General features: G+C 42.7%; 6 protein-coding genes and 1 pseudogene across 7 annotated transcripts; 2 read left to right on the top strand and 5 right to left on the bottom strand.

The window, feature by feature from the left end:
* Positions 1-2,118: 2,118 nt before the first annotated feature.
* Positions 2,119-6,007, top strand: LOC115109857 (peptide YY). Its single transcript, XM_029635103.2, has 4 exons — positions 2,119-2,242; positions 2,928-3,115; positions 5,209-5,289; positions 5,566-6,007. Exons 2-4 carry the CDS (start codon positions 2,928-2,930, stop codon positions 5,588-5,590), a joined length of 294 nt encoding a protein of 97 aa, XP_029490963.1. The 5' UTR covers positions 2,119-2,242; the 3' UTR covers positions 5,591-6,007.
* A 20,169-nt stretch (positions 6,008-26,176) lies between these two features.
* On the top strand, positions 26,177-34,324 carry LOC115110149 (MAGUK p55 subfamily member 2-like). Its single transcript, XM_065010035.1, has 10 exons — positions 26,177-26,258; positions 26,474-26,629; positions 26,960-27,187; positions 27,848-27,979; positions 28,161-28,266; positions 30,699-30,770; positions 30,878-31,039; positions 31,253-31,455; positions 31,582-31,710; positions 32,674-34,324. Exons 2-10 carry the CDS (start codon positions 26,546-26,548, stop codon positions 32,848-32,850), a joined length of 1,293 nt encoding a protein of 430 aa, XP_064866107.1. The 5' UTR covers positions 26,177-26,258; positions 26,474-26,545; the 3' UTR covers positions 32,851-34,324.
* Positions 34,325-55,620: 21,296 nt separating this feature from the next.
* On the bottom strand, positions 55,621-74,916 carry LOC115110148 (abl interactor 2-like; annotated as a pseudogene).
* A 459-nt stretch (positions 74,917-75,375) lies between these two features.
* Positions 75,376-76,805, bottom strand: LOC115110146 (Ig-like V-type domain-containing protein FAM187A). Its single transcript, XM_029635551.2, has one exon. The coding sequence runs from the start codon at positions 76,800-76,802 to the stop codon at positions 75,507-75,509; it is 1,296 nt and encodes a 431-aa protein (XP_029491411.1). The 5' UTR covers positions 76,803-76,805; the 3' UTR covers positions 75,376-75,506.
* A 363-nt stretch (positions 76,806-77,168) lies between these two features.
* Positions 77,169-81,511, bottom strand: LOC115110147 (coiled-coil domain-containing protein 103). Of its 2 annotated transcripts, none has more exons than XM_065010034.1 (4): positions 81,426-81,511; positions 78,407-78,553; positions 78,075-78,213; positions 77,169-77,714 (listed from the first exon to the last, which is right to left on the bottom strand). In XM_065010034.1, exons 2-4 carry the CDS (start codon positions 78,550-78,552, stop codon positions 77,169-77,171), a joined length of 831 nt encoding a protein of 276 aa, XP_064866106.1. In that variant the 5' UTR covers position 78,553; positions 81,426-81,511. The 2 variants fall into 2 exon arrangements, with proteins under 2 accessions (XP_064866106.1, XP_029491413.1); XM_029635553.2 differs by lacking the exon at positions 81,426-81,511 and adding an exon at positions 79,366-80,631.
* On the bottom strand, positions 80,723-83,891 carry si:dkey-75a21.2 (uncharacterized protein LOC794385 homolog). The gene is made up of 6 exons (XM_065011054.1): positions 83,528-83,891; positions 82,478-82,666; positions 82,411-82,433; positions 81,995-82,325; positions 81,652-81,731; positions 80,723-81,517 (listed from the first exon to the last, which is right to left on the bottom strand). The coding sequence occupies exons 1-6, from the start codon at positions 83,632-83,634 to the stop codon at positions 81,216-81,218; spliced, it is 1,032 nt and encodes a 343-aa protein (XP_064867126.1). The 5' UTR covers positions 83,635-83,891; the 3' UTR covers positions 80,723-81,215.
* A 2,585-nt stretch (positions 83,892-86,476) lies between these two features.
* Positions 86,477-122,927, bottom strand: LOC115110145 (integrin alpha-3-like). Its single transcript, XM_029635550.2, has 26 exons — positions 122,484-122,927; positions 98,324-98,451; positions 97,937-98,028; positions 97,438-97,681; positions 95,751-95,846; positions 95,176-95,407; positions 94,781-94,974; positions 92,993-93,081; positions 92,644-92,780; positions 92,393-92,470; positions 92,172-92,239; positions 91,189-91,325; positions 90,857-91,003; positions 90,490-90,587; positions 90,103-90,271; positions 89,640-89,723; positions 89,442-89,521; positions 89,223-89,300; positions 89,009-89,111; positions 88,739-88,915; positions 88,367-88,489; positions 88,029-88,142; positions 87,814-87,912; positions 87,483-87,608; positions 87,077-87,231; positions 86,477-86,565 (listed from the first exon to the last, which is right to left on the bottom strand). The coding sequence occupies exons 1-25, from the start codon at positions 122,681-122,683 to the stop codon at positions 87,124-87,126; spliced, it is 3,201 nt and encodes a 1,066-aa protein (XP_029491410.1). The 5' UTR covers positions 122,684-122,927; the 3' UTR covers positions 86,477-86,565; positions 87,077-87,123.
* Between the last annotated feature and the right edge of the window lie 21,252 nt (positions 122,928-144,179).

Here is a 144,179-nt window from a genome sequence, read left to right as displayed (position 1 = left end):
ATGGAAAGTGTAGCTCACATGGAAAGTGTAGCTCATATGGAAAGTGTAGCTCACATGGAAAGTGTAGCTCACATGGAAAGTGTAGCTCATATGGAAAGTGTAGCCCTGTAGAAAGTGTAGCTCACATGGAAAGTGTAGCTCATATGGAAAGTGTAGCTCATATGGAAAGTGTAGCTCATATGGAAAGTGTAGCTCATATGGAAAGTGTAGCTCATATGGAAAGTGTAGCTCATATGGAAAGTGTAGCTCATATGGAAAGTGTAGCTCACATGGAAAGTGTAGCTCATATGGAAAGTGTAGCTCATATGGAAAGTGTAGCTCACATGGAAAGTGTAGCTCATATGGAAAGTGTAGCTCACATGGAAAGTGTAGCTCATATGGAAAGTGTAGCTATGGAAAGTGTAGCTCATATGGAAAGTGTAGCTCATATGGAAAGTGTAGCTCATATGGAAAGTGTAGCTCATATGGAAAGTGTAGCTCATATGGAAAGTGCTCATATGGAAAGTGTAGCTCACATGGAAAGTGTAGCTCATATGGAAAGTGTATGGAAAGTGTAGCTCATATGGAAAGTGTAGCTCATATGGAAAGTGTAGCTCATATGGAAAGTGTAGCTCATATGGAAAGTGTAGCTCATATGGAAAGTGTAGCTCATATGGAAAGTGTAGCTCATATGGAAAGTGCAGCCTATTTATCTTAATCATATCACAATCAACTTTTAACAGTTGAATGAAGACACATATTAAAAAAATATATATATAACTTTTTTTTCTGATGTTATTAAAACATGCAATTTATGCTTGTTAAGTGTGCACATATTTGCAAACTGCGCAAATACATATTTCTGGACACCGAATGTAGTCAGCCTAAATATTTTTGTTACATTTTGTTAAGACACTCCAGGACCCGACTTGTCCAGAGCAGATAGTGAATAAATACTTTTTTCATCTTTCCATCTGTAAAATACTAAAGATATCTATTGAAAATGCAGTTTTAGCATCTTATTTTCACGTAAAATGTTACCTAGAATAAAAAATGGATAACATATCAATAAGTCTCTTTGGGCCAGTCTGGGAAATATATCAAAGGATAAACACATCTGAATACAGATGCTTCTGAAACTGATTCTTTTTGTTGACCTGTGGGAAGAGTCTGACTTTCAGGAAATGGCATTTAAAGACAAGTGAGCCACTGAATTAAGACTACCAAAAGCCTACAGTATTTAGACCCAATCACCATTTCTTCAAAGTCACTAAATGTACTCCAGTTTTGTAACATTCTCTATGAAATGGGCTTAGTAATTCTGTGTAATTCAATATAGTTATCCTTGAAATTATTTATGCATGTCCATTTTAAGGGGTTCAAATTCATAAAAATGTTGAGGGCAGTAGTATGATAAACTTAAGAAAATAAACATTTTCATCAAGCTTTTTTACATTTTTAAGTTTACTTTTTGAAAATACTAATATTAATGGACCAAAATGGCAACAAATCTCAAAATTGATATGTAGATGCAGAAAATGGAATTTCAGCCTGTAACGATTGGCTTTAAAGGGCATTACTGTACCAATAGGAACTTGTGCGCCACCTGGTGGTTATTGGATTAGGCTACTCCACCTTTTTTTTCACTTTCTGACCAATAGGGAGTTTTGTCCCTTGTAAATAATAATAATAGGCAATATTAATAGGTATTTAGCCCACTGATGTCGAATCAGTGTAATCCTTATATGTCGAGGCCCGGCCCTATATGTTGTTGCTGTTTTAATCAAGATATCCATTGGAAATTGTGAAAGAATGAGGAAAGGCCTAATGATTATCAATATTTAGCCTGTTTGTAGCTTAATACCATTTAGCTTTTTTTGGACATCGTCTGTCCAAATTGTTTGACATTATTCCATTGGTTTGTCAATAGGACAGGTGTGATCCAAATTTCCCTTGTGTCCTTATAGCATAAGTCAGATATTAAAATTGCGTAAACCCACATAGTTCGACTAGAGTGATGCATTAGTAATATGTTAATCATCAGGTGACGTCGGTATTATGGCCACATCCCCCTTCTCACCATCACAGGCGACGATGGGTATATAAATCCCCTTGTGTTGGAGTGAAACAAAAGACCAGCGATTTGCTGCAAAGACACCAGTTGAAAAAGGAACATTGCAGAATCGAAGCAATAGAATCCACACTGCTGGACACAGACACCCGTTGTCTTAACTACTTGTAGCTCACGTCAAGTCTTCTGAAAGTAAGAACAACTTTTAGTCTTGTGAATTTGAAATGTTTGCTGGTTTTACTTGTTTTACTTTTAAAGCTTTCATGATGCGGACGCTCACATGTCTTTGCATATTTGGACATAAAAAAAATGAGTAGCTATTTGTGCAGTTCGTCATTGAAAAAAATGGGAATGGTCCGATCACCTATGCAGAGATTTGCATGTTGCAACCTACAGCGAGAATCGTTTTCCCAACTGGAGTAGGTTTGAAAATGTTAGAAAATACCAGAAAGGGCTTTTCAGAACCACGGACAGCTACGGCGCGAAAGTTGCGCAAATGAAATGTGGATAAAGTCGTGATTTCTGCACGCACAACATGCATTCCTATAACAGTTGCAAATATTTGACAATAGCATAATAAATCATGATCATGTTGAATAGCCCACTCTTTTACCAATAAACTAGTGAATTATAACGAATACATGTTTCAAAGGGGAAATATAATATAATTGGTCAACTTTAACCAATTATTTCTGCTGTTATACTTGTTGCTTGTTCCCTTTCAAACTCATTCCTATTACTTATTAAGATGCCTGCTCATCTTTGAAATTGGTGTAATATTGATTGGTGGGCTATTTAGCCTAGATTATTTAGCTCCGTTGAGGCTTTTTAACATTTAACAATCACGTGCTCCCTAACCCCCTTCTCCTGACCACAGATGGCCATTATACTGAAACCCTGGACCGTCTTGGTCGCCTTGGTGTTGTGCGTGCTGGTGTGTCTCGGGACTTTCGTGGACGCCTACCCACCTAAACCGGAGAACCCTGGAGAAGACGCGCCTCCTGAAGAGCTGGCCAAATACTATACCGCGCTCAGACACTACATCAATCTGATCACGAGACAGAGGTAAGCAAGACCGTGCTCGCGCTCTACGTAGCAGCTTTTCTATTCAAGTTATCTTTCTTCCTAGTCCTAACATCAGAGGACATTTTTTTCTATTAAGTTATAATAAACCACATACCTCGATTTATATGGCAAATGGACCGGTTTTTCATTTGAATTCCGATCTAGGTTAGTCTAGTGTGACAGTGACCGCTGAGTTTTCTGCTCTTATTTTTGCCGCAAGCTCTTAATGCTCCATATACCATTATATAAATTTTCAACATTTTATTACAGGGCATTAGGCTCAAAAAGCTTTAGGCTCTCCATATAAATAATGCCATAGCAATCAAACCTGTGAAGACAGACCCACACGAACTCTCCAAATCAAATTATGGATCCCTATGTGCCTGCAGGTTCCCTAATAACATATTCTATACCATATGGTGATGTCTGGGTTGAATAGGTGGTCTATGTCTTATGCTGAAATGGCACTGAATCAGGCACACCTGATAGTATTCATGATATTCAAATAGGCCATTGATCTTTAAGAAAATATATCCAACCCTATTACATTCAACTTAGAGGGCAAAATGTTTACTCTTTTACAATCCATTATCATAGAGCATCCACATTTAAGTTGTCATAATATAGCAATGGCTTGGATGATAACCAATAATATACTGGAATGGTGTAGATCAGAACTATAAAGTCCAAGAGGAATGACATTTGGTGGAGTTTGTTCTTCTTGTCTGTCATAATAAATCATTGGACTACATTTAACATTTTAGTCATTTAGCAGACACTCTATTCAGAGTGACTTCCAGGTGCAATTCGGGTGAAGTGCCATGCTCAAAGAGCACATAGGCAGGTTTTTCACCTTGTCGGCTTGGGGATTTAAACCAGTGACCTTTTGGATACTGGCCCAGAGCTCTTATCCGTTAGGCTACCTGCCGCCAAATATGAATGATCATTCGGAAATGCTATTTGAACAGCAGAGAAGATTTGCCTGCAGCAAGAGCACAGATTTTCCTGGAATCTAAAATACATAACAGTAATATTGTCTTCTGCATCCTCACAAAGCGGTTTCTAAGTGGAGAGATGAGAGCATGGTCCGACAACGATGGTTCCCTTTTACATCTTGTTACAACCGCCTGTCTATAGAGACGGTGAGATTGCCTCACTTTCTCAGAAGGCGTGGTTGATCATGCTTCCCTCCACTTCACTGGCATCACTTTGGAGTGCCGAGTGGGGGTGAATTGGAGTGTGAAATTGCACAGCTGCTATGATAGTGCGGCAGGTAGCCTAGTGGTTAGAGCGTTAGGCCAACAACTAGAAAGGTTGCTAGATCAAATCCCCGAGCCGACAAGGTAAAAATCTGTCGTTCTGAACAAGGCAGTTAACCCACTGTTCCTAAGCTGTCATTGTAAATAAGAAGTTGTTCTTTAACTGACTTGCCTAGTTAAATAAAACAAAACGTTTATGAATGCCAGGTTAGGTGGCATGATGGGAAAGTTAACATTTTCCACTCAAAACGTTTTCCACACAGAGGAAGGAATTCCAGCCCAATCCCGCTGAGATATTCAACTTCCAATTTCAATTTCAAAGAGAAATTGATCATTTGTACATACATGAATCTGTGCAGGGAATGCTTATACACCAACAGACAAACACACCGGAAAGAAAAACAATTAGATCTTGCCTGAATGATCCAAGCATAGTGTCTCAGTCTATTACCTACCTTACTACAGAGGACAACATTATCGTGCCATTAAAAACCCTCATTATCTTTGGTAGTTGAGCAAGAAAAGGCCTCGAACAGCATCTTTTCAGAGGAAAGGAGCTCTGACACTAATTGGCCTTGTCGGGTGGCTCCGGTGTCTGTGGGAGTTTGTGGGATGACATGCTCAGGATTCACACATGTACACATAATTACATCACCCCTCTCCCATGACACACACCTCAGACAGCTACCGTGGCACTTTTAGACACATTCAGACAGCAAAATGTTCTACCTGTCATTGAGAAGCGGGATCCTCCTGCAGAATGCTGAGAGTGGAGTGGTTTGACAGTCTTTGCTCTCTCTCTCGCTCTCTCTCTTCCTTTCATTTTTTTTCTAGGTACGGTAAGAGGTCCACCCAGGAGGGAGTGATGTCAGAGTTGCTGTTTGGCAACAATGCAGAGAGAGACCAGAGATCAAGGTCAGTCCATCAAAGATATCAAACATTTCCAATACAATTTCAACGGCAGGTGCAAAGACTGATATCTCTTTGTTTCTGGGGTTATTTCAATAGTGTCGTGTCAAAGAATTGTCACTCTATCGGCTACATACACCTCCTGTACAGGAAAAGACTGGCATGCACAACCTTTAGTAGGTCTGCCTTTGGGTAGCCCAGGATTAAACCAAATGTTCATTCCCACAGGACTCACTGTTCCCTTCTCTCTCTCTCTCCCTCTTTCCCCTTTTCCCTCTCCAGATATGACGACTCCTACATGTGGTGATTCCTCGTCCTCATTGGGCATTCTCCCCAGGTGTTCACCAATAGCTGGAGAGGCCGACAAGTGCTCCCACAACCACCTCCCCCTCTGACCCCTGACCACAACCAATGACCATCACAGACCTTTAAGACAACGTAAAAAATCAACCTGAAATACCGAACCTTCCTTCCCCCGCTTTCCCTCTCTCTCTCGGACTTCTCTCTCTCTCTCTCACACGAAGTCTCTGACTCATTTCTTCACATGAAGACAGTTGTACATAATGAATTATTGAATTAAGATATAGAATACAAGATATATAATGATTGATGAAATCATGTGTAACCATCACTGCTGTGTGTCTTAATAACAGAGAATGATCTTTTATGGTTGGTACTGTATAAATGCATTGTGTGTGATTAAAGTTTGATGGATGGCTATGACAAAATAGATGATTGCGTCTCGTTCATTCTTACAGTCAACATTATTGTGGTGTTTCAAAACGATCTCTCGGATGAAAAATAATTTGTCGATGAGCAGAAGACATTAAATCTAGTTGAAAATGTAAGACCCTCTCCGTGAGGAGCTTTCCAAACCATGTGTCTGGTGCAAGTACTGGACATCAGGCTGTGTACATTCTGCCTTACGCTGATGTCTCATCTCGATCAATATGCAGATGATATACCTCTTAACTGTAATACTTATCTTTGTCCAGTAGATGTCACTCCTGTAAGGCAGGTACCTGACATGAACATGAGTGCAGGGTGAATACAATGTGAACACTGATTGAATGAGTAAATAATGTTTTTCTGAAATACATATATTATAATGGAGTACATATTGTATAATCCGACGACATATTACAAACTTGTATACACGATATAAGTACAATTATTTACTTAGCAATTATTTACTTAGCATGTTTGCAATAGTGTGTTGCATGAGTTGAAGAGCATATGGATGTATAGCATTTTCGAGAGATCTCGACGATTCAGTTCCATTAAAGCCACAATCCGTAAGATTTCTATTTGCTCATTTGCCATTTCAACGAACGGAATAGCCATGCTTTCTGAGGAATGTGACTCAGATGCCCTGTCCTACCTTACCATAACCAAAGCAATAAGGACACATTACGCCATTGTGTATGATACTTCAATAATACTCTGCACAATTTAGAGATTGGCTTTAACCCAAACAAACGTGGGTTAAAATATGAATATTCATTGGAAGCGTAAGGATTACACACAGCTCATGTGATGAAAATCATGTACATTCATGACATGTAATGGTAGTCAATTATTAGCGTCAAATAATATTTGTGTGTTCTCGACTTATTGTAGGTAATTGTCTGTATTTGTTATTGTGAAAACATGAAATGGGTCTGCAATAATTATTTGTTTTCTAGCTTAGAAAGACTGTTAAAAAAGACAATATATCTATTCTACGCTATGACCGTACGTAGTTGGTGGGGCCCACATTGAGGAAAGAAGTGCATTGCCCGTTTAAATCTCAATCGCGACGACTTTACAGTGGTTTGACAATCAGTAGCGGTTCAGAGATTTCATATTAAACGGAGACAACGACGCGACCACGAGACGGAACAGGTTAGTGCAGTCCCGTTATGTAAAATTGCGTTTTTATGTTTTTTATGTATACGGTATATTTTCATTGGACTGCATGGCAGATGGTCTATTTGATTTGAGGTATTTTTCGTTGTGCTTTGTTTACGTGTGGGGGCTTCATGCAGTCAAGTAGTAGGTGATTCCGATAATGTAGATTACATAGTCAGGCAAATACTCAAATGGTGCGATCTAGACATAGATTAACCGAACCCAATTTCTATTAAAATATACAAAATTGTGTTTCGCATTGCATTTATGTTAGATACATTATGTATGCGTTTCTCTGTGTCTCAGTTGCAGAACCCAAGCGTTTTGGTGGGCTACCTGGGTACCATATGTGGATGTGAGCCATCGGCTACGCACCAACGATAACGGTTCTCTTCAGTCATTTTAATTCAATCTAAAAACACAGTAATATTAAGACTGTTTTGTAATACAGTATTTTCGTTAATGGGGGAATTACCATTCGTTAATAGTCTGGTATATTGGTGCATGCTGCAAGCAAAACAATATAATTCGTCCCTACACTTCCGCACGCACACCACCTGCACGCGCAGACTTTTGGCAAGGTGCAGTAGTATCATAATATCACACATGTCATTAAGGCTATAAGACGCACCGAACCACACTCTTTCTCTCCATCTGGGGGGTGGAGGAGTTTTCTCAGGTGTAAGAATTAGACCTTTGGAACATTGTGTTTTCGGTTTTGTATCCTGTAGGTTGAAGCACGATAGTGAAAGTGGACTGTCCTTTTACAAACGTATTGCACTATTATAGACCTGCCATGACGGAAATCCAATTTCCCCTTCCCGATTAGAGTAAAACCATGTGATTAGTTCGAAAGCCAATGATATAATTGTGTGGTGATAGTCACAAAAACATATGTATTTTTGAAAATATGTCAGGGATTAATTGATCAGTAAAGACTTATCAGTAATTTGAATAATGGAATTGAAGAGATCAATGTCTTAAAATTAAACATCAATTTTTCTATATTTTTCTCACTCACTCTCTCTTGCTTGCTCAATTGATTCTTTGGGACAAACCACAAAATGCAAAGTGACTGGCTAACACACTGTGTTGATAGGAGCCATGCACACACCATAGTCTTTAGAGAGAGGGGGACAGATATTGTGACACAAGCAGATGGGGCATGTAGCCTATCTCTTAGGGAGTGGGGTGGATGAGAGGGGGGGGGGGGGGGGGGGGGGCAATGAGGGGAGCAGATGGAGTTCACATCAGCGTGTGATCTCGTTAGGGCCTGGACATGGTGTCGTTAGCACAAGAGGCCACAGCATGGCGTGTGTGTGGAGGAGGGGAGAGAGGGAGCAAGAGAGGAAGGAGAGAGGGATGGAGAGAGAGAAGAGAGAGGGATAATGAGAAGGGTGGAGAGAGGGAGAGAGAGGGGGGATGGGAGAGAGGTAGGCAGAAAAGTGGAGAGGGATGGGAGAGAGTTGAGAGAGGGATAATGAGAAGGGTGGAGAGAGGGAGAGAGAGAGGGGGATGGGAGAGAGGTAGGGAGAAAAGTGGAGAGGGATGGGAGAGAGATGAGAGGGAGAAAAGGATGGGGAGAGGAATGGGAGCGTGGGAGGAGGTGGGGGGATGCGAGAAGGATGGAGAGAGAAGAGAGAATATGCACTACCCACGTGGTCTGCCCATTATGAGTGAGGAGAAAGGGATAGAGAAAGGCAAAGGGAGGGAGGGATGGAGAAGAGTGGAAGGATGCTATTAACTACACAAGTGGGCGGCCTGCCCTACGGTTCGTAACCCCCCAATATGAGTCAACATGAGGGAGGGAGGTGAGGAAGGAAACCTCCCTAGGGATCTGTGTGTTATTGCTGAGCTTGCATATTATCTACCATCGGCTAGGAGCACTGTGGCAGGTCATGTGGTAGCAAGGTTCACATTTAGGAGTAGAGATACTGAGCTGGTTTAGTAGGGGAATAATGTACAGTAAGCAGGATCTCTTTATGCCAAGAGATAAAATAGGTACAATAGAAGAAAAAGCAAGTGGATGTTTTGGGTGCTCTCTAAAGTTTTTTTTTTTTTTAGGTTATTTTCTATCCAATTGATGTTAGCACAGAGAGAACAAATGAAATCAGTTCAATTGGGATGAACAGTGGAGAGAGAAACGGTTCCATTACGTCACGTTGACTGGCAGTGAATCGGCCACAGCAGTGCAGGCTCTGCTGCTCTCACACATTCTGTGGGTTTTTGGTTCCCCAGACATCCTCTAGACACCACAACGTCCTACCTACGGTCTGTTTTTTCATTTTTATTTTATTTTAGGGGGTAGATCAGATTTAATATTGCAGATAGATTGTTGCTTCCATCAATGTAATTGTCTTCATAATTTCCAATCCCCCATATTGTTTTGTGAATATATATACACTGTATATAAATGATGTATATTTATATTTATTTTAATGTATTATTTTCCACTAACCCTACCATCCTCCCCTAATTGGAGTAAAGTAATGGACGACAACACTTAGGCTTCTACTTCCAGTTTATACATACTATATACATTTTACGGATACAATCTATTTCACAATAGTTATCTTTTGTTTGTTTTTAGTCCCATCCTTCAGCTCCACTCAACCCCTCCCATCTATCTCTGAAGAACATCCAGTCCCATCCTTCAGCTCCACTCAACCCCTCCCATCTATCTCTGAAGAACATCCAGTCCCATCCTTCAGCTCCACTCAACCCCTCCCATCTATCTCTGAAGAACGTCCAGTTTTGGATTTTTCGCCATATATTTTTCAAATGTGCTGTGATGTTTAACAAAAGTTCTGAACCTTTCTATTCTCATAGATTGTACATATTGTAAATTAAAGATGTTTTTTTTTGCTAAGAGTATTATTCAATTATTGATCGATTGACTATGCCTTTTTAAATCACCCAGCATTGCTATCTGCAGAGTTAGCACCAGGTAAATGTTGCAATTTTTCGGCCATTCCTGCGACCAAAAACAAGCTACATATGGACAGTACTAAAACAAATGATCTAATGATTCTGTCTCTTCGCAGAAAAATATGCAGACCTGGGATGGTTGTATATGTATATGTATATGTCAGGTGTTTTTGGTTGCAAGAAATGTGTATAATAATTTAAATTGAAAACGTTTTGAATCCAGCGTTGTTTTGTGTATCAGTTCATAATCGACACATCGAAAATCTCTTCCCAACTATTTCGCAATCTCAATGGCACATTCGTTAGCTATAGCCATTTGCATTAGTTACATTATAAAATAAACAAATATTGTTAGTGCCCTAAGCTACGTCTCTTCTAGTTATTGTTAGGCTAAATATTGTAACGCTTACTGCTTTGCTAAATGCGCAAATGTGGCGGCAGGTAGTCCCGTGGTTAGAGCCTCGGAATCCCCGAGCTGACAAGGTACAAATCTGTCGTTCTTCCCCTGAACAAGGGAGTTATACCACTGTTCCTAGGCCGTCATTGAAAATAAGAATTTCTTCTCAACTGACTTGCCTAGTTATTTAAAAAAAATGTATCTATAAAAACTATACATTTTAATGTTGTTTCATACTGTTTGGCAGAATCATAATTCAGCCATTGTATCTGCCAAGTTATGGTACAAAATCATATACAGGGCATTCTGCCATTAAAATAGCTGACTACACCTAATAATCTAATGCATCTGCAGAAGAAATATCTGAACACACAGACTTGCTCCTAAAAAGAGACATTTTAATTAAATTATTTGAGCATGGTTTAGGTCAGACATTCCAACCATTGCTTAATTTTTGTGTTAGATTAATCTTCCCCATGTATACACTCTTAGGGGACATTTTGTGCAAAAAAGCCAAACAAGCCACCACATCTATCAGTGGCTTTATGGATTGATTAACCATATTGCCCCTAGATGTCTCTAGATGTACTCCCTCTCCACCTTCTCCTTCTTACAACAATGCCTAGCAGCAGTGTGAATGTGCATTAAAGGGGGCGGGTAGAAAGCGGTACATCCCATTGGTTGCCTACCTCCCATCATGGCATAATCACCCTTTCCCTTCATTTGGGTGCCCGAGCTGGGGAGGCTGGAAGGCTGCTTTGTTTGTCATGCGCATTGGCATGAGTGGTGGAATGATGGAACAGTGTGTGTGTGTGTGTGTGTGTGTGTGTGTGTGTGTGTGTGTGTGTGTGTGTGTATAGCTTAGATGAATCACCCCTGCTGACGGTGCTCCTCTACCCACGTCCCCCCTGCTCCCCCTCCCCATCACAGCAGTCCCGATAACATGCGCCATGCGCTGAAAATATGCGTCCCGATCCCTTTCCCTAAGCATCGTTACTGGTCACCATGGCGGCTGCAGACTATACTAGCAGATCGTCATAGCAACTGGCTGACGGGGAAGAAAGGAGGCAGTCCATCTCGTACGCCCCTGGATACCTACAGAGAGCTAGGCTTGTCTCACCACAGATCTATAGGTCGATAGCCCTAGGAGATGTCAGAGTGTCGGCAAATATAGCCTACCAGATCGACCACACTCAGTCCTTGGTGTGAGAATAGCATACTGGGGGACCTGGGATTTCTGGCATAGGTGGTATTGGACTGGGCATCTGTGTCTGTGTGTATGCTTGCGTGAATATGCACACTGTACATACAAGCATGCATTTGTGTGTGTGTGTTGTGGCTCTCCCTAGAGAGGGGCTATTTTCAGCCCTAGCTTATTAAAGCAGACCAGCAGACAGGGAGGAAAGGAGAGCTGCTGGCTTGGTACTCTGGATGGATGAATAGAAGGTAGCCATCGGCCAATGGCAGCCAAGTGCACACATGTTGTAACACCATCACATCTAATGAAATCATTCACAGGATAGATACTGTATGCCTGTATTCACAGATACATGGCACATTTGTCTTCTTACCATTTTACAGATACAGTATGTTTCGTCTACGACTGTTTTGACAAGTCATAGCTTTCTTCTGAGATGAAATGTTATTTGAAGATGAGCAATGACAATTTCACTCCTTATCACATTCGCAAGTTTTGTTGATCTAATGAAATGCAATTGGTGCCACTGTCTATTGTAAATCAAACCAACTGTCAGTGTTACTTTGGGAAAATATGCCTCAACAAATGTTTGTGGGAGTAATAAGTAGGCCTAAAGCCACTCGTCACCGGTGTTGTGTATGTAATGGGTCTACTGTTGGTCAGTGTGTTGTTGTTGACCACAGGACTGCCCTCTGACTAGACCTGTAAGGCAGGTGGACTGGGACACGTGGATTAGCTGGCTGGGGTGTGTTGATAGGCTACTGAGGGGGTACTGAGTTCAAAGGTCACAAATGAAAAATGTTTCAGCAGCAGTGGTTCTCTATTTTGACTTTAGATCAGCAGTACGAGAGAAGAAACGTTTGTGGTCACGAGAGTTTGTGGTCGGCATGCCGATTCATTTGTTTGATGCCAGATCTTTTGTTTGCGTCTCCACACATATTATGCTTTCCATTATGTTCAAAGTCGCCTGTATCCTAACTAGAGTGATTTTGTCAGGATCAAGGCGAAAGTTAAGCTAACGTAAATCCTTACTTTATTTGTCCTTGACTGCAATTGTAATTGTAGAATGGTCCTTCGTGTAACCTGGTCGAAGATTGTGGGAGACAAACGGGGTTGTGTTCCAGAGGGCATGCTTTTAAACTGTGTTGTGGTTCATGCCAAATTGTTGATTGTGCAAGTGAGAGGATACTTGGTAACTTAAGCATTGACATGTGAAATGGTATATTCCATGGCTACCCCTCAGAGTCTGGTTCGTATATAGATTTTTGCCTCGGCTCCTGCCTTTTCCTAGGGACTTTTTCCTAGCCCCCCGTGCTTCTACATCTGCATTACTTGCTGTTTGGGGTTTTAGGCCGGGTTTCTGTATAAGCTTGAGACATCTACTGATGTAACAAGGGCTGTATAAATACATTTGATTTGATGGTGAGATACATTATGGGTTAAAGGCATGGCCAAACAGGGGACGGCTGGGCTATACTTGCCGCTGCTCATGCTAATTAATATCGGGCACTACTGAGGCATGAGTTAGCTAGGTCAGATCTCTGACTTATGGTGCTCTTCTTCCTGTTAATCATTTTGTAAATATTGTAAGTACTTTTGACGCCTATTTATATCCACTTTGCAAATAAAAGCCCTGGGAGAAAAACATACCATCCTTGTCTGCCTCCTCACATGTACGTACATCCACCATAACGGTCCACCTAACAGTCAGCCACACGGCACATTAAGTCAGGATTGTGTTTTGCAGTAGGTCTTAATAGCCAGGAGGAGGGGAGTTAGTTCATGGAAATCCAGACTTGAAGGCACTTGTATCATTATTCTCTTTGAGTAGATTGCATTACGAATAATCCGTTATAGGAGGTGGATGTGTCGTGGTGTGTTATTTCCCCTACAGTAGGAGTCCCTACAGGCTTCGACCGTTTAAACAGGGGCCTACTCTAACCTCTAACCTCTAACCTCTAAGCTTCATTGTTATAGTTGATCATTTATGTATCCTGCATTTATTGTCTTACGGATGTGTGTGGCTCCTCTAACGTCACATCGGTTTGTGCAAAAGGCATGTCACTATGACAACGGTTACCATCGGAACAGCGTAATGTGAGCGGAGGCCTAGCCATGGCAACTGTTTCTATCAAGTTTACTGCCTACTTACTACTGGGGCATTGCTTGTCAGTTCTGGTCACGTGGACTCACAGGTCATGCTGGCTTTTGTTTCAGTCCAGAACCAACACAGAAACACACCTGGTAATCAAGTCATTGATGATTACAAATGAAACTGCAATATGCTTCAATGGCTCGAATGAAAAACGAAACGTTGCCAAAGTGAAGTGATACACATAACTATTATGAAACAACAGCGACAAGAATAAGAATAGTACCTATAATAGTAAAGAAAAAAGTATATATATTTATATAAAAAACAGATTAAACAAATAAATATCCAATACAGAAGTGTAATAACTGTAGTAATGGTAGAAGCAGGTGTAATCTATGTGAGTCATTCATGTGGATGCTATTCTCCTCCTCATGACTTACTGCCTGTCTTGTTGCCTAGTAACATGTGTTGTTTTGATCCTGAACAAACAACCACTGACTCAGAAGAGTCTGCAAATGAGGGGAATCTGGCCGATATCTGTCGCGCAGAAGTGATCAAAACACTGTGAAGCAGCAAAATGGCTTCCTGAGTGAGTTGGTAGAGTTTATTATAATTTATCTGCCTGATTTGTCTGTCTGACGCCTCAGGCTATTATTATTGTTTGCTTAAGTATAATTTTCTGCTCTTCATTCTGCTCCTTTAATTTGACTCTCGCTCCCTTTCTGTGTCTCTCTCATGCACTCTCTCGTCTTGCTGTCTAACTCTCATTGTATGTCTCAATTGCACACTCTCTGTCTCTCTTTCTCTCTGTCTGTCTGTCTTCCCTCCCTCTCAGTCTCCCATTTGACTCTCTCACTCTCTGTCTCCCTGTCCTTCTTTGTCTGGTTTCTTCTTACTGCCCCACTTTTTGTCTCACTCACACTTCCTCTCTCTCTTTCTCTTTCTATGTATCACGCTCTCTCTTAAACCATCTCCTTTCAGCAGTCGACATATACAGAACCTCTGTGCATGGTTCTTACTAGCTCTTCTCTTTGGGGGGGGTGAGACAGTGTTTTGGTGGGGTGGTGCTGGAGTAGGGTGGGGGCTCTGCTCTCTCTTTTTGTTCTCCTTTATTGCCCCCACCTCCCCATTCTTACCATACATTGAGCCCGTTGTCATGGATACAATGGATTAGCTACACCAGATGCCCACTCTGTCTGTGACGAAGGAGGCCTTCTCTCTTGTTGTCTCCTTACATTGTCCCGTGAGAATCGACACCCGCACACCGTCGGAGGGTTAGAAGAAATACGAAACAAAGGCTTAGATTAGAGGTCTTCACGTTCCAGAATGGAACTGGGCCTTTCCCACCCGAGCCCGATATGCATAAATGAAACGTGTTTTATATAGATATCCATTCTGAACGGGCCCAAGGACATCTAGACCCGTTTCGTATAAACTTGGTTGGATCCAGACCCGGTCCGATTGGAATAGAGGAAAGCTCCTTAATTAGCCAGAGCTGATAAAGGGTGTGGGAGAGGAGGGAGAGAGAGGTGCTGTTCTAGCAGGCGGGAGATTGGCCGTACTGTGTGAGCAAGTGAAACACGAGCAGGGAGGGAGAGACGAGAGACAGCAACCAATCAAGCCGACTCGCACTATAGTAGACTAATAGCTGCCATAACTGGGTTATTTATAATTAAATATGATATGACTGCATCAAACCGGGAGAGGTTAGTTGAGCTAGTTAACGTTAAGATAGCTATGTTAGGAAGGCGCTCCTAATGTATTGTGCACTCAGTGTATATAGATCAAGGAAAACATCCGTGCTTATTGGTAGTCCATCGTCCAAACTTGAATATAATCTGCTGATGGGAAAACAGCACTCCCTACTGGTGAATATTATACTAAGAAAAATGCCCGTATGCACCTGTTGGATTCTATGCTGGTGTAAATGTGTATCGTTACTGTACATTAGAGCTCTTCATGGATCGACTTGTATCCGAATACACGGTCGGATCGAGAATTGTAAATAATGTCACAGGTCTGGGTTGGATCTGATATGATTGTCGGGTCTCAGTTATGTGTAATTTTAACTGACGTGTCCAGAAGAACCCATACAGGTCCGAACGCGACTACTACAGTAGAGAGAGAGAGAGAGAGAGAGAGAGAGAGAGAGAGATTACAGTAACCTACACACACAGCACGGCCCCTGCACCTCTCTCTACCTCCTCTCCCTCGTGCTTTATCAGCTCAGGTTAATTAAGTAGCTTTAAAATGGATCAAATCGGACCGGGTCTGGATCTGACCAGGTCTATACGGAAAGGGTCTAGTTGTCCTCGGGTCCGTTCGTAACAAGTTTTATATTTTTTAAAGGAATTTATGCATATCGCTTCCGGATGGGAAAGCCCCAGGTCCATTTCTGAACGGGTCCAATTTTTTAGATCCTTGAAGGTGTAATGGTTTTCTTTAGGTGAAGTAGAGGCGGACCAAAATGCAGCGTGGTTTCTTTGATTCATGTTTAATAACAAAACAATAAACGTGGAAAACCAAAAACAGCCCTATCTGGTGCAAAACACAGAGACAGGAACAATCACCCACCAACACACAGTGAAACCCAGGCTACCTAAATATGGTTCCCAATCAGAGACAATGACTAACACCTGCCTCTGATTGAGAACCATATCAGGCCAGACATAGAAATAGACAAACAAGACATCCAACATAGAATGCCCACTCAGATCACACCCTGACCAACCAAAACATAGAAACATACAAAGCAAACTATGGTCAGGGTGTGACAGAAGGTCTCTACCATACATTTTAGCTCTGACGACTGCATTCAAAATGGATGTCTGTTCTGGCTCACATGAGGGAACGCTCTCAATACAAATTAATTTTTGATTAAACGAAATGTTTATTAATGTTCCCCTCTATATTTCTCTCTAGATCGCTCTCTCTCTCTCTCTCTTTCTCTCTCTTCCTCTCCTCTCTGCCGACAGCTGACACAGTTTGACTAAAGCCTCAACATGCCTGTGGCGTCGACTGGCACAGAGCCTGGTGAGTTTTGTTTTCCTCTCCCTTCCTTTCCTTCCTCCATTCCCTACTTTCCTCCCTCCATCCCTCCTTTCCTTCCTCTATCCCCCTCTTCCTCCTCTCCCCCCTTACCCAGCCCATTACCTTTCTCCGTAGCTCTGACAAATGGGGCCGTCGCACATTCTATATGACACCCACATCCATAAACACACCACACAGCCATTAAGACCCACAGTTTCTCACTGCCGCAGCCAGAAAAGGTCTACTTTAATGAAGCCATATAATGTGGCCCCTAAATGGAGATTGATAATGTTGATATCATTGGATGGCCAGTCCTTGCATCCATAGCTCTGTCTGTGAATTTGAGAGTGATTACATTTCTCCAGTCTCACCCTCTCAGCTTTTTACTGAAACAGTGGTTGGAAAACACTTCATTATTGTTTCAACTGCTGATGGCCCCTTTAAGATACACAAATGCTACCCAGCAGTGAAATAGAGAGAAGATGCTGTATGTGCTCTTTTGTTTTCTCTGTTAGAGCGATGCCACAAAATGGACTGTTTTTAATCAATAGCAGAAGATGGTCAACTGAGATCTTGGGCAGATCATATATGAGATACTATGACATTAAAGTATACAGGCGATTGATTGTGACTAACTATACTCATTCAAGGGTTTTTCTTTATTTTTACTATTTTCTACATTGTGGAATAATAGTGAAGACATACAAACGATGAAATAACACTTCTTTGGTTACTATATGATTTCATATGTGTTGTTTCATAGTTTTGGTGTCTTCGCTGTTATTCTATAATGTAGAAAATAGTAAAAAAATTAAGAAAAACCCTTGAACGAGTAGGTGTGTCCAAACGTTTGACTGGTACTGTATATATATTTTTAAAGTCCTTATATCCTTTACTGGAGAGTGACATGCTAACGACATGCTAATGTCATATGGATATATGACATTGTCAGTCAGTCATAGCTTTGTCACTCATATTTTAGTTACTCATAGCTTAGTCACTCATAGTTTAGTCACTCATAGTTTAGTCACTCATAGCTTTGTCACTCATATTTTAGTTACTCATAGCTTTGTCACTCATATTTTAGTTACTCATAGCTTTGTCACTCATATTTTAGTTACTCATAGTTTAGTCACTCATAGCTTAGTCACTCATAGCTTAGTCACTCATAGCTTAGTCACTCATAGTTTAGTCACTCATAGCTTAGTCGCTCATAGCTTAGTCGCTCATAGTTTAGTCGCTCATAGTTTAGTCGCTCATAGCTTAGTCGCTCATAGCTTAGTCGCTCATAGTTTAGTCGCTCATAGCTTAGTCACTCATAGCTTAGTCGCTCATAGTTTAGTCGCTCATAGCTTAGTCGCTCATAGCTTAGTCACTCATAGCTTAGTCACTCATAGCTTAGTCGCTCATAGCTTAGTCGCTCATAGCTTAGTCACTCATAGCTGGGTGCAGAAATGCAGAGGCAGCATACAGATACAAATCTTGTTTAACTTGGGGAGCTTGCTGACTGGGGTGGAAAATTGAATTGAAAGTCTGTAAAACAAGAGTTTACTTTACACATTTAGCTGCATGCGGAAGGTTTTATGAGATAAAGCTAAAAAACTGATGATCCGTTCAAGGTTCTTACAGTATTTGTGGGGCCCACAAATAGATCACATGGTCTGCTTAGATCACATGGTCTGGAAAACCTCCTGAACCTTAGCTGTAGAAATGTCATAACTCCTCCAAAACGTTGACTTTAATTTTGACTTGCAAAAGTAACTCCTTCCTCTGAATCTGTTTCTGTGTTTCTGTGTCTCTGTAGGCTGGGTGTCAACTCCTTCCCTGAAGTCTGTGTTCCTCTTCCTCTGAATCTGTATCTGTGTTTCTGTGTCTCTGTGTGAGTAACTCCTTCCTCTGAATCTGTATCTGTGTTTCTGTGTCTCTGTCCTGTGTCTCTGAATCGTGAGGCTGAATCTGTATCTGTGTTTAACTCCTTCCTCTGAATCTGTATCTGTGTTTCTGTGTCTCTGTGTGAGGCTGGGTGTAACTCCTTCCTCTGAATCTGTATCTGTGTTTCTGTGTCTCTGTGTGAGGCTGGGTGTAACTCCTTCCTCTGAATCTGTATCTGTGTTTCTGTGTCTCTGTGTGAGGCTGGGTGTAACTCCTTCCTCTGAATCTGTATCTGTGTTTCTGTGTCTCTGTTGTAATGAATCTGTCTCTGTGTTTCTGTGTCTCTGCTGAGGCTGGGTGTAACTCCTTCCTCTGAATCTGTATCTGTGTTTCTGTGTCTCTGTGTGAGGCTGGGTGTAACTCCTTCCTCTGAATCTGTATCTGTGTTTCTGTGTCTCTGTGTGAGGCTGGGTGTAACTGTAACTCCTTCCTCTGAATCTGTATCTGTGTTTCTGTGTCTCTGTGTGAGGCTGGGTGTAACTCCTTCCTCTGAATCTGTATCTGTGTTTCTGTGTCTCTGTGTGAGGCTGGGTGTAACTCCTTCCTCTGAATCTGTATCTGTGTTTCTGTGTCTCTGTGTGAGGCTGGGTGTAACTCGTTCCTCTGAATCTGTATCTGTGTTTCTGTGTCTCTGTGTGAACTCCTTCCTCTGAATCTGTATCTGTGTTTCTGTGTCACTGTGTGAGGCTGGGTGTAACTCCTTCCTCTGAATCTGTATCTGTGTTTCTGTGTCTCTGTGTGAGGCTGGGTGTAACTCCTTCCTCTGAATCTGTATCTGTGTTTCTGTGTCTCTGTGTGAGTAAGTCATTCCTCTGAATCTGCTGTTTCTGGTGTAACTCGTTCCTCTGAATCTGTATCTGTGTTTCTGTGTCTCTGTGTGAGGCTGGGTGTAACTCGTTCCTCTGAATCTGTATCTGTGTTTCTGTGTCTCTGTGTGAGGCTGGGTGTAACTCCTTCCTCTGAATCTGTATCTGTGTTACTGTGTCTCTGTGTGAGGCTGGGTGTAACTCGTTCCTCTGAATATGTATCTGTGTTTCTGTGTCTCTGTGTGAAGCTGGGTGTAACTAATTTCTCTGAATCTGTATCTGTGTTTCTGTGTCTCTGTGTGAAGCTGGGTGTAAGTCATTCCTATGAATCTGTATCTGTGTTTCTGTGTCTCTGTGTGAGGCTGGGTGTAAGTCATTCCTCTGAATCTGTATCTGTGTTTCTGTGTCTCTGTGTGAAGCTGGGTGTAAGTCATTCCTCTGAATCTGTATCTGTGTTTCTGTGTCGCTGTGTGAGGCTGGGTGTAACTTGTTCCTCTGAATCTGTATCTGTGTTTCTGTGTCTCTGTCATTCCTCTGAATCTGTATCTGTGTTTCTGTGTCGCTGTGTGAGGCTGGGTGTAACTTGTTCCTCTGAATCTGTATCTGTGTTTCTGTGTCTCTGTGTGAGGCTGGGTGTAACTTGTTCCTCTGAATCTGTATCTGTGTTTCTGTGTCTCTGTGTGAAGCTGGGTGTAAGTCATTCCTCTGAATCTGTATCCGTGTTTCTGTGTCGCTGTGTGAGGCTGGGTGTAACTCGTTCCTCTGAATCATCTGTGTTTCTGTGTCTCTGTCAAGGGTCCATACCCACAGACAGCCCCGCCAATGACCTGGACCTCATCTTCCTCAAGGGCATCATAGACAGCCCCGTGGTGAGAAAGAGAGAGACCTAGTACACCCACATTCAAACATGGCAGGATGTATTCACGCACAGGCCTACAGAGAGCCTCGTAGTGTCCGAGAAAGGTTAAATATGTAGGTCTAGTATGTAGGATTACACACACACTAACACACACACACACACACACACACACACACACACACACACACACACACACACACACACACACACACACACATACACACATATATACACACACAAACCAGAGAGAGTGATTGAATAAGGCCCACAGTCCTAAAAACCAAGACATTTCAGTGCCAAAAAAACACTGCACGTTCCCAGAAGCTATAACTCATTCAAACCTTCACAAACTCAAAACCCTGTATGGCAACAGAGACAATGCCATGTGAACTGACACCCTCCCTCTGAACATGCATTCTACAAAAGGTGAGAGGCATCACAGCATGTAATTGCAACTGATACCCCCCTTCTGCCGACATGTATTTAAAGAAAAAGGTGAGACAGATCAACCTTTCCAAAATCCGTTCAAGGATTTATTACCAAATGAAAATAGCAGTGAAAGCTGTAAGTCATTACAACACTCTACATGGCTGAGGGGAAATGGAAACCACGGCTGTGAACAAAAGAGGCAGCAAGGGGAATCATTCAATTGCTTAAGAAATAAATTGGGTGTTTAGCCTTTTGTTTAATGAATGGTCCCCAAGGAGAAGGGTTGTGCACCTTTTAATTGAAGTTGCTCAGTGATTAAAGGGGAAGTGTCTGGGTACTGTTATTGGAAATACAGAGGGATGTTCGGGAACAAAGGCTACAAAGACGTATCTTTTTTTTTTTTTTAAAGCACAACAGGTCTTGATCATTTTGTTATTCATTTATTCATGATGAGCTGGGGCCAGTAAATGTAATTATTTAAATGAGGTAATCTCTTGCGTCAAGGAGGACTGATGAAGAGGGTAATATGATCTCAAACTAGTCGACATCTGAGGATGTGGAACTGTCATGCCCCAGCACTAATGACTGCTGCTGGACCGCTTTGATGTCAGATGATGGGAGGGATCTCTCTCTCTCTCGCTCTCGCTAATCAAATCAAATTGTATTTGTCACATGCGCCGAATACAACAGGTGTAGACCTTACAGTGAAATGCTTACTTACAAGCACTTAACAAACAATGCAAATAATTAAAGAGCAGCAGTAAAATAACAATAGCGGGGCTATAAACAGATGGTAGTGGTACAGAGTCAATGTGCGGGGGCACCGGTGTCGAGGTAATTGAGGTAATATGTACATGTAGGTAGAGGAATTACAGTGACTATGCATAGATAATAACAGAGAGTAGCAGCAGCGTAGGAGAGAGAGGGGGAGGGGCAATGCAAATAGTCTGGGTAGCCATTTGATTAGATGTTCTGGAGTCTTATGGCATGGGAGAAGAAGCTGTTAAGAAGCCTCTTGGCCCTAGACTTGGTGCTCCGGTACTGCTTGCCGTGCGGTAGCAGAGAGAACACTCTATGACTAGGCTGGCTGGAGTCTTTGACAACTTTTAGGGCCTTCTTCTGACACCGCCTGGTATAGAGGTCCTGGATGGCAGGCAGATTGGCTTCAGTGATGTACTGGGCCATACACACTACCCTCTGTAGTGCCTTGTGGTCAGAGGCCGAGCAGTTGCCATACCAGGCAGTGATGAAACCCGTCAGGATGCTCTCGATTGTGCAGCTGTAAAACCTTTTGAGGATCTGAGGACCCATGCAAAATCTTTTCAGTCTCCTGAGGGGGAATATGTTTAATCTTTTCCTCTTTCCCTCTTGGTGTGCTTGGACCATGTTAATTTGTTGGTGATGTTGACGCCAAGGAACTTGAAGCTCTCAACCTGCTTTACTACAGCCCCGTCCATGAGAATGGGGGTGTGCTCGGTCCTCCTTTTCATGTAGTCCACAATCATCTCCTATGTCTTGATCACGTTGAGGGAGAGGTTGTTGTCCTTACACCACACGGTCAGGTCTCTGTCTTCCCCCCTATAGGCTGTCTCATCATTGTCAGTGATCAGGCCTACCACTGTTGTGTCATCGGCAAACTTAATGATGGTGTTGGAGTTGTGCCTGGCCATGCAGTCAAATGAACATGGAGTACAGGAGGGGACTGAGCGCGCATCCCTGAGGGGCCCTCTCGTTGAGGATCAGCGTGGCGGATGTGTTGTTACCTACCCTTACCACCTGGAGGTGGCCCGTCAGAAAGTCCAGGATCCAGTTGCAGATGGAGGTGTTTAGTCCCAGGGTCCTTAGCTTAGTGATGAGCTTTGAGGGCACTATGGTGTTGAATGCTGAGCTGTAGTCAATGAATGGCATTCTCAAATAAGTGTTCCTTTTGTCAAGGTGTTGGGGTGGTATGCAAATTGGAGTGGGTCTAGGGTTTCTGGGATATGGTGTTGATGTGAGCTATGACCAGCCTTTCAATGCATTTCATGGCTACAGATGTGAGTGCTACGGGTCGGTAGTCATTTAGGCAGGTTACCTTAGTGTTCTTGGGCACAGGGACTATGGTGGTCTGCTTGAAACATGTTGGTATTACCGACTCAGACAGGGAGAGGTTGAAAATGTCAGTGAAGACACTTGCCAGTTGGTCAGTGCATCCTCAGAGTACACGTCCTGGTAATCCGTCTGGCCCTGCGGCCTTGTGAATGTTGACCTGTTTAAAGGTCTTACTCACATCGGCTGCGGAGAGCGTGATCACACAGTCGTTCGGAACAGCTGATGCTCTCATGCATGTTTCAGTGTTTCATATAAGTTATTTAGCTCGTCTGGTAGGCTCGTGTCACTCCGCTGTGCTTCCCTTTGTATTTTGTAATAGTTTACAAGCCATGCCACATACGACGAGCTTCTCAGCCGGTGTAGTACGATTCGATCTTAGTCCTGTATTGACACTTTGCCTGTTTGATGATTCGTAGGAGGGCGTAGCGGGATTTCTTATAAGCTTTTTCTCTCGCGCACGCACACACGCGCGCACACACACACACACTCTCTCTCTCTCTCTCTCTCTCCCCTACAGGGGAAATGAGAAGTGACAGCCCAGACTAAAAATAGCACTCCTAATGGAGGCCTGACATTGATTTGCACAGTTTGTCAATGAACCAGATACAAGGTGTGTGTGCAGTCCTAGTCCACCAGGTGGTATGATTACCAAAGAGTTTAAATGACAGTTTTGCTCTGGCAGTGAGGCCCATATATTCTGTGTAGGTGGGTCGCATTGCCCTTAAGTGTTGATCCCAGTACAGATTTGCTTAATCCCTCTTCATATTAAGTTTATGTTTAAGGAAGGATAGGGTGATCCTAAATTTGCTCTTATGACAACCACTGGGCTAGAAGCCTAAATTCCTGGCTGGTGCCAGATGCCACTCAGTCCCAAATCAAATCAAATCAAATTTATTTATATAGCCCTTCGTACATCAGCTGATATCTCAAAGTGCTGTACAGAAACCCAGCCTAAAACCCCAAACAGCAAACAATGCAGGTGTAAAAGCACGGACCTCAGGGTCGTGACCTCAGGGTCGTGTCTAGCCCATCCCTTCAGTTGTTAATGTCCACTAATTCTCTCAAGAATTACTTTCAAACATCTGCTTTTACATTAAAGACATGATCAGCTGACTTTGAACTCAATTCCGTCTGTGAATGAACTTCAAAGGGAAAGTTAGTCAGCCAGTCAGCCAGCCAGCCAGGACATTTTGGGCGGATCTTGGAGCTTCTGTGAAATATTAATGGCTTCCACTCTACTTTGATGAAAAATAGTTAATTAATCAGATAATAGTCACAGAGAACTAAAAAAAGTACAAAAAATATAGAAAGATTTTTATATATATTTTAAGGTGCAAAGTATGTGTACTTACTATTTTTAAAGTAACCAACACCATTCTGAAGCATACTTATTTCCATCTTAAAGAGATTCTCCAATACTTTTGTATACTTTGTAGCCAGTAGTTCTGCAAATTGTGTGCACATTTTGCTTGCTGTCACTCAAATGGTGAGGGGCTGAAGAACATTGGCTAGAACTCAAATTGTTAGGGGGCTGACCCACGTGGCAGAAAATATAGGAAAAATGTCGCAGCACAGCTTCCAGAAAAACAGTCGCTTTCAAACTAGGGATTTCGTAGCTTATTGAGGTAAAACCATTCTGCTCATAGATTATGCATGTATGAACTGTACATTGACACATCCAGCCCAAAGCGGGAGGTTAAAAAAATAAAATAAAAAGTTCCAGAGCATATCTTTAATAAGTGTACATTTGTATGTCAAATATGTATTCAAATACAAGTATAGGTGTGTCTCCTTATGTCTCCTTGTGTCTCCTTGTTGTGGTGCCTCTCTTGTCGTGATGTGTGTTTTGTCCTATAATTTTATTGAATTTATTTGTATTTTTAATCCCAGCCCGCCCTTCCCACAGGAGGCCTTTCGGTAGGCTGTCATTGTAAATAAGAATATGTTCTTCAAATCAAATCAAATTTCATTTGTCACATACACATGGTTAGCAGATGTTAATGCGAGTGTAGCGAAATGCTTGTGCTTCTAGTTCCGACAATGCAGTAATAACCAACAAGTAATCTAACTAACAATTCCAAAACTACTGTCTTATACACAGTGTAAGGGGATAAATAATATGTACATAAAGATATATGAATGAGTGATGGTACAGAGCAGCATAGGCAAGATACAGTAGATGGTATCGAGTACAGTATATACATATGAGATGAGTATGTAAACAAAGTGGCATAGTTAAAGTGGCTAGTGATACATGTATTACATAAGGATGCAGTAGATGATATAGAGTACAGTATATACGTATGCATATGAGATGAATAATGTAGGGTATGTAACATTATATTAGGTAGCATTGTTTAAAGTGGCTAGTGATATATTTTACATCATTTCCCATCAATTCCCATTATTAAAGTGGCTGGAGATGAGTCAGTGTCAGTGTGTTGGCAGCAGCCACTCAATGTTAGTGGTGGCTGTTTAACAGTCTGATGGCCTTGAGATAGAAGCTGTTTTTCAGTCTCTCGGTCCCAGCTTTGATGCACCTCTACTGACCTCGCCTTCTGGATGATAGCGGGGTGAACAGGCAGTGGCTCGGGTGGTTGTTGTCCTTGATGATCTTTATGGCCTTCCTGTAACATCGGGTGGTGTAGGTGTCCTGGAGGGCAGGTAGTTTGCCCCCGGTGATGCGTTGTGCAGACCTCACTACCCTCTGGAGAGCCTTACGGTTGTGGGCGGAGCAGTTGCCGTACCAGGCGGTGATACAGCCTGCCAGGATGCTCTCGATTGTGCATCTGTAGAAGTTTGTGAGTGCTTTTGGTGACAAGCCGAATTTCTTCAGCCTCCTGAGGTTGAAGAGGCGCTGCTGCGCCTTCTTCACGATGCTGTCTGTGTGAGTGGACCAATTCAGTTTGTCTGTGATGTGTATGCCGAGGAACTTAAAACTTACTACCGTCTCCACTACTGTTCCATCGATGTGGATAGGGGGGTGTTCCCTCTGCTGTTTCCTGAAGTCCACAATCATCTCCTTAGTTTTGTTGACGTTGAGTGTGAGGTTATTTTCCTGACACCACACTCCGAGGGCCCTCACCTCCATTAACTGACTTGCCGAGTTAAATAAATGTTAAATTAAATATATATTATTTTTTTAATTTAAAAAAAAAATCCCGTAGGAGCCAGAGAGTCTGGAAGAGACCAGGTTGGAGGCGGTGAGGGACAACAACGTAGAGCTGGTCGAGGAGATCCTCAGAGAGCTGAGTCCCTTCACACACCAAAGCAACAGCGCAGCAGAGCTCACGCGCATCCTCAACGAACCCCACTTTCAGGTACACACACAGAAGCACACATAGTGTGGACACACACACCCACACCCATTAAACCACACACTCATGTGGACATCAATGCATTCATACACTTACCTAGACGTGCAGAGAAGAAATGTCCTTCATCACATAATCCACTATTTAGTCTTATGAAAGTATTTCTGGTAGCCTCAGTCTGCTGTCAATCTAATGTTCTCTCTCTGCCGACTGGTTCCCAGTCTCTGCTGGAGACCCATGACTCGGTGGCGTCCCAGGTGTGTGACACCCCACCCCCCAGCCCCTGTGCCTACATGGAGCTCCCTGTCAGCAACCAGCCCGTGCCCCCAGATGCCGTCCGGATGGTGGGCATCCGCAAAGTGGCTGGTGAACACTTGGTTAGTACCACCTTGCTCTTTGTCTATCACCTATCTGGTATAGATAGCATGGCACCCAGAGTTTAGGTGTTTTAGTCAACTCTTCCTTCTTTGGCTGAATCACAAACAGGCTAGTGGTTATAACCATAGTGTATAATTGTAACCGTAGTGTATCCTCATTCATGTCCTTTTTTCAAGAGAAGGAATTGCCATTATTTTGTCATTTTAGATATTTGATTGAACATGTAGGACATTGTAGAAGGACAATTAAGAGAGGAGAGAGTTTGTGCCAAAGTAGCAACACCCCATGCCACACATCCTCATTAGTTTATATGTTTTGAACCTGTTCAGGGCGTGACTTTCCGCGTGGAGGCGGGGGAGCTGGTGATTGCCAGGATCCTCCACGGAGGGATGATTGACCAGCAGGGACTCCTCCACGCGGGTGACATCATCAAGGAGGTGAACGGGAAGGAGGTGGGTGAGGACCCGAGGGTTCTGCAGGAGATGCTGCAGGATGCCAGCGGCAGCGTGGTGCTCAAGATCCTCCCTAGCTATCAGGAGGGCCACGCGCCAGGACAGGTAAGAGTTAACAATAAAGTACCAGAGTTAACAATAAAGTACCAGAGTTAACAATAAATTACCAGAGTTAACAATAAAGTACCAGAGTTAACAATAAAGTACCAGAGTTAACAATAAAGTACCAGAGTTAGCAATAAAGTACCAGAGTTAACAATAAAGTACCAGAGTTAGCAATAAAGTACCAGAGTTAACAAGCGGAGGGAGCTGAGTATTTCCGTACAATATGTCTTTTGGTGGGGATTTCTTTCCTTTTATCTTCACTCGTTCCGTGGCTGGTAGACTGTGGAAAAAAGAGGGTTGGGAAAATAGTCTGAAAGTACAAACCAGTTGTCAGCAGAAGGGTGTTATGGCTGCTGAGGAAGTGTTGATATTTACAGTAACGTATTTCAACTGAGGATTGTAGAAAGTGGTTTGTCTTTATGCATTCTTGTTGATAATGGCATCGATCAGCTGGAATACTGTATACAGCTGTATACTCTGAATGCACATACTGCATGCTCTAGAGGAAAACTTCCACTTCGATAAACAAATGTAAACGTTGCAAGTTAGAAGTGTGACAAATCGAGCTTCTCCTTTTGAATTTGGTACGAAATGTTCAACACTATCCAACAGTAAGAGACTCGTAACCATCTGTATGGATCTACTTCCTGTTCCCCACAGGTGTTTGTGAAGTGTCACTATGACTATGACCCGGCCAATGACAACCTGATCCCGTGTAAAGAGGCAGGGCTTAAGTTCTACACCGGTGACATCCTGCAGATCGTCAATCAGGATGACCTCAACTGGTGGCAGGTGGGCCCATAGGGATTATTTTGCCATGTACTGTACTGTATGTAACACAAATTGTTTTGTGTATTGCTTCTGTTGTCAATACTATCAGCCTCTGTATTCGTCTACTTGTGCCTATCGGTGCACGGTGTGCGTGCTGGTGGGTCTAAGTATTGATGAGAGAATCATCCTGTGGGTCTGTCAGGCTCGTCGTTGTGTGGAGGGTGGCAGCGCTGGGCTGATCCCCAGTCAGTTGCTGGAGGAGAAGAGAAAAGCCTTTGTCAAGCGAGACGTGGAGCTGGCCCCCGCAGGTAGGACCAGTGCATAGGGCTGTGGCAGTCATGACATTTTGCCAGACGGTCATTGCCGTGCAAAAGACTGCCGTCTCCAGGTCTCCACGCATACAAGCCAGTGATGTGTGCCGTTGGAACATCTACATTTTTGAAAAGTATTATAAATCAATGTAATATACATCATCACAATAAATCCATGATTTATCTTAGTCAGGTCTAAGGAAACGTTATCAAATGAAAATGTATTTCAGAAGAACAGAATATGAGTTGGCCTACTGTATGTTATCTGGCTGTGGGGGGGGAATGCATGTCATCTGTATGCACTCGAATGGAGGCCGTGTTTTGAAGGCTACTTCGGTTTTATAGCGGAGAATAAGCTTAATATGAGCAACTGAGAAATAAATATAAGAAGACTTATTTCACTCCACCCATCAACCACTGTTTGAGGAGCATGCTCTCTCTGCCCGACACGTGATATTTTGCCCAAACTCTTGTGTACCACGGGCTCTCAAACCTTGTTCCTGCAGCTACCCAGTGCTTAATTTGGGACACCAAGTGAAATCTGTTATGGAACATCAATAGTAACATCTTTTCGCAACAAAACATATTTCACTAAACTGTTGACAGCCCGTCTGCGTGCTCAGGAAAGGTATAAAGGAGAGAGTGGAGGAGATGGAAATGCATGATGGTGAGATATTCTGTATAGCTGAAGGTAATGTGACTCTCAATTAATTATGAAAATATTTTTTAAAACCCTATTACTAGGCTATTCAAAATCAGGCTAACTGTAGGCTAACTGTAAACCGCCCTGCACAAACAATGAACCAACAGCATCACCTAGGACTGGCTATACGTTCTCTCCCAGACTCATGGATAGACATTTTGAAGAGTAGCATAAGGTAACCAGTCCACCCAGTATGTATAATAATACGGTCCACACACAAAGGCGATTATTCACATTAGTTTAATTTTGGAGCATAGGCTAGACCAATTATGTACCAAGACATCTTAAATCAGTTTGGTTTCATTTGTTTTCTGCCATGCGTAATATGCGGTAGGCTATGCATTGTATAACGGCACAATCATGTTGGGTACAACCAAAGCACGACTAGAGTACATAAAATGAGATTACTGTGACTCAATGGTGAAATGACATTTTACTGTGGTCATGACTCATAACTGCCGGTGTGGCAGTCATTCAGTCACCCAACAACCCTACCAGTGCAGCCCACCTTATTAACACATCATAACACTTACCCCGGGTCTGTCTCTCACTCCTCACAAATGAACGGACAGCTTTTAATATGAGCCAGATCCTGACATGTAGCTTATTATGTAGAGGGGAATGATGTTGTGCTGGGCATTAGAGGTCTTCATAGATCCACATGTACTCTAATACAGAGAACCGATCCGGGACCCGAATGGGTCTGGATCCAGAATTCGAAATAATGTCACGGGTCTGATATGATTGTCAGGGGTCTCGGGTCTGTTTAATCGTATCTGACTTGTCCGAAAGGACCCGTACATATCCGAAAGGCGAATGCTACAGTAGAGAGAGACAAATTGTATAATTTACGCTGCTGCTCTTTTCACGATGGCGGCACGTGTAGCTTGTTGTTGGTCAATTATAAACCATCAAAGCCATCAAAATCCATAGAGCCTCCATGGAAAGAGTTATGCGATATCTAATCAATGGAAGATGAAATTAAAAGTTAAAGGAGCAGGGTAGGCTACAACAACCACGAGCCAACAGTTAAGCTTCTACCTAATATTCTGATGGAGTTGTTGTTATTTCTAACTGTAGGACGAGAAAGCTCATGCAGCCTCAATTGGCCTGGCTAGCTAGCTTAAGCAGCTTCTCCCGGTTTGATGCCGTCAAGACAGGTACTACTTAATTATATTGGATGATAAATAACCTAGCTATGGCAACAAGTCGGCTTGGTTGGTTGCTGTCTCTCGTCTTTCCCTCCGTCCTCCCTGTGCCGCTCTAAGTAACACACCCCTCCCCCACATGCTAGAGCGGCACCTCTCCCTCCTCTCCCTCATGCTTTATCAGCTCTGGTTAATAAGTAGGTTAAAAACTTCCCTTTTCTGCTGCTTCCTTAACTTGGATTGGGTCAGGATCCAGGTCTATAATGAGTGGGTCTAGTTGTCCTCGGGTCCGTTCGGAATGGGTCTTTATATTTAAAAATATATATATTTATGCATATCGGGTCCGGGTGGGAAAGCAACAGGTCCATTTTGGAATGTTTCCAACTTTTTGGACCAATGACCTCTACTTGGCATTGTTATATACTGCCCCCTAGTGTAAAATCAAATGGATGATTAATAAGAAAACCATGTGAATACCTGTGGATGAATGTGGATAAATGGAGTTTGTATGGGATCATGTTTGTATGGGATTATATTTGTATGGGATCATCATTGTTTATTGTGTGTTATTGTGACAGGAAATCTTTGTACTGGAGTTGCGGGAAAGAACAAGAAGAAAAAGATGATGTATCTAACCACTAAGAATGCAGGTGGGAATGTGTTGAATTCTGATCATTCTGAGTGTTTCTGTAAATTATATTGGAATGTTAACAAATAAACAAAGCTATCTCTCTCTCTCTCTCTCTCTCTCTCTCAGAGTTTGACAGGCATGAGTTGCTGATCTATGAGGAGGTTGCCAAGGTGCCTCCATTCCGCAGGAAGACGTTGGTTCTGATTGGTGCTCTGGGAGTGGGCCGACGCAGCCTGAAGAACAAACTGCTGCTGTCTGACCCACAACACTACGGCACCACCATCCCCCGTGAGCGTTGCTAACGCTAACTTTCCAACTAATTGACAACATCAAAATGCTTACATGCTAAAGCCAGCCCTTTTTGATTTTGGATTGAATCCATTGTGTTAGGACACCTTCATACAGTAACTAGGGATTGTTGAAACCGTTTCCAGCAAGTTGCTCTGGATAAGAGTGTCCGGTAAATGACTAAAATGTAGATCATCTTCTTGCCTCCTCCAGACACCTCCAGAAAGCCAAAGTCAGGGGAGCGGGAGGACCAGATGTATGCCTTCACCTCGCGGAGCAAGATGGAGGCGGACATCAAGAATGGCCGCTACCTGGAGCATGGCGAGTACGACGGCAATCTCTACGGCACCAAGATGGACTCCATCCATGAGGTGGTGGAGGCCGGTCGCATCTGTGTACTGGACGCCAATCCTCAGGTAGGAGCGACTGGCCACATTGTGGCCCCACGCACCACAATCTGGAGCCCTATCTGGGTGAATTCAGGGTTCTAACAGTGACATTGGTACCTCATACAGACATTGTATTCCTTGTACTACTTCCAGGCCTTGAAGGTACTGCGGACGTCGGAGTTCCTGCCTTACGTGGTGTTCATCGAGGCCCCTGATTTTGAGGTCCTTAAGGCCATGAACCAGTCGGCCATCGAGACTGGAGTTGTCACCAAGCAGCTGACGGTAAGCAGCAGGGTGAAGCCAAACAGAGGATAATGCCTGAATGGAAAACTCAATGACAGCTACTGACTATGTCTTTCAGTCAGGACGACCAACGTGCCTCAATTTGTTTAGCCATTATACACTGAGTGTACAAAACATTAAGGACACCTGCTCTTTCCATGACATAGACTGACCAGGTGAAAGCTATGATCCCTTATTGATATCACTCGTTAAATCCACATTAATCTGTGTAGATGAAGGGGAGGAGACATGTTAACGAAGGATTTTTACGCCGTGAGACAATTGAGACACGGATTGTGTATGTGTACCATTCACAGGGTGAATGGGAAAGACAAAAGATTGAAGTGCCTTTGAACGGGTTATGGTAGTAGGTGCCAGGCTCATCTGTTGTGTCAAGAATCTTTAGATCTTTAGATGGTTCTTCAAACTGTATGTCTGTGCAGTGGGATTTTTGAAAAAGTTCATCTTAACAACCAGAAAGTTCTATCTGCATAAACCCATTTGAACTTGGAGCTATCCAATCACAAGCCTGAACAAATACAGACGGACCAATCGGAACACGTCTTTGCCATCAACACTGTCAGAAATCTTAAAGTAAATTGCACATCATTGTTCAGTGATGACAGTAATCTGTCTGATGATCATAATGCATTGCTTATCTGGGTAAAATAGTGTTATTCTATCATTTATGTATTCAAATAACTACAGTCTTCTTAAAAACTGAACATGCATAATTCACAAGTGTCAGGTAGAACTATGCTTTATGCAGATAGAACCTTATAGTCCCAAGGTCACAACTTGCTGTAAAGCTGAAAGGCCCTAATGTTGCTCACTAGCTACATGCTTGAGCTTCCAGGTTCTTACCTATTGGCGCCTTCCTAAACAGAACTAATTAGCTTGTTCAGGGCCTGTTCTCTTCCTATTACTCTTAGTTCTAACAACTGACATGTTTGTTCTCTGTAGGACTCAGAGCTGAAGAGAACAGTGGATGAGAGCACCCGCATCCAGATGGCCTACGGACACTACTTTGACCTCACCATCGTCAACGACAACCTGGACGAGAGCTACAGGAACCTGAAGGCAGCCCTGGAGAAGGTCTCTGCTACCCAGCAGTGGGTCCCAGTCACCTGGGTCTTCTAGTGGGAGACAGAAGGACAAGAGGGTGGTGTCGAACACTTGTTCTCTCATTCATCCCCACAAGACATCTGAAGATACTGTCTGGCTCATCATCACTGTGACCTCTGGACCTCTGACCTTTGGACCCCATACTGTACATAAGACTGAACTGACAGCATTCTTTTTGCTGTGTATGTATTGCTTTTGGAAATTTGTTGACAAATTTGGGCATTATGGGATTCTGGTGTGTGTGTGTGTGCATGTGTGTGCATGTGCGTGCATTCGTGCGGTTGCAGAGTGTCTTTACCATAATCCTGTTCACGACATTGACTCTTTAGTTCAGCAAGACTTCATCTATGTTTACATGAATCATAAATGGACATTCAGAATAGTAAATAGATAATCTTACATCAAAACAGTAAACAGTGGTAGATGGCCTTCTACTTGTTATGTCTTCACTACAGGCTCTGACACACACACACACACACACACCAAATTCTATTTTTATTACCACATTCTATTTTTTGTATGGTTGCGTTCAAGTCGGAACACTTTTGACACCTACTGTTGGGTATTTCTTTTTTCTATCATTTCAAAAAGTCAAGACACCAAGGTGTGATAGTAAAACATAAAAATGATTTGGAGATAGCATATAGATGCATAGAGAGATGTGTATGATAGATGGACTGTAAGCACAACCGTTATTTAGGAAACCACACAGATACTTTACGTATATGTTTTTGACGTGCCAAAAGCCTCCTTTCTCTTTTATTTCATAAGAATACTATTCCCAGGTCTGCTGTACAGTACAGTACACACCCGTTTGACAAGGTAACGGCTCCGGCATTTTACTTGATGGGTCCCTTGGTGTTTACTTGTCAAACTGGGGCAGACCTTTTTATTCCACTTTCATAAACAGAGGATCTTGTGATGGAGTGGTACAGGATGCCTATTTGGTCAGTTGAAATCGATGCACCGCAGGCGTTTGGGAAATTTGGCGATGATTAGTTTGGGGTCGTATTCACTAGACACAAAACAGAAGAAAACAGACTGAGGACGTACTCTGTACTGTATGGGGATAGCTTGTTTTCGTTTTCTGTTTGTGAAACATTTAGCTAGAATGTGCCCTAATGAACACGACCCTGGAAACTCCAGAGGAACGACACACAACAATGACACGTTTGTGCAAGGTCATAGTTTCTTCCTTTTAGCATGGTTTCTACATTCCATGATGCTCACGCGTATCCATGGCATTTTCAAATACCTAGAATATGAGTTTGGAGATTTCAATTAGTTGAATTCATGGTTGAACGATTTCAAGAACCTTGTGTATTTGACTGTGTATCAGTCGCCTTTTCTAGACGTACTGTAAATGACAGACTGTGAATGTAGATATACAGTAGACTAGAGGCAAACACTAACTACAGTGACAGTGTGTTGTTTATAGGAAAATGAACTGTACATTTGATGATGTCCACAATTAAACGTCTAAAATCAATGAGACCAAAATGATGTCTGATTCCATGGAAGGATCAAATAGCATCCCAGTAAAGCTACATTTTTTTAGGGGGTTTAGGAAACAACGGGCCCAAGTGCAAGGGATTTCCAGTGTTAAGAACAAATGTGGTGGCCAAGCCATTGATAACGTACTATTGGTAAGCCTATCAGGATGGTATGCATTCCAAGTCATGATGACCTCATCTAACTCCATTGTCCATAGTTCCAAATAACTGATTTTTAATTCAACTTGCATAAGATATTAGATGATCGATGCCTCATCAGAGACTATTGATAGAAACAGTTCCCCGTGTTTCTAAGAGCCCTGCCAATTGTCACTCTTCATCTCCAAAGGCCAAAGCACCAATGGTGTGTGTTTTAGAATATTTATTTATCTAAACTTCTTTCTTTCCATCCCTCAGTTCCTCCACTGCTTCAACCTTCAGTCTCTTCCACAACAGACAGGGAATCTCTTTTAGGTCAGAGAAGGTCTGATATTTTTAGGTTATTTTCCACCTCAGGACTTTCTGCCATCTACCAGCCAACAAACAAAATACTAAAAACATTTCCAACAAACGTAGGTGTTCCCTTCAGGATGTGACGGATAAGGCCTTTAATGTGTATGTACTCAAGTTGTTGGGTCTGGTAAGGCTATTCTCGTTTGTTCATCTCAGTGAAAAAGCAGAACTTGTTTGAGGACCTACAAAGCGAAAACTTGTCTCTGGTGAGTGGTGACAGACAGTCAGAGGCCATGCAAGAGGGTTGCAGAGATTAAGCAGAACGTAATGGCGAGCGGAATTTAGGCACAATCATAAGGGAGGATCATTGGGTTGGATAAGCTTCTAATACATACACAAATGATCCAGCAAATATTCTCTCACTACCTCAACCCCCTCCCTCTGTCAGAGATCCACTACCTGTACCAGCTCCATGAGGACAGCATGTTTCGTGTGGCCCTGGACCAGATCCAGTTCTCCAGGATGGAGCAGCACTTTGACACACTGATCCTAGGTCAGAGTGAAGGTGGGCATTGCTTCACGGCGGTGGCTCTGGTGCGGGACGTAGACCCCCCTCCGCCCGCAGATCCCTTTGCTTTGGTGGCGGCCCTGGTGCATGGACCTTCACTGGAGGAACCGGGCCGCAGATCATCGCCGGAGGAACCAGACCCCCAACCATCCGGACCGGGGACCGTCGCTGGAGGTTCCGGACGGTGGATCGACGCTGGAGGCTTCGAGCCGTGGATCGTCGCTGCAGGCTCCGGGCCGTGGATCGTCACTGGAGGCTTTGTGCCGTGGATCGTCACTGGAGGCTTCGTGCCGTGGATCGTCACTGGAGGCTTCGTGCCGTGGATCGTCACTGGAGGCTTCGTGCCATGGATCATCACTGGAGGCTTCGTGCCATGGATCATCACTGGAGGCTTCGTGACATGGATCATCACTGGAGGCTTCGGGCCATGGATTATCACCGGAGGATTCGTGCCATGGATCATCACTGGAGGCTTCGGGCCATGGATCATCACTGGAGGCTTCGGGCCATGGATCATCACTGGGGGCTTTGAACGTGGAGCCGGAACAGATCTCACCGGACTGAGGAGACATACTGGCAGCCTAGTGAGTGGAGCTGCCACAACACATCCTGGCTGGATACCCACTCTAGCTCGGTGAGTGTGGAGAGCTGACACAGGACGCACTGGGCTATGACGGCGCACTGGAGGCATAGTGCGTAGAGCCGGCGCAGGACACACTGGACCGGGGAGGCGCACCGGAGGTCTGGAGCGCAGAGCTGGCATAACTCATCCTGGCTGGATACCCCCCTTAGCCCGGCAAGTGCGGGGAGCTGGAACAGGCAGCACTGGGCTTTGCTGGCGAACCGGGGACTCCTTGCGTAGAGCTGGCGCAGGATAACCTGGGCCGAAGAGATGCACCGGAGGCCAGGAACGCTGAGCCGGCACACTCCGTCCTGGCTGAATGCCCACTTTAGCACGGCCACTGCGGGGAGCTTGCACAAAGCGCACCGGGCAGTGGCTGAGCACTGAAGGCATGGTGCTCAGAACCGGATAACACTGTGCTTGATCAGTCATTCTCTCCCCACGGTAAGCACGGGGAGTTGGCTCAGGTCTACAACCTGACTCCTCCAATCTCCCTGTGTGCCCCTCACCAAACATTTTTTGGGGGCTGCATCTCGTGCTTGCTTCATTGCCGGACTCCCTCGTTGCTTCCACCTGTTCCCATGGGAGGCGATCCCTTCCGGCCAGGATCTCCTCCCACGTCCAGGATCCTTTGCCGTCAAGGACGTTCTCCAATGTCCAGTCCTCCTAACCACACCGCTTGGTCCGTTTGTGGTGGGATCTTCTCTAACGTCCGTTGTTAGAAGGAGACCAACGTGCAGAGTGGTAAGTGTTCATGATTCTTTGTTTACCCAGAACACCAAACAAAACAACAAAAGAATATCGAACGTCACGTTCTGCAGGCTTCACAGAGCTAACAAAAGAACCCGCCATCCAGGTAGCTGTCTCAACCCACACATGCACCAATAATATATCAATCACATCCAATGTGTGACATGCTTCGTAAACAACAAGTGCAGACTAACAGTGAAATGCTTCCTATATAGAATATAACACTGTATTTGAATTCATAAAGCACAGTAAATCAAATAAAAAAAATTGAGATGATCAGTGATGATCCTTCAATGCTGCCGAAGGTCTATTTTCATGCAAAAAAAAGGGCGGAGAGTTTGAGATATTAAGGATGAGAAGCAGTTTTTATAGTTCAAATGATTGTGTTCTAAGACTCTCTCTCCACCTCCCAAGAGGGAAGTCCTTTATGACTCTGTTGACCATGGCCAAGTTTGAGTGGTTTGAGGACTGGAAAGAATGCCAAGCTAAACAAGAGAGGGTTCGATTACGAAGAGCTGAAGATGAACATGGCCAAGGAGCTCCGAGATTGGGCACTGGTTGTCTTCCCTCAGCTCAGGGATAAGGTACTTTGAAAATATAGCTTCATTTGAACATAACTGGTCAAAATACATTGTCATATTCAATTTTAGGATGTATACCGATGAGTAGAGTTTTTTGGACAATCCAAAGAGGCATTATAATTCGTTACCACACCCATTGTGCTTGAAATCAAGACTTCTTTGAAGCAATAATGTCATCCAATTGTAATGATGTCTCATACCTGCTGGCTGTCTCTGTACCTACCAGCACAAGATGTTGAAAATATGTATTTTTGGTTGAAAGAACACGTATTTCATCCAATTTTGCTCACTGGGTACCTTGTGTGTCTATAGGTGGTGTATTTGGATGGAGGCTTCCACACCCCTGACCAACATGCACTACCTGGGCGCCCCGCGTGGGGAGATGTATGTGGCTGAACACAACATGGACTGCTACAGCCGGGAGACGGTGGCCAGAACCCGGCCCCCCACGCCCATCAAGGGATTCTACCTCACCGGTGAGAAAGAAATTGTTCAGTGTTGTAGTATTTGAGTTTTATTTGAGTACATTTGTCACAAAGGTACAAGGTGATGCTTGACTGTGGCGGTTGTATGAGTTAGTCAGTGGAATAAAATGCAAGAACTGAAAGTCATTTTAAGGCGCTACCGTAGATAATACTGTTTCTGGTCTATGCTAGACGGTTCTACACATTGTACAAACTTACCAGCAGTAGTTTTCATTTCAGCAAACCCTTTTTCTTGTTCTGAACCCCAGGCCAGGACGTGTTCTGTTACAGGATGGCTCGGCACGGAGGAATCCTGTGTGCCTCGACAGTTCTGGACCGTATTCTCTACATGGACCTCCTACCTCTGAAGAAACAGCTCAAAAAGCCGACTCGTGAAAAGGCTCGTAACAAAGCCTGAGAAACCATTTGGACACAGCACTGACCACAGTCAAAATCATTATATTAACCAATATAATGTAGGTTACTGCGTACAGCATGACACATTTCTTCACCCGATCAATCAGTTTAATGTAACTGCGCCATTTTGTCTTATATTGAATTCAAATACTGTGTCTTTCTTTATTACCTGTTATGGTCACTTTGCCATCTCCTTAGCCTTGTTTAATGATGTTAGAAAGAAATGACATCACTGGATTCCACACAGTCGTGAATGATTACTACTCTTTAGTCAGATCACACCAGGCAGAAACGTGGTTTTGTTTTATGCTTTGTTTCCATTGAAGTGCTTCTGTAGTACAGACACACCTCATTAAGGTGCACTTTTCCCCCTGAAAGTCTGTTACATTTGTCCTCTCCAATGTGGGTAGTTTCAACCAGATTATGTTCAAATGATACTTGTTACAACCAAGTCATTCTGTAACGGTATTACCTATCACTGTTACACTGTGGTTACACTGCTGTAACTTTTGCGCCTAGTCCTGTAGCCAGCCACCGGGTAGGTTTCAGCTTGTTCTGTTCTATCCAAATGCAGACAGGAGAAAATAAGTCACTCTCGCTGCACCTCACGTCTCAGTACAACACTGTGCTGGGAACTATACTTTGAACTCTCAAGTCATTAAAAACACTTCACAACAAGTATTACAGTGCATTCGGAAAGTATTCAGACCCATTTTTCCACATTTTGTTATGTTACAGCCTTATTCTAAAATTTATTAAATTGTTGTTTTCCCTCATCAATCTACACACAATACCCCATAATGACAAAGCAAAAACAGATTTTTTTGTACTTTTATTTTTATGTTATTAAAAATAAAAAATGGAAATATTAAATTTACATAAGTTTTCAGACCCTTTACTCAGCATTTTGTTGAAGCACCTTTAGCAGCAATTATAGCCTCAAGGCCTCTAGGGTATGACGCTACAAGCTTGACACACCTGTATCAGAGGAGTTTCTCCCATTCTTCTCTGCAGATCATCTCAAGCTCTGTCAGGTTGGATGGGGTGTGTCGCTGCATAGCTATTTTCAGGTCTCTCTAGAGATGTTCGATTGGGTTCAAGTCCGGGCCCTGGCTGGGCCATTCAAGGACATTCAGAGACTTGTCCCGAAGAAACTCCTGTGTTGTCTTGGCTATGTGCTTAGGGTCGTTGTGCTGTTGGAAGGTGAACCTTCACCCCAGTCTGAGGTCCTGAGCGCTCTGGAGCAAGTTTTCATTAAGGGTCACTCTGTACTTTGCTACGTTCATCTCCCCCTCGATCCTGAGTAGTCTCCCAGTCCATGCCGTTGAAAAACATCCCCACAGCATGATGCTGCCACCACCATGTTTCACCAAGCGTCCTACAGATGTGACACTTGGCATTCAGGCCAAAGAGTTCAATATTGGTTTCATCAGAACAGAGAATCTTGTTTCTCATGGTCTGAGAGTCTTTAGGTGCCTTTTGGCAAACCCCAAGCGGGCTGTCATGTGCCTTTTACTGAGGGGTGGCTTCCGTCTGACCACTCTACCATAAAGGCCTGATTGGTGGAGTGCTGCAGCAATGGTTGTCCCTCTGGAAGGTTCTCCCATCTCCACAGAGGAACTCTAGATCTCTGTCAGAGTGACCATTGGGTTCTTGGTCACGTCCCTGGCCAAGGCCGTTCTCCCCCTATTGCTCAGTTTGCCCGGGCGGCCAGCTCTAGGAAGAGTCTTGGTGATTCCAAACTTCTTCCATTTAAGGATGATGGAGGCCACTGTGTTCTTGGGGACAATCAATCATGCAGAAATGTTTTGGTACCCTTCCCCAGATCTGTGCCTGGACACAGTCCTGTCTCAGAGCTCTACGGACAATTCCTTCAACCTCATGGCTTGGATTTTGCTCTGACATGCATTGTCAACTGTGGGACCTTATATAGACAGGTGTTTGCCTTTCCAAATCATGTCCAATCAATTGAATTTACCACGGTGGACTCCAATCAAGTTGTTGAAACATCTCAAGGATGATCAATGGAAACAGGATGCACCCGAGCTCAATTTCGAAACTTCTGAATACTTATGTAAACAAGGTATTTCTGTTTTTTTTAATGTTTAATACATTTGCAAAAAAAAATAAAATAACTGTTTTTCACTTTGTCATTATGGGGTATTGTTTGTAGATTGATGAGGACATTTTTGTATTTAATCCATGTTAGAATAAGGCTGTAATGTAACAAAATGTGGAAAAAGTCAAGGGGTCTGAATACTTTCCGAATCCACTTTATACTATGTAAAAGTTGATGAATCACACTCACGTGATGAGTAACTTTGCACTGAGACCTGTCCTGAAGACATGTGTTAGTTCCCCAAGTTAATGCCTAGGGCCAACACAGTCCACAAGCAAACAAGAGACCCAGGTTTCGAACCCAGTCCGTCACATTTGTAAAACGCTAGTATTGCTCAGAATGTTCCATAAAGTAACGCATTACACATTTTGAGACCCAAAACCGTGTTGGGTTAGTAGCATTGAGGCATCTCAATAACAACTGCTCAACCTCTGGTCTAGTCTTGGATAATGAATAACAGAGATGGGCCATATATCTGTTTTGATCATAGTTCCTCATCATTTTGATCATAGTTTACGGTCATAGACGGAGTCCATCCAAATCATCTTGGCTCCTGGACTCTGTCCACGCATTTCAAGGCTGTGTTGAAACAATGCCTTATCAATGATCCAAGACCAGCTCAGTAAATCCCTGCCATTGTGACAATGCGTCATCATAATGCTGCATCAAATGTCCATGATCCTCAAGGCGTTGTCAGACACAATGTAAATAATGTAATGTATGTCCCCCTAATTGCCCTGAATTCCACTGTTGATCTTACAGCTATTGTATGCAGTAATCATTAGCCTATGAACCAGAGTTATACTGTTAGCACTGAGGCGGTGTGCCCTAGTAGGAAGTCCACTGTGTGTAGCTCACCCTGCACTATCAGCCCCAATATAAATAAAATGACCAAGTCTACTTCTGATAAGCTTCCCAGTAAAGCTGTCACACCCTGATATGTTTCACCTGCCTTTGTGCATGTCTCAACCCCCCTCCGGGTGTCGCCCATCTTCCCCATTATCCCCTGTGTATTTAAACCCGTGTTCTCTGTTTGACTGTTGCCAGTTAGTTTTGTTCGTGAAACCTACCAGCGTTTGTTCCCCTGCTCCGGTCTGTTTCTTGTCCTCCTGTTTTCTAGTCCTTCCTGGTTTTGACCATTCTGCCTGCCCTGACCCTGAGCCTGCCTGCCGGTCTGCACCTTGCCCCACCTCACTGGATTATTGACCACTGCCTGCCTTGACCCTGAGACGGCCTGCTGTTCTGGACCCTTTGCACCTTCTCTGGTCTTCTGACCCCTGCCTGCCTTTGACCTGTCGTTTGCCTGCCCCTGTATTCTAAATCAACTTTTGTTTCTTCGACACTGTCTGCATCTGGATCATACCTGAAACGTGATAAAAGCATTAAAATCAATCAAGCAGCCCAGAGAAGTGCTAAAAAACTGTCCACATGAACATATTCAGCCTGAGAAACAAGGTCCATGAAGTCAATAACTTGCTTATGACAGATGACGTTCACATTCTGACTAGCTCTGAAACTCACTTACATTATACCTTTGATGATACAGTGGTAGCAATATATAATGTCAACAGAAAAGACAGAAATGCAAAAGGGGGCGGTGTTGCAGTCTGTATTCAGAACCACATTCCTGTAAAGCTTAGAGATGATCTCATGTGAAATACTGTTGAAGTAATATGGCTACAGGTTCATCCGCCTCACCTTAAGCCCACTCTTGTGGTAAGCTGCTATAGACTACCAAGTGCTAACAGTCAGTATCTGGATAATATGTGTGAAATGCTTGATAATGTGATATCAACAGTATATTTTCTGGGTGATTTAAATATTGACTGGCATTCATCAAGCTGCCCACTCAAGAAAAAACTTAAAACTGTAACCAGTGCCTGCAACCTGGTTCAGGGTCTCAGTCAACCTACCAATGTATTTACAAACAGCACAGGAATTAAATCAACATGTATAGATCACATCTTTACTAATGCTACAGAAGTTTGCTTTAAAGCAGTATCCAAATTGATAGGATGTAGTGATCACAATATAGCAGCCATATCTGACCAAATTATGAAAGACAAGAATTGTACTTTTGAATTCCGTAAAGTCTGTGGAAGAGGATAATTTTTTGTTGTTGTCTATCAACAATGACAAGCCACCGGGTTCTGCTAATCTAGATGGAAAATTACTGAGGATAATATCCAGACGATATTGCCACATCTTCAATTTAAGCCTACTAGAAAGTGTGTGCACTCAGGCCTGGAGAGAAGCTAAAGTCATTCCGCTACCCAATAATAATAAATCCCCCTTTACTGGCACAAATAGCCGACCAATCAGCCTGTTATCAACCCTTAGTAAACTTCTGGAAAAAATAGTTTGACCAGATACAATGCTATTTCACAGTCAACAGATTGACAACAGACTTTCAGCATGCTTACAGGGAAGGGCACTCAACAAGCACAGCACTACTGATGATTGGCTGAGAGAAATTGATGATACGATGATTGTGGGGGCTGTCTTGTTAGATTTCAGGGCAGCTTTTGACATTATCGATCATAGTCTGCTGCTGAAAAAACATATGCGTTATGGCTTTACACCCCCTGCTATAATGTGGATAAAGAGTTACTTGTCTAACAGAACACAGAGGGTGTTCTTTAATGGAAGCCTCTCAAACATAATCCAGGAAGAATCAGGAATTCCCCAGGGTAGCTGTTTAGGCCCCTTACTTTTTTCAATCTTTACCAACATCATGCTTTGAGTAAAGCCAGTGTGTCTATGTACTGTATGCGGATGACTCAAAACCATACATGTCAGTTACTACAGCAACTGAGATGACTGCAACACTTAACAAAGAGCTGCAGTTAGTTTCCGCAATAGGTAGCAAGGAATAAGTTAGTCCTAAATAATTACAAAACTAAAAGCATTGTATTTGTGACAAATCACTCACTAAACCCTAAACCTCAACTACTTCTCATAATGAAAAATGTGGAAATTTAGCAAGTTGAGGTTCACAGCCCCATGTCCAGAACAGACTATGGGAGGCGCACAGTGCCACTTAGAGTCATGACTACATGGAACTCTATTCCACATCAGGTAACTGATGCAAGCAGTAGAATCAGCTAAAAAAAAAGGTAAAAAATACACCTTATGGAACAACGGGGACTGTGAAGAGACACAGAAAGGTACAGACACATGCATACGCATACATTGTGATATTGTTGTGTGGTGGTATAGCACATTTTGTTTTGTAGATGTGTAGTGGGGTAATAATGTTATATGATGTTCTGTTTTGTTTTATATGTAATGTAAGTGCTTTAATATGTTTGGACCCCAGGAAGAGAAGCTGCTGCCTTGGCAGAAGCGAATGGGGATCCATAATAACTAGAAATAGGCAAGGGGGCATTAAATGAAGGGGTTAACATTTTGCTGTCACTTCATACATTACACATCATCAGCCAAAGACTTGTTCCAATTCATGTAAGGATATATGATTGGGCAACTGGAGTAACAGGAAATAACCGAGAGCTATGCCACAACCTGTCATGTCCATCACATAGTACATTTTTTATCAGTTTGTCTGTTCAATATCTTACCAGCTTCCTGGGTAGGGCTGTTATGTAACCTATTGGGCCAAAGAGCATGGACGATGTGTTACAGCATCATAAATGGCTAATATAGGACAGATCGGATCATTGGTATGAGAACAGACTTTATTCCCAATGTCAAAATAGTTAAAATAATTTACCATATTACACAAGGTCCATAACATTGATACATAAATTAATACACTATTCTGAGTAACACTTTGAAAAATAAAATGTGAAAGATTTTAATATTTACACACTGGTTTGTACAGATTGGTAGCTATAGCTACTACGCAACCCCATTCGATCTCTTATCCCCAACTTTTGCTTTAAATTACACACTTTCATAGACGTCCAAACACTTGCTTTTCTTTATGGTCTCCAAACTTTCCACCTCACGTCCCCATTCCACATTCCCAAGGACTAAGTCTCTGTGGTATACATGTCCAGCTTCAGGATCCCCACTCCACATACAGTATGTGCCATTTTCTGTGTTATTTATCCCTTAGTCTGTGGCCTCAGGCCTCCCCCTCACAGGATTCCTAAGGTGGTACGGTCCTATGGTTGGGAGTGGGGTTCAGGAGGCACTGAGTAAGATTGCATGGGGAAAACAGGTGTGTTGGAAAGCTCAGAGTAGGCTGGAGGAAGCTCTGGGTGGATAAAGTCTGGCTTCATCTCCACCTAGACATAATTAGATCAAAAGTGGATGAATAGAGATTAAAACACTTTTACAATACAGTACAGTGTTTTACCCAAAAAGTGTGAATAAAAATCCATTGTATTGTTGTAAAGCCTACTGTACGGTACAATTTTCTTCCTCATGTTTAGGATGGACTATTACCTCATTGTAGGCAGGAGGTGGGCTGTAGAACTCTGAGGTGCTGTAGCGATGAGGCCTGTGGATATCTTCATTGTCATAAGATACTGCGGGGAAGGGAATGACATAGATGGAGGGCCTGTCTCGTCTCTCCTCCCGGTCCAGATGCACCTCGTGGGCCCGGTGTAAGGACTTACAGAAGGCTATGCAGCAGACGATGCTGATGCCAAATGTGATCAACGGGATGAAGATTCTAAGGGAAGAGAAGGTAATTGGTTGGTGAATTTCTCGTGGCTGTAGGAGTTTGTGATAAGTGACAGGCAAAGTCTATTTCAGTGTGTGTTTGTGGGTGTGTGTCCTCGACGCATATGAAGGTGAACAGGAAGGGGACTCTTACTCTAAAATGAGAAACGTGTCTTGTATCGGCATCTTGTAAGTTAACACCTGCACCTCAGTAGAAACCTGCAAGGACAAACACAACTACCTCATGAAGCTGGTTGAGAGAATGCCAAGAGTGTGCAAAGCTGTCATCAAGGCCAAAGGGTGGCTACTTTGAAGAATTATAAATATAAATTAATTTTGATTTGTTTAACACTCTTTTGGTTACTACATGATTCCATACGTGTTATTTCATAATTGTGATGTCTTCACTATTATTCTACAATGTAGAAAATAGTCTGTAATAATTCAAAGTGCAGAAGTATGAAGAATAATATTGTTATAATAGGAATAAAGGGGGATGAAAACAAAAACTCAGTCAACGGAGGAAAAAGTCCAGGTGTTCATGAAACGTAATCTCAAGATGACAGGTGGAAACAACTGATTTTCAGAGGGAAGGCCCCGTCCAATCGTAGCTATGCTGACTCACATTACAAAATGAAAATTGCCTTGTTACAACAGGTTAGGGAATTGAAGAACACCCCGTTCTCTATTAATGAACTATTTCCCCATGAAATAGTGAAGTGATGACGTGCCCTGTACCCCATTTCAAAGGGCTCCGAGCAGAGAAGAAGAACGTTCGTCTAGTGGTCGATAAATTATAAGTAAACAACCAAATGTTCAAGGACTTGAAGATTGCAAGGTGGCTGTGAGGGATAGCTACCTCCTGTTGAAGTAGTCCCCGATACACATATGCACCTCATTACAAAGTACAATTACGGATTCATTTGCTTTTTACAACAACAAAAAACTGACAAAAATTTTTGTCTTTCTTTATTCATGCTGTATGGAACCGTGGACTAAGTGGACTTAAAGTTAGACTTATGGCAATGCAGAATGGATATGATGAACTTGAAACTTGAAATTAAATCACGGTGCTTTTTAATGGTAAGTTCACAAACATTGGTTGTGATAAGTATAATTGAAACTTGGGAAATCATTATGTAAGTGGGGAAATAAGTATAGCCAGTTATAATTGTCATGACTTAGCAGATAATAAATAAAAAATAGGATTTCTCTTTGCAGGTAAACATGTATCTATTGTTTACAGGAAACTCATTCTACAAATATAGATTAGGTTCAGTAGAAAAAGGACTGGGAGGGAGAAATAAACCGAATGCGATTGGACCACCATCTAATTGGCCTCTAATAACTTGTGGACGGGGATATTGTAAATGTAATCAAAGCCTATTGAATGTTCTTAACTAAGACCAAAATATTTATAATGTACTTTTTTTTCACAACATAGGTACAGAGGATCCCCTTCTTGTATGGGACGGTTTTAAATGTACTTTTAGAGGCCATTCAATACAATACTCATTGTATTGAATTGCGGCAGGTAGGCTAGTGGTTAGAGCATTGGACTAGTAACCGATAGTTTGCAAGATCAAATCCCACAGCTGACAAGGTAAAAAAAATCTGTCGTTCTGCCCCTGAACAAGGCAGTTAACCCACTGTTCCTAGGCCCTCATTGTAAATAAGAAGTTGTTCTTAACGGACTTGCCTAGTTAAATTAAGGTAACATTTTTTTAAACTCATCATTAAAACAAAAGCAGTTTGGGTCAAAAGAGATTAGACTAATAAAGGAAAAAGAAAAAAAAGTAACAGCGCAGGTAGACGGTAATGGAAACTGGACTATAGAGAACTGTCACGTGACTAGGGGGGTTTCTAGGTATTATATTTCTATGTTGGTGTGTGTGTGTATGGTTCCCAATTAGAGGCAGCTGATTATCATTACCTCTAATTGGGTATCATACTTAGTTTGTCCTTTTTCCCACCTGCTAGGTGGGATATTGTTTTGTGTGAGTGCCTATGTGCGCTACGTATTTCACGATCGTTATATTTGTTGTTTTGGAAGTTTTCACTATCATTAAAATGTAGAACTCTACTCACGCTGCGCCTTGATCCAATTATTTATACGACGGTCGTGTGTCACGGCTTTCTTCCTGGGAAGGAGAGGCGGACCAAAACGCAGCGTGGTTATAGTTCATGGTTCTTTAATAAGAGACACTAAACATGAACAACTACAACCCAAGAAACGTGAAAACAGTCCCGTGTGGCACAAACACTGACACAGGAAACAATCACCCACAAAATGCCCAAAGAATATGGCTGCCTAAATATGGCTCCCAATCAGAGACAACGATAAACACCTGTCTCTAATTGAGAACCAATCCAGGCAACCATAGACTTACCTAGACACCTAAAAGAACACAACCCCATAGTATTGAGCTTTTAAGAGGAGTAAAACAAGGCTGTCCATTGTCTCCATACATATTTACTATGGCCAATGAAATGCTAGCTATTAAAATGAGATCCAATAAGAATATCAAGGGGTTAGAAATCCAGGGGATAAAAACAAATGTGTCAATATATGCTGATGACTCAAGTTTTTTCTTAAGTCCGCAATCTGGATCCCTGCAGTCTCATTGAAGATCTTGATCACTTTTCTAGCCTCTCTGGACTAAAACCTAATTATGACAGGTATACCATATTATTGGATCGTTAAAAAACTGTGTTTACACTACTTTGTAGTCTAACAATAAAATGGGTGGATGGTGAAGTAGACATACTTGGTATTCACATCTCAAAAAATATAAATTGAACTTGCTAGAATTCATTTCAATAGAAAGTTAGCAAAAATAGATACGATTCTGCAACCATGGAGAGGTAAATACATGTCTATCTATTGAAAAAATCACATTGATTAACTCTTTGGTCCTATCACAGTTTACTTACTTACTAATGGCCCTGCCTACTCCAGATGACTCGATTTTTTAATCATATGAGCAAAATATATTTAATTGTATTTGGAATGATAAGCCAGACACATTTAAACATGCCCACTTACAGTTGAAGTCTGAAGTTTACATACACCTTTGCCAAATACATTTAAAATCAGTTTTTAGCTATTCCTGACATTTAATCCTAGTACAAATTCCCTGTCTTGTGTCAGTTAGGATCACCACTTTATTTTATGAATGTGAAATGTCAGAATAATACTAGAGAAAATGATTTATTTCAGCTTTTATTTCTTTCATCACATGCCCAGTAGGTCAGACGTTTACATACACTCAATTAGTATTTGGTAGCATTGCCTGCATTGCCTTTAAATTGTTTAACTTAGGTCAAATGTTTTGGGTAGCCTTCCACAAGCTTTCCACAATAAGTTGGGTGAAATTGGCCCATTCCTCCTGACGGAGCTGGTGTAACTGAGTCAGGTTTGTAGGCCTCCTTGCTCGCACACACTTTTTCAGTTCTGCCCACACATTTTCTATAGAATGGAGAGCAGGGCTTTGTGATGGCCACTCCAATACCTTGAATTTGTTGTCCTTAAGCCATTTTGCCACAACTTTGGAAGTGTTCTTGGGGTCATTGACCATTTGGAAAAGCCACTTGCGACCAAGCTTCAACTTCCTGACTGATGTCTTGAGATGCTGCTTCAATATATCCCTCATGCAGCAAAGCACCCCCACAATATGATGCTGCCACCCCCATGCTTCAAGGTTGGGATGGTGTTCTTCAGCTTGCAAGCATCACCCTTTTTCCTCCAAACATAACGATGGTCATTATGGCCAAACAGTTCTATTTTTGTTTCGTCAGACCAGAGAACATTTCTCCAAAAAGTATAATCTTTGTCCCCATGTGCAGTTGCAAACCGTAGTCTGGTTTTTTATGGCTGTTTTGGAGTAGTGGCTTCTTCTTTGCTGAGCGGCCTTTCAGGTTCTGTCAATATAGGACTCGTTTTACTGTGGATATAGGTAATTTTGTACCTGTTTATTCCAGCATCTTTACAAGGTCCTATGCTGTTGTTCTGGGATCTATTTGCGCTTTTCGCACAAAATTCCCTTAATCTCTAGGAGACCGAATGTGTCTCCTTCCTGAGCGGTATGACGGCTGCGTGGTCCCATGGTGTTTATACTTGTGTCCTATTGTTTGTACAGATGAACAAGGTACCTTCAGGTATTTGGAAATTGCTCCCAAGGATGAACCAGGCTTGTGGAGGTTTACAATTTTTTTTCTGAGGTCTTGGCTGATTTCTTTTGATTTTCCCATGACTACAAGCAAAGAGGCATTGAGTTTGAAGGTAGGCCTTGAAATACATCCACAGGTACACCTCCATTTGACTCAAATGATGTCAATTAGCCTATCAAAAGCTTCTAAAGCCATGACATAATTTTCTTGAATTTTCAAGCTGTTTAAAGGCACTGTCAACTTAGTGTATGTAAACTTCTGACCCACTGGAATTGTGATACAGTGAATGATAAGTGAAATAATCTGTTTGTAAACAATTGTTGGAAAGATTACTTGTGTCATGCACACAGCAGATGTCCTAACCAACTTGCCAAAACTATAGTTTGTGAACAAGTCATTTGTGGAGTGGTTGAAAAACTAGTTTTAATGACTCCAACCTAAGTGTATGGAAACTTCTGACTTCAACTGTATATAATGAATATGAATTTGGGGGGCTAAAACTATTCCATATTAAAGCTTTAAACCTCTCACTAAAAGTGTCACCTATACATAAATGATACTTCGTCCCAAAATGGTTCTCCAGTAGATTATTAAGAAAGGCTCATCCTTTGTTCAAAAATTGCCTTTTGGCATTTATACAGATTGCAACTTCTCATTTCCGTCTAATTGAAAATGACATTTTTATCACGTTTCAGGTAAGACCCAAATGCAGACTGTGTCGAAGCAACAATGTGTATTACAGCAACAGGGGCAGGCAAACGACAGGTCAAGGCAGGCAGTGGTCGATAATCCAGAGTAGTAGGGCAAAGGTACAGGATGTCAGGCAGGCTCAGGGTCAGGGTGGGCAGAAAAGGTCAAAACCGAGAAAACAGGAACAATAGGCAAGACAGGAGCAGGGGGGAAAACACTGGTAGGTTTGATGAACAAAACGAACTGGCACAGACAGACTGAAAACACAGGTATAAGTACCCAGGGGATAAGGGGGAAGATGGGCGACACCTGGAGGTGGGAGGAGACGAGCACAAGGACCGGTGAAACAGATCAGGGCATGACAATTTTATTTCAAGTATTGTCCTTTCTTTAACAAGCCATACAAATGTGGTTACAATTTCAATTTTATCCTCCAGAAAAGATAGCAAGACAAAAGAACAAATATTACAACAAATGTTATGGTTAAGATCAAATATACTGATTAATAAAAAACATTCTTTATGGAAAAAATGTTAAAAATGTGTATTATATTTATTAATGATATTATGAATAGAAACAGAGGAGTGGGAATATTTGCTCAATCCAAATTTACAACCAAGTAATTGCAGCATTACCACATAAATGGAGGAGGCAAGTGGAATATGGAGAAGGTAGGGAACTTATTTGCCTGCCATTCAAATTGGATACAAATTGGCTGAAAGGAATTGGCATAAATAGAAAAATATACCAGTTTCATTTGAGGACAAAAATGACAACTGCGCCGTAAAATAAATGGGAAGAGATTTTCGATGTATCGATACCTGTCACGACTTCCGCCGAAATTGGCTCCCCTGCCTGTTCGGGCGGTGCTCGGCGGTCGTCGTCACCGGCCTACTAGCCGCCACCGATCCCTTTTTCGTTGTTTTGTCTTATTAGTTGCACCTGTGTCTATTTGTGTGCTTGGTGGGCTTGCTTGATTTAAAGTACGTTTACCCGCCCTTGTTTTGTGCGGGATTATTCTTGTGTTACGTGTGTGCGTTATTTAGGTGTGTTCGTGTTCTAGACCTGGTACCCTGTGTTTTAGGGTGGTCCATTTATTTCCGCGCCCTGTGTTGTGGGTCTTGCTTTTGTGCCATATTAAAGTGCACTTTTCCCTGTGGAACTCTGCTCTCTGCGCCTGATTCTTCCCCACACACCTAGTCCCGCGTGACAATTCCATGGCACATAGTTTATGAACTAGTACAAAAAATAACACTTGAATCAACACCTAAGAGTTTTCCAATTTAAATGATTATATACAATTCTTGCCACCATCAGAATGCTATATATATATATATATATATATATATATGGGGCATACAACAATCTCAGCTCTGTAGATTTCGCTGTGAAGAGAGAATCAATAGATCATTTATTCTGGTATTACCACTATATAGCTTGTTTCTGGTCACAGGTTCAGGAATGGTTAAAAAAATCATAACATGCACTTAAAATTAACCTTACAAATAGCATTGTTGGGTGATTTGGAAAGCCATAGTTAGTCAATAAATAATCTAATAATACTCATACGAAAGATTTTCATCTTTAGCTCACAATCTGTGGATACTATACGATTAGACAGTTACAAAAATTATGTAAAAACATCACAGCACAATTGAAAAATATATGGCACATGGAAACCAAACGAGGGTGGTCTATGGTGATAGGTGGGATGGGCTGAGAGTGATAGATGGGATGGGCTGAGAGTAGCTAAGGGGTGGGATTAAAGAGCTTATGTTTGGTAATGTATTATTGTTATGTGACTGCTTTATATAAAGTACCAGGTATATCAAATGTGTATGTATATGTAGCAGAAAATCTGTAAAAAAATATATATATATATAAATAGTTTTTTTGTTATTTACATTTTTTGTTTTTGTTATCAACCCATCCACTACCCCTCCCCATAAATACACTGCTCAAAAAAATAAAGGGAACACTAAAATAACATCCTAGATCTGAATGAATTAAATACTTTTTTCTTTACATAGTTGAATGTGCTGACAACAAAATCACACAAAAATTTTCAATGGAAATCAAATTTATCAACCCATGGAGGTCTGGATGTGGAGTCATACTCAAAATTAAAGTGGAAAACCACACTACAGGCTGATCCAACTTTAATGTAATGTCCTTAAAACAAGTCAAAATGATGCTCAGTAGTGTGTGTGGCCTCCACGTGCCTGTCTGACCTCCCTACAACGCCTGGGCATGCTCCTGATGAGGTGGCGGATGGTCTCCTGAGGGATCTCCTCCCAGACCTGGACTAAAGCATCCGCCAACTCCTGGACAGTCTTTGGTGCAACGTGGCATTGGTGGATGGAGCGAGACATGATGTCCCAGATGTGCTCAATTAGATTCAGGTCTGGGGAACGGGCGGGCCAGTCCATAGCATCAATGCCTTCCTCTTGCAGGAACTGCTGACACACTCCAGCCACATGAGGTCTAGCATTGTCTTGCATTAGGAGGAACCCAGGGCCAACCGCACCAGCATATGGTCTCACAAGGGGTCTGAGGATCTCATCTCGGTACCTAATGGCAGTCAGGCTGCCTCTGGCGAGCACATCGAGGGCTGTGCGGCCCCCCCAAAGAAATGCCACCCCACACCATGACCGACCCACCGCCAAACCGGTCATGCTGGAGGATGTTGCAGGCAGCAGAACGTTCTCCACGGCATCTCCAGACTCTGTCACGTGCTCAGTGTGAACCTGCTTTCATCTGTGAAGAGCACAGGGCACCAGTGGCGAATTTACCAATCTTGGTGTTCTCTGGCAAATGCCAAACGTCCTGCACGGTGTTGTGCTGTAAGCACAACCCCCACCTGTGGACGTCAGGCCCTCATACCACCCTCATGGAGTCTTTCTGACCGTTTAAGCAGACACATGCACATTTGTGGCCTGCTGGAGGTCATTTTGCAGGGCTCTGGCAGTGCTCCTCCTTGCACAAAGGCGAAGGTAGTGGTCCTGCTGCTGGGATGTTGCCCTCCTACGGCCTCCTCCACGTCTCCTGATGGACTGGCTGTCTCCTGGTAGCGCCTCCGTGCTCTGGACACTACGCTGACAGACACAGCAAACCTTCTTGCCACAGCTCGCATTGATGTGCCATCCTGGATGAGCTGCACTACCTGAGCCACTTGTGTGGGTTGTAGACTCCGTCTCATGCTACCACTAGAGTGAAAGCACTGCCAGCATTCAAAAGTGACCAAAACATCAGCCAGGAAGCATAGGAACTGAGAAGTGGTCTGTGGTTATCACCTGCAGAACCACTCCTTTATTGGGGATGTCTTGCTAATTGCCTATAATTTCCACCTGTTGTCTATTCCATTTGCACAACAGCATGTGAAATTTATTGTCAATCAGTGTTGCTTCCTAAGTGGACAGTTTGATTTCACAGAAGTGTGATTGACTTGGAGTTACATTGTGTTGTTTAAGTGTTCCCTTTATTTTTGTGAGCAGTGTATATATATATTTGTCATCAGAAGATGGGGAGGGGTAGTGGATGGGTTGATAATAAAACAAATGAAAAAAATAACAAAAAAACTATGTAGTTCAAAAAATAGAGATAAGAAAATATTTACTAAATAAACTAAAGTAAAAATAAAATGTAACAATAAAATAACAATAACGAGGCTATATACAGGGGGTTCTGGTACCGAGTCAATGTGTGAGGGTACAGGTTAGTCGAGATAATTTGTACATGTAGGTAGGGTAAAGTGACTATGCATAGATAATAAACCGTAAGTAGCAGCAGTGTAAAAACAAGGGGGGTGGGGGGGTCAATGTAAATCATCTGGGTGGCCATTTGATTAATTGTTCAGCCATCTTTTGGCTTGGGGGTAGAAGCTGTTGAGGAGCCTTTTGGACCTAGACTTGGCGCTCTGTTACCGCTTGCCGTGCGGTAGCAGAAAGAACAGTCTATGACTTGGGTGACTGGAGTCTTTGACAATATTTTGGGCCTTCCTCTGACACCGCCTAGTATATTGGTCCTGGATGGCAGGAAGCTTGGCCCCAAGACATACTGGGCCATACGCACAACCTTCTATAGTGCCTTATGGTCGGATGACGAGAGGTTGCTATGATGCAACCGGTCAGGATGCACTCAATGGTGCAGCTGTATAATCAGGATCTGGGGGCCCATGCCTAATATTTTCAGTCTTCTGAGGGGGAAAATGCGTTGTTGTGCTCTCTTCACGACTCTCCCTGTGTGTTTGGACCATGATAGTTTGTTGGTGATGTGGACACCAAGGAACTTGAAAGTCTGGAGACGTGATGTGTGATATCATCACATGAAGTGATTTCACATATTGAAATGGTGTTTTTCCACAACTGTCATAAACATGAAACATGACTCAAACATGAAATAGTACCTTTGCCACACTCGGATAGAAAAGAACCAGAGCTGTGTTTTGTCGCAATGTAATCCCAACACTCAGAACCAAATCTCAGCTACGAGAGACTAGCTGCAATATCATTTTTTATTTTTCCTTTATTTAACTAGGCAAGTCAGTAAAGAACAAATTCTTATTTTCAATGACAGTCTAGGAACAGTGGATTAACTGCCTGTTCAGGGGCAGAACGACAGATTTGTACATTGTCAGCTCGGGGATTTGAACTTGTAAACTTTTGGTTAGTAGTCCAACTCTCTAACCACTAGGCTACCCTGCAAGTTCAAAGAGCATTGCAGCGAAAATGGAATATAAACTTCTGTCACCCTCAATTTTAATTGGTCAGAATCAAGGTAGAGTTAGTATCGACCTTCTACTATGGCTTGATCGAGAGGCACTCACAGGTGATAATATACCATGTTATTAAGTCCACAGATTGATAAAATCCCAAGTAGATAAAACCATAAGTGGAAGTGGAGTGAAAGAACAAGCTGCCAAAGAATAGCATACCTAACAGCATAGTCAATATGTACAACACAGAGTCAACACCAAGAATAATCTATTCCATCTGTCAGAGTAGATTGTTTATTTATTTTAACTAGGCAAGTCAGTTAAGAACAAATTCTGATTGACAATGACGGCCTACCCCGGCTAAACCCTAACGACGCTGAGCAAATTCTGCGCCGTCCTATGGGACTCCCAATCACGGCCGGCTGTGATACAGCCTGGAATCGAACCAGGGTCTGTAGTGACGCCTCTAGCACTGAGATGCAGTGCCTTGGACCGCTGCGCCACTCGGGAGCCAAATCATACATTCATACCAACAACGTTCTGTTGACCTATAGTCATATTATACTGAATGTTAACGCACAGCAAATATATGAATCCAAATTAACTTTATCTTACCTTAAAGACAGCAGCCGCTTCAGTAAACCTGGGACTTCAAACGGAAAGCAATAAGGACCTGAACCTTCTTTGTACTGTGTGTGTGTGTGTGTGCACGTGTGTGTGTGAATATAGAAGACCTGAGTGTATGTGTACTGCGTTAATATGTCTCTTATCTGGCAAAAGGTGTGCTATGGGACTGAGGGTTAAGGTTACAGGTTAATGGCAACCCTTTGCTGTTTAAAGGCACAGCACCTGAGCTGCCATGGCCATGATGAGGCCAAACACAATGGTAAAGTTACTGTATCATGCTGTCTTAGCATTAGAATAAGACAGTTTTAGACAACAAAATGACATGGACTTAGTTTGTTACTCCTCTTAATGCTCTTCGTAGCACATACCGTAGTCATCTTTTTTTCTATAGTTGGTTTCTAGACTAGCATGAGAATATTGGAAGAGATTAACTTTATCTGAAGTGGGTTAAGGTTTTATAATTGTAAAAGGAGTTACAATCGGAAAAGTTCATTTGGAAAAGCATTTATTGAAAGACATGTCAATAAAACATTGTTCAATCTAAAAGGACGTACTAAATATCAAAATGAAACTAACTGAAAACATGAACAAGTTGAAAAGCACTTTCAGATTTTTCAATATATCATGACATCAATCACTACAGTAAAATATTTTCACCACGTGATAGAATTCAGACAAATGTTGTTGTTTTTTGTATGAATTTTCTCAATAATCCATATATTACTTCATCTTAGTTTGAATATTACAAAATATATTAGTGCAATTCTAATTAAGAAACCAATATCATCCTGCAGAGCCAAAAACTGCAGCAGCAAAACAGTGCCTGGTTCCATTGACAACAAAAAAAACAGATGCAACTTTACCACATCATTTTGCAGCGTTCCGGGGTGGTCTTAGTGAGCACAACAGCGAGGCCAATCTAGTTCACATACTGGTACTACAGTACTTGTAAAACAATACTTAACAGGACATAGAGCTATTATATAACTTGCAAAGCATTTTCCCTCTTTACCAAGTATTCACTACCTTCATGGTTAATCAGCAAGCCGACTTTGAATCTTGTATCTAGTCTTGGTTGAAAGATAGCAGATACTAAGTCGTCCTACCTAGTGACCCTCTTGGTAATATATAGCTAGCCCCTCGCGCTATAAAGTGGCTATATTTCAGAATCCTGTTATCATTCCTTGTATAAATATTGCTTTATATTCCGTTCACATTACTTTGACCTGTAGAGGTCAGTAGAGGTCTTTCTACAAAGCTAATAGTTGACTATGTCCCCATCAAGAAACAACCACTAGCCCTAAACTCTGGTGGTTGAAAATCCATCTGGCCTATCAAAGGGACAGGTAAAGCTACAATAGTTATTGATTTTTTTACCAATGATGTGATCAGGTATGATTATACCTGTCCAATTTTTCCTGGTCAACATAAAGTGCCTAGGTAGACTTAGGGTATAGGGTTAGGGGTCATTTGTGGACAGAGCCTACTTTCCTTTTTCATATTACAGGTAGAATAAGCGAAATGACATTGCCACGAGCAGCACCACAGATATTGTGATAAGCGAGATGCAGATGCACGACTCCGCTCTCACACAGTCACACACAGAATCTGCGCATGTGCAGCACGGGTTCGCTTCACACTTTTACAACATGGTAGCCACAAGACCAAAACAGAGGACAAAGTTGAGCCTCGGGCTTCAACACTCTTAGTTGTAGAGGAAATTGACCCACTATGCTGTTTACTTTCTGCCTATACGTCATATCGCTGAGTCTACCTTTAAGTGGTCTAATATCTTAGCTGGAGGAGGAATCTACGTAGTTCCCAGGGAAGAATCCCTCTACTCCGTTGAGCAGTCCCTCACACCAGCCATCTTCATTCCTCTTGATCAGGTAGATGACTTCTCCCTGCAGGAACACCAGGTCTCCAGGCTTCCCTGAGTTGTAGCTGTACAGCGCCACCACTGGGAGGGAAAGTGAATTGCAATGAGACAACCAAGACAAAACACAAATATAGACCAAATATTATGGTATGATTTGGTCAGACATTGAATACGTACTGTAAAAGTATGCATGCAATTCGGGCCATGACGGCATTTAGTAATTTATCAATTGGTGAATACGCATGGAGCACTATCATACCTTTCTCCAAAAAGTCTGCAGGGCCAGTCGTGTCATAATCCGCAGGGGGGGGTAGGGGTGACATGTCGTCATCAAAGCCCACCACGCTCTCGGTAAAAGGAGGAGGAGGAGGGGCTGGGATCACCAGATCTACAGGATTGGACAAAAGTCATATACAGTTGAAGTCGGACGTTTACATACACCATAGCCAAGTACATTTAAACTCTGTTTTTTTGCAATTCCTGACATTTAATCCTAGTAAAAATTCCCTGTCTTAGGTCAGTTAGGATCACCACTTCATTTTAAGAATGTGAAATGGCAGAATAATAGTAGAGAGAATGATTTATTTCAACTTGTATTTCTTTCATCACATTCCCAGTGGGTCAGAAGTTTACATACACACACATACACAATTAGTATTTGTTAGCATTGCCTTTAAATTGTTTAATAACTTGGGTCAAACGTTTTTTGTAGCATTCCACAAGTTTCCACAATAAGTTGGGTGAATTTTGGCCCATTCCCCCTGACAAAGCTGGTGTAACAGTCAGGTTTGTAGGCCTCCTTGTTCGCACACACCTTTTCAGGTCTGCCCACAAATTTTCTATGGGATTGAGGTCAGGGCTTTGTGATGGCCACTCCAATACCTTGACTTTGTTGTCGTTAAGCCATTTTGACACAACTTTGGAAGTATGCTTGGGGTCATTGTCCATTTGGGATACCCATTTGCGACCAAGCTTTAACTTCCTGACTAATGTCTTGAGATGTTGCTTCAATATTTCCAGATAATTTTTCTTCCTCATGATGCCATCTATTTTGTGAAATGCACCAGTCCCTCCTGCAGCAAAGCACCCCCACAACATCATGCTGCCACCCCCGTGCTTCATGGTTGGGATGGTGTTCTGCCTCCCCCTTATTCCTCCAAAAATAACAATGGTCATTATAGCCAAACAGTTCTATTTTTGTTTCAGACCAGAGGACATTTCTCCAAAAAGTACGATATTTGACCCCATGTGCCGTTGCAAACCGTAGGCTGGCTTTTTTATGGCAGTTTTGGAGCAGTGGCTTCTTCCTTGCTGAGCGGCCTTTCAGGTTATGCCGATATAGGACTCGTTTTACTGTGGATATAGATACTTTTGTACCTGTTTACTCCGGCATCTTCACAAGGTCCTTTGCTGTTGTTCTGGGATTGATGTACACTTTTCGCACCAAAGTATGTTAATCTCTAGGAGACAGAACACGCCTCTTTCCTGAGCGATATGACGGCTGCGTGGTCCCATGGTGTTTATACTTGCGTACTATTGTTTGTACAGATGAACATGATACTTTCAGACGTTTGGAAATTGCTACCAAGGATGAACCAGACTTGTGGAGGTCTACTGTTTTCTTTAACTGAGGTCTTGGCTGATTTCTTTTCATTTTCCCATGATGTCAAGCAAAGAGGCACTGATTTTGAAGGTAGGCCTTGAAATACATCCACAGGTACACCTCCAATTGACTCAAATGCTGTCAAATTAGCCAATCAGAAGCTTCTAAAGCCATGACATAATTTTATTGAATTTTCCAAGCTGTTTAAAGGCACAGTCAACTTAGTGTATGTAAACTTCTGACCCACTGGAATTGTGATACAGTGAATAATAAGTGAAATAATCTGTCTGTAAACAATTGTCGGAAAAATTACTTGTGTCATGCATAAAGTAGATGTCCAAAGTGACTCGCCAAAGAGTGGTTGAAAAACAAGTTTTAATGACTCCAACCTAAGTGTATGTTAACTTCCGTCTTCAACTGTAAACCCGAACTGATGATAGGCTCCACCACTTGCCATACACTTCGGAACGTATGCTGAATTACTTGTATCAAAACTATAGCTATACTGCATAACTTGATCCGAGGACTCTTTAAATCAATTTCCAGTACGTAGCTTATTTGAAACTCTTTTCTACACATAAGGTGTTATCTGTCATATTGAAAAACACAAGACATCATAGCTATCAAGGAAAAAACAAAGACGTTACCAACCCAGTGTCTGACGGACTTTTAGAGGACAGAATCTGTCCATGGCTTTTACCTTCCAACACAGTAGACTCAACAGCAATAGCAGCAGAAGCAGAAGCAGCACCAGTGATGCAGTCATTTGGACAGAAGGCACCCTCTCACGCCCCCCTCTCTATGGCCTGGAGGGTGTACTGCGGCCGCACACGGCCCCCACTTACCCAGGTGATCCAGGCGGACGGGCAGGCTGGACAGGGGGCTCAGCGACACGGGAGGGGTGAGGGGAGGGGGGTATGAAGGGGGAGGGGGGATCATGACTGACCGGCGAGGTCACAGGGGGAGAGGTAGGAATGGGTGACGGAGAAAGAGGACATCAGATCAACCAAAAGGGGTCTTTAGCGGGGACTCCACATGTATTTTAATCAATGTTTTATTGGACCTTTATTTCACTAGGCAAGTCAGTTAAGAACAAATTATTTTTTACAACGATGGTCCAAATGCTAATGCTAGCACTAATATGAAGCTAACACAATTGCTTAAGCAAGGCTTGAACTTTCATCATGCATCATAAACCTAAACAACGGTGGTGTAATATTAAACCAGTTTCGAATTAGCCATGTTCAGCTCCTCATGAACTAATGATTGGTATATTAATACTAAGTCATGAGGCCATATTGGACTACAGCTGGGGGTAGGACCTGGGATGGGGTAGGTTGCCAAAGTAGCCTTACGTGATTGGGTGGTTGGCAGGAAGAGCGAGCGAGTGTAGAGCGAGCGAGAGCTAGGGCCTTTGCGGACCCTGAGGGACATGGAGCGCGAGCTGGGGGGGTGACGACGTAAACAAGACCGTCTGGGCTGCAGAGCTGAGCCGGAGAGAGACAGGTCACAGGTCAAAGGTCAAGATCAAGCAGACAGACACACAGAGAGAGAGAGCGAGAGAGGAAGACACGGAAGAGTCTAATAACAGAGATAAGGACAAGAAAACACCAAAGATCAGCATCAGCGAGCTTGCTCTACATAGAAAGACAGACAGATAGATAAACAAACCTCAGACAGACAGCTAAACTAAACAAATAGATACCAACTTTTTTAACAAATCAGATCCTTTGCGGCATTAGAAATGGATGTGAGGTCTCATTCTAGAGTCCTTTCAAAACCACGTGTTGAAAGACCATTAAAAGTACAGTGTGACACATTTAGGGCTGGGTGGTCCACCAAACCAACCCGCTCCTTTTACCTTCATCCACCTCATCACTCGGTGGACGGGGAGGGCCAGGGAGCTCCAGGCCCTCACTGGTTGGTGGAGGGAGAGGTTCGTCAGATGGTGGTGGCATAGGAGGCGGGAAGCCGTTCTCTTCAGCCACTAAGAAAAAAGCATATTTATGGAAGAGTATCTGCTTCCTTCATCTGATTTAAGTTGATATTCAGCGTTTCATACCATGTGAAATCAGTAACACAGTCATGCAACTAGGCCATAAAAGTATTTATTTCTTAGTATCACAGTGCAGGCACAAGGTTGTTTGTTCCTGGTTTTCTGCCTCTAGATGTGTCCGCATGTGCATGTCCCTAGGTGTCTCTATGCACGTGTTCTCATTTCCTCTGCTACACTGTGCTGTGCAGTGTGCGTGAGCTGTCTCACAGTGTGGGCAACACAAAAACAAGCGATATTTTCCACCTAGATATTTGATATTGAGTGTGATATTCATTTTATGACATGTTAATGTACTTTAGTTACTCATACAATACGTTTACAGTCAATTACTAATAGCATGTACGCTGGTTACAAAAAGTGTAGTCATGTTTTATGAAATTCATGATAAAGACACTTACCAGTCTCCAGTGGGGGTGGGGCAGGGGGAGGGGGATGTAGGCAAGGCTGGTATGGGCAGGTTTAGGGGTGCTGGTTGCGGGGGGCAGTGGAGGGGGAGGAGGGACATCCAGAGAGGAGGCAGGCGGCGCCATGGGAGGAGGAGGAGAGGCCGGAGTGGTCATGGCGGCGTCACCATCCTCCATCAGAGACAGGGGCGGTGGTGGGGGCGTGGCCTCCTCCAGCAGGGTGGTGATGATGTCAGAGTCAGGTGACGTGGGCCAGCCGGGGACCACGGGGGGAGGCACGGCCTTGCCGAAGCTGGACCTGTTACAGGAGGGGGAGGGCAAAGTCAAATTAAACTCTGGGTATATTTCCATGGTCTGGGTGGAGATATTCTACAGGCTACTCTACACACAAAATATACAAATCCAGAAGCACCTCACTTAACTAAGGTGTCTGAGTACTCGTAAGGAATGGACTGTTTAGTAGTAAGGGTCGAAGCTTATGTGTGTACAGTAAAACTGTTTCCAGGAAGTGTTTTTTTACCCAATGGAGCGATCGTGCAGAGAGGTGAGGGACGCCCCTCGAGACAGAGAGGGGGCTACGGGACACTGGACAGGCTCTGGGTGTGCTCTGGAAGTGCTCCTGCTGAAAACACACACACACAGCCGTAAGCGTCACATAGCATCATCACAAATACTGGCACTTGAACTCACACAGACCAGCTCTATCAACTCACAAATAGTGAGAAACGTGCAGAAAGCTTCAAATCATGCACATTGACTGAGAGATGTTATCTTCTCTCACTCAACAGTTTAAATATACTACTCAGTGCAAATGATACCCGCATATTTGATTTCTATACTTTTTGGCATAATCACATTGTGAAATCTCTGTGCTCTTTCTCCTGCCAACATTAAATCTCCCTCTGGCTGAAAGGCACTCAATCCCCTACTGAATGAACACAACAAACATGATTGGACAGGAGGTGTGGTTAGCCATGAATACTGTTTAACCTCCTTCCCCAACCCTACCCACAGCACACACAAATTATTTGAAGGATTTCTTTTGCTGATGTTTCTGGTCTTGAATAAAAGTTAAATAAAGTGTTTTTGTGGGCCACTGAGCATAGAGGACGTGCGGAAAGTAGGCTTCCTGTCTGAATGACTATTTACAGGAAGTGAAACAGCTACAGTTAGACTGACAGTGTGAGAGCAGAGCAGTCAAATGGAGCCAGCAGTGTCAGCATCATACCTGATGGTGCCGCCATGTTTGCGTATTGACCCTGGTTTCCCCAGCAGCTTACCAGAATCCTGCGGGGAAGTGGTGAGAGAAAGGGAGAGCAGAGTGAAAAAGAAGAGGTAGTTTATGTGTGTGTGTGTGCGCGCGTGTGTGTGTTGTAGATGAGTGAATTGTGTTGGAGCATCAATGAAGCGGCTTAGCCTTGGCAAAACTAATTAGTGCGTCTAGCCATTTTCCCACGGTGCACAGTGGCCTGCTGGCTGCTTAATCTGTGTGTGTGTGTGTGTCTGTGTGTGTGTGTGTGTGTGCGTGCGTGAGTGCGTTGCATCCGTGCATGCTTGTGTGTGTGTGTGTGTGTGTGTGCTAATCGAGGTCGGCACTACGCAACAAGCTGCTCAGCTCTAAGTGGATGTGGTGTAGACTAGAGGCACGGCGGGTAGAAAATAACGGCTGCTGCTGCCTAGCTGCATCAGAAAGGCTCGTCGAGAGGGCTAAGGAAAGCTACGGAGCCTTTGTTTCCCGCCGTGGTATCCTGGTTTTGAAAAGTCGTTTTCACCAACTTTGTAATACGTAATTACATTTGCACCTCAGTCATTTCCAACACTACTACTGAACACTGATTGCAATGTACAGTAGTGTACAGTTTTGTAGCTGTATAGTAAGACACTTGCAGGGAAAAGTATTTCTTTGAACCGTTGACCTTTTTTCAATGGCGTGGGAATGTGAGGTAAAACATGTGTTGTGAGTAATTGCACTTGAACTCGAGAACTCACGTCTCACCTTCATGCCATGTCCCTGTGTGTCCAGGTCCGAGTAGGTGATGGGACTACGGGTGTACTTGGGTTTGGGCTCCTTGCCTGTTGCCGGGGGGATTATTTTGTGACTGCGGGGAACCCTCTTGGCTGTGGTGAAAGCCCCTATCTCTCTCCGGGCCACCTTCTCTCTGTGCATGTCCACGGTCTACAAGACAGGAGGCAGAGGATGTTGCCATCAGGATATGAACCAATAACACTTCATTATAAAACTTTTTTTTTAAACTACAGATAAACATGTGCCATTCTTAATTCCTCCCCTCTGGTAAAACTTTTCTAAAATACAAAATAAACCATACAGGATGGAATAGCATGGTACCCTTTCTCTGACAACATCATTAGCTCAATAAAGCTCATTCATGAACGTGGTAATATTGTCAAACTTTCTTTCCTCCCCCCAAATAGAGGAAGTTCAAGTGAGCCCTATCATTTAGTATACAGTTGTTAGGGACCCTTCATGGGTGCCAGAAGACAATGGAGGACATCAATCAGAGGTTAGCAGGAAGGAACATTCCATCCCAGCCCCTATGATGCTCTGCGTTGAAGGTCAAAGTTCACACTGTAGCTCCTTAACCCACTCGCCCCTCCATCCCCAACCCCCTCCTCAGGCGACCTGGTTCCGTATGATAATGCTGGGCACGGAGCATGCAGGAATGCCTGGGGTCTGTGCCAGCTTTGGGGACAGTGGGGCTACAGAGAGGGGTAGCGGGGGCAGCGGGGGACAGTTGGGCTGGTGTGAGAGAGGGGAGGTGGGGGGGGGGCAGGTTTGCTAAAATGCAAACCTGCCTTTTTAACAAGGTTAACTGTGCATTTCTGCTAACCAGTGGAGGCTCCTCAGAGGAGGAAGGGGAGGACCATCCTCCTCAGTGAATTACAGAAAAATATAAATAGTGAAACACTAAAAAAGTTATCCTTTTTAGATAAAACTAAGCTAAATATATTCACGTCACCAAATAATTGATTAAAACAATTTTACAATGAAGGTCTACAGTAGCCTCAACAGCCATCTGTAGGGTAGCACCATGGTGTAGCAGGTAGGACAGCTAGTTTCCATTCTCCTCTAGGTACATTGACTTCAACACAAAACCTAGAATAGAAATTAGGCCATGCTCATGAAAAAATAATCGTCCTCCCTCCTCGGCACCAACCACCACTGCTGCTAATATACACATGCTTGTATTCTCTTCCTGAAACTGAATCGGGGCCTAACACATAAGTTGAGACATGCTAGACATGCTACCTGTCCGATGAGGTTGACAGAGGACTCCATGTGTCTGAGCTGGGAGTTCTGTGCATCCAGCAGCTTGAGGACGTTGGAGGCGAGGTTGCTGATCTGGTAGGCCACACTGGCCAGAGACTGGGTGGTGAAGTTCTTAGTCTCCTCCAGGGCCTTGGCCGCATCTGCACCTGCCTAACGGGAGGGAGAGAGAGAGAAAGGGAGAGAAATACAGAGAGAGAGAGAGAGAGAGAGAGAGAGACATGGTGAGACTGACAGTTATGAAAAAAATAAATGCATGCATGATGCTCATGGCACAAATGCCAAACAATAGAGTACGATTATGATTAGCCGATGTGTGTATCATGGTGCCGGAAAAGATGGCTGGCATTTTACGCGTTCCTAACCAAATTTGGTTTTTTTGTAACTTATTCTTTAACTTATTCTGTACATAATGTTTGTTGGTGCCGTCTCTTATGGCCGAAAATAACTTCTGGACATCCGAACAGCTGTTACTCACCACGAACTGGCAGAAGCTTTTTTTTCTTTCTTTAACGAGCCCGACGAGAACGTCATACTGCTTTGCCGGGAACAGGCCCAAATCCCCCTCATTTTTTTGAAGAGAAGGCAGCGTAAAAAAGGACAGAGGTCGGGCTGTCTTCTGAGAATTCGTAGGTGATCTAATACACCCCCACCGCCTTCCGTTCTAGTAGCTAACATGTAATCATTGGAAAATAAAATCGACGAGGAAGATTGCTACCAACGAGACCAACAAGACATTAAAAACTGTAATATCTTATACTTCACGGAGTCGTGGCTGAACGATGACATAATCAATATAAAGCTAGATGGATATATGCTGTATCGGTGGGAAAGAACAGTGGCGTCTGGTAAGACAAGGGGGGTGGACTATGTATATTTGTAAACAACAGCTGGTGCACGATATCTAAGGAAGTCTCACGGTTTTGTTCACCTGAGGTAGAGCATCTCATGATAAGCAGTAGACCACACTATCTACCTAGAGAGTTTTCATCTGTATTTTTGTAGCTGTCTACAGACCACCACAGACCGATGCTGGCACTAAGACCGCACTCAATGAGCTGTATTCTGCCATAAGCAAACAGGAAAATGCTCATCCAGAGGCGACGCTCCTAGTGGCCGGTGACTTTAATGCAGGGAAACTTAAATTAGTTTTACCTAATTTCTATCAGCATGTTAAATATGCAACTAGAGGGAAAACAACTCTAGACCACCTTTACTCCACAGAGAGATATGCATACAAAGCTCTCCCTCGCCCTCCATTTGTCAAATCTGACCATAATTCTATCCTCCTGATTCAAAAGCAGGAAGCACCAGTGACTCAGTCAATAAAAAAGTTGTCAGATGAAGCAGATGCTAAGCTAGGACTATTTTGCTAGCACAGACTGGAAAATGTTTTGGGATTCTTCCGATGGCATTGAGGAATAGACCACATCAGTCATTGGGTTCATCAATAAGAGCATCGATGACGTCATCCCCACAGTGACCGTACGTCCATAGCCCAACCAGAAGCCATGGATTACAGGCAACATTCGCACTGAGCTAAAGGATAGAGCTGCCGCTTTTAAGGAGCACAACTCTAACCCGGAAGTTTACAAGAAATCCCGCTATGCCCTCCGACCAACCATCAAAGAGGAAAAGCATCAATACAGGACTAAGATCGAATCGTACTACACTGGCTCTGACGCTCATCGGATGTGGCAGGGCTTGCAAACCATTACAGACTACAAAGGGAAGCAGAGCCGATAACTGCCCAGTGACACAAGCCTACCAGATGAGCTAAACTACTTCTATGCTCGCTTCGAGGCAAATAACACTGAAACATGCATAAGAGCACCAGCTGTTCCGTATGACTGTGTGATCATGCTCTCCGCAGCTGATGTGAGTAAGACCTTTAAACAGGTCAACATTCAGAAGGCCACAGGGCCAGATGGATTACCAGGTCATATACTGTGAGCATGTGCTGACAACTTGCAAGTGTCTTCACTGACATTTTCAACCTCTCCCTGTCCGAGACCCGTAGCACTCACTTCTGTAGCCATGAAGTGTTTGAAAGGCTGGTCATGGCTCACATCAACACCATTATCCCAGAAACCCTAGACCCACTCCAATTTGCATACCACCCTAACAGATCCACAGATTATGCAATCTCTATTGCACTCCACACTGCCCTTTTCCACCTGGACAAAAGGAACACCTATGTGAGAATGTTATTCATTGACTACAGCTCAGCGTTCAACACCATAGCACCCTCAAAGATCATCAATAAGCTAAGGAACCTGGGACTAAACACTTCCCTCTGCAACTGGATCCTGGACTTCCTGACAGGCTGCCCCCAGGTGGTAAGGGTAGATAACAACATATTCCACACTGATCCTCAACACAGGGACCCCTCAGGGGTGCGTGGTCAGTCCCCTCCCTGTTCACTCATGACTGTATGGCCAGGCACGACTCCAACACCATCTTTACATTTGCCGATGACACAACATTGGTAGGCCTGATCACCGACAACAATGAGACAGCCTATAGGGAGGAGGTCAGGGACCTGGCCGTGTGGTGCCAGGACAACAACCTCTCCCTCAATATGATCAAGACAAAGGAGATGATTGTGGACTACAGGAAAAGGAGGACCGTGTACGCCCCCATTCTCATCGATGGGGCTGTAGTAGAGCAGATTGAGAGCTTCAAGTTCCTTGTTGTCCACATCACCAACACACCAAGACAGTCATGAAGAGGGCATGACAAAACCTATTCCCCCTTAGGAGACTGAAAATATTTGGCATGGGTCCTCAGATCCTCAAAAGGTTCTACAGCTGCAACATTGAGAGCATCCTGACTGGTTGCATGGTATGGCAACTGCCTGGTATGGCAACTGCTCGGCCTCCGATTGCAAGGCAGACCGTTGTGCCTGGCCGTGGGGTGGCAGGTAGCCTAGTGGTTAGAGCATTGGGCCAGTAACCGAAGGGTTGCTAGATCGAATCCCTGAGCTGACAAGGTAAAAATCTGTCATTCTGCCCCTGAACAATGCAGTTAATCCACTGTTCCTAAGCTGTCATTGTAAATAAGAATTTGTTCAAACTGACTTGCCTAGTTAAATAAAGGTTAAATAAAAAGGCACTACAGAGGGTAGTGTGAACGGCCCAGTACATCACTGGGGCCAAGCTTCCTGCCATCCAGGACCTCTATATCAGGCAGTGTCAGAGGAAGGCCCTAAACATTGTCAAAGACTCCAGCCACCTTGGTCATAGACTGTTCTCTCTGCTACCGCACGGCAAGCGGTATCGGAGCTACAAGTCTAGGTCCAAGAGGCTTCTAAACAGTTTCTACCCCCAAACCATAAGACTCCTGAACATCTAATCAAATGGCTACCCAGACTATTTGAAGTGCCCACCCCACCCCCATCTCACGCCACTGCTACTCTCTGTTATTATCTATGCATAGTCACTTTCATAACTCTACCTACATGTAGATATTACCTCAATTCCCTCGACTAACTGGTGCCCCCACACATTGACTCTGTACCGGTACCCCCTGTATATACTAGTCTCGCTATTGTTAATTACTGCTGCTCTTTAATTACTTGTTCCTTTTATTTCTTTTTCTTATTTGTATTTTTTTTAACTGCATTAACTGCATCACCTAACAACTTGGTTGACAATAGGCTGCACAGCATGGGGAAGTAGAGCCTGCCCTTATATGTGCACTCCTTCACAGTCACATAGAAATGGACACATAATGCATGCTCACTTCTAACATGCAGATGCACAGAGACTTAGTTAGGGGCTTGTAAGTAAGCACTGTATGGTCTACACATGTATTCAGCGCATGTGACTAATACAATTTCATTTTATTTGATCACTTGGGGATCATAACAATCATGATAATAGTAGCATCTCATTTTGAAATTGACAATGTGGGATGACATTTTTCAGAGTTATGAGTCATATGACGCTGTTGAAGTGTCTGAGAAGAGCAGTGAAATCAGACCTCTCACTTCCTCCTCACACAGTGAGAATTCCTTCCTGTTCTAATTCTTCGATAATATCGAAACACACAGCTCAGTGCTAAACACAATACCCCCTTTTTTAGATGCCAAGTGAAAGCACCTATTTTACTAGCCTGGAAGAAACAGCCTGATCGCTGCCTTCACAATTCTATTTCATTTCATGGTGAACTGTCAGCAGACGCACTCAGACTTTAATTTCAAATGTTTTTGATTTCACCTTTATTTAACCAGGTTGGCCAGTTGAGAACAAGCTCTCATTTACTGTGACCTGATAAAGCAAAGCAGTGCGACACAAACAACACAGAGTTACACATGGAATAAACAAACGTACAGTCAATAACACAATAGATGTATTATTATTCATTTTTTTACATAACCATAGACCACTTAATTGATACAACACTTCTACTCACGGGTGGCCAAAACTAAATCATTCAAAGCCACGCCGCCCACGACCCCAATATAATTTCAGACTGTGCGTTGCCTTTTTGAGTGAATTATAGAGTTATCACCCATGACTGTACTTGTTAGTGACAGAGACATGATTGTTGAATTTGTTCATTCTCAGTCCTGTAGACTTCACCGAGTTCCTACTGCTAAACTGTTTATGACAATATGTTACATACAGTATATCATAAGGTCTTACTTTGATGGCCATGTTTTACCCCAACACAGTGGTGTTACAAACCTACTGGTTTACGGGCCACATCAGGCCTGCAAGTCACATTATGCTGCTTGCAAAGTGATATGTAATTCCCATTGGAATCCAGCCAGAGTTAGGGCAGCCAACAGTTGTAATTTTTATTCACCTAATCTGCATTAAGAATGACTGCCAGGGTTAGGAAAATTGATAAAGGAGCCTACCTAAAACCATTTAAACTGGAACAACTATTTCAGTGATTGGATTAGTTTAGAAAACTGTATGCAATTTATATTTGTGTAGCATAAGATGAATCAATAAATATCTGTTCAAAAACACAGGTATTAAAAACAATCCCAAATAATCGAGCTGCAGTAGAGCATGCTGGGAAATCACATAATGTCAGTTTGGTTTTGATGTGAACGTTTTACTCTACACCAAGAAAATCGGACAGAATCAGACATACACTCAACACTGGTTCTTAACATTAACACTGGGGTTATTTTACACCACTGAGAGTTAATTTCACTCCTGAAATAAAACCTTGTAATGTTACACTGAAAAATCAACACTTAGGTAACATTGTCCAATTTGCTGTGTTTGCAATCAGACATGTTCCAGCAGGCTACTTCAGTATTTAGAGCATCACCTAACAACTTGGTTGACAATAGGCTGCACAGCATGGGGAAGTAGAGCCTGCCCTTATATGTGCACTCCTTCACAGTCACATAGAAATGGGCACATAATGCATGCTCACTTCTAACATGCAGATGCACAGAGACTTCCTGTGTTACTTTCTGTGCTCAGATGAACACTAATCTCTCTCTCACACTCAAATGCCGATGGAGAGACACGTCACACACAGACACAACCAATTAGGATGCACTCAGTTGTGTTTCTCTTCATCTCGAAATCCTCTCTTTATACTGAAATATTTGAAGGAGTTGGGTGTCACCGGAAGTGCACTTCGTCTTGCTCATCTTGACAATGCACAATCTAGCAGCATCACTGTTCCAGTGTTCACACTAGATTAGAATACAAGCACAGAAATGCTCTTTGTCAATTTCGTAAGCTTTCTAAACTAGTGTGAGTACTTCTGACTATGTAAACTCATCTAAACTAGTGTGAGTACTTCTGACTACGTACACTCATCTAAACTAGTGTGAGTACTTCTGACTACGTACACTCATCTAAACTAGTGTGAGTACTTCTAAACTGACTACGTACACTCATCTAAACTAGTGTGAGTACTTCTGACTACGTACACTCATCTAAACTAGTGTGAGTACTTCTGACTACGTACACTCATCTAAACTAGTGTGAGTACGACTACACTCATCTAAACTAGTGTGAGTACTTCTGACTACGTACACTCATCTAAACTAGTGTGAGTACTTCTGACTGACTACGTACACTCATCTAAACTAGTGTGAGTACTTCTGACTACGTACACTCATCTAAACTAGTGTGAGTACTTCTGACTACGTACACTCATCTAAACTAGTGTGAGTACTTCTGACTACGTACACTCATCTAAACTAGTGTGAGTACTTCTGACTACGTACACTCATCTAAACTAGTGTGAGTACTTCTGACTACGTACACTCATCTAAACTAGTGTGAGTACTTCTGACTACGTACACTCATCTAAACTAGTGTGAGTACTTCTGACTACGTACACTCATCTGTTCCTCTTTCTTTGACAGGAATGTTTCTTAATCTACACTGAACAAAAATATAAACGCAGCATGTAACAATTTCAACATGTTACTGAGTTACAGTTATTATAAGGAAATCAGTCAATTGAAATGAATTCATTAGGCCCTAATCTATGGATTTAATGACTGGGTATGCATCTGATACAGAAATGCATCTGTTGGTCACAGATAACTTTTTTTTTTAAAGTAGGGCGCGGATCAGAACACCATTCCATATTTGGTGTGACCACCATTTGCCTCATGCAGCCCGACACATCCTCGCATAGAGTTGATCAGGCTGTGGATTGTGGCCTGTGGAATGTTGTCCACTCTTCAATAGCTGTGCGAAGTTGCTGGATATCGGCGGGAACTGGAACAAGCTGTCATGCATGTCGATCCAGAGCATCCCAGACATGCTCAATGTGTGACATGTCTGGTGAGAATGCAGGCCATGGCAGAACTGGAACATTTTCAGCTTCCAGGAATTGTGTACAGATCTTTCCGACATGGGGCCATGTATTATCATGCTGAAACATGAGGTGATGGCGGCAGATGAATGGCACGACAATGGGCCACAGGATCTCGTCACGGTATCTCTGTGCATTCAAATTGCCATCGATAAAATGCAATTGTGTTTTTTGTCCGTAGCTTATCCCCGACCATACCATAACCCCACTCCCACCATGGGGCACTCTGTCACAAAGTTGACATCAGCAAAACGCTTACTCACACGACGTCATACACGTGGTCTGTAGTTGTGAGGCCGGTTGGACGTACTACCAAATTCTCTAAAATGATGTTGAAGGCGGCTTATGGTAGAGAAATGAACATTGCAATCTCTGGCAACAGCTCTGGTGAAGATTTCTGTAGTCAGCATGCCAATTGCACGCTCCCTCAAAACTTGAGGCATCTGTAGCATTGTGTTGTGTGACAATACTGCACAGTTTAGAGTGGCATTTTATTGTCCCCAGCACAAGGTGCACTTGTGTAATGATCAAGCTGTTTAATCAGCTTCTTGATATGCCACAGCTGTCCGGTGGATGGATTATCTTGGCAAAGGAGAAATGCTAAAGTGCTAAAATGTCCCTCCATCCACCCTCTGTGACTTCTAGAAAGATTTTAACCTGCTAATCCCCAAAAATACTCCCAGGTTTTCACCATGATTGTAAAGCCCTAGTTTTTGTGTTGCTTTGACAAAGTTATTTCTGAAGATTATTATTTATTTCATGTGATTAGTGATTCATTTAAGTCTGTGTTTTCAACCCCGTTAGCCATAACTAGACAGACTAGACATGTTTTAACAATTTAAAGTTTGTAGTGAATCTTGCATTCAATTGTCCCTCCATGTTGCACACAATAAGCTTCCATTCCCCTTGTCACAAGGGGATTCATGGCTGATTTAACTAATAATTACCAGTTGGAGTGCCGTTCAAGTGGATTTTTCCCAGATGTGGTAAATTCTCATTTCCCACTTGGTTACGAACGCACCATAACACTGCTAAAACTCCACTGTAGAGCTGTATAGTAGTAAAGTAATAGTATAAACACTAATTGGAAGCACAAGACACAGACGTACACTTTGACATATTGTGGACCATTGTACAGTTCTCATTTAAAATCGGGCACAGCATTTTTTTCCATTATTTAACTACGCTGAAGAGAGGCACTTACAATAGTAATTGTCTTTATCTATTGTGATTGGAAAACATTTTTCACGAAGTTGAACATGTGCTGTTTATGATAGAATGTTAAAATTAGGTTGAAATCAATGTTCTTTTTTTACTCACCATCACAATTTAAATGATTTCACTGCCAAGTTTTGGCTTGGTGGCCCCAAAAATGATCTCCATTGGTCAATACGTAAAGAGTAACTTATAAGAAGCTGAATTAGGAACCACTTTGGCCACGTGGTAGACTACACTCTTAGAATTAGTGGTGATTCAAGGAACCCTGGAGATTCTAGTCATGGTTCATGTTTGCACATTCGGTTACTTGATGGGTTCTTGGAGGAACCTTGAATGGTTCAGTGTAGCATGGCATTTATGGAGGAACCCTTGAGAGGAGATATATATTTGGGGGGCCACCCGTTACATGCTGACCACCCCAGCCAAGTTGCATGCGCGTTGCGAAATAAACGTACACATACATGTTATTCAATAATTTAATCCAAACTGCTCGCTCGTGTCAACAAGCGTCTGGTAGCCAGAACATGATTTTGTGTGAATCAAAATGGGTCCAATTTTTTACTAAGATCCAGAAAAAAAAGACCTTGTGCATTTCAAGTAAAATAACAACCCAATGTTTATATCCCAGGACAAATTATCTAGCAACAAGCTAGCTAGCTAAATGACCATGAATGTCTCATGTGTTTCAACCTGTCCCCAAATTAACAGTTGGTTCAGAGTTCGTTTTGACATTTCAACCTGCGTGTCCTGATCGCGTCTGCTGTCGATGGACAAAATCAACATGCGCGCGTGTGCCGGGTCTAGTCAGCATGTTAGAGTAAATGCCAGTCCTGTTCATCTGTTCTATTGTATTGTTATCACATGTTAAGGTTGAACACTGGCAGTTGTATAGCTTCAATGAGGCTTCAGAGGGATGAGCCTATGTAAATCCCAACGTTGGGGTAGTTATCACTTTATTACTGTATGAACTCAGCAAAGTTAATATATTATATTACAATATGTGTAATATGCATAAATATTCAAGGGACATTTTAATTTGCAGTTTACAAACTTAACATTATGAACAGGAATGACATTACGCTAACATGTGACCAAAAATAACAATCGGAAAGCCACGACTCCAATCTGATAGGCTGCCACACCTACAATGTATTTCATTTTAAAAAGGTGGAACGCCTCCCATCACAAAAAGGTCCCGGTTTGAATCTTTACACAGGGGTTCCTCTAAGACTTTTTTCAGAGGGGTTCCTCAAGGAAACTTTTTAAACTGGAAAGGTTCTGCCGGTGTGGCGACCCAAAAGGTTCTTCCAGGCACCTTTACATCTAAGAACCTACACTCTTTGAAAAAAAGGTTCCATCGCAAACCTAAAATGATTCTTCGACTGTCCCCATAGCAGAACCCTTTGAAGAACCCATCTTGGTTCCAGGTAGAACCCTTTCCACAGAGGGTTCTACCTGGAACAAAAAAGGGTTCTACCTGGAACCAAAAGGAACCAAAAAGGAAAAAAGCTCTTCAAAGGGACAGTTGGCACTATGCATTGGGGCAGGTAGCGTTCTCCTAGCATCCGCCAAACCCAGAATCATACATCGGACTGCCAGATGGTGAAGTGTGATTCATCACTCCAGAGAACACGTTTCCACTGCTCCAGAGTCCAATGTCGGCGAGCTTTACAACATCCAGCTGGCGCTTGGCATTGTGCATGGTTATCTTAGGTTTGTGTGCAGCTGCTTGACCATGGAAACCCATTTCATGAAGCTCTGACGAAAAGTTATTGTGCTGACGTTGATTCCAGAGGCAGTTTGCAACAGAGGACAGGCACTTTTTACGTGCTACGGGCTACAGCAGTCAGCGGCCCCATTCTGTGAACTTGTGTGGCCGAACACTTCACAGACGTTGGTACTCTTAGACGTTCCCACTTCACAATAACAGCTCTAGCAGGGCAGGCATTTTACGAATTGACTTGTTCAGTAAGGCCATTCTACTTCCAATGTTTTTCTGTGGGGATGGCATGGCGGTGTGCTCGATTTTATACACCTGACCTTGATTTGAATAGCCTATTCTCGTTTCTGTGAAAGTAACGGTACTGTGGGCTATTTGTTCAACTACACATTAATTGATAGGCTATGCCATGTCTACTAGCTACGGTATAACTTAGGCCGTGTCCTAAATGGGTGTCTGCACTAAACTTCCATCTCACCTGCAGGTAGTTATTCTCGCAGTATTCGGCCACGTTCATCAGGTTGTTGTAGTTGTCCAACAGGGCTTGCCTCGCCGGCGCAGCCTCTTGGAAAATTTGTGTAATTTCATCAGTACAGCTTTGGTCCTTCATGACGACCCCTTTCGCGCAACTCTCTTCCTTGGAAATCCGTGGCGACTTCAACCTCTCCGCGAGACCCTTGTGGGAACTTGTTAGCTGAAGAAAAAAAATCACTTTATAAGTCCACCACTCAGAGACATCATCACTTTGCAGAAGCAGTATCAAAAGTAGGGCTGGAGAATCTCCCGACTTGCGTTACCAAAAAAGAGAAGCTGTTTTAACTTACCACTTGGCTGTGTGTGTCGTGTAGCTCACTTGATCTTCCTCTTTCTGCAACGCCTTGACATTTTGCAAGGCGTAGCTGCTGATGGTGTGTGCAACGCAACGCAAAAAGCCTTTGATGTTGTATCTATGTGAACCTGCCGCGGAATATCACTGCGCATAATAAATAGGCCTAATGTATGGAATTGATCCCTAAATTACCTCCTTAAAACCAGTGAGTAATGGCAATCAATCTTTTTTTAAAGGTATGCATGTCAGTTTAGCCTACGGTAAAACATGTCTTAAATGAAAAAGTAATAGGCTACGAGCTGTCTGTCGGCGTCATAGTGTCCGCATTGACATCCAGGCTAATGCATGCAGCACTAGTGCCACCTATTGGCCATAAGGCAAAAATCCAATAGGGTAGGCAATTACATACGTTTTTTTTGACACACATTCCTACATCATGAGCACACTTTATGAACACACTTTATTTCTTTAGCTAAGATTTAGACAAATTGGACGTAAAGACAATCATACATTTCAAAATGATTTGTTCAAAATAACTAAAAAAGAAATCTCATCAAGTGGCAAGCAGATTTCTAGTATTTGGCTACTTTTGGTCTTACTGTGCGCCATGTATACTTCAACAGCACTATCAAAACAAATACCCCAGTCATCCCTCCATAGCAGAGGAGAATAATCCTCAGGGCATAGAGCGACTCAGGGTCAGAGAGCAGACGCTTGCGGCCCAGACGGTAGTAAACCCCCAGCCTGATCTCAGCAGCCCTCTTCCCCTGGATCCAGCAGTAGTAGGACCCTCTGTCGTCCTGTGTTGCTGGGCTGAAGTGCAGGTGGTGGCCTGTGTCTATGAACAGACGGAAGGTCACGTTCAGACCCTCCATGTACTGGGAGCGATACAGAGGCCTAGAGCCTTGGTCCCAGGCTACCGCGTGCTGAGGTTTGGCTCCAGGGCAGGAGAGGATGAGTGGGGTGTCCACTGGGTGGTTGTGGTAGTAGACAGGGACCCCATGAGCTGCTGGCTCGTTGTAGCCCAGGAACTCCAGCAGGGCCTGGTGTTCTGGCTGGGGGATGGACTTGGGGGGGCAGGGGACCTGGCAGCTCCGCACCCCCAGCTCTGCCCCCTGGTGGTTGGTCTGGGTGAGGCCAAACCTTTGGGGTACAGCGGAGGAGCCGCAAGAGGCCACCGTCTGAGATGTCCACCTGTAGCGCACGTGGAGGTAGTCGCTCTTCACATAGCAGAGTCCTACGCGGGTCTGCTCGCCCCGCACGCCACAGCGGTCGCACACGGACCACGGCCAGAAGCTGGTGAACACTTGGTAGAGTGGAAGATCCTGGTTGGATCTCGAAGCTGCCCTCGCCGCCACTGCTGCTGCTCTCCCCAGTCTCTGGGCACGACTCCAGGGAAAGGACACCCTGTGAGCCTCTTGGACGTCCACGTCATAACCATAGAAGAAGTCCCCCTTGGTCGTCCCACAGAGGTAGTGGCCCGAGTCTTCCTCCTGGGCCCTAAAGATGAGCAGGCTGAAGAGGCGGATAGAGAACCTACTCCGGAGGTCCCCTCCCCGGCCCACTTTGGATGAGTCCACCACAGAGGTGCCCTGGAAGTCAGTGAGGGCCCTGGTGTCCGGGCTGCCCAGCTTTTTCTGGTAGTACCATACCACAGAGTGGGCCTCCTCAGGCTTACAGTGACAGGGCAGCTCTACGGTCATGTCAACCAAATAGGCAGCATTGTCAAACACAAGGAAGGCAGGACAGGCCCTACTGGCAAAAATGTCCTCCTTGTCTTCAGGGGCCTCATAGGTAGACAGTAGGGAGAAAGAGAGGGTCTGGAGGAGGAGTAGCAACAAGGACATGTGTTTTAAAGGGATCATCATGTCCCTAGCCCCATCGTTGTCCTCTTCAAGTTATAAGTCGCTCTGGATAAGAGCGTCTGCTAAATGACTTAAATGTAAATGTAAATTCTTAGTCTATCTAGATATGCTATGAAAGGGCCATTACGTATTCTAGAATGTTCAGAGATCCACAAAGAGATTCTCTGGTTACCATGGCAGTTATTGTCATTTCACGTTGACACTGCATTGCATGGTAGTGAACATTGTCCTTCATATAACTTATACATTTCAGAATTAAGAACAAACGATATTAAAGTTTTTGCAACCACATAAAGCTCTACAATGTATAGTAACAGTCATTGTTATTTCTGAAAACAATAAGTCCAATATGGGTTTGTGTAATGTTTCTTACTGAGGAGGAGAGACCGTTTGTACCCCATACAACTGCATTATACCATTTAAAGTCTCAGTATCACTGCTTCTTCCGGCAGCCTCGCTGGTCTGTCCTGGAAACAGAGTCTCTGGCTCAGCATCTTGTGTCTCTTTAATCTCTTCCACATTACTTCCATGGACAATGACATCCCCTTTGGATCCTTTGACACTGCTATTCCCCACTGCTGATGTTTTCCTCAGGTTCTGAAACAGATCTCCACATGCCTCTCTCTCAGCCCGGCTCAGGAGGCACACATTGAGGCCAAACCTGGGGGTCTTGGACAGCCCCTCCAGGATCCCTATCACCATGGCCTCATCCCCAGGCTGGAGACCACTGGAAAGGAACACAAGAAATTCCCCCAATAGTCCGAACCCCACCTCAGCCCTGAAGATGTTCCGAAGGCCCTCTCCACCTAGGGAGAGCAGGAGGCTGTATTTATCTTCTGGGTTTTCACTGCCGAACCTGCGCCAGTCCCGGCTGAACTCTGATGCTGTCCTGGGCTGGAACTCGGACAACTGAGGCTTAAAATAACATATAGGAGAAATTGTGTGTCAATTACTAATTTAATGAGATTGTTTGTTCATCAGATTGCATTAATATGCTTTACATGCCTGTGTGGTAACATCCCTGCCCTATACTATGAATATATCCGGTCTAATATAAAACTAGGACTCCATATCCAGGGTTATCCCCGGGATTTTTAACAGCAATCTAGAGAAGAAAAAAAACAACCTATTATGGTGTGGTGCTTGGCCTTAAATTACATTTCAAATATAATAAAATGACATAGTGGTGCAGCCAGTCCACAAGGTGGCGCAGCACCACTCACATAATCCTGATATTAGAATGGAGAGATGTTTGTGTTGGGGCAGAAGTCTAACCTTTAGGCCTATTTCATCACAGCTAGTCTGGTTCTGCCCTTTGTCAGTGGAGGCGAGAGCATTCCATGGCTGTTTGCGAGGAGCTCCAGCTTTATCCTTCCTGTCCAGTGGTTTCAGGTTGGATGCCAGGACTATGTCCCTGAGAGGATTGATGGTCAAAACAAACCATAAAACTGTCTGCTGTCTGGACTTCATTGTTTCAAGACAACGTTTAAATTCTAATGGGACATAATTTGTGATGAAAAAACATAGTACATATGTTGTCTATTCATTTGTGAAACAACCGTGTGTAGGATATTACATTGAAAAGAGAATCAACCTTGCCATCTCACCTAAACTCCTCATACGTTCCGACCTTCTGGTGTAGAGCACGGAACTTTGCATCATTTTCTCTTTGATATTTCTTGTCTGCTTCTACAGCAGACTGCAACTCCCGCTCCAGCGCTGAGAAGTTTAAAACCTCAGGAGAGTTATCCATCCTGTGAGACAAGACATGACCAGTGAACCAATGGAATCTCTTTTTAGTTATGTGACACAGACAATGTACTCAGAATTGCCTGACAATCAGACTGTGATACTGTACCTCTGGTTCAGTCTGAGATTAATGTCATATCTTTGTTTGAAAAATGTCCTATCACAAGCTCTACAAGCCAGAATGTTGAATACAATTATATTTGAACTTACTTTACTGGTTGTCCGTGCGGTCCTTTTGCAGGTAGGAATGTGAGACAATATCCACAGGAATGAATGATTAAATCAACTTTTCAATGCAGTAGTGATTTCAGATTTCTATCCCCGGAAGCATGAATAGGACCTTGCACCCACTGGGCACAGACATCAAGTCAATTCACCATCTACTTCACATTGGTTGAATGTCATTTTATTTTAATGGAGTGGAAACAATGGTTGAATCAACCAGTGATTTCTTAGTGGTTAAACACATGCACGAGCTTGGCAAGTATGAATGCATGTATTTTCCTATTGTGCACATGCTTCAGGTGAAAGAAACTTGAATGCACTAATTTTCCAGGGCTTTGAAAAGTTATTAACACATTCCTGTGAATGTCTTACATCCCTACCTTCAAAAGGAGCAAGCACACAGTTAAATACCATTTGATCTAACATTCTGGCATGAAGAGGTCTTGAGAGGAAATGTTTCTGATTCCACGTCGTGTCTTCAGGCTGGCTCTACGTCTCAGAACTGCTTGGAGAATCAACTCCAACTATGTTGCCAGATAGAAACCTTTATAGACTACATTTTATTTCATTGATAGCGCGGTGGTGAACTTACCTGAGCTTTAGGTTAGCTAGCTAGTATTATTTTGATGAACAATCTTAATATCTGGACATTGTTGTTGGTACGTTGTTTGTGCTGTAGCCTGATGCTCTTGCTACAAGTCCGTGTCCCCTTTCTCAAACACACGTCGTCACCATGACAACTTGGGTGAGGAAGGTACTATTTAGGCTGGTTGGGACGTCCCAACACCATTGAATTTGAAAATGAGGTAAGGATTTGGGTTTAAGGTTAGGGTTTTAGCAAAGATAGCAAATATGTTTGTTATAGCTGTGTTTTAAAGTAGGGACCTTCCAAGGATACTGGATTGCACGAGCCGTGTTTAAAAGCCCATGTGTAACACAACTTCAAAATAAAAGTTCCCCACGATATGTCTCATTTACTGAGACCCAGCAACTCATTTTTGTCCACACCAATGAACATTATTTATTGGTCCGTATCATTGACGTCATACTTAAAAAAAATTAAAAAACTTTGTTCAGTCCTGTTGCACATTTGAGAGTGTCAGGGCTTTTCAATGATATCACGTGTTTCGGCGTGTGAATTTGCTAACTGGTTCTTCAAATTGGCTGCCAATCACAATTACCACATTTTATGGTAAAACGAAGTTGTGTGTGTGTAATTACAATTTTTGTGAGTTTGAAATTAAAATAGTTTTTACTAAGGAAGTATCTCAGGAATAGCTTGGGGTGTTTTCAAAAAGTTTTATAATTTCTTCACATTAAATAAGAGCTTGTTTATAAATGTCTAATGTAGAGGACATCAGGGTGTGCCGACTTATTTTCTGTACACATTTACTGTAATACTACATTTGTATATTTACTAACCAAGTCCTAATGTCCACATACCAAACACACACACACACACACACACAATATATATATAAGGCCTCCCGAGTTGCGCCGTAGTCTAAGGCACTGCATTGCCGTGCTAGAGGCGTCACTACAGACCCGGGTTTGATCCCAGGCTGTATCACAACCCGGCCGTGATCGGATTAGGGGAGGGTTTGGCCGGGGGGGGCTTTACTAAGCTCACTGCACTCTAGCGATTCGTTGTGGCAGGCCTGGTGCCTGCAGGCTGACCCGGTAGTCAGTTGAACAGTGTTTCCTCCGATACATTGGTGTGGCTGGCGGGTGGGTGTTAAGAAGTGCGGTTTGGCGGGTCATGTTTCGGGAAGACGCAATAATCAATTAACCTTTTAAAATGATAAACTTGGATTAGCTAAAACAACATGCCATTGGAACACAGGACTGATGGTTGCTGATAATGGGCCTGTACGCCTATGTAGATATTCGATTTTAAAAAATCAACAATAAAAATGGTAATTTATAACATAAACAATGTCTACACTGCATTTCTGATGAATTTGATGTTAATTTAATGGGGCTTTTCTTTCAGAAACAAGGACATTTCTAAATGACCCCAAACTTTTGAATGGTAGTGTACACCGGTATATAGGCCTGTAAATCTACAACTGGGTTGGAAGAACAGCTTTTTAAAGTCTGATGGTCCATCAACATGGAATCAATTTCCAAAACATATGAAATTGCAGAAACGTCTTGCATTGAATGAACGTAAAACCAAAAGGCAAGAATGCAATACTGAAATAGCCACTAGATCTAGTGTTGTAGAGGCCACAATGCATTGAAATAGCCACTGGATTTGTTCAAGGCGGAGTTGACCTAGAGCTGGTAGGCAGATGGGGGGTGTTTGAGGGCAGAGCGCTAGTGCACTGAAGGTTGCAGATGGTGAGCAGGTGGATGATGGGCACATGGGGCCACTGATGTTGACTTGCTTTTTTTTGTGTAGTACTTCCAATGTCCATGTGTTATTTCACACACAGACATTCAATGGGGTGCCTTCCTCTTCCAGCAGCATGTGCCATGTCCACGCTCTCCTATGGAGCTCTTTGCAGGGCGTGCGTGTCCCTGGCGAAACTTTGCTGTTGGTCCAGGGTTGGTTTTGCCAAAGTTTGATAGAGCGGCTATGAGTTCACTGTCTGTTTTCATCTTCTTGAAGCTGGAAACAAAGGATGCTACTTTAGGCCTGAAACTCACAAGATCCTCCCTCATCTTCTTTTTGAGGTCTTCAAAGATCTCCATCCCGTCGTCCTCTAACGTCGCCCCCTCAGCTGGTTTTCCAGATGTACCTTGGAGAGCATTACAACCATAGTATTAGAATTACAACCATCCTTCAGATTACCAAATGAGTTATAGGTATACAGTCTTCAATTGAAGCCCTTCACTTGGTATCAGATATATTGTGGTGATATTGTAGATTTACCTGAGCCGTTTACATCAGAAACGGGAGCACACTCGATTACAACAGTGTCCTCAGACACGTTGCCACAGTCTATTGTAGGAGGAGAGAATTACAACCATCAGACAACCAGATTGTTAGTCTTCTATATTGCCTGTCAGGGATAATGTTGCGTAATTGTGGATGTATTCAGTTATGGAGGAACATAGCGAAAACATAACATTCTGGTGAACATTCTTCTTCATTGCAGTTATCCAGATTCTCGCGAGAATCATCAATCTTGTTCTCTACATACGATGCAACCCATGCTTCTTTGAAAAGCTTGTGGTATAATCTGTAATGGACAAATGAGGAACACACCTAAAGCAAATGATTTCTGGTGATAACATTCAAATACACTGTCTGAATCAGCAGATCAAGTGTGTCAAGCAACTGACTTGTAGCAGAATTGAAGCTGGGGCAAATGGAGGAGTCCACAGAGGCATGCACATGGTTGTCTCCATACTCCACATGCAACTCATATTTGATCATGTTTAGAGCTGATGAAAGAGAGTGGCCTATTTCAAACAGCTTTGTCAATTTCTCAATGGTGTCCGCTGACACATTTCTCCTCTTCAGCACCTCAGCACTTGTCAGACTGTGGTTGTCGCCATTCCGTAAACGCCCATGAAAGAGGCAACCTCCTTTCATATGGAGATCTGCAGACGTACAATGAATGGGATTAAAATAAGAGAATTCCAAGCTACTTTCTGAAAACAGGAACTTCATAATTATTAGGCCTACTTAATAACTTTGTTTTGACTTGTCTTATGATAGTGTGGGTAAATTGTGTTGCACTTATATTACTAACCTTGATTCTCTTCGTTGCGAATGAATCAACCTCTTCGGGATGAAGTACATTATTGCACCACAACATGTGTTGTTGGTACTCCTGGCTGAAGTGGACCTTTTTCTCCAAGTCAAATCTGATGTTCTCTGAAAGTCTTTCAACCACTTGTGGACCTCTTCCCCAGAGCACAGTTTCAACTTCAGGAAAGATCTGAAATGTGTTTCTCCCAGTGGTTAGTATGAGCCCAACGTGTGGTCATAGTTCTCAGGCTAGAGAGTCTTACAAATGATTAGCAAAGTAAATTATCAAACTCTGGTCCACGCACATGCACTGTAAACTGCAAGTACATCCAACGCATGCGCACGGACCAGAGCCAGTCGTCTTACTATGCATACCTTCATATACAGTCATTGACGCATTCAGAGAAAGGTTTGCCTGCAATATAGCAACAACGTTACTTTGGTGAGTTACGAAAGTAAAGTATATTGAAACTAGTCACTAAACATTGGTAAAAAATAAAAAATAAAAAGCGGCAGAGGGGACTTGTTGCTGTTGTCGCGCGACATACCAGGTCTACTAGTTAGTTAAGCTAGTTAACTTTAGCTGTAGCTATTACGCTACAGTAGCTTTAACAATTCTGTGAATAAATAATTTTGTACAGTGTATTTTTATATTTTTACAATAGGGAGATAGGCCTAGATTGTAACAAAAAAAATTACAGAATGAGTTGGTATAATTTGTGGAACGTTCCAACAAGAATCTGTTCCAAAAACTTCGTAAATTACAAGGTTGTCAACAAACACCGCATACAGAGTTGTATAGCGGCGAAATAAGACACCGGGTAGGGAGAGGGCTATATCATTCAATCTTTCACTCACCACGTTTATTCCGAAAATGTCTGTCCTCACTCTGGTAGCCCGTAGACAAACATTGAGAATAAGCTACGTGGTGAGTTGATCGTGCTACTTTGTATGCGTTGTTTGTTGGCAACCTTGTACTTTACTTTTTTGGAACAGATTTCCTGTTGGAACGTTCCAAATTATACCCACCCTAACAGAGTTATGACGTTACCTAGGCTGTATCACATCCGGCCGTGATTGGGTGTCCCATGGGCGGGGCAAAATTGGCCCAGCGTCGTCCGTGTTTGGCCGGGGTAGGGCGTCATTGTAAATACACATTTATTCTTAACTGACTTGCCTAGTTAAATAAAGGTTAAACAAAATACAAATAAAACGAGCAGCCGTTAGCTAACTCCGGCTGGCTACAAGTTGTTAGCTAACTTGATCCTGCCTCCAAAGTGTGCGTGGTCACCTCTGCGCGGTCACTTTCCACACAGCACAGATGACACCAAAACAATGTCAGTTTTCTTTTCATTCATAAACTCTCAGATAATTTTACGACAGCTCGCTTGTTTACATCGAGAGGTAATTTAACCTCTGACTGGGGAATCATTTCCGGTGAAATGTATGTATATATTGAGCCTTCAAAATAAAGGTCCCCGGTACATCAATTTTGTGTACAGGGGACCTGTAGTGTTATAAATGATAGTGTAGAAAGAACATACAGCATGTAAAAATACTTTAATATAAATGAGGTACAGAAATAGACACCAGAAAAAAACAATAATGAATAGAACCATCATGGTTGAGTATACACATAGAAAAAAGCATCAGAGACGCTATACAAATAACTACAAACAGAGACAACAGAACAGCATTAAACTGCACTCAGGCAATTGGCCCCCAATTCCCACACCACGTACCAGCTGTTAATAGCTGTCCTTTAGGGAGCTTTGTATGCTCACACTTCACTTTTTTTTAAGCAACCCACATTAAAAAACATCACAATTTACTATAAATTACTACAGTACATACTTACTAAATAATACTACAGTACTTGCACTATAATTATAGCAAACTGTAGTATACTATACTACACACGGTAGTATCCCTTGATCATGTGTAGAACTTACTATAGAATGTTGTAGTATACTGTAAAATACTACAGTAATGTATGCAAAAACACTACACTTTTTGAATTACAGTAAATGCTACAGTATTTAATTTGCAAATATCTATTCCCTTCCCCCATGTCGCAATTTGTGCCACTGAAAAATGAGAAACCTAAATGCCAAAATATAGACCATATATTTTGCCCCTACAGGTTACTATCCATTCAGATACCAATAGGTTATGGAAAATGTAGTAGTGCTCCAGGAGTTTTCCTGAAGGAGAAAGCCTCTGCTTCTTTGTAAAAGAGAATAAAACAAAAACACTATAGTAAATACTACAGTTATGCCTGCAAAACACTACAGTACATACTATATACTACAATATTTATATGATAGTTAACTGTAAATACTACAGTAAACACTACAGTGAATACTACAGTAAAGTCCTCAAACACTTGAGTGAATACCGTAGTATTTATAACATAGTACATATGCTATAGTATTTTTTTCATGTGGGAATACCTACTTTCACTATGTCACATACTAACAAAGACATGTATACAGTTAACAGCCAAGCACAGTGCTCCCAGTCCCAAATTAATATGGTGTATGCCATTGATAGTTAGAGTAAAACTATAATTTCAGAACTCTCTCCTATTTTCTAGACTGATCATATTATTTTACAGAATACACACAAACAAAGCAATCAGACAACGAACAAACCATTAGACCTGTACTTTACAATACATGTACATTGAACGTTTTGAAATGACCCCGACCTCACAATTCTCTGTGATTGAAACTTCTCCATGTTCCTTTCTTCTTGGTTCAGGAGTGGCAGTAGTGCCTTGGAACACTACTGTGTGAACCACTTCATCAGTCGATCTCTGATCCATTCCTCAGAATTAGGCCACTGGGATCAAACATACTGTACTTTCTATTGGCACATTTACATCCATCGCTCAACTTGGGCTCATACAGTGTAATACATCAGACAATTAATGTAAACAAATCACATACTAGTTTAAAAGCATAGTTTTAAAATAGTTTTGAAAGCATTTCTATTCAAACCACAGTACAAAATGACAGGACGTGCAAATATCAGTCGGTTCCATTTGGAAGGATCAAATCATAAGATAAAAAATAAAGAGCTTTTAGCAAATCTAAAACTGTTTCAAATTAGTCTTTTACAATCCACATACAAAAAAGCACATTTGAGTATACAAAACATTAAGAATACCTGCTCTTTCCATGACATAGACTGACCAGGTGAATACAATTTTAAGCTATGATCCCTTATTGATGTCACTTGTTAAATCCACTTCAATGAGTGTAGATGAAAGGGAGGAGACAGGTTAAAGAAGGATTTTTAAGCCTTGAGACAATTGAGACATGGATTGTGTATGTGTGCCATTCAGAGTGTGAATGGGCAAGACATAATATTTCAGTGCCTTTGAACAGGGTATGGTAGTAGGTGCCAGGCGCACCGGTTTGTGTCAAGAACTGCAACGCTGCTGGGTTTTTCACGCTCAACAGTTTCCCGTGTGTACCAAGAATGGCCCACCACCCGAAGGACATCCAGCTAACTTCACACAACTGTGGGAAGCATTGGAGTCAACATGGGCCAGCATCCATGTGGAACACCACTTTCGACACGTTGTAGAGTCCATGCCCCAACAAATTGAGGCTGTTCTGAGGGCAGAAGGGGGGGGTGCAACTTAATATTAGGAAGGTGTTCTTAATGTTTGGTACCCTCAGTGTATAATCTTGTTGACATCAAAACAACTAACATTAACAGTACAATTCTTGAAAATAACATTTCGGTCCAGAGCATTCAATCTTGTACACTATAAGGAATGTGGCAGTCATAACACCATCAGTCCTGTTCCCAATAATGTCCACAAATCCAGACATGCGCCCAGCCAATGCATATTGAGATGGAGCTTCTCAATAAGAGTAGTGGTAGTGTTGAAGGTATCAGTCAGTAGTAATGCTGCATTTCAGTCCAGTTTGTGATCCAGTGCTTCTTTCTTTTATTGGGATTTGGCTCCTCGATGAGGAATCCCTCATTTACCTGGTAGCGCTCCTCTTTGCCAATCTTCACTCCCTGGTGTATTGGCATCATTTTGAAGTGGTTGGGCCGCTTGAAAAAGCCACACTGTGGGACAATGGTAGACGACACAAAGTGAACATTTGAAAAGCGTAGACGTTTGGGTATTATCATGTTATTTTGAAAAGTATTTCTACTATTGGTGCCACCGGTATAAATTTTGTGATGCAATCTCAGTCCCGCTGTTGTTTAGATACTTGACAGCTTTCTAATGTCAACACGGGTATCATGAGATATGTGAAATATATGATCAAATCACCACACAACCAATAGACTCAAGCTCGGCAAAGCTGGTTAGGTAGGAGAAGAGACTAAATAGTTAGCAATGGAGAAAGGGTTAGAAAAGGAGTTAAATAAACATATACAAGTCAATCAAACAAGTCACAGCCTCTGAAATGCTGTTTCCCCTGTGGATAGAACCTCTCGATTAAGAGAAACCATTAAATCATTTATAATTTGACAGCAAGAGAGGAGGACTGAAGTTAAGGAAAGCCACTGCAAGCTGCAAAAAGCCGTTGGAAGCTGAAAGGAGTGACAGACGGAAGGACTATTATTTTACCGAGGAAACCCAGTGCATTGTTCCAGAGGCCCACAAGGGGGGCCTCACTACTCCTCGGTCAGCCTCTCCACCTCTGACGGCTGGGTCTTCATCTCAGCTTTCTGGGCCTTGGCCTCGTACATCTCCCTGGTGCTGGCCCTCCTGAAGAAGCCACACTGAGGAGGGGAAGGCGGTCAGAATAACAAGTCAAACAGGATCCATTGTGGATCCAAAAAGGTGGACCTTTTGAACCAGTGGACAGTAGAAGCCTCGCGGTACGCGTACCATCTAAGAGTTTGTTTGGATTTGTTGTTGGAGGCGAAATTGAATCTCCATTCTCCTCTTGCTGCTAATGTCAGTGCAGGATATGTGTTCAATTGGACCTAACTGGCAGACCATTGTAATAATTAATATACTGGATCGTTACCTTCCACATAAGGAGGATGATGAAGGCCAGAAGGAGGATGCCAGCGACAGCAGACACGATGATGATCCACAGGGGGACCTGGTACGTAGCCTCCTCCCCCAGCTCTGGGTCTATATTCAGGGTGAACTACACAGGGGGATATCAAACAGAGGACATTAACTATGTCTGCATTTAGGCTATATGTAAAAGTGTATCCTCAATTATTATTCTGTATATTCCTCCTCTATCATGTATCAACATCATCATCATCATACAGTAATCATCATGGCCTTTAAATTAGTATGGATGTAGCCTAGCTTTTGTTACAGTATGACTAGTATGGCGTCATTACCTCTGTGCTCTCAGTGTTCATCCTGATGGTGGGTTTGTCTGTGACCAGTTTCAGTGTGGCCTTGCCATTCACGGTCACCCGCCACGCTTCCCTGTAGTCCTATGGAAACACAACACATTTTCAGGACTTTATTGTTACACCCATTCCAGCCACTCTAATGAAGCTGAGGAGAAAGTTCACATTAAGAGTAGACCACTGTGCTTTGGTGACTTTACCTCCATCATGGTGCTGTTCCACACTCTGGCCCTGACAATGATTGTCGCAGTGTTGTTCATGTTGCGGAGAGGGCAGATGAATTTCACACAGTGAGCAGTGCCCGTGACACAGTCCTACAGACAACAGCAGTTGAAAGGGAGTTAGCACCAGTACACTATTTGGGCATACACATTTCAGTTGAGTGCATAATGTGACCGGCGGGGTTCAAACCCAGGTCTCCTGCTCACCAGGGGAGAGCATTAGCCCACTAAGCCAAACGCGTAGGTATTGGCTCAGGGAGACAATTCAATGCTTCAGGTCATAGGCTTATGTATAAGATGGTGGGGACGGGCCTCACCAGTTTAAAGGACTTTTTGCGAATTCCCTTCAGATTGAGGGAGGCCTGGAGTTCTCTGGGGTGCACCTCCTCTGTGGAGCCCTCCTCTCGCTTCCTTCTCCTCCTGGCTTTGCTCTCTGGTAACTATGAGGAAAAGGAAAACAGACAAAAAGGCACAGACCTCATAACTCAGTGTTATAATTTTGGAACATAAAAGTAGCTGTTTTTTAGGTGTCATATTGACAACAACATGATCAACTGTGCACCTGAAGTTGAGATTTCCATTCGAAACCATAAAATTGGGACACATTAACGTTAATATACCAGCTACTGGGATTCTGAATAAACAAAACACCACTGAAATAGACCTGGTAATACTCCCAACAGGTTTACCATGAGTTTGAGTGGGTTGACGATGGCTCCAGGAGGCACACAGTGAGAGTCTGACGTCCCTTTGGTCTGGATCTCCGTCAGGTACAGCAGCCACTTGCCATTGGCTACCTCCCAGGGCCAATCAAACTCCACCTCCAGGTTTCCAAGGTTAACAAGTGGCTTCCCAAAAACATTCACCTATGAGGAGAGGCATCATAGGTGAATTTAGGATCTTCAGAGATAGCAAGCAAGCAAGGATTGTTTTCTAGGTAAAAAAAAATATTTAAAAACCTTGAATGTGAACTCCACAGGACTTCCGACGTCGCTGGCAGTCTTCATGCCCGATTCTCCCATGATCTCCCCACTGAAGTGAGTGTGACCTGTGTACTGGGCACTAGAATAGAGGCAGTAACACTGAATCAGATCCCTGTGATATACAGTATGGTGCTACCTATTGCCTATAATCAAAACATGCCCTTAAAATGACTCAAAACCAATAACTTACAGTGCAAAAGACGCATCCAGTGTATACTCCACCACCATGACAAGAGGCAGCGGTTGTAGATTGCTCTGTTTACTCAATCTGAGAGAGGACAAAGGTTGAGAAGCAATTAAATGTTACAGCTGATTGTAGCTGGGTCAGTCCAGAAGCAATGCTGTGATGAGGGATGATGTACGTAGGTAATGACAGTAGGAAGTGTACATAGAAGAGAGGGACATTTACGTGGAAAGCTGCAACGTAGAGCGAATCTCTCTGGTGTCCAGACTGATCTCAGACGTCTGAAAGATGATCTGGATCTGATCCTGGAAAACAGAACGTGGTAGAAATCCACATTTAAAACCCTATATATGGTACCATGTTCCTATCTCACTTGTGGCCCAGACGAAGTAGTGGAGAGTACTAGTTTAATCTAGAACCTACCACTTGGTTGCTGGTGAATGGGTTCCCCAGCTCACACAGTACAACCATATCCTCTGCTGAACACTTGATGGCTGGGCTGTTGCTCTGTGGAACATAGGCAACCATTTCATGAGGAGAGAGGGACTAGTCATTTTTGGGACAACTAGCAAGTAATCGTATCTATAAATCACCAATCAGAGAAGCAAAAAGATGTGGTTGTTTACTTACCCATAGCTTAGCATTAGCATCGTTGCGTGCAAAACAATGGGAGTGATAGAACTGTTAGCCTTCTAGCTAATTAACTCTGTTACGCACCATAATAGAGGATCCGAGGTGAAGTCTAGGATCAGCTTCCCTACCCTCAATCCTAACGTTAACCAATAGTAGAGAATATGCTAAAATGACTCAAGATCAGCACCTAGGGGCAATTTCACCCTATTACGCCATAGAGAGACACCAGTGTAGCACAGCATAGCAGGCTTACCTTTGAGCGAAAGGCTGAGTAGATCAGCGACGGGGGAATGGTGACGTTGAGCATGGCATTGTGAGCGTCCTCCGCCGGTTTCCCTGGCGACTGAAAGTTGTTCACGTCCACGACCAACATGACCTTCTTGACACTGGCGCTGTACTGGAGGATCTGGTGACCATCATGGCTGTACAGGGACATTCACAACAAACAGAGTTAACAAAGATTACATTTTCTCTTTGATTTGATGTCTTGGTCACTCTAAAAGCAACTTACATTATTCAAAGTCAACCTCTATGGTTTATGTTCCTCTCAAGCCACCAATCATATAGCTAATTACACTTTGAACTATCCCTCCTATAACTCTAGTCATGACCTTTGATCCCTGACCACTGATGACTGTACCTGGGAAAAGGTGTCTGCTCTTCATTGGCAAACTCTGCCTTCATCTGCAGGTTACTCTGGCACGTATTGTCCGGGCCACAGGCTTTCTGGAAGTGAATCTGTGGGAGTGAGGGAGGGAGTGGGATAGAGAAAGAGGGGAGGGAGAGAGAGAAGTTGAAAGCAAGTATACTTATTCTCTATGGAACTAATATTATTTTCATCAACACACTATCAACAAACCCCAGTGTACAAAGCGTGGGCAGTAACTGAAGAGGCACACACACAAATAGTATAGTGGAGATTCTGTGTAAAGGGGAACATTCAAAACAGTATCATGAGTAGTCGCACCTTGGTATCAAACATTAACTGAGTAAACATTAGGTCTAACCTCCTTTTTGACATGGCTGGCCTTTCCCTCACTGAGCACAGGGAAGGCATCCAGGTTCTGCAGAGACTGCCGGGCTTTGGGATGCCCCTCATGGAGGGATACGTTCAGGGAGAAGACTACTGGCTCCACCTTGTCTCGGATGGGACTCTACAGGACAGACAGCGAGACATGGTTAGGGTAACTCCCTTTGCTATTTTCAAGCATTTATCCAACAAATCTCAACAAGCAGATCATCAGTAATGATACAGGGCTTCGACCCTGGAGGAGGAGATGAATTCAAAACCAAAGCCAGTCCATGGTCACAATAGGTTATGTCGGTGACAGTTCCTTACCACTAGTCCGAGCCTCAGCGTTTTGCATTTGGCAGATGGCATTGACAAGAAACCAGTGTAGCTGTCCAGGCCATTGTCTTGGAAACGGACCCGGTGGTTGTGCCTTGTTAGGTCGGCTTCCACAGTGTACTTCACAGCTGAGAGGACACGGGACAAAATGCTAGAATACATACTACAGGGAATTTCATAACAATTATTTATTCATTCATTTAGCAGCTTTTATCCCCATTGTTTGAATAAAAAAAAGTGGCTTAAATGAATAAAAACAATAAGAGCAAGTAGGCTTTGTGTACATTTGAAATCACATGAAACCAACAGTTGTGTTTGCGTACATACAGTATGCCAGACATAAGATTTATTTAGATAATTATATTAGGTATCTGTCATTTGATTTAGGATTTTGGTTACAAAGGAAAGGGGACAAAGCCAGTGATGTCATAAAAAACGTATTTTTAGAGATGTTATGTGTGTGTTTCTTGACAAGCTCATAGGTTCAAGGGCAACAATGGTGGAGTTTGTTTTGCATGGCCCGGTGTCCCGGGTGGGTGGAGAATGGTCTAAAATGAGCCAACTCCGTCCACATGGGGTATGGGAAAATGCCAGGCGAACTCCAACAATGTCTTGCTAATTTACACCCTCCCCCTTTTGATGAACAACCTGCGCTAATTGGCTGGACTGTCTTGCCAATCAATCACTTTCACCAATTAGTTAATAGCTAGGCACAAATGAAACCAACAGTCACAATTGCCCTTACAAGTTGCAATTGTACCTTGGGGATAAATAAACTGTATTGAATTGAAATCAATTGAACCAAATTTAATTAAATGGGCTAAATTGAATTCCATTAGCTCCGGAAATGACATTCATACATGTTGGCAATCTTGTCATGAGGTCACTTGAATGACTGATCAACACTAAAATAGCAGTGTTAGTGTTAGAGCAGTGGTCATCTAATAACAATGTTGTAACAGAACCACACTCACTGACGTTCTTCCTGAAGTCCTTGTCCCCAGTGCTCAGTGTGTAGTTGAAACAGACCTCCACCTCCACACTGCAAACACAGAAAAACATACTCAAATGGTCAGGGATTCCCTATTCAGGGTCATAACATGGGTTTAATCACTATTGCTGAAACATTGAGTATCCTCAAGCATTGAAAAGAGATCATTATGTCCAAATACAATTATACCAAACAAAATCTTACCAGTTGTCACAGTCTTTAGGGTCCACAATCCCTGGCGTCACTTCAAGAGTTTTAATGAGGTGAATGACTGGGCGGGCCCTGATCAAATAGATAACAACATGAACATATACCAAACATTAGGGATTTATGGTTGATACAATAGATTTGCTGTGCATTAAACAATATGTCTGGTTCGAAGGATGAGAACTGAGATGGACGAAAACACAATATACATCTAAATGCATCAACAGATCCTTGTTGTGATTAGCTACCTCAGTAAGGCTACGCGGTCGTCCAGTGAGCCGACCACCATGTCGGGGTAGCGGTTCTCATCCACATCCAGCCCCCCGTTGATGGAGTAGCCAAACGTCTTGAACCCACCTCCAGCTATATCCTCCCCCTCAATCACCTGAGGAGAGGGAGGTCAATACTACAACCAGATGTTGCAACAGAAATCGCCCCCATCTGTTCAGCTCTGCGGCTCTCCTCACCACGAGCCCCATAGGATGAATTTACCCGTAGATGCTGATCTGAGGTCAGTTTTACATGTAATACCCTTACGGCTAAGGTTAGGAGTCAGGGAGGATCCTAGATCCTGTTTCTAAGGGTGTGTTTCCATACCTGACTGGGCTCCTGAGAGATGCCCTCAGCACTGCCTGTCCAGATGAACACCCTGCCTGTTCCATGGAACGGAGCGCCCACCGCAAAATCTGTGAAGAGAGGGAGGGGGAGAGAGAGAGAGAAAGAGATAGAAATTATAGGCTCTTGTGTCTCCAACAAAGGTCTTCAAAAGCCTTGTTCCATCACTGAGGGTCAGGAATGTTCTATCCATTTAAGTTCATGTCAGCACTCAGCACTGAGCCAATACTTGGTGAGAGTGAAATGTTGTCAAAATCCCATTCAAACAGCTTTGATTCATGTCAGAAAGGCACATGATAGATTTATAATACCAGTGTCACAGACATTATGGTGATCTACTGTATAGTGTTCAGGACAGCAATGCTGTAAAATGATACATGTAGCTTATTCTTAAATACATACATTTTCTGAGAGATTAAAGGTCCAATGCAGCCGTTTTTATCTCAATATCAAATTATTTTCTGGGTAACAGTTAAGTACCTTACTGTGATTGTTTTTCATTTTGCTAGGGACTGTCTAGGTGTGGCCTGAGTGGGGAGGGGGAAACTGAAAACTAGCTGTTATTGGCAGTGAGGTTTGGAACTCTTTCTTATGTAAGGGGATAAACGCCGAAGTTCTGTGCTTTACCTTGGAAATGTGGATGACGCAGCGAGGTTCATTTTTCCAAGTTAATGTACAGAACGGAGGTGTTTATCCTGCTTACACCACAGCTGCCAAAGAAAACAATACTAAAGCACACATTTACCGGTAGAAATAAACAATTTCCCGTTGATATTTCCATTTTTATAAGAGGATTCATAATTTCTCATATTTTGGTTGGTTCCGTTGTAGCCATGCTCGCTGGCAACGTTATTGTAACTTGCTTGCTAGTTATAATAGCCAACTAGCGATGGCTAACACAGTCACAACCTCCGTAGCCAGAATAACAGCTACATTTGCTTTTGTTCAAGCTGTTTTTCTATTGACATTCATTTGGATACATCCATAACGTTGAGCTGATGATGCCCGATTTTGCCAGGTCATTACGAGGAGATCGCATTGCTTATCAAACACTAGGCTAGAAGCTAGCTAAATAGTTAGTTGCTAGCAAATCTGCCAATATGACGACTGAATTGAAAAATACCATTGCTGAAAACAGTTTGTCAAACTAGAAACGTGGAAGGATTTGACAGCATAGCGCCACTTGCTTTGTGACTGCAGCATAAGGGACTGGAGAAATTCATGTTCATCAATATGCCTCTGAAAAATCTAAACAATGCTAGCTAGCTAACTAAGTTCTTCCTCGTTGGGCCTGCATTTACAATCTATCCTATTTCAGTTTGTGTGGTTGTTGGTTTAGCTTTCTGTAACTTTGTAGCAAGTAAGGTCTGCATGTGTAGGCGTATATTGCATCATTATTGCAAGGTGTCCGATATCATTTCAACTTTCCAGATATCTTTTCCAACTGTCCTGCTATCTGGTGTTAATGTCCATTCTAGAATGCCCTTCTAACCAACGCTGTGGTATAATGGTCTATTAGGACATTTATAGCCGGTTGATGTCACGAGGCAGTTCAAAACTCCATTCCACCAAAACAGTCTGAAATTTCAGTCAGTTTTTCCAAACAGCTCTTACACTAAAAGTGCATTATCATAAATGTCACTATTTTATTCCAACCTCAGAGTGGAAGTATATATAAATCTCATTTTTGACTGTACTGGGCCTTTAATGATTTTCTATCCTAGGTTCTTTATAAGTGTGAGAAAATGTTGGTTTATTAAAATGTTTCACCTTGAAAGCCATCTTGGTTGACATCTCCAATGGCAGCCACAGCCATTCCAAACGCAGAGTCTCTAGGGCCTCGGAGTATGATGCTGGAGTTCTGCCGGAAGGAGCCGTTCTCGTTCATATAGACGTACACCGCTCCACCAAGCTCCTTCTTCCGATCAAAATAGAACGGGGCTCCGACGATCAGATCCATCCAACTACGAAAATGTTCAAACAAAGAGTGTTGTTTCATTGACAGGGTTCAGCCAATAGTATTTCAATTAAATCAATTCAGGAAAAAATTATATTGCAGTTAAATTAATTCCAAAAGAAGCTAGATCAATGATTTAAAACAAGTTACTTATGTCCCATGGGGATTAAGAGGAGTAAGTAAAACAAAGTTATAATCCATACTGTACCCATCATTGTTGAGGTCTGCCACGGCTAGGGAGTTCCCAAAGTATGAGCCCATCTGCTCGCCTCTCAGGGTGAGGTAGGGTTTCAGCTGGTCCCCGTCCCCTGACGTCGACGACTTCTTCACAGTCAGAATGACCGAGCCTTTGGCGTCATCCTTGTTATCCTTAGGAGCCCCTGTCACCACTGTGTCCTGGCTCTGGCTGAGGAGGCCTCGGCCCTCTGCCACCGAGTAGCCTGGAAAAGAACAACAACAAACAACATACTATTACTAACTTTAAAAAAAAAATACTATGTCTCACTTACGTGATCTGATCTTAATCTTAAGAAATTGTTCGTAAAGTAGAGAATCTTGCACATGCGCAGAAAGTACGGCTGTTTAGCTATCGGGAAGAGGCATCTAGAAAATCTGGCCATGTAGCCACTCTGTTCTAACTGCTACATACTGACGTACTAACAACATAGGTTAACTGACAACAGAAAACGCACACATCATGTTCACTGTTAACTTTAAAAACCCGTTCAATTCAAATCTGTATATAGACGTTTCCTGGTTAAAGCAAGATTTTTTTTAAATTACCTATGTAAATGTGCCGTCGATTACCAAAGTTGGGGAAGCTGCTTCTCTTGGTGTCATAGATGACATTTGGATTCATCCAGGAGACATGAACATTGCCTGAAATAGAAGCAGAACAACACACTGGACATTTTAGAACAAAATATGAAACAACCACAAAAACTGACCCGATTAGCATGACAATGACCATATGTGTTGACATACCGCACACACAGACCAGGCTAACATACAGTCATGACCATAATTATTGTCACCCTTGATAAAGTATTTTTATACAGTTTTCTTTTTGCTCGTCCTTTATCTGGTTGTCGCTCTTGCTGCTGGTGAGTCTCTGATCCACCTCTACGCAGACGACACCATTCTGTATACTTCCGGCCCTTCTTTGGACACTGTGTTAACAACCCTCCAGGCAAGCTTCAATGCCATACAACTCTCCTTCCGTGGCCTCCAATTGCTCTTAAATACAAGTAAAACTAAATGCATGCTCTTCAACCGATCGCTACCTGCACCTGTCCACCTGTCCAACATCACTACTCTGGACGGCTCTGACTTAGAATACGTGGACAACTACAAATACTTAGATGTCTGGTTAGACTGTAAACTCTCCTTCCAGACCCATATCAAACATCTCCAATCCAAAGTTAAATCTAGAATTGGCTTCCTATTTCGCAACAAAGCATCCTTCACTCATGCTGCCAAACATACCCTTGTAAAACTGACCATCCTACCAATCCTCGACTTTGGCGATGTCATTTACAAAATAGCCTCCAATACCCTACTCAACAAATTGGATGCAGTCTATCACAGTGCAATCCGTTTTGTCACCAAAGCCCCATATACTACCCACCATTGCGACCTGTACGCTCTCGTTGGCTGGCCCTCGCTTCATACTCGTCGCCAAACCCACTGGCTCCATGTCATCTACAAGACCCTGCTAGGTAAAGTCCCCCCTTATCTCAGCTCGCTGGTCACCATAGCATCTCCCACCTGTAGCACACGCTCCAGCAGGTATATCTCTCTAGTCACCCCCAAAACCAATTCTTTCTTTGGCCGCCTCTCCTTCCAGTTCTCTGCTGCCAATGACTGGAACGAACTACAAAAATCTCTGAAACTGGAAACACTTATCTCCCTCACTAGCTTTAAGCACCAACTGTCAGAGCAGCTCACAGATTACTGCACCTGTACATAGCCCACCTATAATTTAGCCCAAACAACTACCTCTTTCCCAACTGTATTTAATTAATTTATTTATTTTGCTCCTTTGCACCCCATTATTTTTATTTCTACTTTGCACATTCTTCCATTGCAAAACTACCATTCCAGTGTTTTACTTGCTATATTGTATTTACTTTGCCACCATGGCCTTTTTTGCCTTTACCTCCCTTCTCACCTCATTTGCTCACATTGTATATAGACTTGTTTATACTGTATTATTGACTGTATGTTTGTTTTACTCCATGTGTAACTCTGTGTTGTTGTATCTGTCGAACTGCTTTGCTTTATCTTGGCCAGGTCGCAATTGTAAATGAGAACTTGTTCTCAACTTGCCTACCTGGTTAAATAAAGGTAAAATAAAAATAAATAAATAAAAGGTTGACAATCATTTTGGTCATGACTGTACTTAACCTTACTGACCATATTGTCCCTGTGGGATGTATTTTTTTGCAGTCTCAAACAAATCTATGCCTACCTTGCCACTCAAAGCTGCCAGGGGCGCCCACGATGACCTCTGTGTCAGTGATGGCAGCAGAGATGCCCATGTTGCACATGACTTCACCTGTGATGTCTTTAGTGTGGCTGCACACCTGATCAGGGTTCTGCCAGTGCATGTCTGTTTCGTTATAGTTCAGGTCGTTACCACGGATATAACACTTCCCAATCATCTGACGCAGCTTCAATACGCCATGTAACTTCACAAAGCGATGGCCACAGGTCTGAGAGAGAGAGAATCAGATGTGATCCTCTTTGTCTTGGTCATTCAATACTTGGCCATTTAATCAAGTAGTATGATACAGTAAGTTGCCAGAGATAATCATTCATATCAATATTGCATGCATTTTTGCTGTAATTTACGCTAATCTGTTCAGTAAACTCAGAAGGAGAGTTGCTGGTCTGGAGGGTCACCAGAGGATTGACTGATGGCCTCTTGAACCAATGAAGCTTTAATAAGCAGACAAGAAGTTACTCACCAGAATTCGCCCCCCTGGCTGTCTTTGGCTGGCCACGGTTACCCCCAGCCACATATCCTCCACCCTGTCCTCACCCTCAATGAGGTCAGGGTCTGAAAGGTCACAGTATATCACACCACTCACCATCACTGTGCTTTGGGTTTCATAACAATACAACAATAAGGCATTTGTTTTAGGAATCAGAACAAATGACTTCCTTATGTTCCTCAAATCCCTTATTTCAGTTGATTTTATATTAACATTTCCTCTGTGCCGTTCTAAATGGATAGTACCTTTGTGGAACAATCAGTATCTATTCTTAGTCCAAATGTACTATAATATTTCCTTACATTTTTTTAAAGCAGAATTAGCAACTCTGAGCAACAACAGCAAAAACACAATGTCTACCTGAGCCAATCAGGTTCATCCTGGTGCAATCTGATTGGGCAACGTTTACAGGGCAGGTATACACATCTCCTGTTTCATTGGCCTTCACGCCAGACTCTGCCTTCTCCTTGGGTGCTCCAACAAGGAGTCTGTGGATCCGAACAAGACAAAACAAATCTGCGTTTACATTTCAACCCCAAGATTAGCCATCTATAGTACAGTATGTTAAACTCACTGACAACAGGGCACCACATGCATGTCTGCAGGAGATCAGATGATACCCAGTGGTGTAGTGGCAGGTATACACAAGCATCCACCGTATACACAGTTTTTTCAGTGGGCATTGTGTAACCTCCCTTCTTAATCCCCACAAGTAGTTTACTCGAGGTATCAATGAATGAGGCTGATTTAACAGATCAGAATATTTTGGTTAAAATGTTGATTAACTATTATTTCTCCAGATTTTAAGCAAAGCAATGTGCACACCATTAGAGATCTAAAGATACAACAACTATTATGCGTTGCTACTATGACTAGGATAATGCCTTTGACTGCTAAACACATGAAGGAAAGTTGATTTGAAAAATAGGCCTATAAAACAGGAGAGCGCATACGAGGTTTCTAAAATGTTCCCCTCGACATTTCTATGGTCATATTTTGGCTTGGCTACTTTGAAGCACGGTAAGACATGCCTCATAATATGAAGTAAAACATCCAGGTTTCAAACGAAGAAGGAACAGGAAACATATTGAGATGCTAATGATAGGCCTAACTGTCTTCTGGTAGATGGAAAGGCTTTCCCAAAAAACCTTCTCAATGAAATGCTAAAGTAGCCTCTGCCTACCTGGCAGAATGATATCATGTTCATTTGCATCAATCCCGTGGCCATTTGTTTTTAGAAACTCCACCTCGTGTCCGCTACAGAAACACTGCTAACCAAATAACAGTGCTAAGTGCCTGCACACTTGAATTAAAGGGAAACTACAACTCAAAAGTGGTCTCCTGATGTGGTTTAAGCATTGTTGTTGACTTAGAACTTCCAATTATTATTATGTTTTTTTTAATTACTTTAAAAAAAAACTTTTACTGTGAATTTCTGACTCAGTTGACATCCTCGTTTATCTATTTCAATAGTAGGCCTACTATTAGACTACTTGCACAGTACATCTTGGCTTGTCCTGACTGTGAAAGACCAATATGGGATTCATCATTTTAGGTCATTCGGAGTATATGTCATTGTTTCTCAGAGGGCGACTTCACTTCGCCGGGCGGGTCGTTCGGGAAAATGTTAGCAAAATTAGAGTATATCCACTACACCATTGATGATACCATGTTAACAATGTGTATCCACTGATCCATTGATAACCGCCACTTAATTGGCAATCTGATCAGGGTTATTTCACCATACCGAGAGTAGTAATTCAACATGTCTTGTTTCCTTTAGACAGAGAGTCAAATGTATGTATTTGGATTAAAAGGTGTAATAACCAAAGAATTTGAGCTGTCCTCCCTTGCTTCAATAAAAGAGAATAGATGTAACACAGATGACTGCCCCAGTGAAATAGAGAGGCAGGCAGCCAAGCCAGGATGTGTATATTTTCCCCTCTCTCGCTCTCTTTCTCGTTGATATGCTGTACACACTGCAATGAGGTGAGTACTGATGAGGAGGAGTCGGGGAGAGGTCAGACACAGAGAAGTCAGACTGGAGAGAGGTAGAACGAGTAAACAGAGGAGAGACTGGGGAGGAGGGAGAGAGCAATGAGAGGCGACAGCCAGACAATGACAGACGGAAGACAGGGAGGACCAGTGAGGAGTTCTGAACTGAAGGGCACCTTTCTCCTCCCATCCGTCCCTCCGAGCGGTCTCATCCAGTTTGGGGGGGGTCTAATTTCATTTTGTCGCCCCCCCTCCCCTCACCCAGGACGCGGGTTGGGTTGTGTCATGTGACTAAATCAGGTTTGCCCGACCAGGAACGAGGAAATGAGCATGTCACGTAAAGGGTGAGTGAGCTGTGGCATACAAGGACAAGACAGCATCCAAACAACCCAAGTCAATCAGTCTCTTCTCCTTTAATTCATCATTCCTTTTTCTCTCTTTCTCTCTCCCTCTCTTTCTCTCCAACACGTCTCATTCATAAGTCGCTTGGGATGTGGATGGGACATTGGAGAAAGAAACATCAAGCAATTCCACGCAATATTCATTCATAACAAGAATGCATTATAGTAAAGACACGACTGTGGCACGCAATGATTCTATAAGGAATCCAGAAAAGGGAAAAGTGTCAAGTGAGAGCTCCTCTGGGTTAAGAAGATCGGTGCATTTGTAGCTACAGAGACAGATATTTCAGCTTTGACTGCAGTATCGAGACCCTGGCAGACATAAATGTTCAGAGCTCATCAGTCAAGTGGAATAAATGCCAGTCGTCACCAAGGCGATGACAGAGATAATAGGGAGGACATTTACTGACTTCCACCAATCAGGCTGTCTAGTTACACCGATAATGTTATCACAAATGCCACTGGCCCACTGGAGAGAAGGAGCAGATATACACATACCAGAGAGTAGAGGAGGATCACTACTGATCAGTGTGTGTGTGTGTTTGTGTGCGTATGTGTGCGCTTACGTGCCTACTTGTGAAACAAACACAAGGTAATTGTTCCACTCATCTGACATCTGGCCTGGGAGTGCTCTCCCGCACCTTTAGCAAATGGAGCTCCAGTACTGGCAGCTGGCGTATGTCATACAGGTAGCAGGGGTTACTAGGAAGGAATGCAACACTACCAGCACACAGGCTAATGGTGCCCATGCCGGCGTGCTCTGCATTCTCACTGTACTGTAAGACATAACAGAAGAAAGTGTCCTTCAAATACTTTGAGTGTTTGCTTGAGCCTGCATTGAGTGCCTGATGGGCTGGGTTTGTGTTTTTAAAAAATAATCTATTGGTTTATTGAGCCAGGCAAGCACAATCGAGCACAGATAAAGTATTTGAAAGGATTTCAAATATTATTTGAACCCAGGCCTGAAAAGAGCACATGATGTTAGAGCTAATCAAGCCCTGATGTGTCTTCTCTATGGAGAGAAAAAGAAATGAATTTCTCATGACATCTTATGTGAAGTTAATGTGATCACGTGGCAACATGTAAAAGCAACATGTGAAAACATTTGAGCAACATGTGAAAACATGATCTCATTTGAAACAAATGTGACAACACCGGGATGCAACATTTCAACATGTGATACCATGAAACTGACAACATTTGAACATTTTTCACATCAAAATGCAATTCCACATGTGAGAGTTAGATTTTCTCGTGAACTTTTTTTACGAAATGAAAGCACAAGTTTGATTTTCACCTGTGAAAGTTTTTCGTGTGTGAATGCTAATTCCACATGTGAATCTACAATTCACATGTACGGTGAAAACCTGTTATTCTCCTCACAGATGAAAAGGTGGTGTTAACATTCAACATGTGATCTCTACACTGAGTGCATTAAACATTAGGAACAGCAGGTGAATCCAGCTGAAAGCGATGATCCCTTATTGATGGCACTTGTTAAATCCACGTGTATCAGTGTAGATGAAGGGGAGGAGACAGGTTAAAGAAGGATTTTTAAGCCAAGGGGACAGTTGAGACATGGATTGTGTATGTGTGTTCTTCAGAGGGTGAATTGGCAAGACAAAAGATTTAAGTGCCTTTGAACAGGGTATGGTAGTAGGTGCCAGGATTGTGTCAAGAACGGCAACACTGCTGGGTTTTTCACGCTCAACAGTTTCCCATGTGTATCAAGAATGGTCCACCACCCAAAGGACATTCAGTCAACTTGACACAACTGTAGGAAGCATTGGAGTCAACTTGGGCCAGCACCCCTGTGGAACGCTTTCGACACCTTGTAGAGTCCATGCCCCAACAAATTGAGGCAGTTCTAAGGGCAAAAGGAGGTGAAACTCAATATTAGGAATGTTTTTCTCTCAATGTATATTGAATACATGTGAACATATAGTTTCACATCCGAACAGCTGAAGTCACGTGTCTCTTGTTGAACATTTCAGCTCAATATGTGAAAACAGTTATTTCGCATGTGAAATTTCCCTTTTTTTGAGTAAGGGAAGTTATGAAATGGTATCGGTATTTTAAGGTAGGTGATACGCTGTTCAGTTAAATGTGTTATAAAAAAAGATGTACAAATCTTTAATCAGTGACAATATGATTGCATTTTACATGATCACTTAGTACTGACCTTTCAATATGACCTCATGTGGGATTTGAACTCACAACCTCTAGATTACAGTGATCTTTCTGCTGCTAGTACACATTCATTACTTATAACATATCTTTGCACTTGGAGAAAGAGTGTCATCTGCACTGCTATTTTAGTTATCAGTTAATCTTACTTACTATATCATTGATTTCATTCACTTATCTTAGCATTTCAAGGGTTTTCTGTATAGTTGCCTAGGGGCGTATTACTCCTGAATCACTATGATAAATATAATAACTTTTCTAGGGTGTATTATACAAAGTCCAAAGTGTATGAATACAGGAGCAATCAGTCACTGACACAGAAATAGTGGCATAGCAGGAAGATCAGAATGCTGTCAAGCAAGAAGTTGAGAGTTCAAATCCCAGGTGTTGAGTAATAATTACTATATAAATAAACATACATAATGTAGCCATATGTAAGTGGAAAACACTGTGGCTACTTTGGGACATCCCAGCACCTTCTTGTTTGCAGGGTATCTGTTTAAATCCACATGTGAAAGGTTATGTGACATATCATCACATGTGAAGTGTTCCAAAACCAAATGGTTTCAGATGTGAAATCATGTGTTTCTTCCCGTAAGGGTTATGCCCAATTGCCCACTGAACATACCTTGTACGCAATTACATAGGCAGGCAGCCTGCCTTCTTCCCTGCTATATGACATTACATAGGCAGGCAGCCTGCCTTCTTCCCTGCTATATGACATTACATAGGCAGGCAGCCTGCCTTCTTCCCTGCTATATGACATTACATAGGCAGGCAGCCTGCCTTCTTCCCTGCTATATGACATTACATAGGCAGGCAGCCTGCCTTCTTTCCTGCTATATGACATTACACGCTTGGACAGGCTGCCTTCTTCCCTGCTATATGACATTACACGCTTGGACAGGCTGCCTTCTTCCCTGCTATATGACATTACATAGGCAGGCAGCCTGCCTTCTTCCCTGCTATATGACATTACATAGGCAGGCAGCCTGCCTTCTTCCCTGCTATATGACATTACATAGGCAGGCAGCCTGCCTTCTTCCCTGCTATATGACATTACATAGGCAGGCAGCCTGCCTTCTTCCCTGCTATATGACATTACATAGGCAGGCAGCCTGCCTTCTTCCCTGCTATATGACATTACACGCTTGGACAGGCTGCCTTCTTCCCTGCTATATGACATTACACGCTTGGACAGGCTGCCTTCTTCCCTGCTATATGACATTACACGCTTGGACAGGCTGCCTTCTTCCCTGCTATATGACATTACACGCTTGGACAGGCTGCCTTCTTCCCTGCTATATGACATTACACGCTTGGACAGGCTGCCTTCTTCCCTGCTATATGACATTACACGCTTGGACAGGCTGCCTTCTTCCCTGCTATATGACATTACACGCTTGGACAGGCTGCCTTCTTCCCTGCTATTATGACATTGACACGCTTGGACAGGCTGCCTTCTTCCCTGCTATATGACATTACACGCTTGGACAGGCTGCCTTCTTCCCTGCTATATGACATTACACGCTTGGACAGGCTGCCTTCTTCCCTGCTATATGACATTACACGCTTGGACAGGCTGCCTTCTTCCCTGCTATATGACATTACACGCTTGGACAGGCTGCCTTCTTCCCTGCTATATGACATTACACGCTTGGACAGGCTGCCTTCTTCCCTGCTGACATTATGCCTTCTTCCCTGCTATTGACATTACACGGACAGGCTGCCTTCTTCCTGCTATATGACATTACACGCTTGGACAGGCTGCCTTCTTCCCTGCTATATGACATTACACGCTTGGACAGGCTGCCTTCTTCCCTGCTATATGACATTACACGCTTGGACAGGCTGCCTTCTTCCCTGCTATATGACATTACACGCTTGGACAGGCTGCCTTCTTCCCTGCTATATGACATTACACGCTTGGACAGGCTGCCTTCTTCCCTGCTATATGACATTACACGCTTGGACAGGCTGCCTTCTTCCCTGCTATATGACATTACACGCTTGGACAGGCTGCCTTCTTCCCTGCTATATGACATTACACGCTTGGACAGGCTGCCTTCTTCCCTGCTATGACATTGACAGGCTGCCTTCTTCCCTGCTATATGACATTACACGCTTGGACAGGCTGCCTTCTTCCCTGCTATATGACATTACACGCTTGGACAGGCTGCCTTCTTCCCTGCTATATGACATTACACGCTTGGACAGGCTGCCTTCTTCCCTGCTATATGACATTACACGCTTGGACAGGCTGCCTTCTTCCCTGCTATATGACATTACACGCTTGGACAGGCTGCCTTCTTCCCTGCTATATGACATTACACGCTTGGACAGGCTGCCTTCTTCCCTGCTATATGACATTACACGCTTGGACAGGCTGCCTTCTTCCCTGCTATATGACATTACATGCTTGGACAGCCTGCCTTCTTCCCTGCTATATGACATTACACGACATTGGACAGGCTGCCTTCTTCCCTGCTATATGACATTACACGCTTGGACAGGCTGCCTTCTTCCCTGCTATATGACATTACACGACTTGGACAGGCTGCCTTCTTCCCTGCTATATGACATTACACGCTTGGACAGGCTGCCTTCTTCCCTGCTATATGACATTACACGCTTGGACAGGCTGCCTTCTTCCCTGCTATATGACATTACACGCTTGGACAGGCTGCTCTGCTTGCTTGGATTGTTAGGATATCATCCGTGTTTGGGATGTTTGTCTTCACTTCCAAGTCTTTGTTTTATGTGTTTCACCTTTGCTCTTAGCAAATGCCCTGTGATACACAGTATAGGGGGTCATCTGAATTCTCTGGTTCAATTCTGATAGTTTAATTTACAATTGTTTAAGTAGAACTCTTATCAACATTCTACTATTTGAGTACACCGGATTTAAACCTACTCAAGTCAGTGGCTGTTATCATGGGAATGATTGAGCCTTTGTGGGTTGGGTAAAAACAACAACACGAGTCTTGTTTGAAAAGCCTGAAAGCCAAAAGGTGCTCAATTCCTGTCATTCGCACAGCCTAACCGTTTTACCGATGCCATTGTCGTGAGCAGTTAACAAAAGACACATGACCAAACCCCTTAAGCAAACACACTCATTCGTGCAACAGAAACAGCGATTCACTTGTGCTACCGCAGGCAACGCTGTGGGCGACTGAAACGAGAGAAGCATAAAGGCCTCCGATGGAGTTGCATCGGCTGCATGGGAACTCGTGCTAAGACACGTCACAATCACTTATTCACTTTATCTCTGAATCTCAAGCCAAATCCTTCAGCGATGAGGTGGGAAGTCAGGGATAAAGGGGAAGATATGGCACAGTTCATAGTCAGGCTGTGTGTAAACACACGTACTGTAGACCCACTGTGCACACACACACACACACCTCCTAGTCCTAACCATCCCATACTGTACAAAGGTCACCAATGACAATGCTCAGTGGGGAAAGAGTTGGCAAAGTAGAGTAAATAAATGACTAAGATATCTACATGAACGCGAGATATCGTGAAAAGGCATGCCCGGTAATAAGAAGTTCGCTTTCTTTTTAGGGGTGGTGTTTCTTAAGGCATAAGTCTCTGCTGGGTCTGAATGCACTTCACTTTGTAGCGCACGACTCACTTCAATGAACTCTCAATGTCGTGTGACTGGAAGCAAAGTCGACCTGTAAAGGTCAGAGGGTGATGAAGAACTTCTGCCATCTTCCCAATAAGTGATTTTACACTGGAATCTCAATTTTGAATAATCCTCTCACAAAACCCCTAAATCCAAAGGACTGAGACAGGGGTTAGACCTCTTAGTGGCTTGGCAGGCCATCTTGGTGAGTAGTCCACTGAAAATTCCACCACACCTTTCCAAAGCTGCTCCTAAAATTGAGCAACCCACTTCTTGGAAATCAAGAGAACTAGTGGTTTAATAAGTAATAGAGAACAGAGGAAGCATTGCAAAAAGGACTAATGTAGCTAGCTGGAAGAGTGAGTCATTTCCTCTCCCATACTGGCCCAGTGCCCTGGCACACACAGTACAACAGACCACGACACCTGAGACAGGATGTGGCCGATGACCTCCTAGGACATACTGGAACTTGTTTTACTTTATTCTGTGGTGAATACCAGGACTATAGCCAGGTGGATGAAGTATTTACAATGGACTTGACGATTTAACGCTTGGTCAGTTTGCTGTGAAATAGTGAATGTCCAAGATTGATGGATGGTAATGTACTGTATCATCAACATGGCTGTTGTGTCACCTCTCTCACAGAGTAGTCCGATAACTAAGTTGTCAACAAAATGTTAGCACTAGCATTCGCTAACTTATGTGACCTGGTCTTTTCAAACATGGCTTTTGGGGAAAAGGGCATGGGTTATATATATTTCCTGTGAGGGAGAAAACTGAGGCCTGGCTTTGAAAGTGTAGCTAAACAACTGGCAACATGAGGGTGGCCTGAATACACAATGCAATATAAGATCACCATGGCGATAAGCTCCGGGAACCTGCTGCACGGTCGTCGGGCGACAGCTAGGCCTGACAGAGAGAAGGAAGTGAAACTGCCCGTAGAGAGAGACAACACAGACGGCTGATCACCATATTGTCCCCTGGCACGAATGCATCAACATGAGACTAAACATAGCACCTTTCTGTCAACGTGTAGGGCCACATCTAAAGACATTCAGCACAATCAACAGGATTGGCTTCTTTAGGCATTCCAGTGTATTCAGTGTTTCCTGCACAGAGCAACACGGTTGAAGACACGAGATCAAGATCAATCTGTTTCACAGAAGGAGAAAAAATATCTAAAAACAGCAACTGGTTTACATGGCTTCCCACATGAATAAAGAATTATATATTGACCCTCACAGAGATTCTAAAAGAATGTAAATGTACGTATTAGAAAGTCATCAAAAATGCACATCGAATTTTTATTAGGGATATACCAAAAGTAACACAGAGTGCTGCAGTCGTAAACGTTGAAGTAGCATACGCCCCAACTGAAAACAGGATGACATGTCATGTCCAGTTTGGTCTCCGCAAACAGAACAGAGATACCACACACCCATCACATCACGGGAGGGAAATGGAAAGTTAAGTGGCAGTGAAAATGACATCAGTCCGAACTTCAGAGAGATGCTGCTGTAGCTTTCGCAGACCCTCACGTACACAGGAAGCACACAGCGATGTTTCCAGCAACACAGTGTGTCGCACAGCCTTCAAGGACAAGACGAGGTCTTCTGCCCGTTTGCCATCAAGCTAAATCAAGCCACATCCAAATGATGTTGGATGAACAGGGTATGCTTTGAAGACGGACGTGTTGATATTTTGAGGCAATACAGAGAGAGAATCCGTGCCTCCCCCCAAAAAAATTGAAAACGTACTTGATTCATACAAAGAAACAACAGTACATTTTTCACACGCACAAAAAAAAATAAGAAGAAAGAAGTATACTTTCCAAGTGTACGTTTATTAAAACATTTAAAACAGTAATCATTCACATTTCATGCAATCCTCCTTTGTCTGCTTATTCAGCGACTTTGCATGCACGGGTACCAAAAAACAAACATGGAGGAAAAAGAGACAAGACGCGTGATTAGCTTACAGTATCGAGCAGCCACGGTAAGCAGAGGCCTAAACCAGCCGAGGCGTCTTCAGAACCCGTGTGTTAACTAATAGACAGACTAAATCAAGTCGGACAGCAGACGCGGCTGGAGTCCAGAGTGAAACACAAGCCAGACGTTTGTATCTCATTCATTATGTGGAATTACCTGGTGTCGGAATCGACTCTCTTGAAAACAAATACTACTCCCGGTCAGAACCATTAACCTGACTACATGCCTCTGTCTGTCTGTCGTGATGCACACACTCACACACACAGAGAAATCCCTGGAAATGTAGATGCCTGGGATGTTTTAGCCCTAAGGTCATTTGAAATACTATCTAACAATAAAGACCATTCATGAGCTGACCCCTGACCTTGTTGTTTTAAGCGACTTTTAAAATAAGCATGTTTAGTCTATAGGTGGTGTCTGATGAACCTGTAAACATGATGAATCACTAGTTGGCTGTTTTACCTCTAGGCATGGAAGGAGACAGAATTGGGGGGGGGGGGGACTAAATAAAAGTACATACTTGTTGTGTTATCATTGTGTTATCCTGTAATTCATAGTATTAAAACAATTATGAAATCAGTCTCTCCTCAGATGACGGTAAATCAAAATGTCATAGCTAGGTATCTTGAGTGCACAAAATCAACAAGCCACATGGTGCCTAAATCGCATGGTGTGAAGTAGCTCAGGTCTCTCACAGAGCTGTCAAATCAACAGCAGGTACAGCAGTGTTCATGGAAGTAACCCCGCTAACTCTGCCCCTTGTGTTGACAGTCTGGAATTTATCACATCAAAGTGTCAGCTAACCCGACCCTGGACTTGGCTATTGTCCAGAGAAACAGAGAAACACTGGAGTGAACTGTCAAGACTAGACTTCACGCAAAGACAGGACACGATGAATTGTCCGATGCTCAGAAATAAATCATGATTAAAACTTAGCATACTGTAGGCTACGTTTGAAACGATGAATCAATGAAACGATCATCACACCATACGCGAATACAATGAATAGGCCTAATAATGAGTAGACAATAACAGCGAGCACAGAAGTACAGACCAGGTGTGATATAGGAGCACAAAGAGACTACTACAAAAACCACATACCGGTATCTGATTAGCAGTCCACCAAAGTAACATGAGCTAAAAAAATTAAATAAAAACTTTTTAATTCTTTCAACCACCATATGGGGAAGTCATCGTCATGGCGCTGTGGGACAGGACAGGATACCCTATTACAGTCCAGAACTGGGTTCAAATACTATTTGAAATCTATTGATTACTTAAGAGTGCTTTTACGTAAGTCTTCCTGGAGAGCCATATGGAAGAGATTTGCAATTTAGGGACTTTTCTATTGTTTCCATGGCAAAGGGGCACGCTCAATCAAGTACAGCTAAAGTATTTGAAACGATTTCAAATAGTACCCAGGTCTGTTACAGACTACAGCCAAGACCGGAAAGAATGGGTTACTATGAAGGAAATGGGTGATTTGTCTGCAGGACAAGAGGGCTGAGAGTGTGGGTATAAAGCTTTCATTGACTTAAAAAGTTTCCGGGGGTCACATTACTCCTCCACCGGAACCTTTTTATGTCCGCGACACCGACAGTGGAAGGGAGTGTGTAAACGTTTTGACTGCTGTGGAAGTCTGGAATAAAACGTGGCATGCCAAATACAACCTTTGAACTCCCCACCTGGGGTTCGTAATAAGGGGCGGTGTGTCTCTCACGTTCAGTTATGTCATGTTGGACAGAAAGCTCGGGAGGACTCGCCAGATCCAATTTCCCCTTAAATTTAGGAACCGACAAACTGGAGGACTCGGGAGCCTCTCTGTAAAGGGAGAATGTCAAGAATCTTTTTTATTTAACCATTATTTTTAAAAGACCCCTGAGGTTAGAAATCCCTTTTTGTAAAGGCAACCTGGGATATTTACCCCGACAGTAGACATATTGCCTACTAGTCAAGCAACATCAGCCAACTGTATGACTTACTATCTCCCGTTCTCTCTGTTGCGGTTGATACAGTGAACGCGACCACCGAGGCCATGAAAAAGGAGCCTTTGAAACAGGGAGAACGTGAAGAATCTTTACTCCCACAGCAGACAGTCAAACAAGGTCAGACATTTCAATGAGTTATGTCCCTTTCTGTCTGTTCTGGTTGATACAGCAAAACCGGACACGAAAGGTCTGCTTCCTATAACACTCAGAGCCGGAGCCCTGTCCATCCTCTTGAGTTAATATTATAAGTCCCAAATGGCACCCTATTCCCTATATATAGCGCACTACTTTTGACCAGGGTGCAGTTTGGGCCGGAAGCCTAACTTGACAGGTGCTTCCTGTTGGAGTGATGTTTCGAATCTCTCCAGTTCCCCCACAGAGTATTAAACGGGCACTTCATTTTTTATCCCCATATTGGAAGGTAGACACTGGTATGGTGCTGGAAATAATACATGTGAATTTAAAAACAGGTGAACTGTCCCTTTAACATGCATCTGCCTCTCATTAGCACCTGACACAGCGATGTTACAAACAGCCCACCTCAACCCGACTCAACCTGACCAAAGCAGGTTCAAGTGTAGTACTTGGGATCATTAGCCCGTTAATTGATGTCAACACTGTCAGCCGTTTTAAATGTCCGTTGCTGTAATTACTATGTTATACTTTAGAGAAATGATCTGGTACCTTAAAACACAAGACACATATGGGTAGGATTCAACAGCATGCAAGTATGGATTTGGTTTTTGTCTCAAATGTATAGATAAGCATTTTGAGATCAACCATTTAAGTGAAACGGAGAATAGGACTGCTGACGCTAACATTAGTAATATCACCCATTGAAAAGGAAGTCGTTGAAGGACAAGTATTTCAATCACCCAATCAGGCTACAGGGAACCCTTTCATTCTGTGAGTAAATCACTTCCATTCACATCCCCTGGGGTCAAGGACCCAAGGGATTTCCTCCTCTGCACTTCCTGACATGACAGCACTGGTGACATGTAAGCATAATGGTATGTCCCTGACTTAAACCACCACAACTTTAACCTGGACATCATTTTAGATGGCAAAAGTTTTTTTTTTAAATGGTATTGGTCTATGCGTTCATTTTTTTACGTCTTTGAATCTAGTGATGATAATTCTTATAATCCTATATGTATAAAACATGTCCTTAAAGAAATATTAGAGATTTGTGGGTTACACTGACTTGAGAAATCTGCCATTTGAGTCCAACTGGTCCTAACACAAATGTATACAGGCAAGAATATTTTACATTCAGTAGTCCATTGGCGATAGACTTGTGGGAGAGCAGTGACATTGTTAAACCAAAAACACAGCAGTCTACCAGCCTACACACAGGATGTATAAGCTACTTCCCAGTCCTGAATTAAAACAGACCGTATTCCGTCAGCCAAATTCACTCTGCCAATTTTACAGCAGATTATTAGAGGGATGGACCACAACACATGTACTTTTCATCTGGGTCAGACGGTGCAGTTAATTGATATGGCGTGGGGGTTTACGTATGGATTTCCATTAAAAGCTCATTCAATTAGGCGAGGAGAGAGAGAGGCTCAGCTGCCATAATGTGTTTAAGGTTCTCAAAGACCCTCCATTGACCTGCATGTCAACTCTTGTCCAGTTCAGATGAGGGTCTCAATGGTCACTGAATTAGAAAGCTTTATCACGACTGAAGTACAGATGAAGCAGGCTTAAGTACAGTTCAGTATCAGCACAAGGGAGTTGAACTTCAAGACGTGAAGCACTAAGACAAATGGTGCACTTACGGTATATGCTATGTTATACAACGGGTAGGTGTAATCCTGAATGCTGATTGGTTAAAACTGCATTCCAGCCGGTGTCTATTCCACAAGTTACCACCGGCTAAATCTATGATGTTAAAATGCCTATTTACTCTGTTCCATCTGACTGTGCAATCCACTGTCTCATCTCCCCAGCCAGGCAATTTATAAACTCGATCTCCACTATGAAAAGCATCTAGACATTATTTCACGTTTCTTTTAGACTTCTGTCTGTCTCTCCAACATTTGCAACATTGTTTCAATATTCAAATTCTTTCTCCAGCTGTCCCATAGTAATGAACATGTCATGAGTCGGGACGAGAGACAGAGGCAGGCAGTGTTTCTCAGCCAGTAGAAATCATGAGTCAGCTCGCATAATTTTTATGGATATATACAAAGAAATGTAAATTGAAAAAAGGTCAAACGAACCGAAGTGCAGCTATTTCGCAGTCTTTCCAGCTTCAGTTTGAAGTGATTGTGTTAGCTGTGTTGTTGGCTAGCTCCTCTGAACAACAGTGTTCTGACGAGAGAGCACATTTTCAAAGCCAGGCGAAATCGCGCCTCATTAGCTCATTGTTATGGATGTATACAAATAAATGTCAACAGAAAACACTTAAATGCAAATGCTGCTACTTTGTTGTTAGTCTGGCAGCTTTTTGACGTGACTGTAAGTTAGCCGTAGTTGGCTAGCTAGCAAGCAAGGGATACGAACGTTGCCAGCCAGTATGGCAATGGAACATTTAGAATGAAAGACTGGGTCGCATCCATAGATACAGAACAAAAAGACTGAACAACTGGGTTGCGTCTCTAGCAACCGAACCGATATAAAGAACGACCAGCCGGCTTGGATAGCAACCCTAGATTTGTGTCGGCACTATATCTTGTGGAGGGATTAAATAGTATGAATAAATTAATCAAAATAAAGTTAATGAAAATATGTCAATCATTATTTGAATATGTTGGTAACCTGTTCTATAAAAGTGATAATGTCCTCAAAGCCGGTGTTTAGGGGATATATTGGCACGGTTTTCCAGCCCTTGACTTCGTCTCGGGCCTATGAACACCCGTGCCAGTATATCCTTCAAACACCGACTTTGAGTGCATTATCACTTAAATATCAAACTACAATATACACAAAATTCATTCCACAGCTATAACAGCTGTTTATCATTTTAGTTAAGTGTATTAATAAAAAAATATTGTTTTAAATAAAAACAGGTAGAAATGTATTAATAAATAATATATATACATATAAAAAAAACAGTTTAACACCATGTGCTAATGAATACAACACATATTTCGCAACCATTCCTTATCTTTCATTAAAACAGGTGGTAAACCTCTGTAGCAAATGGAGGGTTTTAGGAAACAAAAACAATGTTGCCTTACTGTCGTTAGTACTGTACCTCTTTCAACCAAATGTTTTGCCGGGATACAAAAGCTGACGCAATAGCTGCTGTAGCCTCTTTCTATTGAATGGTTTGAACCAGTTAAGTTCTCATCATCTCTTTACAGGGATAGAGATGTTGAAGCAGCTGGATCTGAGCCAAGCACAGTATTACCCTTTGCCCTGATGGTTCCCTGTTGCATCATGAGGTATTCTAAACGCATTATTAATGCCTCCACACATTCATCTGAGGGTTGATTTGACTGCTTGAATTCCTACAGTACTTCAGGTCAGCTTAACCCGCCATAAAAAGGGGCCAGACACCAGCAGCTTTCCTTGAAGGGAAGAACCAGCTCTAGGGTATCTTACTTCTCTCTTAGCTAGTCTTTAAAGCTGCAATATGTCACTTTTTGGGCAACTGACCAAATTCACGTAGAAATGTGAGCTATATATCATTCTCATTAAAAGAAAGAACAGCTCTACCGCTTCTTAGACTAGGTGCGCTATTTCTATGCTTCCCGTTCTTAAGTTTATTTTTGCATATTTTACTTTAGGTTTTGTACACCAGCTTCAAACAGCTGAAAATACAGTATTTTGGGTTATGGAAAATATATTTCACAGCGGTTTGTTTTTTATTCTCTATACTATACTTGCTTGTTCTGTCAAATAAACTGAAAATAGGCTAACTATTCTAATTTTAGCAACCGTGAAATGGTGGAGCAATTTCTGCAAATCTCTCAGATTTTTGTTGGATATCCAATTGAATCACTATGATATTGGAAGAAAGAGGGAAGGGGACATACCAGTATCCTGGCGTAAGAGAGTAAGTCCATCACCTGGTGACTGAGTAAATAATATTGGAGAAACCGCTAACACTGTAACCCTCTTGTAAGACAAGAGTTGCTGTGTGTCACTTGACTTGAATCCAACACAGATCTGAGACCGGCGTGTCAGTCGTCAGAACTAATCTTCTCTAATTAGAGCTGCATTCCAGTCGGAGCCTGTGTGGGGACGACACTATCGATCAGCCTATTGATTCAGAGAACCAACTAGCTCCTGGAGCTGTCTGACAGATCGCCTAATGAGGAAATCTCGCTGAGTACTCCCAGCCATTCCACTTATTTGATGAAATCCATTACTAGCACACCTGATCTAATCCACAACTAATCACCAAGCCTTTCATCAGTTGAATCAGGTGTGCTAGGTGGTCTGGAATACATCAAATACATGGACCGGCTGAGGGTACTCAAAGAGAGATTTGGGAAATAGTTTGTGCGTGAAGTATAACACTTCTTCAGTCCCTTGGGCCTACAGATCATATGACAATTGATAACACGGACAGGACACACACACACACACACACACATTTGAACACAAATATATACAAACGAAGTGTAGGGGTATAACTGTAATTTCCCTGTACAGTAAGTGACCTTTGTAAGAGAAATAATTGGGTTACCAATGTATTGCCTCAGTTCTCTCTATTAAGAACTACTTGGCAGACCCCGGCTTTGCTAGACCGGTCAAATTGAATGCAAGCCTTGCTTCTCAGTGCACTCACGATTTCATTCCCATCTACTGCAGTAAGATCCAGATTTCTGTGCTTTATACAAGCTTCTCCATGCTGTGTTGTGCCTCGTCTCTGAGGACATACCCTGCACATCCCCAACAAAACCCTCTGAACCCCACCCAACCTCCCCAAATCACCCACACCAAACCCATAGGGCTATGCAACAGCAGCTCTACGAAGAAATAACCCGCAAGTGCTGCCTCAGAACCATTGGGTTGCCAAAAGTCAAACTCAGATCTGTGTTTTGGCCGGGGTTACACAAAGCAACCAGACCAGGAAACCGACCAGGAAACTGGTTTTCCAGACCAGGAAACTGGACAGTAGTTTTTCTCGGTGAGGTCATATGGTCAGGAAAAACCTCCTGGCCCAAACAATAATAGCCCGCCCCCCCCCCCCCAGGCCATGTGTTCTCATGTCTTCTCTGCAGACACTGAACAGCCTTTTCCTAGGGGACCATACAACAGGAACCCAGTCAAGACTCTTCCTCCTTCCCGGACCAGCAACCAGGAAGCCTTCAGACAGACCCATCCATCCAGGCCACATAATACCATCATAACCCCCAGCCACAGTCACACAATACAGGGAGGACACCATTAAGGCTAGGGTCATTTTCCTGACAACATGACCTGACCAGGACAGACTCTTGCCCTTAGATGGCCTATCACATGAAGAGCTGCACATTTTCCGTTCCCCATTTCTCTCGTCTCAATATCATAAGACACTTCTCTTTAAAGGGCTACTTGACTACGGTCATTTTGTTACGTCGTGTATGAAACCACCTTCCGGTGTCTTCCACAGATGGCATGGGCAACTACACAAGAATGTGTGGAGGGGACAAGACCTAAACGACAAAAACAGCTCATCACATCTGGTTAACAATAAGGATGTTGCTGCTATGTACTCGTGAAAGACTCTGAGAGTCAGAGGTAACTAAAATGACAGAATGAGAGCAATAGAATAAATCACTGACAAGTTCAACCTAAGATGAATACCGGCATAAATGCAACATTTTGAGGGGGGGGGGTGAGTGTTAGGGACATGAGCTAACATCATATTCTATCAAATCAGAATGAATTGCATACGGCCCGGCCCGTGCATTGTGTTTACTGGTTCAGCCCGACACCATAATGAAATGTTAATATGACTGAGATGTTTTTCCAAATGACTTAACTTGGCACAGTCTCATCACCCACTGAGGCTTTGCTGAAGACAACCCACAACTGAAGAAACACATCAAACAAATAGTTGCTGACTTACTTCACACTTTTTCAACTTCATATTTATAATCTCCAGCTACAACATGTGTGAAAATGGCTGGTTCCTATGTTTGTGGGGTGGGGGGGGGTGGCATACGTGGCATTTCCACATATGTTGATGTTGGGGTGGTGCTGGAGATGATGAATATGAAGTTGAAACATTTTGAAAATGTCCCTTTAACAAAGCTCCTACTTGACTGAAAACTATCCACAGCCCTCCATTTATGAGTAATTTTGAGGAAGATTCGTGCGTGCGGCCTATAATTAAATAGTTTGCCCACATTTTGGGACATGCTTTGTGTCTGTGTCAAATGGGAGATTCTAAGTCAAATGGTCAGGATTGTGTGGGTAGTGTTCACATACACAGGCCTACAGTATACTATACAGAGTGGTTACGTAGTTGTGCACTGCTTTACAGTTTAGTTAAGTCATCGTAACAAGACATTACACACATAAAACACATACAGATAGACACAATAAAATATACAATAAAAGATAGAGTCCTACACGTGATTCTACCTCGATTCAAGCGCACAACAAAATCCTGCAGATGATGTTAGGTAAAACTACCTGCCCTTTCCCATTATGTTTGACCTCATATTGGACGTACTACACAGAGCTAGAAATGTTCAATCTTGGGACTCACCACATTTTCCCTACAGCGCTGATGTCGGGCCTTTCAATCAAAACAGGATTGTGTTATGCCCAGCATCAGATCCCATTGTAATAAAAAGAAAACAGCCTGTATGTAAGACCTGCAGGCCTGTTGCATGGCATGCCCCTATTGTGTAATCCGTGGCATGCCATCCGCCCCGAGGGAGGGAGGGGCTGGCATTATGAGCCAACCACCAGGCCTGTTGGGGCTACAGCAGAACAGCCTTAGCTAAGCATCTCCTCCTGCCACTATTACTGCAACCAGCCAGAGGACAAAGTGGAGGATTGCTAAAGCCGAGAGCAGGCATCTTCCCAGGGGAATTATACAAGAGGCAATTGTCTGAGTGCTGGGAGCAATTTGGATATGCATTTGAACAGTAACAGTGTCTGCATTTTAAGTAAATGTGCTTATTTGTGTGACTCAGTAGGCTCATGTTGTGGGCAAGTCTGTGTAGGGTTTTCTAAATGTGTTAAATAAAGTAAGTATGCAAGTGAGTAAAAGAGAGAGTGTGTGTGTGTGTGTGTGTGTGTGTGTGTGTACAGGTGTGGCACTGTCACTTCAACTCTCTCCTTGACCACACTCTGGCCACTCAAACACTGGTCAAGGAACGTTTAACATGTAGTGATGTCACTACAAGGGCATCCGGTTTGTACCAGCCCATTGATTCCACAGAAACAGCAAAGAAATTGACATAAAAAAATACATGACACATCGCCTTGTCCACTCTCAGGTCTCAGCGGAACTTTGTGGGCCATTAAAGGTGATTGGTGGCTTGTGGAGGACGGGGGACAAACTCCCAGGAAGCCTATAATTACTTGTCCTTAACTAGGTTGAAGATGACAAGGTTAAGACAATGTAATAATTCCATGTGGCAGCCTTAGAAAACAAACAAATTCATTTTCGCAAACAGTTATGGGATATTACAATTCCGTTCTCTTAACCTTTGTCATCTTCCACCTAGGTCCTTAAGAGAGCTGCTCTCCAGCTCGGGAGGGACTCTCCAATTAAATGCCCAGCTAAATCAGAGCTGGAAGGACTGGGAGAGCTGGTTAATGGGTCGGAGGGAAGAAAAACAATTCAATACTGGACTATTGGATGATGAGGTGACACACTTGGGGAGTAGCTGCCCATGACCAGGATAGGGCATAGCCCACTATGTGTGTAACGGAGATGGTCCGGTGGAATAAGATCACGTGATCCATGACCTTGCCTGTGGCTGAGGCCTGAAGACGTCCAGGCTTTAGCTCAGCAGGCTAACAGAGTCTTGTGGTGCCACTCTTTTATATTTGGCTGAAAGCCTCTTTGATAAGATGGCACCGAAGCGGATGGCTGACGTTTTACATGCTCCTAACCAACTGTGCTATTTTGTTCGTTTTTTTGTTTGTAATTTTTTTTTACAAATTTTGTACATAATGTTGCTGCTACCGTCTCTTATGACTGAAAATAACTTCTGGACATCAGAACAGAGATTACTTACCACGAACTGGAAGAAGCTTTCTCCTTTAACGAGTCCGACGAGAAGGATATACTGCTTTCTTGGGAACAAGCCCAAATCCCCGTAATTTGGGTGAAGAAAAGATGGAGGATTAGAGGGCGCAGATCGGGCTGCCTTCTGAGAATCCGGAGGCAAGTGAGTAAACTCCCACTGTCATCCGTTCTACTTGCAATCATTGGAAAATAAAATTGATGACCTACGATTACGATTATCCTACCAACGGGGCAATAAAAACTGTCATTTCTTGTGTTTTACTGAGTCGTGGCTGAAGGACAACACAAATAATATTGAGCTGGCGGGATTTTCCATGCATCGGCAGAACAGAGAAAAATCTGGTAAGGTTGGTAAGATGAGGGGTGGGTGTGTGTCTTTTTGTCAATAACGGCTGGTGTCGCGATACCTAATATTAAAGAAGTCTCAAGGTATTGCTCGCCTGAGGTAGAGTACCTTATCTGTAGCTGTAGACCACACTATCTACCAAGAGAGTTCTCATCTAAATTATTTGTAGCTGTCTATTTACCACCACCGATGCTGGCACTAAGACCACACTCAAGTAACTCTATAAGGCCATAAGTAAACAAGAAAATGCTCATCCAGAAGCAGCACTCCTAGTGGCCAGGGACTTTAATGCAGGCCAACTTAAATCAGTTTTACCAAATGTTTTACCAGCATGTCACATGTGCAACCAAAGGAAAAAAACTCTAGATCACCTTTACTCCACACAAAGACATGCATACAAAGCTCTCCCCCACCCTCCATTTGGCAAATCTGACCATAATTCTATCCTCCTGATTCCAAGCAAAAACTAAAGCAGGAAGTACCAGTGACTCACTCAATACAGAAGTGGTCAGATGACACGGATGCTAAGCTACAGGACTGTTTTGATAGCACATACTGGAATATGTTCCAGGATTCATCCAATGGCATTGAGGAGCATACCACCTCAGTGATCGGCTTCATCAATAAGTGCATTGACAACGTTGTCCCCACAGTGACCATACGTACATATCCCAACCAGAAGTCATAGATTACTGGCAACATCCTCATCGAGCTAAAGGCTAGCGCTGCCGCTTCAAGGAGCAGGACACTAATCTGGACTCTTATAATAAATCCTGGTATGCCAACCATCAAACAAGCAAAGTGTCAATACAGGATTAAGATTGAATCCTACTTTACCGGCTCTGACGCTTGTCGGTTGTGGCATGGCTTGAAAACTATTACGGACTGCAAAGGGAAACCCAGACGCGAGGTGCCCAGTGATGCAAGCCTACCAGCTAAACGCCTTTTATGCTTGCATCGAGGCAAGCAACACTGAAGCATGCACGAGAGCATCAGCTGTTCTGGATGACTGTGTGATAACGCTCTCGGTAGCCAATGTGAGCAAGACCTTTAAACAGGTCAACATTCACAAATCTGCAGGGCCAGACGGATTACCATAATGTGATCTCAAAGCATGTGCAGAAAGAAGTGTCTTCACTGATATTTTCAACCTCTCCCTGACCGAGTCTGTAATACCTACATGTTTCAAGCAGACCACCATAGTCCCTGTGCCCAAGGAAGCGAAGGTAACCTGCCTAAATGATTACCGCCCTGTAGCACTCACGTTGGAAGCCATGCTGTGCTTTGAAAGGCTGGTAATGGCTCACATCCACAGCATCCTCCCGGATACCTTAGACCCACTTACCACCCCAACAGATCCACAGATGACACAATCTCAATCGCACTCCACACTGCCCTTTCCCACGTGGACAAAAGGAACACCTACGTGAGAATGCTGTTCATTGACTACAGCTTAGCATTCAACATCATATGGCCCACGAAGCTCATCACTAAGCTAAGGACCCTGGGACTAAACACCTCCCTCTGCAACTGGATCCTGGAATTCCTGACGGGCCGCCCCCAGGTGGTAAGGGTAGGCATCAACACGTCTGTCACGCTGATCCTCAACATGAGGGCCCGTCAGGGGTATGTACTTAGTCTCCTACTGTACTCCCTGTTCACCCATGACTGCGTGGCCAAACACGACTCCAACACCATCATTGAGTTGGCTAACGTTGGCCTGATCACCGACAACGATGAGACGGCCTATAGGGAGGAGGTAAAAAAAACTGGCAGCGTGGTGCCAGGACAACAACCTGTCCCTCAATGTGAGCAAGACAAAGGAGCTGATCGTGGACTACAGGAAAAGGCGGGCCGAACAGGCCCCCATTAACATCGACAGGGCTGTAGTGGAGTGGGTCGAGAGTTTCAAGTTCCTTGATGTCCATATCACCAATGAATTATCATGGTCCAAACACACCAAGAAGAGGGCACACACAAAACGTTTCCCCTCTCAGGAGACTGAAAAGATGTGGCATATGGGTCCCCAGATTTCCTCAAAAAGTTCTACAGCTGCACCATCGAGAGTATCCTGACCAGTTGCATCACCGCCTGGTATGGAAACTGCTCGGCATCTGACCATAAGGGTCTACAGAGAGTAGGGCGTGCGGCCCAGTACATCACTGGGATCTAGCTTCCTGCCATCCAGGACCTATATAATAGGCAGTGTCAGAGGAAGGCCCATAAAAGTGTCAGAGACTCCAATCACACAAGCAAGCGGTACCGGACCATTTGTTTTCAACACTGCTGCTACTCACTGTCAATTATTTATACATAGTCACTTTACCCCTACCTACATGTATAAATTACCTTAACTAACCTGTATCCCCACACACTGACTCGGTACCGGTACCCCCTGTATGTAGCTTTGTTATTGTTATGTTATTGTGTTACTTTTTATTCTTTTTAATTTTTTTATGTTAGTTTATTTGGTAAATATTTTCTTAACTGTTCTTGAACTGCACTGTTGGTTAAGGGCTTGAAAGTAAGCATTTCACGGTAAGGTCTACACTTGTTGTATTCGGCGCATGTGAACAAATAATGTTTGATTTGATGTTCTTCTAGGTCAGAGAACGCATTCCGATGTTCAGCTTTTGCCCACCAAAGAAAAGTCTGTGTTTTTATTGGGAAGCTCTAATCATTTCCCTCCGGGGACATAAAGACGCAAAAGGTTTAATGAAAAGTTTTGTGGTTCCATTGGGGCATTTAGGACAGGTGGCACCCAAAGGAGATGTATATCAAATACCCTCAATAAAACTTTTTTTTTTAAATATCTTAGTTACAAATGTTTGTTCTCTGTGTACTTCTATCAGTTGGCATGGCCCCCAGCTACACTATCACCAAGCCTGACCAATACTGGCAAACATTTGTTGTTCCTTGCTCAAGACAAGTACCATCATGAATGGTCACCCACCTCCATGAGCTGGTTGAGCCTAGCCTACACTGTCAGACTGTGAGTCATGATTATTGTGTAGTTGAGACATGGAGATTAATCATTTACTGAACAGAATGAACCTTATCCACACCTTGCATGGGGATAAACTATATCCCCAGCACCATGTCTTAGTTGTTCCTGTTGCATGTGCATGTTTATGATGGTACCATGGTTGATGTTATAAATTGCATGAATGTACAAACCTCAAAATGTTTGTAGCCTGGTAAAACTCCAGTAGACATTTGCGATCCTAATGTGACATTTAGCCTGCATATAAGAGTTTTCCAGAGCTAGACAGATTGAAGTGTTTGTTGCTGAACTTAAATCACAGAGAAGCGACAGCCAGGAATTTGACAGTAACTTACAGGTAGCTCAGTGGCAAGTACATTTCTGTTTCATTTTACAGTACACCTACTGGAATATAAATATAGTATCAAAGAAAGTACTGTGTAACAACGCAGTACAATGGCATAAAATTGACTGTATTATACTGTAAAATATGTAAATTCTACCGTAATCACAGTATTTTACTGTAATCACAAGGACTATGTGCAAGCAGGGTGGCTGCTAGGTGCTAAGTGTTTACACAGCATAATGTATGGTACTGTTTTCTGTGGGCTGGAATTACAGTACCATTCAAAATAAAGCAATTATTTTCCCACAATGCACCATAATTTACAGTGTGCTGCTTTTACTGTTGATAATACCCAAAATCATCTATAATTTACAGTTTTCCGTTACAGTACTGAAAGGTAGTTTGACATCCACAGATGCAATGCCATATTATTTCCCTTTATCTTGCCTGTGCACATTCTAGAATAGCAAGATTGATCAAATCTTAAATTTGACAACACTTACAGGTATCTTTTCTCTCCCACCATCTGTTTGTGAAGTGCCACCGAGAACCCAAAGAGACTTCCCGGGGTCTTTCCTTCCTTGACAACAGGGAACCGCACATCCAGGTTGAACCCCTGAAGAACATGTACTGTGCACAACAGGACAAGCAACAGGAGATAGTAGGTATTCGTAGAAAACCGGAGTAGTTGAAAGATTGCCATGTGGAATTCCTTATTATATTTTCTTCTCTAACATCCGTTGTTCAAATGCAGACTTTGTTGTATTATTATTTTTTAAATGACTTTCGAATCTTTCTCCCAAGTCAAATAACCGTGCGCACTGAGCAGCCCTCAACGAACTCTACCCTACCTCCCTCTCCGCTCCGTTCTCTCTCCCTTCTGTCGTCAAATACATACAACCACATACGGCCGATTGAACCTCAAACGTGCTCACTGTACAGTGCACTCATTAGTCATTCTTCCGGGGTGTAGTGCGGTCATCATAAATGAAATCATTGGGAGGTTGTACCGAGATTAAATTGAGCGCGCGCAGGCACCTTGTCTGCACGACAGCTCAGCCTGGTCTCATACACTAGACATTACAAAGTACATTTAAATCCGGACACTCAAATAATGATAATATGTTACGTTTGGTATAGTTACATAACACATAACACATAATTCACAACACATCATACATTTAGCAAATTCGTAACATATTGTACGAATTGCAACATCGTAACATATCATACATAATGGATGATGGACATCCATCCACAAATGAATACACACCCTACGAAACGTAATGTATCATATTAATTGGAGTGTCTCAGGTTTACATTTACTGTGTTACGGTACAGGTTGGACAGCTCCAGACTACCAATAGAGCAATTGCAATTATGCATTGTGAGAATCCTTGCCAGACAGCATAGAGTGGCCTATTCTCTAGTCTAGACAGTGTATCTCCAAGTAGTGTGGGAGTTTAGAATATGATATGTAAGTGTGTCTATAGTGCCCCAAGGAGAAAGTGGTGATTGGAATAATCATGGATGGTGGACAAATTGCAAAATAAAAAAGTTTAACCTTTAACCTTTAACCTTCTGCAATACAGTTAATTTGCAGTTGGATACACGGAGTGTATGATAACTTTTGAATAATGCTGAACAACTGTTATAACAACACACACTGTTCTCACTGTCTATAGTAGTTGAAAAGTTTATGAGCAGAGTTCTGTGATGTCATTAAGGAATACTCCCATATGACTTAATTATGTTGATCTTTCTCCGAAGAATGCCATGTAATTTCACATAGTAATGCTTGTAGTAGACAGTGTATGCCCCCAAGGCACATCTCTCTCTCTGTGAGGTTTCCCGTAGGAATGCTTTTGATGATGATGTCTGACTGAGTTACGGGTTCAAGAATTAGTTTCAGAATCACAAAGCAAGGTTATCGTTGTCCTTCCTCTTTTTTTTTTCCTTCAATAATTCACATTATCCCTCACTTCTTCTCCTCTCTATCCCTTCTATCTCTCAACCATTGTAGAAGTTTCCCACAGCCTTGTTCTGAGCAGGCCTTGTTCTGAGCAGGCCTTGTTCTGAGCAGGCCTTGTTCTGAGCAGGCCTTGTTCTGAGCAGGCCTTGTTCTGAGCAGGCCTTGTTCTGAGCAAGCCTTGTTCTGAGCAGGCACACCAGGCAGCAGCTGCTGTGACAGTTATTGCTGGCTGAAAAAAAAACATTGATTTGACTTGAACGCACCTCTTACTTCAGAGTAGCATTTGTGAAATGGTTATGAGTGAGTAAACCAGACACCACAAATGTCTTGTTTGTTTTTTACACACCGATAAGTACCCTTTAGCCTACTGGAGATGATTCTGGAAGGAGAGGATAAAGGGGTGGTAGGACTGCTGACAGCAGGGCATGTAAGGTCACAATACTAGGTCGCAAACACACATTTACACAGACGGCTCCAAGGACCCGGTGACGAGACACATCTCAGAAACTCTATCCCAGATATACAGTTCACCCAGAAATAAAATGACTTACAGGATTCTACACCAAGCCATGACAGTCAACTTTCCTTGGGTCCCAGCTCACGTGGGGGTGCCTGGGAACGAGAAGGCAGATGAAGGAGCCCTACATGACGACACCAGCATCATAGTTCCAAAGTTAAAATCAGGAAATGAAGTCACTCATCAGAATCAAAATAACAGACAAATGGCAAAAGGAATGGACAGAAGGGGGAACAGGAAGGAATATAAATACAACATCCACTGACTGGTTTCAATCAGCAAGAACCACAAAGGGCCTCTCAAGACGATCAGAAACCATAATCACCCATCGACAAATAGGACACAATGGCCTCAATCACTCTCTCAAAAGTCCTGCAGCAGAAACTACAGATCAAATCCTCCTTCACTGCCAATCCTATGAACATCAAAGGCAAATGCTTAGATACCAGGTCGCAAACACACATTTACAAACACACCTCCATAGTATCATCACACCCCAGCCCAGTAGGTGGCGGTAGTGTACGAAATACTGGTATGCACACAGTTATAAAACCCCAATGAAGAAGAAGAAGTAAGCGCTAATCAAGATTAAACTTCCAAACAATATTCATCCCTGTGATCATAAAACAAACTATTTCTTCCTCTCTGAGTAACTCTACAAACTCACTTCCCTTCTACGTAACATATCAGTGGCACCAGACTCAAACAAAATCACGATTTGAGGGAGGAGTTTCTTAAAATAAAATCCCAACCAAACCCTTCTTATGCAAGTACTGTAGTAGGCCTATGTAATGAAACTCGCTCCTCTGTCCTGTACTGCAGTGATTGTTCCGATTACATCCGGGCACTCTTATCAGTTCCTCCCACACTCTCCATCCCACCCAGGGGCCCTAATAGGGGACGGACAGGAAACAGGAAGTGTAGACAGTGCCACATTGCGCATTGGGTTATGTCCCAAATGGCACCCTATTCCATACATAATGCAGAAAAGTAGTGCATAGCAAATAGGGTGCTATTTGGGACAGAGCCAGGGTGTCACGTTGATAATCAATGGGGAATTTTCCCAAAAGGGCAACAAAGATCTTATTCCGTACATTATACAGTACCAGCATTTGCAACTTGGCAGTTGTAAGCTCTTAGCCTTTCACTACTGCAGACTGAGGGAAGGGTTGTGGTTGCCGGAGAATTCCCCATACATCAGTCCTGAGTCAGTGACAATTCTTCTTTGGAACTTGAAATGGTTTGAACTTTGAAGTACATAATGAAAAGGGTGAGGATCACTGCTCTTTGGTGTCAGTTCAATTCAAATTCTGTAATTGATTGATCCAATTACAAATATATATTCCAATGATGCAACATCATCAGGTTATAACCATTATGACTGTCTTTAAGTAGAGGACAATGTCTCGACCTAATGTCCACAAAAAAGCATTATACAAACTGTGGCCTCATGTTATTTTCATGTTTCAACGCTTACAACAGGCAATCACATGTACCTCAAAACCAAATCACTGCTTGTTATGTTCCATAATGTTTGCTTACTTACACGCCTTATCTTTTCGAGGATGCACTTGTACGATTTCTTAAGGAAGGATTGCCTGCGTGATCAAAGCAACATCTTGTTTGGACAGGTGGAGATATCACACTTACTCTGTCAGACTTCATACAGTCAGGGTAACACATGGACGACTTGCGCTGAATACACTCCAAACACAAACCTGGCAGGGCATCCTAGATGGTCAGATCTTGTCACATTGAGTTTGAATAGACGGAACTTGACACTGTCATAGAGCAGGTGAATAAATGTGAAACCCCCTGAGATCCGTAGATATGTTAAAGCAATAAGCCTCGAGAGGGTGTGGTATATGGCCAATATACTATGGCTAAGGGCTTTTCTTAGCACGACGCAACGCAGAGTGCCTGGATACAGCCCTTAGCTGTGGTATATTGCCCATATATGATAAACCCTGAGGTGCCTTATTGCTATTATAAACACTAGCAAGCAAGGGATAAGAACGTTGCCCGCCAGTATGGCAATGGAACATATAGAACGAACGACTGGGTCGTGTCCATAGATACAGAACAAAAAGACTGAACAACTTGTGTCTAGCAACCGAACCGATAGAACAAATGACCAGTCGGCTTGGGTAGCAACCCTAGATTTGTGTGGGAACTATATCTTCTGGAAGGATGAAATAGTATGAATAAATTCATCACAATAACATTTTAAATGAAAATATGTCAATTACAATTTGAATATCTTGGTAATACCCTTGAAGCTGGTGTTTGGAGGATATATTGGCACCTCATGCATCTTAGTTTACAGTATAGAACACATTCCAGTCATACTAATTCCTAATTCTATGGTTTGAATATACTGTATTCAAACCCAGGCCTTCCTAAGATTTGTATGCAGAATTTGGTAATATGGTACTGAATTCCTCTTGACAGTCATTGGTGTCAAGTCATTTTTGTCAAGTCATTGGTATTATATTGACACGATCATGGGATGAATGTCAGGAGATGTGTTGATGATGGTAGGAAGTATATGTGGTTCATAGTAAGTGTATCCCATGATAAGACCTCTTAATATTGAATCACACTTAGTAGTAACAAGCTAAAACTGTTTGTATAAGACTGTAAGTCTTGAGAAAGCACAAAGTTGCACTTTCCGCTCAATAAATGCCACACGGTTTCTCCCACAGTAGAGGTTTCACACCATGGCTGTCACATAGCAGAACCAACAGATCTATCTTTCCCACCATAGACTGTCTGTTTCCCACGGTCTCAGCCAGGCAGAGGAGAGATGGACAGAGTCTGAGCGCTCACAGACAGACAACCACTCCATACTGTATACAGAGAAGAACTAGGCTACATCCCAAACAAGTGACACCCTATTCCCTACATAGTGCAATACTTTTGACTAAAACCCTATGGGGACTATATAGGGAATAGGGAGGCATTTGGGTCTCCGATATAGTCAACTACAGAAGAGCCAAAGTTTTGATTTTCATTCGAAGGAATCAGGATTCTTCCTCGTTGATAATGTAATGAGGACATCATTGAAAAGACAGGCCGCTTCTCTCTGTTCCCCTCTTTCTCCCACCCAGTGATACACTATCTAGAGGAATTCAGATATGAAGTACATACAGTACACTACACATCCCCCCCCCCACACACACACACACACAATGCTTACTGTTAACACACAAATCAGTATGAAATATGATACATACTAAACAACATCGCACATTTCATGTCTGGACACATGGTCGGCAAGGAAATCACTTATTTCAAGGGGAAGCTTTGTGGTTGTTTTTTTCAACACAGCTTGTGTATACTGTGTGTATACTGTAGACATTGCCAACAACAAAGTTAGAGACACACCATCAAAGAATTGGTCTTTGTGATTAGATATATTTCACACAAGTTGTCATCAGAAGCATTTCCTGCACTGATTAGACACGACAGGAAGTTTTTGGCAGTGACAGGGGATGGGTCACACAGGAAGGTCCTAATTAGCTGTGTGTGTGTGGAGCCATGAAGAAACAGGAACAGCTGTAGCTCTAGTAGTTTATCTGCAGGCCATTCTAACAAGGAGAGCCTAAACCATTGCACCCCCTTCCTCCTCTCCCAATCCTCAGATAAATGGCTTCCCGGTCAGACGCAGGTCGGCATACAGATACAATACATCCCCTTGCCTGGCAAACAGATCTGGGTTCAAACACTATTTCAAATCATTACAAATACTTTATCTGAGCTTGTCTGGTTTAATTGAGCGGTAGAATGGCCCATATAATCCCATCTGGCACTCCAGGCAGACTAGAGCAAAACATGTCAAATACTATTTGAATCCAGGTCTGCTGACAAGCAGCAGAGTCTCTCCTAATCAGACTGTCACAACAAGTCTCTTTCCTTAGTGTACAGAATATTGCATAATGGCTTGTGGAGTTGAAATATCATCAGTTACTATTAAGGTGGTGAGGAAAAATATAATATCCACACTATTTTAGAATTGGGCTAACTGTATATTAAACATTCAAACTCATCAGGGGCATTGATGACAGTTTGACTTTAAGCCAAATTGATTAGTGTGGAGGTTGTTCAAGACTATCAGACAGAGTAAGAATTCATTGAATAGCTCTGAAACTACGTGACATATGTATATCCCCTGTCAGTCTTAATGCTCCCACGTCCTGTCTGACCAAGGATATCTCTGAAACTACGTGACATATGTATATCACCTGTCAGTCTTACTGCTCCCACGTCCTGTCTGACCAAGGATATCTCTGAAACTACGTGACATATGTATATCTCCTGTCAGTCTTAATGCTCCCACGTCCTGTCTGACCAAGGATATCTCTGAAACTACGTGACATATGTATATCCCCTGTCAGTCTTAATGCTCCCACGTCCTGTCTGACCAAGGATATCTCTGAAACTACGTGACATATGTATATCTCCTGTCAGTCTTAATGCTCCCACGTCCTGTCTGACCAAGGATATCTCTGAAACTACGTGACATATGTATATCCCCTGTCAGTCTTAATGCTCCCACGTCCTGTCTGACCAAGGATATCTCTGAAAATGCCTCTGCCTACCGATTCCCTTCTTGTTAGCAGTGTTTCAGAGGTATCAAGTCAGAATGTTTATTTTAACATTGGATTCAGGGGTCAAGTATGCAATCTATTTCACCTTTATTTAACTAGGCGAGTCAGTTAAGAACAAATTCTTATTTTCAACGACAGATTTGGGTTAACTGCCTTGTTCGGGGGCAGAACGACAGACCTTGTCAGCTCAGGGATTCGAACTTGCAACCTTTCAGTCACTAGCCCAAAGCTGTAACCACTAGGCTACCCTGCCACCCCCAATGTATCAAGTATCGAGTCTGTCCAGAGCTACAAAGATGATGCATCTCCACAGTGTGCTCCTCTAACCATGCCATTAGTATGATGAATTAGCTTATACTTATCTAATCTGTGCCCCTGACAAGGGAGCTGCTGCCTGAGAGCTTTGTTCAAATCTGCACACAGAATGCAATGGAAGATGTGTAATAATATCGATGTGTCGTGGTTCAATATTTATACATATTAGGTTCTTATTTATTGCACGGTTTATTCCGTTTGTCAGTCCCCTCAGGCTTCAGGTCATCTGTAAACATTGTGATACACAAAATGATTACTTTCCTGTAAGTCACAGATCACTTCCCCAGAATGCCAACATGGATCAATACAGTGTTGGTCTCTCTTATCTCTCTCAGATGCAGCAGGAACAGTATGGATGCTGCCCATCAGTTCTGCCTTAGACATGCTAAAATGTATTTAATAGCAGATGTCTAGCAGATGACTGTGAAATGTGGGTGTTTTACCTACCTTAGTTGAATGCACTGATGGTAAGTTACTCTGGATAAGAGCACTGGTTAAATTATTCAAATGTTAAAATGGTATGCCCCTTCATTTACAATAGCCCTTGGTTTATCATAGGTCTGTGTTACAGACAGGTCTATATTAACACATTACATTGTAAAAGATCCATTGCCATCACAGCACAATGTACAGGTGCAGTCTCCACACAATGTCAGGCCCAGAATACAGTTGATTTCCATGCCAGAGATATACAGTACTTGGCCCAAAGACAGGCCCATCCATTCATGTCCGTCCATTAAGCTGTCTCAGTAAGGCTCAATGGGTGATTTACCGCCACTAAGATAGAGCAGACACAATTTCACCAGACTTCACCATTCTGTGATCAGGCCATTAAAGCAGGGATGGCTTTTTATGAATCTGTGTGCCATCGTTAACAGACAGAGATAGATATATGGGAGGGTAAAGCCAAAGCCTCTGTTAGAGGGCAGCAGGTAACCTAGTGGTTCAGACGGTTGGGACAGTAACTGAAAGGTTGCTGGTTTGAATCCCAGAGCCGAATAGGTGAACAATCTGTTGCTGTGCCCTTGAGCAAGGTACTTAACACTAAGGCTCCTGCAAGTCACTCTGGTTGAGAGTGTCTGCTGAATCACTGAAACCAATGGAGTGGCATCCTCTGTGCCAGGGTAGTAGTAGATGACATGAGAATTCTCTAGTCTAGTGAACACCCCTAAGGGCTGGCTGTTATATGAATGAACAAGCTCAACATATTAGTTTAACATGCATGTCAGTCATATTAATTGGCTTGTCAAATAACAAGTGAGTATAATTCTGTTTCGTTGGCTTGTGAATCCAGAGACTGCAGCATGACACACAGTCATAACACACACAGTCATAACACACACAGTCATAACACACACAGTCATAACACACACAGTCATAACACACACACTATGTGTCACTGTAAATTAGAGGACATTTTAAATGCAAACCCATTTCTTGCCATCTTAGATGCTCTGATGTCCTCTGATGTATCCCTGTGTCCTCCCATAACTCATAGCCTCCTTTTTTTACCTTCCTCACATTGTTTCTACACTTCTCTCTAATCACAGGACAAAATATGTTTATGTTGTTGGGGGGACAGGAGGAACGACACTTGTTAAAATGACAGCAGCGTCCTCCCGGGACTCTCCAAATGACAAGGTGACCCCAGCGCCTCGTCTCCACGCTCCTCATCATTAAAAAAAACATGCACGCACACACGCAAATAGTCGCACACAGACACGCTTCTCCTCCAATGTCCTTCTGCATGGCAACGGGTGATTAGGCGCTGATTGATGTGCTGTTTTTATTTAACCTTGGTGGTAGTAGAGACAGAATGGCTGAACTCAAGGTCTCCTTGGTGCTGTTGTGCTGGCACATCTTCACACTCCCCCTGTCAGTCTGCTTCTTAAAATCACCACCTGCACACACACACACACACACACACCAGTTCAGAGGTTATTTTCAGGAGGCAGTAAACACAGGGGTGGAAATTAAAGAGGAAGCTACCAATGAAATTAATAATTATTTTATTTTCAATAAATATTTGTCAATGTATTAGTGTAATTTGGATTTACTAATTGACAACTGAATTAACCTCAACCGTAATGTTCACAGCAAATGTTTGACTTGACCATGGGGACATCTGGTGGAGAAGAAGTTGAAATGACAAAATGATTCCATTAGAGAGCATTTTCAAAGCCATCTATGTCATGACTAATCAGTGGTGGAACAATTACACAATTATAATATTTGAGTAAAAGTATAAATACCTTAATAGAATGTTACTCAAGTAAAAGTGAAAGTCGGCCAGTAAAATAGCACTTGATTAAAAGTAAAAAAGAATTGGGTTTTAAATATAATTAAGTATCAAAAGTAAATATACTTAAGAATTGAAAGTAAAAGTATAATAATGACAAATTCCTCATATTAAGCAAAGCACCATTTTTTTAAATGTATTTTATTTATGGATAACCAGGGTCACACTCCAACACTATGCATATTTTATTTACAAAAGATGCAATTGTGTTTAGTGTCAACCTGCCCAATCATTCAAAATGTAATGAGTACTTTTTTTTGTCAGGGAAAATAAATGGAGTAAAAAGGACATTATTTTCATTAGGAATGTAGTTAAGTAAAAGTAGATGTTGTCAAAAATATAAATAGTAAAGTACAGATACCCCCAAACACTACTTAAGTAGTATTTTAAAGTATTTTTACTTAAGTACGTGCACCAAGTCATTGCTCTCTCTCTCTCCTTTTCTAAGAGTGTTAAGGGGCATGCCAAGTCGCTAGATTTTTTTGGGGGGGGCTAATTGAGGTAAAACAGTAATTCCGCTCATAGATTATGCATGTATAAACTAGGGTATTGACAATACAATCCCAACATGCTCTTACATTTTTAACTAATATTAATGAGCCAGGTTTGCCACTACTGAGCGACCGGAGTTGAGAAGCAATACCGCCGCTGAGTCAACGCAGGAGACCACTGAAGTGAACAACTGAGTTTTTGCTTTGCATTAGGAATAGTGCTAAATATCTTATTTAGTTGTGCTTAGTACCCATAGCCCCATGACTGTTATACTGAAAATACAATCCAGTTTCTCATGACATACAGTACCTTTTGAACGGATAGCTCATGACTTAAGTTGCACCTTGTTTTTCACTTTCCTATAATGTTGTTGATGTACCCAGCTACCTTGTTCATGTATATTATTTTCTAGAGCAGCTTAATAAGTGTGAGTATGTGTGTGAGTGTGGTTTTCCACCCGCTCTCTTAGCTTCCTCATCTGCCCGTCTATTACCCATGCTGACGCTGTCCATGCCTTTAGTTATGTGCTTCGCATTTCCAAATTGCTACTTCTTTTGGTAATAAAACTGCCTCTAGTAAATTCAAGATTAGCTGCGCATGGGTAATGGGTTTACCCGCTGTGGTAACCGTGCCCCTGTTTCTCCACTGAGCTGCAAATACATGGACTGTGTTAAAAGCATACGCGCTATCAGTATGTATCGTAATGCATTTACCCTTCCCCAACTCACAAGCCATGGTAAGGGCAACAATTTCAGCTTGTTGAGCAGAGCAATTCTTTGGTAAAGCTTCAGCTTCCAACACCTCATTGAGAGTCACTACCGCAGAACCAGTGGCATTTGAGCCATCTGTTTTTTTTTCTGGAAGACCCATCAACAAACATAGTTATTTCAGCATCGGGCAAAGGCAAATCAGTCAGATCTGGTCTAGGGAGAACTACTTTCTCCGTCTCCGCTACACAGTCATGGGGACACCCATCGGTGGCTATGGGGATTAGAGTGGAGGGGTTCAAGGTAGTACATCGCAACAATTGTTAGATTTGGCCTATTTAACTAAATTATCATACAAGACAAATGTCTAGCCGGTGACATGTACGCCATCTTGTGTTCTAATAATAAGATTGAAACGGCATGTGGTTCCATCAATGTCAAATCATGGTAAAGTACTACAGAGGCCGAGTCCTCCACAGCCCGTGCTGCAGCCACCACTGACTGTAAACACAGGGGCATTGCTTGCGCCACCTCATCGAGACGGGAGGAATAATAGGCCACCGGTTTATTCTTCCCTCCGTGTTTCTGAGTCAACACTGATGTCATGAACCCCTCCCTGCAATCCACAGTCTGTGTGAATTCACGGTCATACCTAGGAAACGCCAGAGCAGTGTCAGATATCAATAGCTGTTTAATAGTCACAAACTGTTTCTCCACCTTGCTTGTCCATACAATTTTGTATTTTGCTGTCATAGCCTTACCATAGATCAAATCAAAAAGTAACTATGTATGCAGTTCAAAGTGTGGGACCCACGCCCTACAATAGTTAATCATGCCCAAGAAACTCATCATCTGCTTTTTGTTAAGTGGTTTGGGTGCTTCTAGAATGGCTTTCTTTCTTGTCGAATTGAGTGTTCTTCCTTCCTGTGTTGTAGTGTCCTAAATATAGCTGTAACTTCCTCTTGTTAACTTTGTGACCTTGTTCTGCTAGAAAGAGGAACAGAGCAAGAGTATCAGCTTTACAGGCTTCCTGTGAGCAACTTGACAACAGAATATCATCAACATACAGTGGAGCAAAATGAAAACAGTGAAGATGAGATAAAGGATTGTTGTTGTTTTTTTCCTCAAAAAGGGAGCACCAACTGGAGCTCTGGGCCAGCAGCTCTTAAATAACACCTGTGCCAGCACAGGTGAAACACCTGACTAACGAGTTGACGTCAATTGGTATGGCCAACTTGTCCAACCTCAAAACACAAATGGAAAAACCAAAACCCATAACAAGGACACACTCATGACTTCAATGATGGATTAATAAAACAAGCCCCTGTCATTTTACAAGATATAAACCTCAGTAACAGTTAAACATTACATTTGGGAGGTATTGCAAATGTTACATGTGTCAAGTCTCAAAATCAGACAAACAAATGCAGGCGGCTGATAAATAGGCACGCTTCCCAATTCTTGTTTGAAATTGTGCTAACTCCAAAATAACTTGGTGCCTTATGAAATAGATGCGGTAAAGTGGGCAATGGAAGGTAGACTGTGGGAGATAGAAGAAGGATTCCGGATTGGTGCCCATTCGACAAATCTGATCTAACAAATTGAATATTCGTAAAATCCGTCATGATTGGTACGATTTGGATATATTTGGCTGTTTTCGCTGCATAACATTTAGAAGTAGTCCCTTTTCAGGTTCGGAAGAAGTGGCTGCTAAATGCTAACTCCTGTTCGTATAAACTGGTAGCATAACTAGCATAGAGAAATGGTGGTGGAAGTCAGTTGTTTTTAACTGTAATGCAGTTGATTGGTGACGATGAAATGAACATGTATTGGGGTTGACATCCATACCATCATTATACTTTGATTTTTACCTCAACATATTGTGAAAAACACATGTAAGCAATAGCCTAAATATAGGCCAATTTTGCTGGGGGGCAATGAGATTCAGGATCTTTCCTCCACCTTGTATCCATGGCATTTCCTTTGTTCAGTTCCATTTACCTCTTTACTGCATCTTTACCACTTCGCTCTGAAGCCTGTAGTGTAGCTGACTCATCAAACTGGCTATTGGAGGGTCTAATTAGCCCCTTAGGGGGTGATTTGTTAATCAGCCAAAGAGAAAGGGTAGCCTAGGGGAACAGGCAGTTAACCCACTGTTCCTAGGCCGTCTTTGAAAATAAGAATTTGTTCTTTAACTAAAAAAAAAAAGAAACAGGAAGAGGCCCAGAAGGAACCTCCTTCGTTATATAGGCTACACAAAATACATGCATACACATGTTTCCTGTCACACTAGTTTAAACCGATATCAAACATATTTTACTCGGCCCTAAATCCAGGATTGATTTACAGTACTGGTGATAGTAGATAACTATCTTACTTGAGACCAGTATTAATAGGATCAATTAAATATTTGGGCGACACTATTGGATGAACAATGCGTTTTAGTTCAAATGTCAAGCCATATGTTCTGCTTCTCATTGTTGGAACGTTCTTGCTTCTGGGGTATGTAAACCATTTTGACATTACTTCCAGTTTATTCCTTTGTCTGGTATTAAATCAGGAGTTTTTGAGATAGAAACTAACATGAAAATCTAAGAGCTCTGATATGTTATTTTTTTTAGATACATTTCTTGAATGTGACTATGTTCTAATCTGTTAAGGGTTGGATGGATTTAAGAAATTAGATTTAATCAGGTGTAAATGTATAACATACCTCTTAAACTGAAATTATGGTTTATGTAAGGGATAATCAACGAGGGGCTATGCGTTCTACGGAATATTAATTAACGCCATGGAAGGTGTGTTCTATGAAAGAGTTAGTGGAGTGGAACTAACCTTCCAAGGAGTTGCATCATTTCCCAGAGAACACAGAGAGCCCCAAATTTGTCGCTAGAAATGTGTTAATTTGCAGGTAGAAATGTGTTCAACATCCACTGAAGAAGCTAGCAAGTTTACTAGATAGCTACAGGATTTGCCTTGGTAACCAAACAGACTTGCTAGTTTATCTAACCAAACCATCAGTCCTAGCTTGCTATTATGAACATCAAATTCGACAAAGCCAATAATAGTAATTCAAATTTTGCTTTCAAAATAAACTCAAACATAGAACATGTAAGAATGACATATTCATTGAATTCTACTGTGCTGATATACTGTGCGTTATAAGGAAATAATACCCTAATGTACTTTTTTGAGGATCTTAGAAGAACCCTTGTTGAACCCCTAATTTTTGTGCAAATGTTGATCTGGCACTGAAAAAGTACCCCAAAAATGTATTCCATGAACCCCATAGGAGTTGGGGTTCATCGAGGAACCGCTTTAGTTCTTGGGGGTTCTTGCAGGAATCTAACTGCCCAGCTGAAATATTTCAATATGAATTTGAGATAATTATATTAATAAGGGGGGCGGGGTTCAAAAATGGACCCCACAGGGTTCTTTGGGGAAACATTAATGGGGGTTATTTGAAGAACTTATAGGGGTTCCTCCATAGTTCCAATTAGAAGAACCCCTAAAGGATCCTCCAGGAACCTTTTCATTTTAGAGTGTACAAACCCCTGTTGTTGAAAACCAAATGTTAGGCTAGAAGCAAGGGGAAATAATTTTAACTAGTCAGTTAAGAACAAATTCTAATTTACAATGACGGCCTAGGAACAGTGGGTTAACTGCCTTGTTCAGGGGCACAACGACAGACTTTTACCTTGTCAGCTCAGGGGATTTGATCTAGCAACCTAGATGTAGTCAGCAATAAGGGAGTTATTGCCTCCTAGAAGACCACAAAACATGTACATTTCTAGACATATTTTAAAAGCGAGTCAGGTAAAGAGCTTTTTTTTTGTTTTCAAGGGGCAATGTTGTATATTGGGACAGGCTTGAATAAGCTAAGTAGCCAATAGGCAGAGGGGAGCATCATTTGTCTGATTCTCTGTAATAATGGTATGGCAATAATGCATTTTATTTTGTAAATTGGTTACTTGCATCAAACAACACAAAAACATGTGCACTTGTCTGAAGGTCAAGTGGATAAACAGGTTAATGCATTTTTTCCCCCAAAAGTCTTATGGAATGTAGGCATGGCCATTGAACACAACACATTGGCTGCTACTGTAGGCTGAATGATAGAGGAGCTATTTCCATGTTAAAATGCATTTTCTCCATTGTTTTTGATGGTAGGCCACTCTGGTAGTTCTACATTATGATCAAATAGCCACATTAGACTTCTTGGCCACTGTTAAAACTGTGCCTTAAAGCGTGTACAGCCTCAGAGTTCACAGTAAACAAGAACAGGAAGTTGCACATGATTTAAACAACGTTTAAAGTTTGCGCTCAGCAGACCTGAAATTAGCTCAGTGACAAAATGCAGAGGGAACATTGCTTAGAACGCGTCTCAACCAATCAGAATGCTTTTACCTTTATTTAACTAGGCGAGCCAGTTAAGAACACATTCTTATTTACAATGACGGACTACCAAAAGGCAATGAAGACGGGGGCTTGGATTAAAAATAGAAATAAATTAAATTAAAATATAGGACAAAACACACATCACGACAAGAGAGACATCACAACACTACATTAAGAGAGACCTAAAGACAACAACATAGCATGGCAGCAACACATGACAACACAGCATGGTAGCAACACACCATGACAACAACATGGTCACAAAACAACATTTTAACAGCACAAAACAGGGTACAAACATTATTAGGCACAGACAACAGCACAAAGGGCAAGAAGGTAGAGACAACAATACATCAAGCAAAGCAGCCACAACTGTCAGTAAGAGTGTCCATGATTGAGTCTTTGAATGAAGAGATTGAGATAAAACTATCCACAGTTTGAGTGTTTGTTGCAGCTCGTTCCAGTCGCTAGCTGCCTCGAACTGAAAAGAGGAGCGACCCAGGGATATGTGCGCTTTGGGGACCTTTAACAGAATGTGACTGGCAGAAGAGGTGTTGTATGTGGAGGATGAGGGCTGCAGTAGATATCTCAGATAGGGGGGAGTGAGGCCTAAGATGGTTTTATAAATAAGCCTCAACCAGTGGGTCTTGCGACGGGTTTACAGAGATGACTTTACCTACCGATCTATAAATTACATATCCGTAATCTAGCATGAGTAGGATGGTCATCTGAATCAGGGTTTGTTTGGCAACTGGGGTGATAGAGGAGTGATTACAATAGGGGAAACCAAGTCTAGATTTAACTTTAGCCTGCAACATTGATATGTGCTGAGAGAAGGACAGGGTACCATCTAGCCATACTCCCAAGTACTTGTATGAGGTGACTACCTCAAGCTCCAAACCCACAGAGGCAGTAATCACACCTGTGGGGAGAGGGGCATTATTCTTACCAAACCACATGGCCTTTTTGTTTTGGAGGTGTTCGGAACAAGGTTCAGGTAATGAGGTAGGTAGAAGGTAACGTTCTCCTGCCATGCGCCAAACCCAGATTCGTTAGTCGGACTGCCTATGACGGTGCCACATTGAAAGTCCCTGGTCTCTTCAGTAAATCCATTCTACACTGAATGTTTGTCTATGGAGATTGTATGGTGGTGTGTGCTCGATTTTATGGGCCTGTCAGCAACGGGTGTGGCTGAAATTGACGAATCCACTCATTTAAAGGGGTGTCCACATACATTTGCATATACAGTGTATTTTTCCCCAATGTTGTATGCGTGTTTGAAGAAAGAAAATATATTTCAAAAATAGTATTAAGCAGTTTGTTGTGCTATGAGGTGTAATTGAACAGGACAAACAAGTTGACGTTCAATAATACAATCCATTCGCACCACCAACAAGATCATGTGCATCACTGACAGAGGCTTACAGCTCAGTGGAATGAACACGTGCTCAACAATGCCTGCTAAGGTGGGTTCAAATGAAAAATGGCCAAATTCATAAAACAATGCTAAACATTAAGACACGATCACTTACTAATCAGAACTACTTATACTTGTTACAAATGTGTAATGAAGGTTAATAATTTAAGTAGAACGGACCCTAAGTGTTTATGTTCAATACAACAAATATTTAATGTTCAAGTAACTTAAATTGTTAATGTTCAGAATATACTACAGTTTACGGTCAAAACGTAAATAGTATTTAGACCTTAAAAAGACATCCATATGGGTGGTGAAAACCCCCGCCCGCGGTCCCCTCGGCTATGGCCCATGACAGGGAGGAACGTCCATCTCAAATCGATCAGTAATCTGCGCCGCTCTGACACGTAGTCAACAAGGTCAACATGGTGCATCGTCCAGAAACATGCCATATCTCTTCTCTATAAAATATATATTTGAATTTTCAAACTAGTTTTACTTGGGATGGCAGATACAGCGTTTATCAGCAATCCTGTGTTTTCACAGAAGCCGTTGACTTTGAACAGGTCACCTAGCTAATGCCCGGGAGGCGGGTGTGAAATGTCATAGGTTTAGTTTCATGGTATCACATGTTGAAATGTTGCATCCCTATGTAACATTTATTAAGCTACACAGATTGAGTTAACCTTTCATCCTCATTGGAACTTTTATTTTTTGCACTGTCTCTATGCACACTCAAAGAAACCCTCAACCCATCGTCTGCTCATTCACACATAATATGCACATAAATGTATACTGAGTCTACAGATTCGCACACCCACTCACATACAAGCTAATGCTACTCTGTTTATCTAATATCCCGTTGACTCGTCACCTTACCCCTATACATACAGTGCCTTTGGGAAAGTTCAGACCCCTTGACTTTTTCCACATTTTGTTATGTTAGTCTTATTCTAAAATGTATTAAATAAAATAAAAATCCACATCAATCTACACACAATACCCCATGATACCAAAGCCAAAACAAGTTTAGATTTTTTTTCAAATGTATTAAAAGTAAAATAAATAAATACCTTATTTACTAAGTATTCAGACCCTTTGCCATGAGACTCGTAATTGAGCTCAGGTACGTCCTGTTTCCGTTGATCATCCTTGAGATGTTTCTACAACTTGATTGGAGTCCACATGTGGTACATTTAATTGATTGAAAGTGATTTGGAAAGGCACACACCTGTCTATATTAGGTCCCACAGTTCACAGTACATGTCAGAGCAAAAACCAAGCCATGAGGTCTAAGGAATTGTCCGTAGAGCTCCGAGACAGAATTGTGTTGAGGCACAGATATGGGGAAGGGAAGCAAAACATTTCTGCAGCCAAGACGCACACAAATCCTCCTGATTCCTGCTTACAAGCAAAAACTAAAGCTGTAAGTACTGGTGACTCACTCAATTGGGAATTGGTCAGATGACGTAGATGCTACGCTACAGGACTGTTTTGCTAGCACAGACTGTGATGTGTTCCGGGATTCATCCAATAGCCATGAGGAGTATTCCACCTCAGTCACCACTTCATTAAGTCCATCAATGACGTCGTCCCCACAGTGACCGTACAAACATATCCCAACCAGAAGCCATGGATTACAGGCAGTATCCACACCGAGCTGGGGCTAGAGCTGCCATTTTCAAGGAGCGGGACACTAATCAGGATGCTTTTAAGAAATCCCGCTATGCCCTCAGACGAACTATCAAACAGGCAAAGCGTCAATACAGGACTAAGATCCGGATCTGATGCTCGTCGGATATGGCAGGACTTGCAGACTTATGTACTACAAAGTGAAACCCAGCCACGAGCTGCCCAGTGACGTGAGCCTCCCAGATGAGATAAATGCCTGTTATTATGCTTGCTTCGAGGCAAGCAACACTGAAGCATGCATCAGAGCAGCAGCTGTTCCGGACAACTGTGTGATTACGCTCTCCGTAGCCGATGTGAGCAAGACCTTCAAAGAGGTCAACATTCACAAGGCAGCAGGGCCAGACGGATTAGCAGGATATGTACTCAAAGCATGCGCTTTGACCGAGTCTGTAATACCTACATTTTTCAAACAGACCAACATAGTCCCTATGCCGAAGAAAGCGAAGGTAACCTGCCTAAATGATTATCACCCCGTAGCACTCACGTCAGTAGCCATGAAGTGGTCTGAAAGGCTGGTCAAAGCTCACATCAACACCATCATGCTGGAAACCCTAGACCCACTCCATTTTTCATATCGCCCCAACAGAGCCACAGATGACACAATCTCAATCCACACTGCCCTTTCCCACCTTGACAAAAGGAACACCTATGTGAGAATGCTGTTCATTGACTACAGCTCAGTGTTTAAAACCATAGTGCCCACAAAGTTCATCACAAAGCTAAGGACCCTAGGACTAAACACCTCCCTCTGCAACTGGATCCTGGACTTCCTGAAGGGCCTCCCCCAGGTGGTAATGGTAGGCAACAACGCATCTGCTACGCTGATCCTCAGCACTGGAGCTCCTCAGGGGTGTGTGCTTAGTCCCCTCCTGTACTTCCTGTTCACCCACAACTGTGTGGCCAAGCACAACTCCAACCCCATCATTAGGTTTGCTGACGACCCAAAAGTGGTAGGCCTAATCACAGACAACGATGAGACAGCATATAGGGAGGAGGTCAGAGACCTGGTAGTGTGGTGCCAGGACAACAACCTCTCCTTCAGTGTTAGCAAAACAAAGGAGCTGATCGTGGACTATAGGAAAAGGAGGGCTAAACAGGCCTCCATTAACATTGACGGGTCTGGAATGGAGCGGGTCGAGAGTTTCAAGGTCCTTGGTGTCCACATCCCCAACGACAGTTGTGAAGAGGGCACATCAACACCTTTTCCCTCTCAGGAGATTGAAAAGATTTGGCATGGGTCTCAAGATCCTCAAAAAGTTCTACAGCTGCACCATCGAGAGCATCCTGACCAGTTGCATCACCGCCTGGTATGGCAACTGCTCGGCATCTGACCATAAGGCGCTACAGAGGGTAGTGCGTACGGCCCAGTACGTCAATGGGGCCAAGCTTCCTGCCATCCAGGACCTATATACTAGGCGGTTTCAGAGGAAGGCCAAAAAATGTGTCAAAGACTCCAGTCTCCCAAGTCATAGACTGTTCTCTCTGCTACTGCATGGCAAGTGGTCCTGGAGCGCCAATTCTAGGTTCAAAAGGCTCCTTAACAGCTTCTACCCCCAAGCCATAAGATTGCTGAACAGTTAATCAAACGCCCACCTGGACTATTACATTAACAACCCCCCCCCCGTAATCTGCTGCTACTCGCTATTTATTATCTAGTATTTATTATCTACAAGGATAGTGTAAAGCCATCAAAAACAATGGAGAAAATGCATTTTAACATCTAGTCACTTTACCCCTACCTACATGTACAAATGACCTGGACTAACCTGTACCCCCGCACACTGACTCGGGACCGGTATCCCCTGTATATACCGTAGCCTCGTTATTGATATGCAATTTTCTTTTGTAACTTTTTGATTTGATTTTTTTACTTTAGTTTATTTAGCAAATATTTTCAAAACTCTATTTCTTGAACTGCATTGTTGGTTAATGGCTTGTAAGTAAGCAATTCAAGGTAAGGTTCACACCTGTTGTATTCGGTGCATGTGAGAAATACAATTTGATTTGTGTGTCTAAAGGGCATACTACGCCATGGAAACAAGAGCATGGGGAGCCCTGCCTAACAGATCACAAACAGGTTCTTAGTTAGTGGCAGCATATTGAATTCCCGTTCCTCCACAATAGTCAGTGCAAACTGAATGACTGAGGCTTTCTTTTCACCCTGGTCAAAAAGGAAAACAAGGTTTACAATGATTTAACCAACAGGTTTTGTTGCATGGTTGAGGGAAGCACTAACTAAACAGTCATTGAACTTCTCAAGATTTAATCAAACTATTCAGTACATTAACTAGGTATATTGGGATCTTCTATACCACATACCCCTCTCTGATGGGCATTGAATAAAGACAATGGCTCTCTGAAGCCACATGCAATTAATATCAGTACAGCATTTTTGTTAAAAGCAAAAAAAAATGTAACCCTTTAAAAATGTCTGCACACTTGTGAACCGTTGCATTTTTCAAGTGTGCAACATTATATGCAATATGGTTTAATTGAAAAGCTCCTGTATACTTTAAATATCTTGCCTACTTGTATATACTACTAGATATCAGGGGTACTCAACTTTTACCTTACGAGGTCCGGAGCATGCTGGTTTTCTGTTCTACCTTATAATTAATTACACACACCTGGTGTCACAGGTCTAAATTAGTCCCTGATTAGAGGGGAAGAATGAAAAAAATGCAGTGGAACTGCCTTCGAGGTCCAGATTTGAGTTTGAGGGTACTATGGTATTCACGGTATGTTAATAGTTGCACAGACATGCAGCATGAATGTGGCTTTGGCAACACCACATCCAAGGTAATATAAGGATAGTGTAAAGCCTAATTTACACCTTACTCAATACAATAAGGAACGCAAGTGTGTGCTTCCCAGTATTTTGTAACTCCACGAAAATGCGTAGGATTGCCAATCTTGTGAAGCTAATTGTGTCCTTGTGTCGTGTGCTGGCGTAAGAGTATGAATTATATTTAAAATAAAAGTAACAACTGATGTCGAAGAAAGGCTGCGCCGGCAAAACATTTTGTTAGTGTTAAAAATAAATGTTTTCATGACAGACGAACTGATTCTCTTCTGCCTCTCCAAAGGTATGTCTACTTCAACTTCTTCCCTGAAAGACTCAACAGGTAAGATCAAGTTCTGTTAATCTATTACAGCCTAATGTCGCTACAGTGTGAAATGAAAGTCACAGTATTGTCTGATTCTTACTAACAGGGTGTGGTTTGAGGCTTGAATTTAAGGGGAACGTTTTATATTATGGTTTCATTGTTTCCAACAGAGATATCCCAATTGATGAGGACCAGAAGAGCACCAGGTAAGTTGAGAGAAACTGAGATATTCCCCCAACATATTGTGGTACTTGGTAATTTTAATGGTAGGATGGTACATTAAAAATGTAAGGATTTTTGTAGTTTTGTTCTGTCACAAGATAATCCATAAAATTGAGGTAAACCGTGCTATACTCCAGCAGTTTTGTTGTGATCACAAGAAAATCCTAACAATTCAGGCTGATATGGCTGCCAGGGCGTTCAGAGTTTCATAACATGCGGGGCTCAGTCCTGAAGGGCTCATGGGTTTGTGCGCTGAAGGAGGGAAAAAAAGGGACTTTTCTAAAATAATTTCCTGCAATTCTACATGACTTGGAGATGTAAAAAAAAATCCTTTTCATATCACACAAATGACCAAAATGACAAGCTACTATGACAATTTTATATATTGAGATCAATAAAGCAAACAACCCATATCTGAAATGCAACCAATAGCCAATGAAAATAGTGGATA

Source organism: Oncorhynchus nerka, linkage group LG26 (genome assembly GCF_034236695.1).
Source record: "Oncorhynchus nerka isolate Pitt River linkage group LG26, Oner_Uvic_2.0, whole genome shotgun sequence".
Classification (NCBI taxonomy): domain Eukaryota; kingdom Metazoa; phylum Chordata; class Actinopteri; order Salmoniformes; family Salmonidae; genus Oncorhynchus; species Oncorhynchus nerka.
This window is presented reverse-complemented; position numbering and strand designations above follow the sequence as displayed.

Excerpts from the sequence above, each read along its gene's own strand:
- LOC115109857 (XM_029635103.2), top strand. The coding sequence starts at position 2,928 with ATGGCCATTATACTGAAACCCTGGACCGTCTTGGTCGCCTTGGTGTTG. Across the intron at positions 3,116-5,208 it reads AATCTGATCACGAGACAGAG|GTACGGTAAGAGGTCCACCC; the intron begins GTAAGCAAGACC and ends TTTTTTTTCTAG. Across the intron at positions 5,290-5,565 it reads GAGAGAGACCAGAGATCAAG|ATATGACGACTCCTACATGT; the intron begins GTCAGTCCATCA and ends TTCCCTCTCCAG.
- LOC115110149 (XM_065010035.1), top strand. The coding sequence starts at position 26,546 with ATGGAGCTCCCTGTCAGCAACCAGCCCGTGCCCCCAGATGCCGTCCGG. Across the intron at positions 26,630-26,959 it reads AAGTGGCTGGTGAACACTTG|GGCGTGACTTTCCGCGTGGA; the intron begins GTTAGTACCACC and ends GAACCTGTTCAG. Across the intron at positions 28,267-30,698 it reads CGTGGAGCTGGCCCCCGCAG|GAAATCTTTGTACTGGAGTT; the intron begins GTAGGACCAGTG and ends TTATTGTGACAG.
- LOC115110146 (XM_029635551.2), bottom strand. The coding sequence starts at position 76,802 with ATGATGATCCCTTTAAAACACATGTCCTTGTTGCTACTCCTCCTCCAG.
- LOC115110147 (XM_065010034.1), bottom strand. The coding sequence starts at position 78,552 with ATGGATAACTCTCCTGAGGTTTTAAACTTCTCAGCGCTGGAGCGGGAG. Across the intron at positions 78,214-78,406 it reads GGAACGTATGAGGAGTTTAG|GGACATAGTCCTGGCATCCA; the intron begins GTGAGATGGCAA and ends CAATCCTCTCAG. Across the intron at positions 77,715-78,074 it reads GTGATGAAATAGGCCTAAAG|CCTCAGTTGTCCGAGTTCCA; the intron begins GTTAGACTTCTG and ends TGTTATTTTAAG.
- si:dkey-75a21.2 (XM_065011054.1), bottom strand. The coding sequence starts at position 83,634 with ATGTGTATTTACAATGACGCCCTACCCCGGCCAAACACGGACGACGCT. Across the intron at positions 82,434-82,477 it reads TCGCAACGAAGAGAATCAAG|ACAAGTCAAAACAAAGTTAT; the intron begins GTTAGTAATATA and ends CACTATCATAAG. Across the intron at positions 81,518-81,651 it reads TTCTGATGTAAACGGCTCAG|GTACATCTGGAAAACCAGCT; the intron begins GTAAATCTACAA and ends ATGCTCTCCAAG.
- LOC115110145 (XM_029635550.2), bottom strand. The coding sequence starts at position 122,683 with ATGGCAATCTTTCAACTACTCCGGTTTTCTACGAATACCTACTATCTC. Across the intron at positions 92,781-92,992 it reads TCTCTCAGGAGCCCAGTCAG|GTGATTGAGGGGGAGGATAT; the intron begins GTATGGAAACAC and ends CCCTCTCCTCAG. Across the intron at positions 89,522-89,639 it reads CATTCACCAGCAACCAAGTG|GATCAGATCCAGATCATCTT; the intron begins GTAGGTTCTAGA and ends TCTGTTTTCCAG.